Genomic DNA, 144,179 nt, shown 5'->3' with positions numbered 1-144,179 from the left:
GCTAGTGTGTGTGTGTGTAGCCACACAAAAACTTTAGAAGTATTAGTTGTCTGTAAGTGGACATAGTGGAGCCTTGGGGTTGTCCAAGGTGTTGTTTGGTGTCATTGAATCATTTCTTGACTTGGCAATTGTGTAAGGATCTTTGGAATCAGGGATTATCGATTGGGTCTGTGAGCCTTAGAGATTGCCTAGTTAAGATTTTCCTCCTTCCAGTTTGTTGCCTCCTCATCAAGATGTCATCTTTCACACCAAATACCTTCATCTAGAATGTCCTTAATTGGTGCAGCCACAGATAGGAGGATCCCCAAAGAGGAAGTTTGGTTCGTGCAGAAAGATCAGAACAACATAAGAGAGAGAGAGAGAGAGGGAATTCCCGATCAGGTGTCGATCAATTCATTGATTCAAATGCAACTACTGGTAACATTTGTCTTACATGCAGGCAACTACCTTGTTACAAAAATACATCCATATGCATTAATCTGGAAGCAACATCAGATTAGGATTACAATAAATGGTTCTATATCCTAGATACTACTCTACTAAAACCAAATACATCATTATATAGCATCCAGGAACTTATGGGTCGACTAGGAAATATCACATTCCCCAAAGAAAGGAAAATGAAACGTGTAGATAGGTCGGGCCAAAGATGAGATGAAAATCCTCCGAGAAAGAATCACCACGAAGCACGGACCAACAAGAGGGTCAGCCAAGCATCAAAGATCATCCCACATATGATAAGTCAACTCCAAAAATCAAGGAATTTCTCCGCAAGATCCAGGAACACAACTTGCCGATAAGCTCAAGCATCTGGGGAAAACAGGAAATTGTCAGCCAATCCAGAAGCGATAACTTGACGGAAAGAGATCCAAATGAAACACAGATCCAGAATAATAAAGATGAACAAGAATGAAATTCAAATCTAGCTTCACAAGAGAAATGATCGACGCCAAGGTATCCAGTAACTCTCAGAAACAAGACCGCTGAAAAAAAAAAGAAACTGAAAGGAAATATTTTTGGGTGATGTAAGATTGCCAAGAACCAAGGATGTTCCTGCATCATTAATCTACAATAGTTTCTTGTCCTAGCATCAAAACTATCTTTCAATCCTATATAATATTTTTCTATTACAAGCTTATTAACTGTGTAAGTATTTGGCATCATTTTCTTCAACTTCTCAAAAGGATCAAAATGAGACCGGGCATAATCAAATTCCTTAAAATTGAGGGCTTGTGATTCAAATACTACAATTTTGGTTGTAGTCAGATTTGACATTCATAATGTCCAATTCTGAAAGGGAAACCTACTCCAAACCTATGTCTTTTTGTGATTAGGGCTTGCACCTCTACAATTTGTCTACCAAATTCTAGTAAAATGACCCTATCACTGCAATACCTAGGAAGCAGAAAAAGCTTTTCGTTGAATCCCGCCAATCTAATATAAGTGGAGTGCAAGTTTTGGAGGAACCAGGTTCCCCATTTACTCACGATTGGCTTTACATCCTCTAACAAACGAAATCCAACGTCTCGAGTGAGCTTGTTGATCACCACATAAAGAAAGGCATCATTAACCCTTTTGTAATGGTCTTCAATTTCCTTCATGCTCAATTGGGTATAACGATCCCAAACATTGACATAATCTACTCCTTCCCCTTATCTATCTTGTCTCTTTAGTCCAAGGAAGATCCCACTCCTAGACGCAATCTATACAATGTATGATGTCATAAATGCACTCTGAAATCAACTATGCCCAATCAAAGTATTGTTTCTTGTTAAGGATAGTATAAATATAAAAGAAAATCCAAGGGTGATAATGTCTAGAAATCTCTTTTCCAAATACTCTAATCAAGATAATTATCAGGTCTTCTATTGCATGCTTGAAATCACTCCTGAACATGGCATTATTGGCCTTTAGGCCGAACTTCCTCACCTCTATCAACCACTTTTGATTCATGTATTCTTTGTTCTCATCAATTTGTTTATTGTATTCCTCTATGGCTTCTTGCTCTGAGGTTTGGAAGACTTCCTCATATATAGGAATCCAAAACATCGTCGCTAAAATTTCTAGAGAAAGGTCGATCACTATATTACCTTTCCCATCAAAGCACTTCCTCATTTGCTTATCATAATGAAGAGTTGTTAACACCAATTATGGAGATTTCACTGCTTGGGGAAAAGTTGTTGCCTGAGCCAAACCCAACTTTTTGATTTTGATCCAAGCTTTATCTTGTTGTTATAACATGTCCTTTTTAGTAGCCTCTAATTCAATGTTTTCAAACTTGGAGATTCTAGTTTGCCCCTAGTATTGGTATTTCATCGTGGTAGTCTCTTTCCCAATCTTGATCCCACCTTTAGTCTTCCTTCTACTTCCCTCACCTACTTCCATAGAAACAAAAAGGAATCCCTACAAAACAAAGTCAGAGTTGCAATACTAACTTTAAGCCCCTACTATGTCGATCCTTATGAAAAATTTGCTCATAAAACTTGGGATTTAAAGAGAAATTTGGATTACAAGGTTCTAGGGTTTTGAGGTCAAAGGAACTCGGGATTCAAACAATAACATATACCCCAGGACCTCGAGATTGCGCAAGCCAAGACTAGAGAAAATCATTTTTACGAATTCATAGACTTGTGGGGTTATGGGGTTTCGAGGAATAGTTGTATGCTGGTAAACTGGGTGCAAGATCTTAGGGCCCTTCAATCCCACGAGAAAAGGAATTATGAGCCTTTAGCCTCAAAAAGAGAGACATTTTTTGGATCCTGAGAACTCCGAGATTCCACATGATGGGACATTTGTGCTTCGAATTAGGGAGACCATTGCGAGATCTCAGGAACCTCGAGATTCCATACTAACCTAAAGGAAAAGAGAAACCTAAGATTGTGTCCGTACAAGCTAGGGCATGACCCAATAGCATGTTTTTAAGGCTTCAGAAGCCAAAACAATCATGCATCAAAGATTTGGGGTTGGAAAAGTGAGATTCAAAGCCAATGTTGATCATCCTGAGGATGATCAACTTATTCTTAACCTAGGAAACCAGGAAAATATGAAACAATGCAAAGTAGGGAAAGAAAAAAAACAAGAAACACACAAAAACAAACAAGGAAAATGAACACAAGGCAGGAAAAATAATTCCTACCTAAAAAAATAGAAGACGTGAACGAGAACTCCTCAAAAAGCTTGAAAATCCCTTGGGAGTACAATGAAACACAAAGAATGCAAGGAAGCACATTGACAGGGGCTCCGTGAATATGAACAATGAATGTGCAAAATGAACCCAAAAAGGGCTATTTATAGTCAAACAAGACCCTACCACAATAGGAAATCAAGACCTTCGAGGAGCAACAAAAGGACACAGAACACAAGAATGTGGGGTTTTGAGGTTCAAGAGGGCACAAGATCATCTCATTCCATAAAATCTTGAGACTCTACAAACCTGCAAAAAAAGAAGGGAAAACAAAAAATAGGAGGCGAGATTGTGGGGTTCCAGGAGTCAAGGTCCATGGGAGTTATAACCTCCCCTCAAATCTCGGAACTCTGAAACTCTGGAATCTCACAAGGAACACAAGGAAAACAACGTCGTGCGAGAAAGCGAGGTTATGAGGTCTTAAGGTTCTCAAGAGTTGTCACTCTTCTTGAACCCCAGAACTTCGAAACTCCAAAATCCCACACAAGAACAACAGAAAAAAAAAACAGGAACCCCGGGAACCTAGGATCTCACAAAAGAAACAATGAAAGCAACAAGAAGCAATGAGAAAAGAAAGCAATGGAACAAAAGAAAATAAAAACAAAGGAAGGGGGGACCCAAATCTTACCAAGCAAGATGTAGGGATGAGTATGCAAGGCATAATAGTACCATGTTGGGGAGATCTAATTTTATGAATCTTTCCTCTTTAATTGATTAAATAATTTTATTATTTAATTAATTGTTTCACATCTCTTTAATTAAGTAATCTTCATCATTTAATTAAATTCAATTTCTTTCTTCCAACAATTAAATAATTATTTCAAAATATTTAATTAGCTAATTACGTCCTCTCAATTAAATTAATTTCTTAATTGCATTCGTCCAAATTTGAATTAACTTCATTTCCCTCTCATTCCAATTTCAATTTCATGTTTTCAAAAACCCAAATTTCTTCCAAAATCAATTTCACTTCAATTTCCTACATCACATGTTGGTAACCTTTAACTACCACTGACTCTCAGTTCCTACTAGTGAGTCAACAATCATCTTTTTCTAACTAACCAATCAGCTCACTCTTTTTGAAATAATCTTTTTTTGACTAATCAATCAATTCTCTTAACTTGTCAATCAAATCAGTCAGATGAGTGAAATTATCAATCAAAGTCAGTTACATTGAATAATTATCTCTCACCAACTAGTCTCGTGAATTTTGAACCATTGATCAACTCTATTTTCAAATTGATCTCAACTGTCAATTCAAATAAAAAAAATCTATAAAATCAGCACCAATTTTCAATCATGGGTAACCACTGTCTTCACATTCTTGTGCAACAATATTGCATGTTTTCATAAGAACGATTTTGAGAACCATCATACAACACAAGGAGAAGAGGGACAATGGAGGTCAAGTTCTTGAGCATCAACACGGGTTTGCTTTGTTTTGTAATTGTTTGATTTCATTGATTTCTTTCAAGTACTCCTCTATTAAGCATACAACTGATTTTTTCTTTAGATCTAGGGTTTAGTGGTTGCCTGTTTGATATAACTAGCATGTTGATTTTCCCTTATAGACAATATCTAATTTTAAGCTAATAAAGTAAATACAAAGTTGATGAGGATGCATAAATCAATAATAAAAGATGAATAATTTTGATGAAGTTTCTAGTTTTGACTACTCTCTAGTCAATTAGAGATGTGATATTTCCACAATCCATGATAGTGAATTCCAAAGCTTCTAGTAGAAATTTGTATAAATTTTTTGAATTGAGGTTTCATATCACACTTTGTGATCCATCACTAAGAAGAGGAGAGCATAAAATATATTATAGAGATATTTTTTAAAATAAAGGGCGGGGGGGGCAGGGAGAAAGATGCTAAAACCGAGAGTTAAGAGGAGACATCAAGAAGCAAAAGAAGAAAAAACACATGCTATAAAATAAAAAAGTAATTGTTATAACTATAATTATGATAATTATTATTAAATTAAAAGGGTTGCTCCTTAGGATGTGAAATGTATCCAAATCAATGCCTTCAAATACTAAGACATAGCTATAGTTTATACATGTGTGTTTAGTTAGCCAACATTTTAATTTAATTTTTAAAAATTATGAGCTCAATTCCAAGGATGTGGCATCAATCCCACGTCTATAAGAATGGCCTAGAATGAGGATGCAATAGTCTTTGTCTAACGAATGAATATTTGATTATGATTGGTGTAATAAATGTAATAGTTATAGGGAAATGTGTAGATGTGGATAAGATGTACGTAAATGTATGGAAATTAATAGATATGGTGATAGATGAAGGATAGGGAAATGAACCCAACTTTACACAAGATTGCACCATTGATCAATACATGTAATTGTGATAATAAATTCCCCCTAAATGCGCACAAAATTAAATTTGAAATTACATGGGTATGCTAATCTCAATATAACATTTTGGCCCTACTTTGAAGTGCATGTTGATTCTAGAAGGATTATGAATCTCGAAATATCAAGCACTCACAAACATGCATGTAAAATTAATATTTAGACATAAAATTATAATTTGAGGGTCCATGAAAAAATAATGGACTTTTTTTAATACCATCATGTAAGTCTATCCTCCAATATGCACTCTCCATGGGAACTTGCCAAATAGAGGGAAAATATGCAATGGGTATCTTATGTCAGGTAACTGAAAGCAAAAACAATTGCAAGTCATTATAATCTTGTTAGGATTTAGGTATCATTTGTAGACACTAAAAATTGGTCAACACCTACATTCTTCATTTTTAACCTAATTGTGTGTTTAAGCTTTAATTCACGCGATCCCATCTTCAGTCCCGTTGATATCACTTTTACCCAATTTTAGGAATATAACATTATTTTGACGTCTTCTTGTGATCGATATCATTACATCATATACCCATTTCGGTCATTTGACCTATGTTGACCTAGTTTACCTACTTTTACCCAGTTTGCCCTAATTTTCTCATTTCCGCTCAATTCTTCCCATTTTCTATCTGAACCTTCCCAATTCTTCCCAAGTTCACTCATTTTGACCTAATTTGACTTTGTTTTACCAAACTAAGGTCTTTGGATATCAATTTGACTAATTTTCCCTGTTAGGTTTAATTAATTGTTAATTAAATAAATCTCTTTTTTACTAATTGTTCCCTAATCTTTTAATCTTTCATCATTTAATCAAATCCCCTTTTAATATTAATTAAATAAAAATAAATTATATAATTAATTTTGATTCATCCCTTTTAATTGAATTATTTTAATTATTTAATTAAAGGTTCATTTTTAATGCCCTATAGCTGAATAATTTATTTAAATTATTCAATTAGATAATTATGTCAGTAAAATTAAATAAATATCTTTATTCAATTAATTTCTAATTATCTTCTCATATGAGGATAATATCTGCTTTTTAAATTTTTAATTGCCTAATATCCTCTTTGATTTTCGAAAACCTATCCTTTTGGAAATATCTCATTCATTTTAATTTTTAATTTGAAAATGAGGTATGCATCCTCGAAAAAATTGCTTTTCTTTTTCTTTTTCTTCACTTTTTCCTCATTACCTTCATCCTTCCTCGAATGCCAACTCTTTCATGTGCTCCATTAATCAAAAAATCTTTTGATCCTACCCATTCGTCGAGTCTCGGATTTCTATAAATTGGGACTCCTCTTTCAATCAATTCAACTAACTTTCATGCATTTTTACTCTGTCAAATTATTGAACTAACGTTTCTATTGTCATTATGTTAAATTGTCTAGCAAGCATCTAACTTTATGCATCTTCACTTTGTAAGTTTACTTTTTGAGCAATCATCTAACTCTAGCATTTAGCAATCATCCTATCAATCTATCACACTTCTAGTAAATCTCACTATCAACCTTGCTTTCTTCACTTGTACACCTTGCATACAGAGACCGACTAATCCACATTAGCTATGAAAGAAGAAGCAACGAGCCCACGCTGAAGGAATGAGATGGTAAAAGTTTTTATTTTCGTGTTTTCTACATTTCATTTCAAAGTCCTTGCTAGTAGGATTAGGATAGATTAGTATGCTTTGATTAAGTGTTTCATGATTAACTTAGTCATATGCTTTCGGCTTGATTTGTGTTTCTAGTTTTTGAAATCTTTTCCTCATCTACGTCTGGTGAACACGATGTGAACACACATCCAATTTAACCTCTTCTGTTATATTTTTTATCACATGCAAGTATCAAAAGGCTAAATTTCTTGAATTTTGTGCTTGTCACTATTCCTATACAAGACGTTGGTGGTCAACCTTTCTACATATGTGGTCAAGTTTGCTGCACAGTTGGTCTTTACAATCAATTTTTGCTAAGTTGTCTTATGCAAGGAATTTATTAATTAGGATTTTTATTTGCAAGTTTCAAGAAAAACTAATGTGTGCATCCAAGGTTTTATCTGTAAATTGAGCATCTTTTTCATCAATTAAAAGCTTAAAACGAACTACAATCCTCATCTAGATCTAAATAGGTGGTGAAAGAATTTCCAATTTCAGTGGGCAATCCTCATCTAGATCTAATTAGATGGTAAAAGAATTTTTTATTTCATTTGACAATCCTCATTTAGATCTAATTAGGTGGTGAAAGAACTTCCTATTTCAATTGACAAATCTCACCTAGCTCTAATTAGAAGTTTAATCGACTTTCAATTCATGTTCATAACTTGCACATAGCTTAATCAGGAGGTTAATTTACCCTTTGATTTCAGTTTACAAATCTCACATAGCTTAAATAAGCATGGAATGAACAATTCTCATCTTTTCATTTGCACGGTTTAAAATGAACAACAACTTACACATAGCTTAATCAGGAGGTCAATTAACCTTTCAATTTCAATCTGCACCTTTCACATAGCTTAAGTAAGAAAGTTGAATGAACCACAAAGTTTCCATTTTATCTCACAAGGTTGTAAAAATCAATACCCATTTAGTCTAATTAGGACATCATCCTACATCTCGGATTTCAATTTGGTCAAAAACTTTGAAAATGAATCAAAATGCTTCTCCACAATGAGGAAGATCTTCTTGTGCTTCAACCTAACTTAGGTTTTCACGATAGGAAAAAATACATCATTTATGAGCTAAATGCCCTTGCTTGGAACACAAGAACTAGCTTCAAAGAGTACATATGTACAAACTTTGTCTTAGACGGAGAGGAAGAACAATCACGACGTCTCGAGGTTGTTTCCAACTTTAGACCTTGGAAGGGAAAATTGTAGATGTTAACAATAGCTAGAAAAGATTGATCTTTGACATTTTGTGGAGACAAAGGTTGCACCCCCTACTAACCCTATTCGATTGATCAAACAAAACAAATGTTGGCTAAGGTGAAGTGAAACGTCTCATATTTAGTGAAAAGTAGTGTAATTCCTTATATCATAAAGAAGATAGTAGAGATGTTTTATTCCTTGACCACTTTGTAATAGATTGTGAACATTTTTTGGAAAATATTGGTAAAGAAAATGCTTGATGCCACATGCATGAGTGATATAAACACAATAGCTAGTTACCTTATAAAGACCACTAATCTTTGAAATTAGTTCATTGCTATTGGGGTAAAGGAGGACAATAGTGAGTTGATACCCATTGCTTTAAAAGAGTTCTCTCCATCCTAGGGCCCACTTATTCGACATGTTTGTGCTTGTGAGAAACTTCCCACTTTTGACAAGTTCAAGGATGATTTCATCTATAAGGAAACAAAATCAAGTACCACTTTAGCCAAAGTGGAAAAGAGTTAGATATATCCCTCATCCAATAAGGAAAGGTGGTAAAAAATGAAGAAATAAGAGTTAAAGGGTAAAAAAGATTCTAGTTCTTCCAAACAAGCAAAGAAAAATTTGTGCTATATCAAGTGTTTCAATATCATGAGAAGAAGGGTATGGGCAATCAACAAAAGAAATTTGTAGGGAGTGTAGAAGCTTCAAAAATGGATGAGTTTTCATCAAAGATTTAGATAGCCTTTTGCATGGTGTCATGCATTTCTACTATCATCATTTGTAATGTGGGGTGGCATGTGGACACATAAGCTTTAATAAGAATTATTTCAATAAAATTGAAGTCCGAGAGATAGGCATATAAGTGGAGCTTGGTGATGACACCACATGTCTAGTTATAGGGATATGATCTATTAATTTTTATATGATTTAAGGTGATGTTATTGAACTTCCTAATGTCTTATATGTCCTTGGTTTAATAGAGAACTTGCCTTCAACTTCTACCATGATAGATTTTAAGCATCTCATTGAATTTAATGATCAACAAGTTATTGTTAGATATCACAACCAAGATACTAGATTTTTAGTCAAAGGCATGTGAGAGGATGGCCTTTATATGTTACTTGTTGATCCAATCAAATATGGTACCCTAGTGCATGATAGTAACCAATTGCGCTAGCTTTGGCACAAGAAACTTGGTCACTTGTATTATGGTGCACCACCTCTCTTGAATGACAAGGTCAAAGGATTATCCAACTTCAAGATAAAATAAGATACGAGTGCAAGGGATGTGCATTTGGAAGGCATGTACGACAATTGCTTTTCCTAACAATGAACAAAAAATTTAGGGGGATTATTTATTTGATTGATTCACATGCATGTAAATCGATGTTATCAACTTCATTGTCAAGTAACATTTACTATATTTCAATTATTGATGGTTCCTCTAGGAAAACCTAGATTTACTTCATGACGACCAAAAATGAGGTATTTGGGAAGTTCCAAGAGTTTAAAGCTCTCATGGAAAATCATACAAGTAGAAAAAATAATGTTTTGAGGTTTAACAATGAGAATAACTCCAAGGACTTTGATGCTATGAGTAGAAATGCAAGGGTCAAGAGGGAGTTGACGATGTAATATAACCCTCAACAAAATGGACTTGCAAAAAAGAAGAATGGGTCTATTACAAAGACATAAAAAGCCATGATACATGACCTAGATTTTCCTATTTTGCTTTGCATGGAGGCATGCAATTATGTTGATTTCATTATAAGCATGCCTCCTCAATATAGGGTGTCAACGACAAGACTACAAAGGAAGCTTTCACAAGAGAAACTTTATGTTTCTCATTTTGGATGTTTGGAAGTCTTATCTACATTTATGTGCCAAAGGAGATGATGAAGATTGAGCCCTCCAACTTGAAGAGTGTGTAAGATACAATTAGTCCTCTGAGGCTTACAAGATCAATGTTTCATCATAGTGAAAGACAATAGTGAGTTTAGACATGGCATTTGATGAGCATGGTTGATCCTCTAAGTCTTAAGATCCTCCAATGTAGGTTGAGGAGAGTGAACAGATTATTGTCCAAAATATTGATTCATAGAGTGCAACCATAACAAATGGATCTCAACCAAGTTTCAATACAATACCAAATATCACATTACCTTCTAGTATAGCCATGAAGCCTAAATTGTTTACTCAAACATTGTAAGAGGCACAAGAACAAGTAGGTGAACCAAAGACTCATCCCCCTAATTGGTTTATGAGTTATATTCCATTAATGTATTCCATTATTGATACAATTCCTTGCATAGGAGTACACACAACAATGTTTGATAGATTGTGTGGAGATCATATGGGAAATCAATTATTGATTCCAAGTAGTTGTATAATGTGAAAAATGCAGCAAATGACAACTTGAGGAGTATAAGGCCAAATTCCTTGCACAATGTTCTAGAGAAAGAGTTGACTACAACGAGACCTTTGCTCCAATTGTGAGATGCACTTCTACCAAGGCAATTATTTATCATCCATGTTATTTTAGTTGGAATTTAATTTAGATGGATGTAAAGACAACTTTTTAAAATGAAAAGATAGATGAAGAAACATATATCAATCAAAGAGATTTGAGTTGCATGGGTAAGAAGCCCAATTGGAAGAAGACCCTATATAGGCTAAAACAAAAACCACATATTTGGTAATCATTGATTGATGAATACTTATTGAAGTTAGTTATAACTAAAATTGTTGCATATCCTAACCTTTACTATTTGTTTGATAAATCTAATCTATTAGTGTTGGTCATGTATGTGTATGACTTAATCCTTTAAGGAAACAATGAGAAGCTATTAGCATGATGCAAGAGGTAGTTGGCCCCTTAAGTTTGATATGAAGGATTTTGGCCTTACACACTAATTTCTAGAACTTGAGGTGTGGCAAGGTACAAGTGATATTTTCCTTGATTAGAGAAAGTACATTTGTAAACACCTAGCTACTCCAATGGTTCTAAATCTAATGTTGATTATAAACTTAAAATCAGATTTAGGAGACCCTTTGCAAAGTTTTTGATAGCTTCCCTCATGTATTCGGTAAATTCCTAACTTGATATATGCTTTGTAACAAATGCATTGAAACAGTTCATAGTTGAGCCAAGGCAGATTCACTAGACTGTGGCGAGGCATGTGCTTCAATACATGAAGTGCACATCATTATTGGCTTAAATTATATTGAAGATGGAGAATATATGTTGCATGTCTTTGTTGATTCAAACTAGTCAAGCGATGCTAGTGCTAGGACAAGCACTTCATGACCTTGTTTCAGCTTGGGATCAAGTACGATACCTGGTTCAATAAGAAGCAGCAAAAATGGCATTGAGTTTAGTAGAGGTAGATTATACACAAGTTATTTTGGTTGTTGTGAGGCTAGTTGGCTTCACAAGTTGATAGCAAAAGATGTCAATCTGATGTTTTAGCTAACATTTATGTACTGTGACAATCAAAGTTGCATTGAGATCTTTAAGAAAGCATTTTTTCTTGATCCATCCAAACATATAGGCATTTGATGTCATTTTCTTATGGACAATGTAGTCGTTATTCTTATGCATGTTCCCTCATATTTCCAAGTTGCTTAACTAAACCCCTCACAAAAGTATAGTTTGAGATACCGAGGGAGAGATTAGCTTTGATCGATAACACCTCCCTCACAAAGAGTGTGTTTTTCTATAGCTATTTCTTGGCATTCTTCTCCTTCACCTTTGTTAGCTTTTACCATATTTCACTTGGAGCATCTTTCTTTTGTTTTAAAGAATGCTCTTTTTTCTTATGTTTAGATTGGATTATAAATTTTTCCAAAAGTTCTTATTATTAAAAAGGTGTGTTTTTTTTTCGTTTTTTTTATTTGCTTTCCTAGTTTAGTTTTTTCTCCTAGTGATGGGTTGGGGTTTGGGATAGACTAGCCTAGTCTATGCTCCAAGATCCTTTCCTTGGATCACCAGGTGTTCTAACCACACCCTAGGGTCTCTAGGACTTCCCCTGCTTGTGGAATCCCCTGACCTTGCCCAATCCACCCACCAACAACTTGAATTGCTTCTCCTAAGGTCTCACCTACTCATGAAACTCAAGAACCCTTACTTAGGCTAATAAGGGTTTGGCTTGTACCACACCTTTTGAGGTCCTAGCAAGGATAGGACAGGTCTAAGACATGATTTTCCACCCACTCATGTGCCCCCAAGAGGTTTCCAACATCCAACTCCCTACCGATTTCACTATTTTGTCTTTTTCCTACAAAATAGGGCTACAAGGAATGTGCCTAATTAGGCCTCCTATCCAAACTTTTAGGGCTCCCTCTTGCAAACGATGCACATGCTTGTGAAACTTCCTAAAAGACCTGCTATTCATTTGGCAAGGTGTTGACGTGTATTTTGTACACAATCATACACAAAATAAAATACCTAAAGGTACCTTATCCTCTCTTGAGTAAAGCCTCTGATTGCTGAAGATATCGCGAAAAAGGATCAATCAGGATGACTCCAAGGTTCTTGTATGTAGGGTCTCTACATGTGGATAAGCTCTTTGTGGTATGATGTGATTTGCTGGAATCACAAGGGGACTTACACTTGATGCCTGAACTTCTGATTTGCTTTGAATATTGCTGGACACTGGATTTTACTAACTTTGACTTGAAAAAAAAAGAAAAAAGAGGAGGGTGAGGAAAGAATCTAATCCTAATACTAAGGAATGTAGGAGCAATGATTGATCTTTGATGAAATTCTAACTAGATCTTGTTTTGAAATCGCAGGACCATCTCCACAAGGCTAGTGCGATCTTCGAAGGAAAGCTTTATGATGTTCAAATCATCACTGCAGGCATAGACACCATCCGGTTGATGCATATCAATGAAGAAGCGATAATTGAAGTTAAGCTTAAGCTGAACGATTCCAGTTGACTACGCAAGGCAAGTCTGCAATCAACAAACTGCTAGTAGTATGGATATACGAATTTCACCATCAATCAAGCACATTTCTTCCACTCATCTAATAACATGAAATCAAACATGAGAAGTATAAAGACCACGCAAATTGTCGAATCGACCCATAAATTTCACCATTTCTTCAATGAAGTTACAAGTCTTTTACAACAACATCTTGGCAACAATCTTTGCCTTCTCTCTCTACTCTACTCTAATTGCTATTCTCTCTCTATCTTCTAACTGCTTCCAACTATTCCTAACTATTCTAACTATTGCTAATTGCCTTTACAAAATGAAATGTCAGGGCTTATATAGTGCCCTCAATACAATTCGATGGCTTAGATCAATTCAAGATCAATGGCCAAGATTTTACAATGAAAACCCTAATTAGGGTTTGTTACAACCATTACATAACATTTAATGCTTGACCAATGATAAAATTGTATTGCTTGGACACATCTTCTCTCTAGAAAATTCGACCAATGAATAGCCGAGGTAGGTACATAGAAGTTTGTGCCACCTTCCATGAGTTAGGTACATTGAATCTGGACGTGCTGAGGTGGACCACACTGACTGGAGAAGTGATGACTAGGATGCCACCTCGTCTGACACTTGTAACTTGGTAAATATTCAACTTGGTGTTGTTGAGAAGCTAGCTTTAATTAATTCATCTGGAACTATCTGCTTCTTCAACGAACCCATGTTCTAACTTCGTGTCCTTGATGTGCAGGACGATTGATGTACCTTGCCTTGGAATACTGGATTGGAGAAGTCGCCCTTGATGACGTTAGTCCAAAGAAGGTCGTCCTTGTCGATGCTAGGCTGGAGGAGGTCGCCCTTGTCCTTGCTTGACCGTCCTTGATCTGGCTTGATTTTCCTTGAGGAGAGTCTTCCGACTTGTGGATCTTTCGAGCTTGGGAGTCGCCATCTTGGTACCTACACAACATTTCAAAATTAGTAATATATCTTGAAATCTAAAAATTAAACTTTAAAAGGAAGATTCAAGATTTTAATTAGGAAACTTCATGATAAATCTTGAGTTATCATTTCCTAATTTAGGATTTTCAAAGCAAAATTTAAATCTTCAAAAATGGTGCCAAGGTGATTACGCCATACCTCCACTTGGGAATTAATTCTAAAAAATGATACAAAAATAGGAGAATTCGCTAGGCAAAATGTAGATCAAAACTCCCTTTAGCAAAATGCGCCCCCTTTAGCTTGGAAAAGAACTCCATCTTCCACTAGCTTCTTCAAGATCTGGAAATTCACCTTCAAATACCTTCAAAACATCTGGAATTTATCCTCCAATCTAGCAAGAAATACGCCTCTCCAATAGCCTTCAAGATGAATTTCGCCCTTCTTAGTCTCCACTCCTGGTAAAAATTCGCTCCTCAAATTGCTCTTCCAAATCGCACTTGAAATGATGAGTGAATGATTTGAATAATGAAAACATGCCTCAAATATATAGAGCGCTCACCATTTTATTTCCATGGGCCGACTTGGAAAAATAGGCCAAAAGATAAATAAAAATTAATAAAAGAAGAGGCCGACTTGATAAAAACATTAAATAATACCCCAAGTGCTCCAATTTTATTTTTTATTTTTTTTAAATAATAATAATTAATTTTAAATGCCTTTATAATTAAAAAATTCGATTTTTTTAGGCTCAAAATTAATTATTAAATACCATGCGCTTTTATTAAATGCCAAAAATATTTCAAGGTTTAATCGAATCTGGCATTTAATGTAATTTGAAGGATATTTGGCGCCCAATCATGAAAAATAATGGCTATTAACAAGATCGCTCTGGTCCCTTGGTGAGGGACAGGAGTGATCTCATTCTAGACCTCACACTTCTTGTTTTTTACGTCCAAGACCTCATTTTTTGACGTCCAAGATGGCATTTTTACTTAGAATTTCGAGTTCAATTTATTCGATCTTTGAAATGAGTGCACTTTAAAGCATTTTCGCTCTGGTCCCTTAGTGAGGGACAGGAGCTATTTTGCAAATCAAAGCTTATCCGTCCTTTGTTAGCCTTCCAAATTATATTCAATGGATAAATCATGTTTTCCTTGGTCTCTTCAAATCATAAAATTGTCTTGATCCTGCAAGAACAGTGCAAATTTGAAATTCAAGCTCCGGTCCTTCAGTGAGGGACGGGAGCACTTTTGCAATTACAAGCCAATTCGTCCTTTGCTAGCTTCGAAAATTATCTTCAACGGATCGATTGCGTCTTCCTTCACCCACCTCAAACGTAAAACTTGTTTTTCTCTTGCCCGAATCTTGTCTTGAGGGAAAATCCGAGGGACAAGAGCGCCCTAGCCAGTCACCTTGGTCCCTTGGAGAGGGACAGGGGCGAACTTGTTACTTAGGCCGATTTTCTTCATTGTGGCATACTTAAGTTATATTCAACAGGCAAAACATACTTCCCTTGACCTCCTCAAATCGCGAAACCACTTAAATCTTGCAAGGATAATGCAAAATTGGAATTCAAGCTTCGGTCCTTCAGTGAGGGACAGGAGCGATTTTTGCTCTTAGGGCCAAATCTTTTTACTTTTCACTTCAAATTTCCTTCGCTGAGGAAAATATCATCTCTTTACACGCCATGAATAAAAGTTCGAGTCCAAACAAGGTCTAAAAATGTGTATATGAATAAAATCGCTCTGGTCCCTTGGTGAGGGACAGGAGCGAATTTACCTTTCTAGACAAATACTCCATCATTTCATCGTCCTTAATCAAGTCTGGATGCTCTATCACGTTCATTTTGTCCTCCATCATGCCTTTGATGTCTCAATTTGTCCAAACAAGGTCAAGAATGACTCCACTAAGCTTTTTCGCTCTGGACCCTTGGCGAGGGACATGAGCGATTTGCCTTGGACCCTTGGAGAGGGATAGGAGCGCTTTTCGCTCTGGATCCTCAGTGAAGGACAGGAGCGAAATTTAACTTTTCGAACTCTCTATCAGGATAATTTTTATGGAATATAACATTTAAGTATAAGTCTTATACTTTAAGTTATATTCCATATATACTTTCAGGATGTTTGAGAGTGGTTTCAGACCTCCAGGAGTTACATTGAAAATCTAGTTTTTGGAGGTTTTTCAGTTTCCAGACTTAGTCAAATTTCAGGATCAGGACATTCCAGACTTAGCCAAATTTCAGGATCAGGACTTTCAGACTTAGCCAAATTTTCAGGACATTCCAGACTTAGCCAAATTTCAGGATCAGGACTTTCAGACTTAGCCAAATTTTCAGGACCTGCTATCCTATTGATCTCCCCGATAGCACTCAAAATGCAAAGGCTAACTAACAAAACCCTAAAAGACCAAAAAACAAACCCTAAAAAGCAAAAAAAAAAGCAAGGGTCCCCATTTGCAATGGGGCGATGTGTGAAATGGTCACAACATCTAGCGCCACCTTGAATAAATGTTTCTGAAACATTTCAGAGATAAAGACTCAATCGACACCTAGAACCTCCGGAAAATTCAACCTAGCTCATCAGGAGATTAGAAAATGTACTCAAAGTGGAAGGAAAATCCTTAACCAAATCCAGACACTTAGTCTTTGATTACCCAGGTGTGTGCAAGTGTATTCATTCCTCTCGACAAGACAATTATAACCTTCAGGTTCCCCTGTGATTAACTACGTAGTTTATCTGAACTTCAAAAGCACCCTGGATAGAGCCTCGCTGCCAGTCAGACGTCCATAGTCCCGACGAGGTTATCGCCGCAAGCTCACGAACATTGCTCCATTGCCAGCCAGGCGTCTATAGCCCCGATGGAGTTACTCGCATATTCCCCTTAGCCAATTTTGATATTTCATTTCATTTCAATTTTTTTTTATTTTTTTTTATTATTTTTTTCTTCATTTTTCTCATTTTTTCCTTTTGATATTGCTTTTTCACTCCATCAATTCCTTTGGCTCGTAAGCAGTAAAGCTTACTAGGGTTTGAGGATTGCGGTGGCGCTGAAGCCAGATTTTAGATTTTTCACCAATCACAGCTTTGCCTGAAAACCATAATGACTCGGAGTCTATTAATGTGTGAAGATATAGTAATCAACAGATGTCGGCATCAAGACACAGAAAATGATTCCCTTCCAAGTCAAATACAGGTCCTGATCAAATGATAACGCTGAAGAGGAACAACCTCGGATTCCAAGCACTTTATGAATAGATATCTAAGAAATGAGTCTAACATAAGATCCAGGATGTTGTTAGTGTGTGAGCAACAACACAAACGCCCTTCTCACAAAATGGAGGCTCCCACTCAAGACACCTAAACTAAAGCAAACCGACCGACAAACCGACTCAAAGAAAACTAAACTAAAATGCACACCAAAAGCAAACTATCTAAAAAAAGGCAAACAACTAAACTACCTGAGCCACACTAGATCATGAGTCAAATGACTCAAGGCAAACTAAGAACAAGGCTCAAAAGACCTCTAATCTAAAAACACGAAAAGAAAACCTACTCTAAACCTATATACAAGACTCCTAGACTCGATACGACTCAAAGAAGCAAAATATGTACATGACTTTACATGATTTCTCAAGTTGTGCAACAGGAGCATGGCAAACATGATGGTTCTCAGTCGGGCAAATTCATCCTTAAACACAGAAAGACAAACTCTCACCACGCATTTCTCATACTCAAGCAAGTTTTCACTCAAAATGATCAACCGAGGTAATTCGTTAGGACCATGATCAATCCAGATACAAGTTGTTTTCCCAAAATCCCCATAATCAAAATCATAATAACTTTCAAAGCTAGGATTAAGGAAAGAGACAACCTGGCATATTTCAGGCTCAGACGGCACTGTATTGTTGGAAGTGAAGTCACCAGCTACTTCAGGAGGTCGCCATTGTGATGAACTATTCCACGAGCATCCATAACATGTTAATCTTGATTAGGAAATTCCTCTTGAAACAAGCTCAGCACCCCTTTGAATAGCTCAAGATTCTCAGTTTTCACTGAGACATCTTGCATAAACCAAGCATCTTCATGAAATTTTGTTAGCATATCCTCAAAAATGAGAGTCTCCTTGATGGATTGAGCTTCAAACATCTCCTCTAGTGGACCAAAGATAATCTCAGGTGATGTCTCGTCTTCAAGCATAGTCTCGAGAGGTCGGAGCTGATGATGGATCATCTCACTCACAGTAACTTGCTTATCTAGAAAAAATTTTGGCAGTGATTCCATTTGTGTTTCCTCTACAAGTTCTTTCAATGCTTCCTCAAATATTACGAGAGTGATGAAATCTTTAAGCGCCCCTTTGAATTGCTTTTCATATCTAGTCTCACTTATGACGATTTGCATCTCTTTGTCCAACATCTCAACTCGATTGTCTTCTTCAATGAGGCCATTTGAAAACTCCTGCAATTCAATCTCAAGGATCTCCTTTTGTAGCATAAACGAGAATTCTTCAAGGGATGAGTCGTCTTCTTTAATTGCTTGTTCAACTCCTAGATCTTCCTTTGTTATTGTTTGAGTATTTTCAACTAATTCTTCAACTTTTGTTTCATGGTATTCTTTTTCAGGTGCAAGGCATGGCGAGCTATCCATTGTAATACATTGTTCCTCAGGTGCATTTGTATTGTCAACGTACAATTGATCCTTCTCACATTCAGATGCTGGAGCAATGTCCTTTTCATAGGTTCTTCTAAATTCGGCTGCGAGATGTACACCCCAAGATTTGTTCATAATACATTCTTCCTCGGACAAAGTTGTCATTCCAAACTGGTTTCTGACTTGATTGATAGCCATTTCACATACTGAGCAAGTAAATTCAGAGTGAGGTGAGTTGTGAATTCTACACCACAATGGTAGCAATATGTTTTCAAGACGCATTTCGCCATTCAAAATGAGCTGACTCTCGATCATCCATATGAAGCTTAGAAGAGGATCTTTGCTCTCTGGGACACTGAAGTTGCCCTCTTCTGTCTCTGGCCTTGGGACATCCCAAAAGAAGATTTTTCCCTGCGCTGCCGATTCCATCCTTGATAAGTACTTCAAGCAATGCATTTCATCATGTCCCTCTGTCTTGTGGACTCGACACTGCCCTTGTCTTGCAAACTCGGACAATCTGTGTGGATAAAGCTGTGTATCTAATCTCCACCAAAGTTCAGGAAAATCAACTTGTTGCTCCTCGTGAAACTGTTGCCGCTCCATGAAGAAATCTTTTCTTTTTGATTTTTTGATTTTTTTGGATTTTCTATTTTTCACTTTTTTTGGATTTTCTATTTTTCACTTTTTTTTTTTTTGATTTTCTGGAATAAGGGAGATCTCGAATCTCTCGGATTCAACTTGAACGTTCAATTGGTTCCAGCTTGTTTCCTTCTTGCGTAAGTCCAACTGATGACCCAACGATCACCTTCCGTCGAGTGTTTGAGAAAAAGCTTTCCACTGATCTTCCTTGGATTCAAGAGTTCGTGTTCGCTCACCTTTCTTCGGCTTCAATTCTGTCGAGCGTGGAGGAGGGTAAAAAGCTCTGGAGATTACTCCTTGCAAACATAAATTGATTAAATTTCTAAGTCCAACTGTTCAAGCTCTCCTTCTAGCGCCAATTCTGTTGAGCGCAGGAGGAGGGACAAAAGTCCTGCACAACTCCTTGCGAATGTGATTATCTATCAACAGCTTGATAATGATCGAGGCATGATAGTACTCGCCCTCCTTCTAGCGCCAATTCTATTGAGCGCAGGAGGAGGGACAAAAGTCTTTTGAGATAACCTCCGTAAATTTGAAGTGATAGAATCTGGGGTTCACGTACTTGCCCTCCTTCTAGCGCCAATTCTGTTGACGTGTATTTTATACACTATCAAACACAGAATAAAATACCTAAAGGTACCTTATCCTCTCTTGAGTAAAGCCTCTGATTGCTGAAGATATCGCGAAAAAGGATCAATCAAGATGACTTCAAGGTTCTTGTATGTAGGGTCTCTACGTGTGGATAAGCTCTTTGTGGTATGATGTGATTTGCTGGAATCACAAGGGGACTTACATTTGATGCCTGAACTTCTGATTTGCTTTGAATATTGCTGGAACACAGGATTTTCACTAGCTTAGATTTGAAAAAAGAAAAAAGATGAGGGCGAGGAGAGGATATAATCCTAACACTAAGAATGTAAGAGCAATGAATGATCTTTGATGAAATTCTAACTAAGTCTTGTTTTGACATCATAGGAACATCTCCACAAGGTTAGTGCGATCTTCGAAAGAAAGCTTTATGATGTTCAAATCATCACTGCAGGCATAGACACCATCAGGTTGATGCATATCGATGAAGAAGCGACAATTGAAGTTAAGCTTAAGCTTAATGATTCCAGTTGACTACGCAAGGCAAGTCTGCAATCAACAAACTGCTAGTAGTATGGATATACGAATTTCACCATCAATCAAGCACATTTCTTCCAAATCGCACTTAAAATGGTGAGCGCTCTATATATTTGAGGCATGTTTTTCATTATTCAAATCATTCACTCATCATTTCAAGTGCAATTTGGAAGAGCAATTTGAGGAGCGAATTTCTACCAGGAGTGGGGACTAAGAAGGGCGAAATTCATCTTGAAGGCTATTGGAGAGGCGTATTTCTTGCTAGATTGGAGGATAAATTCCAGATGTTTTGAAGGTATTTGAAGATGAATTTCCAGATTTTGAAGAAGCTAGTGGAAGATGGAGTTCTTTTCCAAGCTAAAGGGGGCGCATTTTGCTAAAGGGAGTCTTGATCTACATTTTGCCTAGCGAATTCTCCTATTTTTGCATCATTTTTTAGAATTAATTCCCAAGTGGAGGTATGGCGTAATCACCTTGGCACCATTTTTGAAGATTTAAATTTTGCTTTGAAAATCCTAAATTAGGAAATGATATCTCAAGATTTATCATGAGGTTTCCTAAATTAAAATCTTGAATCTTCCTTTTAAAGTTTAATTTTTAGATTTCAAGATATATTACTAATTGTGAAATGTTGTGTAGGTGTCAAGATGGCGACTCCCAAGGTCGAAAGATCTACAAATCGGAAGACTCTCCTCAAGGACAATCAAGCAAGGACAAGGACGACCTTCTTCGATCCAGCCTAGCATCGACAAGGACGGCCTTCTTTGGACTAACGTCATCAAGGGCGACTTCTCCAATCCAGTATTCCAAGGCGAGGTACAACAATCATCCTGCAAATCAAGGACACAAGAAGTTAGAACAAGGGTTTGTTGAGGAAGCAAATAGTTCCAGATGAATTAATTAAAGCTAGCTTCTCAACAACATCAAGTTGAATATCTACCAAGTTACAAGTGTCGGACGAGGTGGCATCCTAGTCATCACTTCTCCAATCAGTGTGGTCCACCTCAGCATTTCCAGATTCAATGTACCTAACTCATGGAAGGTGGCACAAACTTCTATGTACCTACCCCGGCTATTCATTGGTCGAATTTTCTAGAGAGGACATGTGTCCAAGCAATACAATTTTATCATTGGTCAAGCATTAAATGTTATGTAATGGTTGTAACAAATCCTAATTAGGGTTTTCATTGTAAAATCTTGGCCATTGATCTCGAATTGATCTAAGCCATCGAATTGTATTGAGGGCACTATATAAGCCCTAGCATTTCATTTTGTAAAGGGAATTAGCAATAGTTGGAATAATTAGAAATAGATAGAATAGTTAGGAATAGTTGGAAGCAGTTAGAAGATAGAGAGAGAATAGCAATCAGAGTAGAGTAGAGAGAGAAGGCAAAGATTGTTGCCAAGATGTTGTTGTAAAAGACTTGTAACTTCATTGAAGAAATGGTGAAATTTATGAGTCGATTCGACAATTTGCATGGTCTTTATACTTCTCATATTTGATTTCATGTCATTAGATGAGTGGAAGAAATGTGCTTGATTGATGGTGAAATTCGTATATCCATACTACTAGCAGTTTGTTGATTGCAGACTTGCCTTGCGTAGTCAACTGGAATCATTCAGCTTAAGCTTAACTTCAATTGTCGCTTCTTCATCGATATGCATCAACCTGATGGTGTCTATGCCTGCAGTGATGATTTGAACATCATAAAGCTTTCTTTCGAAGATCACACTAACCTTGTGGAGATGTTCCTATGATGTCAAAACAAGACTTAGTTAGAATTTCATCAAAGATCATTCATTGCTCTTACATTCTTAGTGTTAGGATTAGATCCTTTCCTCGCACTCGCCTTTTTTCTTTTTTCAAACCTAAGCTAGTGAAAATCCTGTGTTCCAGCAATATTCAAAGCAAATCAGAAGTTCAGGCATCAAATGTAAGTCCCCTTGTGATTCCAGCAAATCACATCATACCACAAAGAGCTTATCCACACATAGAGACCCTACATACAAGAACCTTGAAGTCATCCTGATTGATCCTTTTTCGCGATATCTTCAACAATCAGAGGCTTTACTCAAGAGAGGATAAGGTACCTTTAGGTATTTTATCCTGTGTTTGATAGTGTATAAAATACACGTCAACACAAGGGCTCAAGGATTTTCCTGGTTTTGGGACTCCAAGTGTCCGTACACTGCCCTTGGTGGATTTTAAGGTTTTTAAGGGTTTTAAAGAGGGTTTTTAGGTCTGCTAGGGTCACAGTGTAGGTTTGATGTTCTTGCCACCTCGTCTGGATTGGTGGAAGCTCCTCCTTCTCACCAATGGTACTCCACTCACCCCTCTACAACTCCTCCAAAGGGTGCCTCCTCACTGTCTTTCCTTGCTCTCCAAGACCTCTGCAACTTAACCCTTCCTAGCCGGGCACTGTCCAATCTAACCTAGGAGTGGGTCTTTAGATGGCCTCCTGCATCTTCAAGGGCCTTGCTTGCTTTGAAGTAATGTACAGGGTCTGCACTCTCATTCCCCATGGTTTCATGGTGATTCCACAATGGGGAATGACGTTATGAACCCATTGACACAAACCAGTCCAAAACTGGACAGTGAGAAGCAAGTTTACAAAATATTTACAAACACACACAACCTGCAAAACAAAACCTAATCTAAATGCTCAAGATGAAAGTATTTACACCATACAAGACTCTCTACACCATACAAGACTCTCTACACCATTTTGTTTGAATATCAATCCATTATCATTCCTTCATTGCTCCATTAGTGCCGACTGGCAAACAAATTGCAGTCACAGTCAAGTCACTTTGCTTGGGTCGTACAACAACTGACATCCAACCCATTATCTTAGGGTTTGCAACTACATAACTACCCTTTCCTCGGTCTGTGTGCCCATATTAGGGTTGTCCACGCTAAACTAAGGATTTTTACCTACTAGGTGGAAAAGTTGTTTGACAACTTTGAAAAGTTGTCATGCAACTTTTGAGCAACTTTCTCAATGTTGTTTTTCTCAACTCCTAGGCCCACAATGGGCTATCCTAAGGACACCACCATGCTAAGGAGGACCCTAAACACCTCAAAGGCACACATACCCTCTACCTTCAAGAAAAACTCAACTTTGACTTATGACCCTAGGACCTCAACTAGGACCTAAACTAGGACCAATGAGCACTTGGCTCTTATTGTATATACAATGGCTTCTTAAAGAAGCAAGAACACAATCAAAATCAAATGGTGGGAGCCCTTTGAAGGGTGCTCCTGCACCACCTAGCCTAGGTGCTACACTAAAATGAGAATTTTCATTGTAAACCCTCGAGTTCTTTGGTTCTATAGAGGAGAACTAGGGCACACCACCAAAATGTGAGAGGGAGAGAGGGAGAGAGATAGAGTGAACATTTGAGTGTTGAATTAGTAAAGATGCAATTTAAGAGTTCAAATTTGTGAGCATTTGCATTTCATATTTTTAGCAAAATGTCTACATAGATTAGCATACTAAGATCTGATAGTCTTATTGGAGCTTTCATTTTAAGCTTCTTTGCTTTTAGGGTTAATAATCCAAGTGCAGAATCCACTTACCATTGCCTGGAAATTCAACTGCTGTATGCAATCCAGACCTTATCGCCTGCAACTAGTTTACTTCCCTAAAAATGGGAATAAACCTGTATTAGTTAGATTCTTCAAGCATACCATACATGCATCAAGTGAGAGAGAGGAAGAGGGAAACACCATGTAGTTATATTTTTCAAAAAATCATTTTCAATAGCAATTATGTGAAATGAAATCTTTGTTACTCCAAATTTAAATATGGCTTATTTTTATTGTTCACTAAAACTGGCCACAATCCAAACCAAGTTTGCTACCACTACTTTACAATTTACATAAGGTTTTCCTATCGTTATTTCGATATCCCAGTTTTGTACCATTTTCTTCAGTGTACTCATGTTCTCTAATACTTTGCTTCTAGAGAAAGCATGCCCCTTCAAGGATAGGGAGCATTAACATCTAGACATATTAAATGCATTAAGCTGGAAGGACTATATGATGGTCTAGCAGCAGATATGTCTAGATACAATCCACGGATGCATTGCATTGATAGATAATCGCCAGAATTATACTTTGGAGAGAAAACACGATGCTGCCTATGCTAGTTGTATAGTTCATCAGCATATTATAAGAAAAACCTAGCAAAGTAGAACAGCGTTTCTATAATACACCATCTCAGAGATACAAAGAACCTCAGATACCCATGATTAATAATACTCCAAAATGAATAAGGTCAGAAACATCGGCTTATTAAATTATAGCATACAAATAATAGGTCAGTTTACATTGTAAGGGGGAAAGGCACTATGGATCATTTCAGTGCTGAACGTCTACCAATGAAGGTGATAACTTGCATCCTGCATCAATGGATGACCAACATAAGCACCAAGAGTTAACAGAAGAATAGTCAAATAGGGAACTCGGAGAAATTCTTTGTAGTAATCCTTCGGTAATTTTTGGCGCCTATCAATTATAGCAGCAAAGGGGATAATGCTAGTGCGATTTTTCACGGTCTCAAATGTTTCTCCATAACGTGCAGCCATTCGCCTATCTCCATTCCATACTCCAAAAATGTGATGTGCCATTAGGCCCAATGAAGCCGTCAATACCATAGAGTTTCCCATCCAAAGTGTATGTGCAGCACACCAAATAAACTGCCCAACCATCTAAACAAACACAACTTGAATCAATTGACTATACCAGTCTCTAGTACTATGTGGACATGCGCAAGCTATTTGATTAAGTTCACACTAAAAAATAACCTAAAAATCCCTTCAAGGAGCTCAACTTTGAAATCAACAGCAGCAATATCTCTGAAATCGCTTCTAAACAAAAATCTTAATCTGGTCCACAAACTGTGCATTGCTTGGAAATGATATTCCCAGGCAAAGGATTTAACTTCATGTTATACATGTAAAAATTTTCAAGAGCATCAAGACACAAATCTATAAAATAAAATAGGTGAAAAACTAAGGTGCATATAATACACACCTGAGGATGTCTTGTGATACGCATAATTCCAGTTTCCCATAAATGCATTTTAGGCTTGTCCACTGCTGCTACCTCTAGTAAATTAAATGTAGAAGGATAGAGGAAAAAAAAGGATATAAAAGACAAAATCCAGACGAGTTGATGTACACCAGGTATACTTTGTACTTGCCATAATTGCACTCCATCATATCTGTGATTAATGAAGTATACCTGTTTCACATTTTATCAGCATTGGGGCTACATGAGGTAAAGCATTTTATCAGAATAAGACTTAATTGAGTTTAAAGAATTTGATCTGGAGGTCGAGTTTAGTTAATGGAATCCAAATAGATGTAAATAAAGGTAATTAAATTTATTGGTGATTCTATCTTAGTCATGTTATTTATAATATAGCAGAAAACATCATACAAATAATTTCTTTCTCAACCAAACAAGGCTGAATGTAGATCATAATCTTCTTTGGTTAAAGAACTTTATAAATTTAATTATTTGAAAAAGACCAAGAGAAGCTCAGAATGGACTGAGGAAAAATATCAAGTCTTTACCACTGCACTGACTGCCAAAGGAAGGGATGTTCCTGCAAAAATAACCCGAAATGCTCGCTCTCCAAGCAGTCTTTCACCAGCATCTCTTAAACTGGCCATTCCACTGTGTGCAAACGCAAATATGAAAAGAAGAATTAACAGTGTCACCTGTAAAGGAAAGTGTAAACAAATCAGCAGAAATAATTATGAACTAAAATTCAGAGATTAAGATTACTATTAAAATGACCAGATCTATCTTGTTTGAGCAAGTCAACATCTGTAAATTTTATATTATGTTTAGTTGATTATTTTGAATAAATTAATTAATTAATATCTGCTGATTGAATTTGTTACAGGGTGTTTAACACCACCAGCTGTGTCCAAACAAAAGCATTGAACTTTATAGTACTCCAAATCATAGTGTTGGGACTCATGAGTCTTCATATGGATTAGCAAGTAAAAGTCCAAGGCAAACTCAAATCATAGTGTTGGGACTCATAAGCCCTCACCTGGACTTGTGAGTACAAGTCCAAGTTAAACCCGACGAAGCTAGGACCTTGACTTGCAAACCCACAAAGCCCAGTATCTGGATTTCCAAGTCTGTGCAGAATCTTGAGTCTGCACGGAGTCTGCAAAGACTCACAAATCCTGATGCTAGCTTGGCAAGTCTATAAGGTCAGCACCCACCCCCAAAAAAAGTTCTTTTTAAATGAAAAAAACACATCAATTATAACTCTAAATGCACTAAACTCAAAAAATAAAAATAGAAGTCTAAATGCACTAAAGACTTGTAAACACTCACTTGTCCATTTTGACCTTATTTTAACTTGCCATTTGATTTCAAACTATTTTCACTGTACTTGGTTTTCAGTTTTGTCTTCTAAGCAGCAGAAAAATATTGTGCAAGGAGCTAATATGGATGGACTAATGGTAGATTTGTGCAACAAAAGGGCTGATAGAAGGCCTTGGATTTGAGTTACACATTTCAACTTCCATCTTCAAGCATCAATGTAAGTTGAAAATCTTCATTTTTTTTCTCTTTAATTCTTCTTTATGGTTTTTAGTTTAACTTTCAGACTTTCAGTTTTATACATTTTAAAATTTAAAACATACTAGTTAAATAACTAAAGAAGAAAGTATAACTTAAAACCCTAGTATTTTTCCTTGCATGCATGTTTTTATCTTTCTTCTCCATTTTTTAAGTTTCCTTGCAAATTTTAAAACATACTCAAGTAAAAGAAGAAAGTATAACTTAAAACCCTAATTTTTTTCCTTGTATGCCTATTTTTATCTTTCTTCTCCATATTTTAAGTTTTCTTGCATTTTTTTAGTTTGGTTTCATTCATTTTTTAATCAACCCTAAACATTTTTATTTCTTCTCTCCACAATGTAGGGTTTTCAAATTTTAATATATCTAAACCACAAAGGAAAGATTGCTTGGAAGCATGGCAAATTGGGCACAAAACAAAGAAGTCACGTGTTTTGAATATATTGTGGTGTGGAGTTTCTAGGAGACATTAATAGCTTCAAAATATCACCTTGCCCACATACCTAGATGTGACATTTCTATGCCCAAATGTTGAGCCTGAGATTGTAAGAGAGGTGATAGGACAATTGGAATCCTCTATATATATTATAAACAAAGATTAAGATAAAACCAACGAATAGCTGCATCTTCCACTTCTCCAGTGGGCAAAAGTGGAAGTGGATCAAGTTCTACTAGCCTTGGGTCAAGAATTTGTAATTTAGGGAGCTGGGTTGTCCCACACAGTACTCCTAGTTCCAAAACATCATTGGCAAGCATAAGTTAAAACAAAATGTTGAAACAGGTGTGTCATTGATGATGTGTTTTTTAAACACCTCTAACACAGAATAAAATACCAAGGTATATTATCCTCTCTTTAACAAATCTTCCCAAATGTTGAACTATATGATCAAATGGGATGACTCCAAGGTTTCTACTGTTAGGTCTTGGCGTGTAAATAAGCTCAATGGTTTGATGTGATAACGTTGGAATCACAAGGGGGCTTACATTGTATGCATGAATGTTTGGATATTTGGACATTGTTGGAACTTGATCATCTAATATTGCAATCTTGTGATACTTTCTCTCCTAAACTAATTTGAATTCAAAAAGGACAAAAGGAGGAAGGTTTTAGGAAGACTAATCTAATCCTAGGAATGTAAGAAGTAGTGAATGACTTGGTGAAACTCTACTATGCTTTGACATCAATGAACAACTCCACAAAGTTAGTGCAATCTTCTAAGGTAAATATAAGATGTTCGAATTACCACCAACAACATAAACACCATCAAGGCAATGCATATCAATGTGCTAATAGCAATTGAAGTTAAGCTTGAATAAGGATTCCAGCTGACCACACAAGACAAGTTTACAATCAGCAAACTGCTAAAGTATGGATATGTGAATTCACCATTAATCATCCACAAGATCTTTCATTCAATTCAACAACATTAAAGCAAATGAGAAGTAGAAACCATGCAACATGTTGAATCAACATACGAAACTCACCATAACTTCAATGAAAAACAATATGTCTCTTGCAACAAGATCTTGGCAACAATCTTTACCTTCTCTCCTAATCTACTTCTAATTCCGAATTGCCTTAGCAACTATTCTTCTACTCTTCTAACATTAGCCTTTACAAATGAGAGCATTGAGCCTTATATAGACTTCTCATTACAATTCGATGGCTCAGATTGATTCAAGATCAATGGCCAAGATAATGAGATAAAACCCTAATTAAGGTTTGTTACAACCACCATTACATTGACCAATGAGAGATGAGGATAGGTAAGATAAATAATATTTGATGTAGCACCACATGTCACTTGTTCCATCCTTGAATGAATGCTGACTTGGTACCCTTTGATTGGACGAATGATGACTAGGATGCCACCTCAACTTGCCTTGTAGACTTGATCAATTTGCCTTGAACATTCTTCATGATGTTTGGAATTCCCTATTATACTTTGCATTTCATCCTTATGTTAGGGAATTCCCCTTGAATAAATTCCACCTTAAGGTTCTTTGACTTTGAGATTCCTTGATGTAGTTCCTACTTTATACTATGGAATCCCTGTGCTCATGTCTTGGATTTGTCTTTTCTTCATTTGTTCACCATCATGGTGAAGCTTTCTTCATGTTTAAGCTAGTCCTCATCTTTGCTTTTGTAAATCCTTGTCTTGAAATCCTCTTCCAATCCCTAAAATGTTGATCTTTCTCATTCGCATTTGTGATGTTGTGCTTGCACTATGCTTGTAGAGTCCTTGATATCCCTGCAAGTTGCATCCTCTTTCACCTCAAGCCTTGATCATCATGCTTCCCTTCTGTTGTGACATATTCACACATCGCCCCATTGCAAATGGGGACCCCTGCTTTTTGCTTTCTAGGGTTTGTTTTCTAGGTCTTTTAGGGTTTTGTCTATTAGCCTTTAGCTTTCGAGTGTCGCCAGGGGGATCACTTGGATAGCAGGTTCTGCTTGAGTTAGGTCAAGTTGGTGAGTGATGAAGTCTGGAATGTCCTGATCCTGAAATTTGGCTAAGTCTGGAATGTCCTAATCCTGAAATTTGACTAAGTCTAGAAAACTGAAGAATCCTCCAAAAACTAGATTTTGCAATATAACTCCTAGAGGTCTGAAACCACTCTCAAACATCCTGAAAGTATATATGGAATATAACTTAAAGTATAAGTCACTTATACTTAAATGTTATATTCCATAAAATTATCCTGATGGAGAGTCTAAAAATGTCAAATTTCACTCCTGACCCTTCCAGAGGGTCCAAAGCGAATTTCACTCCTCACCCTTCCAAAGGGTCCAGAGCGAAATTTTCCATATGACATTCTAGTTTAACCCAAACTTAGAACCAACTCGTTCCCAGGGATCTTTGAGGGCAAAACACTTGTTTGGATGGAGAAATGTGAAAATGAAGTCAGGATTTTGGCCAAGATTAGGAATTTCGCTCCTGACCCTTCCAAAGGGTCCAGAGTGAAAATCAACCTAGGACTCATTTCTTGCCTTATTTGGTCAAATTGAAAAGTCTAAGGTATGTTGAAAATGGGCATATTGAAATCTTTAAGGACGTTTGAAGGAGTTAAGGAATGAGTGTTTTAGCCAAGGAAGGAAATTTCGCTCCTGACCCTTCCAAAGGGTCCAGAGCGAAATTCCTTGCAAGCCTATATTTTAAACCTTGCTTGAGCTTAAAACCTTGTTCCTAGGGCGAAGAAAGATGAGAATTTACCTTGCAATAAAGATTGGGTTTGAAAGAATGATGATTTTGGTTTAAAAAGGGAAAATCGCTCCTGACCCTTCCAGAGGGTCCAGGGCGAAATTGAGCAAAATCTATCTTTTCCCTTAGTTTCATGCCAAATCTAGTGTGGATCATGATTAAAGAAGGCCTTAGGAATGACTCCAAATTGCCAATGATTATCAAGATTGAAGGAATTGAGCCCAAATGAGAAAAATTGCTCCTGACCCTTCCAGAGGGTCTAGGGCGAAAATTCTTCAAACACCTATTTTCCCTTGCGAAATCAAGTGAAACTTGGGTTGAACGTGAAAGGGGAAGTGTTTTTTAGCCTTGAAGGTGAATTGAAGTTGAAAGGATGGAGGAACATGCTCAAAACTTGAAAATCGCTCTTGACCCTTTCAAAGGGTCCAGGGCGAAAATCCTAAAACCTATATTTTCCTCCAAAGTTTGAGCAAGGCCAAGCTTAGACATGGGTGTAAAATGACATTTGAATTGCCTTGAAGTTGGGTTGGATTGCTAAGGATGCAAGTTTTGATGCCAAGAGGAAAATTCGCTCCTAACCCTTCCAGAGGGTCCAGGGCAAAATTTCCAAATCCTCCTATTTTCCTTGCATTTCAAGATGAGATTTTGGTTTTCATGACTTGAAGGGGAGTAAGGCAAGATGTTTTATGCCATGGAAGTGATTTGAAGATGAAAGGATTGGAAAATAGGCCTAAAACCTAAAAATCGCTCCTGACCCTTCTAGAGGGTCCAGGGCGAAAATCTCAAAATCCCCTATTTTGCCTTGCAAGAACGAACCAAGCTTGGATGGAGTGAAAGAAGAAGACCTTTGCCTAGCCTTGAGGGGTAGATTCAAGACAAAATGATGAAGAAGTAAGCTCAAGCAAGAAAAATCGCTCCTAACCCTTCTAAAGGGCCCAGGGTGAAATTCACATTTTCACCTAATTTCCTCATAAAAAATTGAAATGCAAGACTTGATTAGGTCAAAACAAGCATAAGCTCGCCTTCTGGGAGATTTTGGAGTGAAAGAAATGAGATATTCAAGACCTAATAGGAAAAATTGCTCCTGACCCTTCCAAAGGGTCCAGGGCGAAAATATCAAAAAATCTATCATTCAACCTTGTTTGATTGAGTCTAAGGCAAATTGCAAGATTGAGAATACAAAGACATGGAAATTTGCAAATATTGGTTGAGAAAATTTCAATTTTATCAAGTGAGCAAGTCTAGACAAGGGGTTCAAACCATCACTTTGGATATTTTGATGCTTAAGGAGGAAACAAGTTTCATTAAGTCTTGATCAAACCTTAATATTCCTAAGCTAGCCCACAATTTTCACTAAATTTGCCAAATTCAAGACATTTGGGAAGCTAAATCAAGTTCGCATGAATTAAGGCCTTTATAATTTAATTAACTAATTTCCAAGCCTTAAAACAAATGAAAAAACCCACCTTTGAAGCCTTGGAATTAATTTTAAAACTTAAAAAATCAAAGTGAGCGCTCAAAATTCATTTCTTTGCTTTTACAAGCAAGTCGGCCTCCTTCTAAAAGGGATTTTATTTTATTTTTGTTTATTTGCTAGGTCGGCCTCATGGTTGATTAGGGTGAGTGCCCTATATAAGAGAGGAGTGTTGTAGCATTTTCAAATCATTCATTCATTATTCCTCTCATGCAAATTTCAAGAGCAGATTGGAGGAGCAAATTCTGGCAGATTGGAGCAAATTTCTTGCTAAGATTGGAGGCTAATTTCCAGAAATTGTTGAGTGGTTGGAGGCTAGTGGAAGGCGAAAAGGCTAATTGAGGCATATTTCATCCAAAAGAAGGCCAGGAATTCAATCTTTTTCCAGCAAATTTTGAGCTTCTTTCTTCCATTTTTTCAAGGTTCATAGTTAGGCATTCAAGGAGGAGGTATGAAGAATCATTTTTCATTTTTTTTGAAGTTCTTATTCAAGACTTATTGTGATTTCATAGCAATTTTGTAAAGTCTAAGTCTTAAAAATCCAATTTCCATTCATAATTAATTTGAAAATGTATAATTCCTGATTTATCATGTCTTTTTCAAATTAATATCTTAAGTTATACCTTTGAAAGGTCTTAATTTTCATGCTTTAAGGTATGATGCTCAAAGACTAATTTTAAGTTTTTGTGTAGGTTTCAAATAACCACCCAAAGCCGGAGGATCTATTACTTAGCAGACTCTCAACAAAGAAGATCAAGCTAGGACAAGGGCGACCTCCTCCCGTCTAGCATCGACAAGGACGGCCTTCTTCGGTCAAGCATCATCAGGAATAACCTCTTCCAATCCAGCATTCCAAGGCGAGGTACATCATCATCCTACACATCAAAGACAAAAGAAGTCAGAGCAAGGGTTCGTTGAAGAAGCAGATAGTTTCAGATGAATTAATTAAAGCTAGCTTCTCAGCATCATCAAATTGGATATCTACCAAGTTGCAAGTATCAGACAAGGTGGCATCCTAGTCATCACTTCTCCAGTCGGGTTGGTCCACCTCAGCATGTCCAAATTCAATGTACCTGACTCATTAAAGGTGGCACAAACTTTGATGTACCTACCCCAGCTATCCATTGGTCGAATATTCCAAAGAAGACGTGTCCAATTAATACAATTATTTCATTGGTCAGAATTGAGTTTGTTGTAACAAACCCTAAATAGGGTTTTCATTGTAGAATCTTGGCTATTGATCTCAAATTGATCTTAGCCATTGAATTGTATTAAGGGCACTAGATAAGCCCCGGCTCTTCATTTGTAAAGGCTAATAGAAAGTAGTTAGTGAATAGTTAGTTAATAGTATAGCAATTAGAGTAGAGTAGAGAGATAAGGCAAAGATTGTTGCCAAGATGTTGTAGAAGGTTTGTAGAACTTCATTTTAGAAATGGTGAAATCTATGGGTTGATTCAACAATTGGCATGGTCTCTATACTTCTCAGTTTTGATTTCATGTTATTAGATGAGTGGAAGAAATGTGTTTGATTGATGGTGAAATTCGTATATCCATACTACTAGCAGTTTCTTGATTGCAGACTTGCCTTGTGTAGTCAACTGGAATCATTCAGCTTAAGCTTAACTTCAATTGTCGCTTCTTCATTGATATGCATCAGCCTGATGGTGTCTATGCCTGTAGTGATGATCTGAACATCATAAAGCTTTCCTCCAAAGATCGCACTAACCTTGTGGAGATGGTCCTGGGATGTCAAAACAAGACTTAGTTAGAATTTCATCAAAGATCAATCATTGCTCCTACATTTCTTAGTATCAGAATTAGATCCTTTCCTCGCCCTCGTCCTTTTTCCTTTTTTTCAAAATCTAAGCCAGTGAAATCCTATGATTCCAACAAAACAGACGTTTAGGTTGTCAAGTGTAAGTCCCCTTGTGATTCTAGCAAAATCACATCATACCATAGAGAGCTTATCCACACGTAGAGATCCTACATACAAAGAACCTTGAAGTCATCCCGATTGATCCTTTTCGCAACATCTTCAACATTCGGAGACTTTATTCAAGAGAGGATAAGGTACCCTTTAGGTATTTTATTCTGTGTTCGCATGTGCATAAAAAACACATCAACACCTTCCTTGTAGCAGACCTGCAAAACAAACAAATATTGAATCAAACACCTATGAAATGAATGAAAGCACCATCAATCTTTCACCACATAAGAATGAGAACTCAATTCCCTTAGGGACTCATGAATCCTTAATTCCTTTTGATCTTTAATAGCTTTGAACTTTTAAGAGAAAATCAAATACCATGGGGACCAATTTCATATTAAGCTAAGGCTTCATCCGTGGGAATTCACTGGTCATAGGGACAAATCAGTTCTTAAAACATTTGCATTACCTTTGTCCATTTCTTCACTTGGTGGAAATTCGATACTGTTGGTGTCTGTCTTATCATCTACCAAACATTAGAATAAGATACCCAAAGGTATTCTATTATCTCCTGAAAAATCATTACTGATTCCAAGGTCTATATGTGCGAACAAGCGACTTTAGTGGGATAGCTAATCGGGTAGTGCTTGCTGAAAATGTCAAGGGGGACGTACGTTTATGAATGTCTTTTCAAGCTTCTGGACTTAGATAGATTTATCAATTTTAGGCTCTTTCTTTTTTTGGATTTTTCGGGATTTAGACTTTCAAAAAGGGAAAAAGGGATAGGGTTTCAGAAAGCTGATCTAATCCTACAAATTCTGGAGACAGTATTAACTGGGTGCTCTCAGGGAACCACACTTTCCTTCGCCACACTGAGGACAACTACACGAAGCGGGTGCAATCTTCAATGGGTTGTGCTTATGATCGAAATATTGGCATGCACAGTGGATAGGCTCAGACTAACTTTGCACTGTAAAATGGAAATCATCCATTTACCAAAAGTATGAGTAGAGATACACCGTTAATTAATACTTATCAAATCCTTCATTCAATTCTAGCAACATGAAAGCAAATCTAAATTAACTTTAACTAATGTGTTGAGGAAATTGAAACCATGCTAATCACTCAAACAATAGATATTACAAAACCTTAAGAGAAAGCGCACATGCAATATATTATTTGAAAATATGACCTTCACGAAACAATATATCAAAAACCTCACCTCCTCCAAATGAGAGGAGGTAGCCTTATATAGGTTTTCAAAAATCAATGAATGGCCGAGATCAAATAGTGATCAAGGGCCCAGATTGAAAGTTATAAACCCTAATTATGGTTTCCCAAGACTCTATCAGTTTGAAAGAATGAGAACATGACAAGTGGCACAGCTGCTATTGTCATTGAGGTGAGTGCCCAGTTTCCCCTTCTGCAGATTCAATGCATCTGGACACGATGAGCCTAACCTCTTCCATAGTAAACTTGGCAGGTTACTAATCTGGATGTCGATGATGTCCAAATCATTAGCACACGTGGCGAGGATGCCTTCCCACTCAACTACTTGGACAAGAAAGTTCTCGTCAATGAGGAGAAAACTTGCAATCCTTGAGAGATCGCCCTTATCAATCATCCCCGAGTCTTTGAAAAAGCTCGACTAAACTTTGGCTCTCATGTTCTCTGCCTGCAGGTGTTTTTCTCGTATACCCTCTTTCTTCCAAATCTCTGATGCTACACGAAACACCTTACTCAAAATTTCTCTGACACTTTCCTCTGTCTCAAAACACTTAGTTTCAGATTGCTTAAGGACTTCAATCCTGGTGACCAAAGCATAATACCAAGTGTTAAAGTCATACCTATCCCCAGCCTGTATGACACCTGCATCTACCAAGCTTCGTTTTGACAAACCTCGGATAACCCTCAATTGTGGAAGTATTTCATCTTGGATTTCTTCAACATCTTCCCAATTTGCAACTGAGTCCTGAATTCGGCTGACCAATGAAGAAGCCGACTCATGTGTTGATACCAAATTTTCTACAAGTATGTCAGCACGTGCCGAAGCATCCGAGGTCGATTCCTTAGCCTGCGTTAATGTGCCCTTCATGTCCTCGTAATCTTTCATTGACTCTTGCTGAAGAGGCTGCGGAGGGGTGACTGGTATCTCGTGGTTGAGTGACCTAGTTAGATGAAGAACATATTTCCTCCATTGCTAATTCTCTTCCTCAACCTTCTTTCTTTTCTCCTTCTCCTTGGCTAGCCTTGCCTTGAGGGCATTGCAAGAGTCGTCAAAGTACTGGACTTCTTGGTCCTGAGTAAGCTTACCCAACTCTACAGTAGTAATCTTATAATCCTCCGGGGCAATACTGTCCCGATTTTTTCCTTCCTTTGGCACAGCTATCTGAATTGTCCTAAACCCTACACTATCCCTCTGAATCAAAGAGAATTTTCTAGCTGGCTTAGGTGGCTTAACTACGATTGGTTCATTCACCTTTGCCAGAAATGTTGTTGTATTCTCTTCAGAATGGGTTTCATTAGGAACATTACCCCTTATCCTTTCTCTCAACCAATCAGGAATGGTTGACTACACCACAGTATTTTGATCAAATCCATCATCTGTCCCTCCTGGTCCAGTAACTATACCATTGAGGAAAACTATTGGGGGCTCAGGCTCTTCAACTTTTGTGCCTGCATTTAAAACTTGTTCCTTGTCTGGGCTTTGGATAGCTTCTCTCATTATTTCTTCGATCGAAGGAGAAGGCACTCTCACTTCATTATTCCCCAAATCTGTGTCCATCTCTTGCTCTTCAACTGCATTCTGGTCGGGCACAGCAGATGCGGCACTCAGAATGGAATGACCTTTGTTGGAGTCATGTCTCTCCCCAACAACTTTCTTTCCCCTGGTCTTTCCAGAGCTTCCAACTAATTCCTGTTGGAATACAAGGAATCCAAGAACACTGAGAGTGGGGGTGTGAATCAGTGTTCTGCCGGTAATATAAGATTTTACCTTATTACAACATACACATAAAGCCATAAATGAAGAAACATATAACATGAAGTAAATAAACCAGCCACATGAATGAACACCATAACACACTGAATTTATATGTGGAAAACCTCAAAGAGGAAAAAGCAAAGTGGGATTTGTGACCCACGATATCAATTCACTAGCCATATGAAAGATATTACATAGCATGGGGGCCTGCACATGCAGGAAGGCACACTTCCTAGAGCACACTGTTCAACACAAAAGACTCTCACTAACTACAAGCTTCTGCTGAGATAAAACAGTAATGGTGAACTCACAAAATGCATCTACAATGCCAAAAAGAGTTCCAGCTATAGCTTTGTTCTGTACCGGTTCATAAAACCCTAAACCCTTTTACCGGTATCTCCTTTCCTCCAGGAATGTTTTGCAAACCATCTACTGATCATTGCATGATATAACTTTCGCATACAAATAACCTACATACATATCCTTCACATTACACTATTTTGCTTCCTTGTCATATATCAAAATGACCTAATAAACTGACTTATATACCCTTTGCAAACAATATGCCTTATGTCCACTTACAATACATTACAAAAGATATTCAATGTCAGCTCTATACAATAATTACATAATGATTTTACAAATAAAACCTTTCGGATCCCAAACTGATGTCGGCTTCACTGAAGTGCTAGATGACGGTGTCGGTGATGGCCCTGATTACTCCAATGTCGGTATTTGCCGGTGTATGTCTTCTACAAAATCTTGTTGCCATCAATGACAACATATGAATCCAATGAGTGTCCATTGCCAACAATTCCTTCCTTTTTCGGGACCCAACACTCTCTGGATTCTGAGCATTGCCTGCAGAGATAAAGGGTTGGAGGACAAAGAGTCATCTATTCCCATTAAATCATAAGTGAAGACAACACCTTTGGACTTCAATTGTTTCGTCTTCTCAGATGTTCACCACTTGGAGTATTCGACCACTAATCTCATGAGGTCTGCCAAATCTGATTTCTCTCCTTCTGACCAATCAACCAAGGCCAGTGACTCATTCCTCATCTTCTCAAAGCCCGGCTACTAAAGCTCAAGACTGTCTTCTATTTGATCAACAACTCTGAATACATCCGTTGCTCTCACCATGCTCAAGGGAGTCCTTGACCAAAATTTTCTCCTGATTTCAAAACTATCTGCTGCATTAGCCCAATAATCTTCCAAATCAGCTCTGTGCTCGAATGTCATCCCTTCTATCCTATTCATCTTATGGAATGGATCAAAGTTCTTTCTTGCTTTGTGCTGGTAGAAAGGGTACCAAGCCAACTCTTTCTCTACAGTAGCAGCGGCTTGTGATGATGGGCACGTCTCTAGTCAATTTCCAATCGTGAGAGAGGAGGTTCCTGCCTTCTTCTTCTTATCTCTTTGAACTGTCATATAGCCCTCTAGTTGCCTCACAACTTCCAGTAGCACAACTCGGTTGGTAGGGTAGGCTGGGAGCTTATAGGGAGATCCGGAAAACCCCTGAATTCTGATATAGGTGAACTTCGGATATTGAATATACCAATACCCGAATCTACTTATGAAGTCCATAGACTCTTGAGATAGTCTCTGATGTAATCCACCTTGCAATGTTCGTGTGATGTGCATCAGAAATGTATCATTTACCCTCTTGAAATGAAACTTTTCTTCCATGTGTAGCCGGGGATAACAATCATAGACAGGATATTGATTCTCTTTATTTCCCACTTCCCCTCTACAGGTGAGGCCTCTGTATCTGTAGGTTCTAGCCAGGGAATAGAACAAGTATGAGCTCATGTAAAAGGTCCCATCTGCCTCCAAATTTCTCAGCTAACTGTCTAATTTATTGCTTATCATCCGAGCCTAGTCTATCATCTTGACTCCGCTCATTATTTCGTTTATGAAACAATACATCCAAGGCTCAAATGGAGCGCCTTGAGGATTACCCATTATCCTGTTCAACAAGACAATCATATCTCCAATATCCTCTTTGAAATACGCCCTTACCAAGCTCTTCCTCTTTAGTTTGGAGGCACCCTTTCTTGGCTTGTCCAACTAGGAATGATTGATGATGGCGTCGTACTCCTCCAAATGGTCTTGATACATTCGATCAGCCTCATCCTTGGTCACATATATAGCATTATGATATTCTGGAATTCTGAAAGCTTCCCTTATGGCCTCATCGCTGATGTTTGCCAACACTCTTCCATTTGGTGCGACAATATCCCTACTGGAAGGGTTGTAGTGCCTAGCGAACTCAGCTACCAACTCTGTGCACTGCATGGTAGGGAGAAAGCCGGCAGCATGCACGATACCACTCTTCATCATCTTTCGTGCAGTCACGGTAGGCACAAGGTTATCTAAGCCAAACATCTGCTTCTTGAACTCCCTCAGATTGATATGCACGAGGTTGGTATCGTTGATATTCTTCCATTTTGAGTTCATTCTCGATTCAGGAGGAGCATCCTTATCTACTTGGAACTTCATCGTGCCTGAAATCTGCGAATAAACGTGAAGCTTAAGTGTTTGGAGCTTTTACTTCACTTTCATACTTAGTCATGAAAATGGAATTTTCACATGTAAACTCCCACTCTAGGGACATTTATGATTGCAATCCAAAAACTAGGTTTTATAACTTTGAAAATCCTCATCCCATTTAGTCCAAAAATGATCTTTCTTACTGAAAATTTGGATAAATCCACAAAAATCACCTCCAACGAATCTAGAAAACTCAGAAAATGTAATAAATTTGTATTTAAAACCAACTTCACCTTCGAATGAATGAGATTAAGTCGAGAAGATAGAAGGAATTTCAAGAAAACTCAGAAGTTTTGACTAATCTGCCTTCTATCAGCTGGTTCAACTCCAAAAATCTGTAAATACTTGATAAGAATGAGGTTGATAAATTAAAATTCCTTGAAATATTCGCTCAACCTGTAAGAGATCACCTTGGAACACCTCCAATCTACAAAATCTTCTTTGAAATAACCCTCAATCTGCAAAATAACTCTCAATATTTCTCTTAACTTGCTCAAAAAGTTCGAACTTTTGTGTGAGAATGAAGAAGTGAAGAATGTATTTGTAATGAAGTTCAAATCTGCAATTAGAAACACGCAGATCTTTTCCAATTCATGTTTCTAATTCATCCTCAGTCCATTGTATCCACAAAGAAAGTTTCCATTTTATACTTCAATTGGCTTGTCATCTCTTTAAGTTCGAAAATCTTCTCCTTGTGCCAGTTTCTAAATTGTTTTTAGTCTATACATCTGAACTTGATCTTTCAAATATCCTCCTAGAAACTTTCTAATTTGGGATTCAGTTCAAATTCCATGAAGATTTGGATGACATCACCAAGAAATATTCCCTATTCTCAATACTTAGCAAGTATTGGCTTCACCTTTGACTTAGGCGGACTTTTGAAGCATCTTTCTTGTTGCTTGGGCAGACTTTTGAAGCATCTCTATGAGGGCGGACTTTTCTTCTACCTCCAAGGCGGACTTTGAAGACTTCACCAAGGAGGGCGGACTTTTGAGTGACTACCTCCAAGACTAGGGCAGACTTTTGGAAGACCACCACTTGGACTTTGAGAACTTCATCATCATGCTTGCTATCTCCCCACCCTAAGGCGGACTTTCTTGCCTTGAACACCTTTTACTTCATCCATAGGGCGGACTTTTGAAGGCTTGGCAACTTGCTTGGAGGGCAGAATTTTGAGCTTCCAACTTCATGGCGGACTTTTGAGTGAACTTCAAGGGCAGACTTTGAAGACTTGGCAACTTGCTTGGAGGGCAGACTTTTGAGGACTTCACCAAGGGCGGACTTTGAAGATACCTCTATCATCATGCTTGGGCGGAGTTTTGAATGACTACCAAGAGGGCAGACTTTGAAGACATCTCCATGAGGGCGGACTTCTGAGTGATCTTCAAGGGTGGACTTTCAAGACTTGGCAACTTGCTTGGAGAGAGGACTTTTGGAAGACCATCACTTATCAGCACCTTGGGCGGAGTTTGGAAGTATCACCAAGGCGGACTTTTGAGGACTTCACCAAGGGCGGACTTTTGAGTGATCTTCAAGAGGGCGAACGTTGAAGACTTCTCCATGAGGGCAGACTTTTCATCACCTACCATAACACTCACCATCAATCATTAGCCAAACTTAGAAAATATTTGGAAAAAACTTCAAAATTCCACAATTTCTTCAATTTTAACCAGATTGACTTGAAATTTGAAATCCATACTCAGGCAAACCATCTGAAGCATCATGACCCCTAAAATGTAGGAACTTAGCTTTCTAGGTCAAAACTCATAAATTCTTGATCGCGATCGAAGCAGGTCAGTGGTATCAGTGCAAACCCTAGGTCCCCACTCCGAAAAGGCAAAAAGCAGGCATCCCTAAAAAATAGGGAAAACTTTCTAAAAATAGCCATACCAAGGATCGGGCTAAAAATGCCAAAAACGAAACTTCCTAAAAAATAGGAAAAAGCAAAAAAGCAAACTTTCTAAAAATAGAAAGTTGTTCAAATTCAATCAAATCAACTGTGCTCTTCGTCCTTTGGCCTTTCTAGGCACTTTGACAGTATCCGAACTATGTTATCACCTGGCTTGCAAAAACTGACTTTCAATCTTTTAGACTCAAACCATTCAAAACTTGATAGAACCGAGTAGAACTTGAAGCGGAAGGCCATGGGCACTAACAAAAACCCTAGAAAGCAGGAAAGGAGAGGGTCCCCATTTGCAATGGGGCGATGTGTGAAAAAGGTCACAACAGATACCTATAGGGACTTCTTTGTCATTGATCCTTATTTGAATTGATTTGTCCCTTGGTGGAGAATCGATGGGTATAGGGGCAAAGCACCTTGCACATCCCCCTTTCAATCTCTTTGCAAATTTAGTCCCCACAAGTGGAGAATCAGCCTCCATAGGGACTATTTAACCCTTATCCTTGTTGCAACTCCCCATTGATCCCTGAGTGGAAAATAGAACTGTTATCACAAGAGCTTGCACCCTTGCTGAGCTATCAACTCAGCAACCTTGTGAAACATGGAAACAACCCCGAAGTGTGGGACCTTGCGCAAGGGGGTTGAATCTCCGGAGAAGGCTGGCTTCCTTCTCTGTTTAGGTGCAGGTGTTGAACCAACTCAACACTTCAAAGCTAATTCCTAAGCCTACCCTAACAACTTGCAGAGGAAAAGAGAAGAGAGAAATTGCTTGAAACAAGGGAGGTGATGCACCAAGAAGAGATAGTTCCTCTCCCTACCTAAATGACACAAGTAATTAATTGAAACACCCTGAAGATGCACAACTTTCAGTTATATGAGTAACCCCGATGCATAGATGAAGGTTAGAATCCACTGAATGCCAAGAGGGGAGAAGGATTCCCACAAGTCACACTCAGAAAACCAGTTAACACAGCATATATGAAGAGAAAGAGCCACAACATGCACCTATGATGAAGGTAAGAAAGCATACACAACATACATAGGTTGAAAGAAGGCAAGAATAGTGTTCTTCAATTAATCATAAGGCCAAACGCCAATCTTACAGTTGCAGAAATGCAAATATTACAAGTCTTCAAGAGAAGAGGAGAGCATAAGAAAACTCCAGGCAGCAGGGAGAGAACCCTTTACAATGAGGCTTAACAGCCTTATATAGAAAAAGGGGTTACAATGGTGATCATTACCCTTGCATGTCAGTCTGTAAGTACAGGGAAGTGCATGCACCTGACTTGTACATGCAAGCAACCTAGCCATACCTCCAAAGGCAATTCTCAGGAGGATAGATTGACTGACCTTCCAAAGTCAGGCATGACATAAGTCACCAAGCATGGCCCCGTACCTCCCTTGATGGAAATCCTGCCAAAACATAAAATGCACCCCTGTGGCTCCACAAAAAAAGTGCATAAGTCACCAAACTGTCGGAGCATTTAAAGCCTTGAGTGTCGATCACGCCATCCGGAAGTGTTGCAAGTTGGAAGTAGTTTGGAAAACTTCGAAGACCAGGGTCACCGTAGTTGGGGAACTTCGGGGACCCGGGTCTCTGTAGTTGGACAAGGGGGTAGAAGACTAAGGAACTTCGGAACCTGGGGGTTCCGGAGTTCCGGGGTAGAAGACTAAGGAACTTCGGAACCTGGGGGTTCCAGAGTTCCGGAGTAGAAGACTTAGGAACTTGGGGAACTTCGGGGACCGGGGTCTCCGTAGTTGGGGAACTTCGGGGACCAGGGTCTCCAAAGTTGGACAAGAAACTTTGGAACCTAGGGGTTTCGGAGTTCCGGGGTTGAAGACTAAGGAACTTCGGAACCTGGGGGTTCCGGAGTTCCGGGGTTGAAGACTAAGGAACTTCGAAACCTGGGGGTTCCGGAGTTTCGAGGTAGAAGACTTAGGAACTTGGGGAACTTCAGAGACCGAGGTCTCTATAGTTGGGGAACTTCGGAGACCGGGGTCTCCGTAGTTGGACAAGGAACTTCGAAACCTGGGGGTTCTGGACTTCTGGGGTAGAAAAAGAGAGGGCCAAGGAACTTCCGCCAAGACAACACTTCAAACCATGATTTCACTGCTTTTCTCCTTGATCAACTAGGCAGCGCTGGTCCATGGAACATATCTCTGATCGGTTCTCACTGATGGACCGAGGGTGTCATAAAATGACAACATTATTGGCGATTTCTGCGGGATGCTTGCCTGCTAAGCATGAAGTCCAGAAGCCTTAAGCATCCATTGGGCACTGAGTCATGGAAGACCCAAACATGTGTGCCATTACTTGGAGGAAAACTGAAAAACTAGAGCATACACCCTCTTAAGGAGAATGTGGCGCGTGCATAAGCACTTATGAAAACAAAACAACCTCTAGTCTAATATTTACATAGTCATCAACACCCTCTCACTCCAGATAGCATCAAATTTGGAGTGTCACCTAGCTTTGGCTCTGTCTGCATCCCACTTGAGAACTAGATCTCCCTCTTTGAAGACCCTATTAGTAGCCTTTTTGTCAAAAACCTTCTTAACCTGCTCTTGATGAGTCTTAAGTGTATGCATAGACTGACCTCTAACCTCCTCCAGCTCCATCAGCTCAGCTAGTCTTACTGTCATGGCATCATTTTCTATTAATTCCAGCTGATGCGCTAGTTCAAGAGAGGGTAACTCTAGAGAAGTTGGGAGTCTTGCTTCCTTCCCATATACTAGCATGAAAGGGGAGTTAACAATCGCCCGCTTGGGTGTGATCCTGTCAGCCCATAAGGCTGTCCTCAACTTAGTGTGCCATGCCCTCTGATTGTCTTCAATTGTCCTTTTAATGATCCTGATGAGGTTCTTGTTGGAAGATTCAGCTAATCCATTACCCTGAGGGTAATAGTTGGATGATGTCTTCAAGTATACACCATGCTTAACTGCCCAAGAACTGATTTGGATTCCAACAAATGCCTTGGCATTATCTGATATGATGGTGGAGGGGATACTGAATCTTGTCACAATTCCATCAAGGAATTCTAATACTGAGGCCTCAGTAGCATCCCTCAATGCAACTGCCTCTGTCCACCTAGTGAAGTAATCTGTTGCGGCCAAGATCCACTTATGGCCAGCACTAGAAGGTGGGTTTATCATGCCAATGAAGTCTAAACCCCATTGGGCGAACGGTTGATCTACTTGGATGGGATTAAGAGGTAGGGTAGCTAGTCTTTGCTTCCCAGAGTAGAGAGCACATTTCTTGCAATTCCTCACCCATCTATGTGAGTCACTGAATAAGGATGGCCAGTAATAACCAGCCCTCATTATTTTGATAGCCGTAGTCTTTGCAGAGAAGTGGCCCCCTGAAGAGCCATCATGAAATTCCTCTAACAATCTTTTGACTTGGTTTTGCTCGATGCATCTTAGTAAGACTCTATTGGAGTATTTTTGAAAAAGAGTGTCATTCACTAAGACATAGGGAATGGACTGCAACCTGAAATGTCTTCTTTTGGTCCGGTCCAGACCTTGGGGGTATCTACCTTCCGTTAAGAAGGTGGTCATGTCACTTACTCAACTGAATTGAGTGTTGTTGTCAGTTGGTTGACCCTCTTGAAACACAAGGGCGACCTCTGAAGTAGTCTCAGAAGATGAGACAAGTTGTTCACATAGGCCCCTGCCTCTTACAAGCTTGGTGATCTTGATGTTGATGTCATACTCTATGACCTTGGTTATCCACCCAGCCCTCTTCTCACTTATATCCTTGTTTAGAAGGAAATCCTTGACACTTGCATGCGGAACTAAGAGTTGGATCCTGTTGTTGGACAACATGTGCCTGAACTTTTTTAATGCTCTTACAACAATGAGGACTTGCTTCTCTACATAGCTATATTTAAGTTCATAGTCCTTTAGCCCCTCACTAAAGAAAGCAATAGGTTACTCCAACTTGTCATCGTTCAGCTGTGTTAGGACAGCTAAAATGCTGGATTCTCCTCCAAAGGTATAGAGGATAAAATCCCTTTCATAATTAGGATTGACGAGGGTAAGGGCCTGAGCAATTGCTTGTTTGATCTCTTTGAAACCAGCCCTTCCTTCCTTGGTCCAACTGAAAACCAAGTTTTTCTTGAACATGGAAGTGAGGGGTTTTACCATGGTGGCAAGGTTGGGAATGAACCTCCTCACAAAGTTGATCCTACCAAGGAAACTTTGCAATCCTTTCTTGTGACTGGGGAGTGGAAGAGAAAGAATAGCCTCCACTCGCTCTGGATCAATGGTCAAACCCTCTCTGGATATGATGTGTCCTAGTAATCTTCCTTGATCAGTAGCAAATACACACTTGCTAGGGTTCAAGGACACACCATACTCCCTGCATTTCATGAACACTTACTCAAGATGACCAAGATGGTCAGCTGCATGCTTCGAATAAACAGTTATGTCATCAAGGTATACAAGTACAAACTTTGCTAATACACCCTTGAAGGCCATGTCCATTGCTCTTTGGAACGTGGCACCTGCATTGGTTAGCCCAAAGGGCATTTTACAATAAGCATAGGTGCCCCACTTAGTAGTAAATGCAGTCTTGTATGGTCTGATTCCTGGACCAAGATCTGATTGTCGCCTGAATACCCATCCAAGAATGAAAATCTTTCTAAGCCACTGACCTTTTGGAGAATCTGCTCCATAGAGGGAAGGGGATAGCGATCTTTAAGGGAGGCTCTATTGAGATCCCTAAAGTCTACACATAGTCTGATCTCCCCATTCTTCTTCCTTACAGGGACAAGGTTGGCCACCCAAGAGGAGTGCTTGATAGGGAAGATGATATTGGCTTCTATGAGCTTGGTCAATTCCTTCCTCATTAGTGGCTCAATTTTGGGATTTATTGGCCTTTGCTTTTGTCTTACTGGCTTTGCATCCGAGTTTAGTTCTATGGTATGCTGGGCTAAGCTAGGATCAAAACCCTTCTAGTCTTCATAGGCCCAAGCAACTATGTCATCATATTGTTGGCAAAGCTCAACGAAGGCCTCTTGTTCAGTTGAGGAAAACACCTTGCCCAAGTTCAAGGACCTACCCTCAGCAACAACAACTGGCTTGTAATCACCCCTCTTTGTAGCCAAGTTCATCCTCTTCTTCAATTGATCATCCGAGTTGAAAATTCCCTCCAAGGTAACTAGACCTTTTGGCAACTTGTTGGAGTTGAGTTGCATGATTTGATCTCCATACTGGTCTTGCAGCTTGGGCTGATTTTTAGCAGAAAACTCTACTTCAATTTGCAAGAAGTTGACAATCTGCTGATCACTTTCAAACACTTGCCAATTCACTTGATTGTCCAAGACAACAAGCCTCACAACAAGTCTAATGTGTTGCTCTTCCTCTCGTGCAACATGCGTTGGTATGTCGAATTGAGCACCAACTGCTGCAAGCCTATCAACATGCTTGTTTTGACCCCTAGGAATGCTTTGGATATTGAAGGCCTTGAATCCTTCAATCAAGTCCCAAACCCTATGTTTGTATGATTTGAGTAGGTTGTTTTTTGCTACACTTTGGGCTCGGATGTGATTAACAACCAACTCACTATCTCCAAATACTTGCAGAGATCTTATCTTTCTGCTTTGTGCAAGTTGAAGACCTTGGATCAAGGCTTCATACTCAGCGACATTGTTAGTGTAACCAAATTGAAGCCTAAAAGAGAAGAAATATTTCTCCTACTCAGGAGAAACAAGCATTACCCCGACGCCTGCACAATTCTTGTTTCTTGAACCATCAAAAAACATGCTCCATAACCCCTCTGAATCTCCTTGCGTCTTGATGAGGTTAGGGATAGGAGTATCCTCTTCATGGATACAATAGGTGCCAAGCCCGGTCTCTTCAGTCTCAGCTAATGGATCAAACTGAAAAGCATTGGCCCATTCGTCCAGCAAGCAATCAGGAACCTCTTGTAAGAGAGTAGCAGGCTCACGAACAGCACACTCCTCTCCCTCTTCATGCAAAGTGCAATTCATGTTTATAGGGCTAGGGGTGTAGGGTTCAATGTGGTTTTGGGCAATGGGCTCTGCCCTTATGGTGACCTTGGTACCATACCTTGTTCGAAATAACATGTGGGACCAATCAAAAGACAAGTACCCACCTATCTTGGCGGTGAAGTCTCTTGACAGGCAGATGGCAAAGAAGGCAGGGAGGTCGATGATTGATACGTCTTGCAAGACAGTGCAACCAGGGCATGCATGCAAGGTTAACTTCAGATTTTTTACCACCCCTACTGTTTTAATAGAAGTGCCATCTAATTGGACCACCCCTTTGGTCACGGGTTCATATTCTATGCCAAGAAGATCAGCTACCTTCTTAGGCATGATTGAGCTACTAGCTCCTGAATCTATCATGCAGTTGTGAACCAAGTTGTCTCCTATGATTAAGGAGAGATAAAAAGGGGGAGGCTTGCTGATCTTGCTTGAATCTTCTTCCTCCTTGGGTTGCACCAAACTAGTGGAGACTATATTTCCGTTGACTGCTGCCTCCTCACCTGACTAATTGATTTCCTTCAATGCCTCCTTAAGCAAATCCCTTGAGATGGGATTGAAAGGGCCTCCCACATAGTGACGTTGAGGTTGGCCTTCTTCATTTGATAAACTATGTTGAAAGGGACACCAGCTGGTTTTCGAGGCCCCTTTGAGGCTACAAGGTCCGCCTTTGCTCTTTGGACAACCTGGGTCTCCTCCTGCTGCTTGTTCCCTTGCATGGTACTTTGGCTTGCATCATGGATGGCTACATTGGGTGTTGGAGCTTGGACTAATGTTGAAGGTGAGGTAGCCTCTATGGCTCTCTTCTTTGACCTCGCATACTGCAGCATGGACTCACCATTTGTTTGGTTCAAACCACAAAATTCTGCCTCCTGCCAATTGACAAAGGTAGAATCCCCTTGCAATTGAGCCTGGGGACCCACACTAGGCTGATTTGGGTCATATTGCTGGCTAGAAGTGGTCGGCTCATCTTGCACTACTAAAGTTTGAACAAACCCTCCACTTTGGCATACACCTTGGTTGTGTGGTTGATTACATGGTTGACACCAATCTGGCTCTTGGGCAAGGTTATTTTGCATTGGAACTATTGCCTTTGAGTTGCTTGCGTTTGTGGGGTTCACACTATTCAAAGGCCTAGCATTGCTCCATTGGTTTTGCCCTTGAAAGGGTGGCCTGTTCTGCTGATAATTCTGACCTTCTGCTTGGTAAGGTCTGTTATACTGAGTTTGTTGTCTTTTTAGTGCCACCAATTCATTGCCAAAGTTTTGCAGAAGAGCCTTGACCTCATGGAGCTCATTAGAGGACGTAGATGGCGTGGATGGTTGACTTGCAGGTGCCATGGGAATAGGAGCCAAGGTTGGTTGTTGAGTAGGAGCTTCTGGGAAGAGAGGCATTGGAGGCCTTGGAGCTATCTTTCCAGACTGGATCAAACAATTTTCTACTCTTATGGCTATGTCATATGCACCCGGTAGAGAAGCTCCACCCATCGATTGTACCATGACAGCTATATCGCTGTTGAGAGCTCTAAGATAATACAAGAAGGCATGATTTGGGGATGGCTTCACTAGAGTAGGAATCCTATTCCATGTCTTATGGAATCTAAAGTTGAAGTCTTCCATGAACTCGTGTGGTGCCCTCTTGATCGTAGTTAACTGCTCCACAAGTGATAGGTGATCACTTTTGTCTTCAAAATGGTTACATAATGTCTCCCCCAATTCATCCCAATTGTGGATGGAGCTAGACAGCAACCCTCTATACCACTGCAAGGCTTTGCCTTTCAAAGATGTGGCTAAGAGTCTAACAGCAACATCATCCTGAGTGATATTATGGACGGAGCAGATGTTTGCAATGTCTTGAATGTGCTCAATGGGTGTAGTAGTTGTTTCACCAGTGAAGTATGGTATACTCTTCAACGCAACCACTGGTATGTCATTCCATTGAGTCAAAACAAGGGGACTCCCCCCATTGAAGGTAACAAAGACTTGATTTCTTGCCATGTGAAACAATGGTCTATTGATATGAGTGGTGGGAGCCCTTGATAGAAAAGGTCTTGTAAATGGAGGAGTAGAACGAGACCTGGGAGATGGAGTGTTTACAACCTCGTCACCCCTGACTGGTGATAATGAAGGTCTACCTCTCCTCCTTCTAGAGCCTACAGATGGAAGCTCTATGAATTGGAAACTGCCCCTAGAAGATGCCATTGTATAAATTCTGGGCATGAAATCTGCAACCGACACCTCGGGAGCTCGAAGGTCCGGAGTTGCGAAGTGTGACCACTTCGGCACCTCGAGAGCTCGGATGTCCGAAGTCGGAAGTTCGGGAGTTAAGAACCTAGGAGTTTCGGGCTTCCGGGCCTAGCACCTCGGAACCTAGGGGTTCCGGGGTTCCGGAGTAAGATGGCTTCACTAACTTCGCAACCTGGGGGTTTCGGGGTTCCGGAGTAAGCAGAGTTACGATGACTTGGGAACCTGGGGGTTCCGAGGTGAGATATGAACTTTGTGTGAGCAGGAACTGGTCCTTGAGCAGAGTCGCCAAGTGCTCGAGAGATGACGGCCTCAAAAAACCAAAACACTAAGAATAGCACTAAATCCTTAGCATGTGAATTGAATATGTCCCACTGAGCATGCCAAAAACTGTTATCACAAAAGCTTGCACCCTTGCTGAGCTATCAACTCAGCAACCTTGTGAAACATGGAAATGACCCCGAAGTGTGGGGCCTTGCGCAAGGGGGTTGAATCTTCGGAGAAGGCCAGCTTCCTTCTCTGTCTAGGTGCAGGTGTTGAACCAACTCAACACTTCAAAGCTAATTCCTAAGCCTACCCTAACAACTTGCAAAGGAAAAGAGAAGAAAGAAATTGCTTGAAACAAGGGAGGTGATGCACCAAGAAGAGATAGTTCCTCTCCCTACCTAAATGACACAAGTAATTAACTGAAACACCCTGAAGATGCACAAATTTCAGTTATATGAGTAACCCCAATGCATAGATGAAGGTTAGAATCCACTGAATGCCAAGAGGGGAGAAGGATTCCCACAAATCACACTTAGAAAACCAATTAACACAGCATATATGAAGAGAAAGAGCCACAACATGCACCTATGATGAAGGTAAGAAAGCATACACAACATACATAGGTTGAAAGAAGGCAAGAATAGTGTTCTTCAATTAATCATAAGGCCAAACGCCAATCTTATAGTTGCAAAAATGCAAAGATTACAAGTCTTCAAGAGAAGAGGAGAGCATAAGAAAACTCCAGGAAACAGGGAGAGAACCCTTTACAATGAGGCTTAACAGCCTTATATAGAAAAATGGGTTACAATGGTGACCATGACCCCTGCATGTCAGTCTAGAAGTGCAGGGAAGTGCATGCACCTGACTTGTACATGCAAGCAACCTAGCCATACCTCCAAAGGCAATTCTCAGGAGGATAGATTGACTGACCTTCCAAAGTCAGGCATGACATAAGTCACCAAGCATGGCCCCGTACCTCCCTTGATGGAAATCCTGCCAAAACATTAAATGCACCCCTGTGGCTCCACAAAAAAAGTGCATAAGTCACCAAACTATCGGAGCATTTAAAGCCTTGAGTGTCAATCACGCCATCCGGAAGTGTTGCAAGTTGGAAGTAGTTTGGAAAACTTTGGAGACCGAGGTCACCGTAGTTGGGGAACTTTGGGGACCGGGGTCTCCGTAGTTGGACAAGGAACTTCGAAACCTGGGGGTTCCGGAGCTCTGAGGTAGAAGACTAAGGAACTTCGGAACCTGGGGGTTCCGGAGTTATGGGGTAGAAGACTTAGGAACTTGGGAAACTTCGAGGACCGGGGTCTCCAAAGTTGGACAAGGAACTTCGGAACCTGGGGGTTCCGGAGTTGCAGGATTGAAGACTAAAGAACTTTGGAACCTGGGGGTTCCGGAGTTCCGGGGTTGAAGACTAAGGAACTTCGGAACCTGGGGGTTCCGGAGTTCCGAGGTAGAAGACTTAGGAACTTGGGGAACTTCGAAGACCGGGGTCTTGTTGACGTGTATTTTGTACACAGCCAAACACAGAATAAAATACCCAAATGGTACCTTATCCTCCCTTGAATAAAGCCTCTGAATGTTGAAGATATCGCGAAAAGGATCAATTAGGATGACTTCAAGGTTCTTCGTTGTAAGATCTCTACGTGTGGATAAGAACCATTGGTCGTTGTATATGCTATTTCTTCAAGGGGCCTTACGTACTTTCAGAGAAAGCTTGTCCGTATTACTCTCTCTTTTCGACTGCAGGAATAGGGTCTTCCTAACACCAACAGATTTTCAAAAAAATATCAAAAGATAAGGGTTTCAAGGAAGGAATGCTAATCTAATCCTAAGAATGACTTAATGAAGGCTAGACTTGGTAAGATTCTACCAATTTCAGTATTGCCAAGAAATTACAACTCTACTGGAATTGATGCGATCTTCTAAGGTGATTCAGTAATTTTCAAATCATCAAGGATATAGATACTATCATAGAGATACATATGAATACTTCAACAATGATTAAATTTTTAAGCAATCTCAATATTTCCAGTTGACCACACAAGGCGTCCTTACAATCAGTAAGAAGCTAGTAGTTTGGAACGTGAATCTCACCAAAGATCAAGCACACACTTAGTCCTTCAAACTTAAACTTGAATACTTCTTCGACTGAGAATGATTCAAGAAAATAAACAATCATGAAGATAGCCACAAGTATTGCAATAAACACCATAACTTCAATATTTTATTGATCTCAAAGCCAAATGGACAACAATTGCTCAAAATTCTTTCTTCACTACTCAATCTTGCTACACAATAACTTTCTTTTCTCTAAGCTCTTTCTCCTCTCTAACTTCTAACTATATCAAAATGAAAATGAGTGAGGGTATATATAGCATCCTCAAATACAATGAATGGCCCAGATCGAAAGAAGATCAACGACTGAGATTCTGACACCTAAACCCTAATTAGGGTTTGTTACAAAAAAGTCCCCATTTAGATAAATATCATTAAATGCATAGCCAATATTTAATTGGCACAAATATCGAGGAAACATAGACCAATAGGAATTAAGCTACCACATCATCCTATAACAACTTTTCATCTAGAATTTTGTTCCCTTTCCTATGCTCTTTCTTAGCATATCCAATGAGTCTGGACACAATTCCCTCAATCTCAGCAATGGGAATCTCAGGAAGATTCTTCATTCGCTCTTCCAAGTGAAGGACTTGATCAAAAGCAGTGAGAAGAGCTGTCTCCCATCCAGGTTCAGGTTCTTTGATCTTCTCAATCAGGAACATGGTAGTGAACATCTAATCTCATTGCTCATCTGTGATGACGTTCCCCTCTTTGCAAAAAATGACCTTGACTCTCTCCTCCAATTCTTGGATGTCCACATCTGTCTCAATCTCAATCCGCCTGCCAAGAATGGTACACAACACTTCAAACAACCTATCTTGAATTGGATGAATGATACCTTCAACTTGACTACATCTGGTGTTGATGTCTTCGAAAGGGACCTCTTTCATCTGGAGCAGAGCTGACCATTGTAAGAGGTTATGGGCTCCTCCATCCATTATCTTTTCTTGTGCCAGGATCCGTCTTGGTGTTTGCCTTATCACTTGTAGGACAGGAATGATAACATCTCTAGTGTGAGTAAAAGCGGCTACAGTTATCATTAGATTATGGATAACTTCAAGGACCTGGATAGCTCGATGAACTGTTTTCATCATTCTTGTTGCAAATTCAACGGCTACCGTGTGGGATTTATCAATCCAAGAGCTCATAAGCTGAACCAAGCTCTTCACCCTTTCTGCCTCGCCAACTGATTCAAGAGGGAGTGCTTGTAAAGGAGATACTATTGGATCCTGACGTCTCAAGGGCTGATTGAGATGACTAAAATAGCCTCTCCAAGCACCGACCTCTCTCTCAAGCTTCTTATTCTTTTCCATTTCTTCTTTAAGTTTATCTTTAAGTGCTTCAAATGAATCGGTTGCCTCTCCCATCGCTTGTTTGGTGGTAAGTGGACCAAAAGCTCAAATGTTTCTAAGTCATACTCGTCTGCAAGAATCTCACCCTCATATTTGTCCACTACTGGTGTAGCTACTTGCAATTTCCTGGATCCTATCTCATCCCTTATTACCTTGGACATCTTTGTGGCCTTCTTCTTTTCCATTACCTCTTGAGAATTTCCTATAAGGCTTTCTAAATCAAATACATCATCTTCCTCTTCAACCACAACTACCCTTGTCAATCTCTCTTTTAACCAATCTGGAATGGCGGATCTTGTTTCTCTTACTTGTATTTCTTTAAGCAGTGGTCCATCCTCTCGAAAAGGAGATGTCACTTCATCATCATTTTTCTCTTCATTTAGCTCATTAGCATCAACTTGGGGAGATTGACTTGATGAATGTTGGGCGTCTGTCCCTTTTCTAGCTTGTCATTTTGTACCATGGATTCCATAGATTCATCAATTTCATGTACCATCCTCCCCTAATCTTCTCCTTGACTTGCCTTCTTTTCATGTCGAGAAGATGTGCTTGGTGGGTGATTGGGGTTTGTTTTCTACTTCTTCTTGGAGGATTCCCTTTTCTCAGGTCTTTCTTTCCTCTTTGAGCCTTTGGAATGAGAAGCATTCTCACTCACACTTGCTTCTCCTTCTTCTGGTCTTGCTTCCAAAGTAGATGTCATTGATACATTCTGCTCCTTCAACTTTTGATGTTGCACATCCACCCATCTGCGAGTGCATGATAAAACGGGAGCCATCAAAGCTCTCAAGTCTAAAACCTCGGGCTCATTCCAATCTATCTTCACTTCTTTGTCCTCTTTCTCATAGGATGACTGGAGGTATCTACCATTATCCTGGGCTTGATCGGCTACTCTATAAACTTTACATTTCCTGATAAGATCTAAGGGTAGCCTGGAATGCATCTTCCTTTTGACGTCCAAATCACCTGGGAGATTCATCCAAAAGTCCTCCACTTGAAATTCATGCTTGTACTTCTTGTCGACTGTCTCCTCCATATAACCATGAGGATCAAAATTCTCACACAAAGCAAAGAATGTGAATGAATATAAAGATAATTCCTTCTCTGCATCTTCCGAGGCTTGAGTGTTAGGACATACTTCAAGTGAATTTCCTAGTATGATGGGCACGGGAATCCCATTTCCATGCTTGTGTCTGGATGCCTTTGCATAAGCTGCCAATTGCCTAGTTACCTCAAGTAGCACTATCCTGTCTGTCGGATATCTCGGCAACATGTAGGGAGGTGAAGGACACCCCTGAACTCTGATGTATGTAAACTTTTGAAACTGGATGAACCATGTACCATACTTCTTCACAAGCTCTTGTGCATCCAGAGATAGTCGATTATGAATCCCACCTTGCAATATCCTAGTAATGTTCATCGTGAAGGTGTCATTGACTAACTTGTAGTCACTTCTAGGCGGATGATGCAGATGAACATAAGAATCACAAACTCTCATTTCTCTGAATCCTCTTCCGATCACTCCTCTGTGAGGTAGCCCTGCATACTCGAAACTCTCGATTAAGGCATATATAACATATGAGCTCATGTGAAACGATTTGGTGGGTCTTAGCCTTCTCAACTGCACGTCCAGACAATTGCTAATAATTTTGGCCCAATGAAGCATTCCTTTTCCTTGGACTATCACTTGAATGAAGAAGAACATCCACTTTTCGAAGAAGGCGGCTTGAGGAGCCCCTGTAACTCGATTGAGCAAAGTTATCAAATCTCTGTATTCCTCCCGGAAGTCGATCCTATGCGGTGTATTGGGAATCTTGTTCAGGCGAGGCCGACTTTTGAGCAACCAATTCTTATTGATGAGATTCAAACAAGTCTCAGGATCATCTTCATAGATCGACCTCGCTCCTTCTAGGCTTTTGTAAATCATATCTTTATGGTCTGGAAGATGAAGAGCTTCGCTTATAGCCTCCTCTGAAAGGTAAGCTAAGATGTTCCCGTCCTTGGATTCGATCGTTCTTGATTGTGAGTCATAGTGGCAAGCACACTCGATCATCAACTCATGACACTTGACTGCGGGGGGGGAAACCTGCCGCCTTGATGATGCCACTTTCAATTATCTTCTTCGCAACAGGTGATGGCTTGCCAATGTAGGGGGCCTCTCGAAACTTCTTCACATTGAAGTTTCCTAAGTTGGTGTCTCCGATATTACTCCACTTGGACACGATCCTGGTCTCCAACTCGTCACCTTTCTGATCTTCCTTAATGAGAGCCTGCCGACTAGTAGATCCTCCAGCTTTAGGGGTCGCCATTTGATGCCTACACAAAAATTTCAAAATTAGTCCTTAAGCATCGTACCTTAAAGCATAGAAATTAAGACTTTCAAAGGGAATAGTTCAAAACATTAATTTGAAAATGAAATGACCACTCAAGAATTTATGAATTTTCAAATTATGAATAAAAATCAGATTGCACAAGACTTAGATTTTCGAAGGATTGCTTATAAGATCAAAACAAGTCTTGAATATAAACTTCAAAAATTTAATTCTTCACACCTCCTCCTTTGAAAGCTTAACCATCAACCTTGGAAAAATGAAGAAAGAAGATCAAACTTTGCTGGATAAGGATCGAATTGCTGGTCTTCTTGGATGAATTGTCTTGATTAACCTTCAAAAGAAGTTCGCCTTCCACCAGCCTTTCAAAATCTGGAAATTATCCTCCAACACTCAGCAAATTCTGGAAATTTAGCCTCCAATCTGCTGGATTTCGCTCCTCAATCTGCTCCTTAATTTCACACTTTAGAAGGGATGAATGAATGATTTAAATTTGAAACAATGCCCCCCTATTATATAGAGCGCTCACCCTCCTTTTCCCCAAGGCCGACTTGCCAATAAGGGGGTAAAAAATAAATAAAAACCTTTTAAAAAGGTGGCCGACTTGCCAATAAAGGCAAAATAATGCCTTTGAGCGCTCAATTTGTATTTTTTAATTTTTTAAAATTAATTTTAATGCCTCCAAGGTGGAATTTTTTATTATTTCAAGGCCTAAAAATTAATTTATTAAATTAAATATGCCTTTAATTAATGCAAATTTAATTTACTCTTCCCAAATGTTTCGAACTTAGCAATTTTTGATGATTGAAGGAATATCAATGTTGGATTGAGGGCTAGTGAAGCTTGCTAATGATTTCGCCTTGGACCCTCTGGAAGGGTCAGGAGCGATTTTTCAATTTAGGACTTGAACACCTCATCCCCTTCACTCCAAAATCTCCTGGAAGGCAAGCTTATATTTGTTTTGGCCTATTCAAGGTATTGCATTTCAATTTTTTAATCATTTCTCATGAGTAATTAGGTGAAAACGTAAATTTCGCCCTGAACCCTCTAGAAGGGTCAGGAGCGATTTTCTCATTCTAGGCCAAAATTCACCTTAGCTCAATCATTAAACTCCTCCAAGGCAATCTCCAGGGTCCATTTTCTTCCATCACTGGGTTAGCTCGTCCAAATTTTGAAGGAAACAGTGCATTTAGGAGAATTTCGCTCTGGACCCTCTGGGAGGGTCAGGAGCGAAATTCACAATTGGGCTCAAACTGTTCATTTTCAAAGTTCAAAAACCACTTCAAGGCACTCCAAATAGGCCCTTTCATTGCATTCCAGATTTAGTTTTATTCAACTTAGGAGAAAAAGTGTGATTTTAGGGTTTTTCGCCCTGGACCTTCTGAGAGGGTCAGGAGCGATTTTGAGTTTTAGGCATATTCCTCCATTCCGTTAGCTTCAAATTACTTCTAAGGCATAAAACATCACGTCCTTCTCCCATGAATAGCAAGATTTTGCTTGAATTTGCAAGAAAAAGAGAGGACTTGGAAATTTCGCTCTGGACCCTCTGGAAGGGTCAGGAGCGAACTTCCTTCTTGGCCTCGAAATCTTCACTCTTAACGATCCCACTTCACTTTAAGACAATCCAAACATCGTTTTAAACCCAAGCCTAGGCTCAGCTTTGCTAAAAATTTGGAGGAAGAGATAGGTTTTAGAATTTTCGCCCTAGACCCTCAGCAAGGGTCAAGAGCGATTTTCCCTTTTTGGGCTTGGTTGCTTCTTGTTGGCCATCCAAATTATCTTCAAAGGATAAAACATACCTTTTCACATCCACTCCAACCATAAAAATCATTTTGACCTTGCAAGAAAAAGGTGTTTTTGAAAATTTCACTTTGGACCTCCTGAGAGGGTCAGGAGCAAATTTTGCAATTTTGACCAAAATGTTTCACTATTCACCTTGAAACCTCTTTGCCAAGTAAGATTTCATCTTGTACTATGCTATGAATAGGATTTCACGTCCAAGAAAACAAAAACAAAAAGTGTTTAAAAGGAATTTCGCCCTGGACCCTCAGGAAGGGTCAGGAGCGAAATTGCCTTTCCTGGGCAAAACTCCTTCATCATTTCATCTTCAAACAAGTTTGGGGGCTTCATCATGTTCATTTCGCCATTCATCATGCTTCTAACACTCCAATTCAACCAGGGTTAAGCAAAAAAACATCTCCCATAAAGATTTTCGCCCTGGGCCCTCTAGAAGGGTCAGGAGCGAATTTTAGGTTTTCAACAAAGTCCTTCATCTTTTCAAGTTGAAACTTTCTCAGGCGGGTGAAGGGAGTTGTTCCTGTTCCATTCATGTCCAAAACTTGACCCTTTTTACTGCAAAACAAGAGATATTCAAAATTTCGCTCAGGACCCTCTGGAAGGGTCAGGAGCGAATTTACCCTCCTTGTCCAAAATTCATCATTTTTCATGTTTTCAAACCTTCAAATGCATCAAGTGACGTCCAATCTTCATTCCAGGAGGCCCTGCACATAAAAAGTTAGCCAAAGTCAGTGAAAAATAAGCTCAAATAAAATTTTCACCCTAGACCCTCAGCAAGGGTCAGGAGCGAATTTGACATTTTCAGGCCCTTGATCCATTTCATTCCTTATTTAACTTGGCCGATTGGACTCCCTTTCTTCACTGACCATGCTTAGCTTACCTAGACTTAGAAACAAATTGGACCTTACCCAGGAAAACTCTCCTTCAATCTAGACCTGGCCTGAGACCTGTCCTATCCATGACCTAACCAATTTGACTCTCCTGAAAGGTATACCTCATTCTGACAATCTTGAATCTTTAGGTAAACTAACACTTTTCCAAAATTTGGTTAGACTTAACTTGAATGAAACCCTAAAACTGAGCCTCCAAGGTTCAGCCCTAATCCAGCTAGCTCAGACAGACCACTTACTCACTCAAAAGCCTAAAAGCAGAGAGAAAAACAAGCAAAGAGAAGGCAAAACCAAAAAAAACAAAAGAGGGGGTCCCCATTCTAATGGGGCGATGTGTGAAAAGGTCACAACAAATCTCCGTAGTTGGGGAACTTCGGAGACCGGGGTCTCTGTAGTTGGGGAAGGAACTTCGAAACCTGGGGTTTCCGAAGTTCCGAGGTAGAAAAAGAGAGGGCCGAGGAACTTCCAACAAGACAACACTTCAAACCATGATTTCACTGCTTTTCTCCTTGATCAACTGGACAGCGCTGGTCCATGGAACATATCTCTGATCGGTTCTCAGTGATGGACCGAGGGTGTCATAAAATGACAAGAAGAACCTCATAGGGACTTTGTTCCGAACCTTTGTCCCAACTTGTGATAGGTAATTTGAACAAATAATTTTCCAGAACTAACTTAGGTTCTGATTTCAATTGATTTTCAGACTTATTAGCTTTCTAAAATCAGAAATTTGAAGCTATAAAACTTAATTCTAAAAAATACAAGTGCTTGGGTCAAAATCTGGAAAATTCGCCTTAGAAAAACCTGATTTTCAGACTTAGGATAGGTCTGATTTTAATGTGTTGTCTGATAATGCCCTTTCAAACTCAGAAAATGAATGATATTGCAACCCAGTTAGCTGTCTTACGTCTGATTTCTGAGTATAAAAGTCTGAAACATAGCCTGGAAATCGTGTTTCAATGACTGGAAATCATCCGCCTGGAAATCGTGTTTCAATGACTGGAAATCATCCTCCTCATGGTGCAATCCATATGTCTGAAGTGATCTGCCCTTACTTGGCTGGAAATGACACGTTTATTGCTTGAATCAATGGCTGGAAGTGATGATTTGTGTTTGGGAATGGTGGCTGGTAAAGACATCTCAGATCTGATCATGGTGTCTTCAACCAGCAATGGCGCCCTCTTTACTGTTGCAAACACCTCCAATCGTGGTGCACTCAATGCCTTGGGCACAAAATCACACCCTCCCAGCTATGGCGATCTTCAATCTCCCTTCTTCCAGCTCTCCAAGCACTGAATCAGTCACTTAATAATATTCTAATTCTCGTTGGCCTGGGTTTATATTTCACTTTTCACCTTTAACTTTCACCACACAATGAATGTGGGATAAAAAACAAATTGATCAGCCAAGTGGAAAATTGCACTTCATTGGGACAATTAAATTTAACTTTATTTTTACCTCATTTCGTCCACCAAATGCAATGGTGGAAAATCGTACCTCATATGGACTGATTTGTCCCCAAAATTCTCAAGTAAATGTTGATTTCCAGCCACTTGGTGGAAAATCGATGGTCATCTGGACATCATTTTCATCATTAATTTTCTTTTCCTTTACACATCCTCTCCAAGTGGAAATTCCCCTTGCATCGGAACTGAAAAATCCTTGAAAAATTCTCACAAAACTAAGTCAAATACCTCTTGGTGGAAAATCAATGTCCATCAAGACTCGTAAATTCATTCAAATCTTGCAAACCAACCCCAAGTGGAAAATTGAACTTCATCAGGACTCATAAATTTGGTTGTTTTTGCATCACTTAGTCACTTTTCCTCTCAAGTGGAAAATCGAACCTCATTAGGAAACATAAAATTCACCTTACCTTGGTCATTTTAGCATCAAGTGGAAAAACAACCTCCATGGGGGCTCATTTTGTCCTTCATTTTATCTTGAGTGGAAATTCTCTAGTCATCAAGCCTTTCCACAAAAACATCTTCCCTTGCTTGTAAACTTAGTCCTAGATTGGAAATTCGACCTCCATCAGGACTTTAGTCCTTAACATTAAATTGGTACCTTCATGCTCAAAATGGAGCAGAAAAAAGTTTTCCATCGAGACTTCGTTGATTTTCGTGCTTTTAAAGTCCAAACTCACCCAATTTCATCAATCCATGCAGTGGAAATTCTATTTTCATCGGGACTTTTAACATTTTCCCAAGATCTAAAGGGTGGAAAATAGAAGTCCATCAAGACTTTGTGCATTTTTTACTTATTTCACCTCCTAGGAGTGAAAAAAACGACTCCTATAGGGACTTTTAACACTTTTGCACAAAATTCACATCAAATTGCAACATTTTCATCATTTTTCGCTCAAAATTTCCAAGGAAAAGTGGAAAATTGACAAGTTAAAGCAACTTGACACTTAAGATCGTTTCCTTGCAACTTGACAACTTTTGCATTCTGACCGACACCCTCTCATAAGCAAAGGCTAAAACTAGGAAACTATTGCTAAGCGAAGACAACCTAACCAAACACCTACCATAAAAAGCAAAAAAGTGGGGGTCCCCATTTGCAATGGAGCGATGTGTGAAAATGTCACAACAGTCATACACACCTTGCAATTCCAATATTTGAAATTAATTATTTATTATTTGTAGGCCTACATGGAAAATGGCATGCCACTCATGGCTTGGCTGCTATGCCATGTGCATGCCTTATCATAACGTGAATAATGAGAGAATACCTGATCATATAGGATGTGTAGGAGCATCTTTAACAAAGATAGATATTAAGACGCACAAGAACGTGATGATGTGGAAGTTACATTATTGACTAGGAATCTTGACCAGCATCATGTGCATGTTATGACGGGTCACAAAGCATCTTTTGAGGTAAATTATGGAGCATCCAATTTGGTCAATGGATTATGACAAAGATATTGAACATTATAACAATGTAAGAGCATCTACTATTATTAGCATGTTGACCCATCATGGAGAGGAGCATTGGAATTTGGACCCTAGATTTGGGCATCATATTTGGGTCATGGTTTTGAGCCATTGTTTGTGGTTTACCATTTATGGTTTCTTGTATTGGATATCCTTTATATTGGACGCTTGGATTGGAGCCAAGAATGGGTTGTATAGATAAATAAAATAATAATATTTTTCTTTTTTCAAAGGCAAATAACATAACAAAAACCAAAACCTAGAACACTAAAAAGAACTTCAACACCTCCAAAATCCATTCATCATTTGCAAGCACAAACAAGAAGGAAAAAGATCACTGAAGCAAATACATGGCAAGCATTTTGGCAATAAACATTGATTAAGTTGAGCTCGTATAGATTTGTAGAGCCACACAAGAAGCAAGTGCATTTGGATGAACCTCCTTAATTTGAACCAACCCACCATCAAATTGGAGTAGCCAATCATCCATTTTATCAAATTTGAAGAGCTATTATGAATCTTTTATTTTTGCTTATGTCTTCTAGATTTGTTTATGTTTTTCATTAAATTAATAAGTGGCCTTTTGAAAGGCCCTAAACCCTTTTACAAAGAACACCAATAGGCAACAAAGACAGGCCCCACAAGTTATGGAACTTCCAAAGGAACTCAAAGGCCAGCAAGAACAGCAATCAACAAGAGTAACAACAAAAGTTAGCATAAACATAGGAAAATGAGTGAAAATCCAAAGAAAATCCAAAGCCTATTTAGGATCAACCAGCTTATTAAGGCTAAAAGCTGCATACCATTCTTTGGTTTAAGAATTTGACCTAGCCTTCTATCGGTCTTTCCAGAATGCCATCTTTCACTTCATCAATGATACCAAGCCTCGGGTCAAAGGCTTTAGCCCTAGTCCTATTTGTTGGTCCATCAATAGTTGCCTTCCTTTTCCTCATCTAAAGTTCATTATGGAGGACAAAAAGAGTGGTAGCAAAATTCTTAATTGTATTTTTACTGAACTCCACAATTTCGATGAGGTTGCTCTTCAAATCATCTTGGTTTTTTTGGAGCACACTCATCCTTTGGTTCAGATTTTTCTAGTTATTGAACATGGTGGAGAACTTATTTATCTCAACCTATAAGTCCTAGTCAAAGACCACCTTGCTGCTATCACCTTCAATATTCTCCTTATGATGAGCAATTTGAATTTCTTGCATTCTTTTTTCAGGTTCTGAAGTTTCCAAAGGAACCACTTCAAGATGTTGTTTTGTAGGTCAAAATTGTCCTTGAGGGCTTGCGTCCTTATTTTTAGATCAGCACAATTTTATCACTAGGGGTTATCTCTACGATTTTGAACATTATTCCCTAGCTAAGTCTTCCAAATAGTATCCTTCTTCACAAAATTGATGGGGGCCATTTAGTCATCCAACCCAAAACTAGCATGAAAGTTGGATGAGGACCCCTCCAACGCGACTCTTTTGCCTTTATCCCTTCCCAAACCAAGATTACTAGCGATAGGGATTTTGGGAACTAGTTGGGCATGAAGGAAATAGCATTTCAATAACCTTATATCTATTCTTGGGTCCTTTGGCTACATGGTGACAATATTAGGGTTACTAGTAACAACAATTCTAGGAGAGTCTTGGGGAGGAAAGTTTGAAAACTCGGACTCGACACGGACTCAGCAGCTCGGACTCGAGACTCGGCACAAACTCGACTAGAAATCGACAAAAATGAAAATAGTAGTTTTACCATTAAAAAAAGAAATTTATTCATTTAGAGAACATGAAAGCCTAGTTTGACTATCAATTTGTCATAATTCAAACATTACACATGTCATATGATCTTCAAACACTCAATATTTGAAATTTCATAATTCATACTCATAGTTTCAAACTTTCAAATGTATAACAGCATCATAAATTTATAAATGTTTGCATATAATGATATATCAGATCTACATCTTCCTCTTTCCCCTTCTAATATAACTCAATTTGTCAGGGTTCCAACTAAAAGGTGCTACAATATAAAAATGATGATGAATTGTTTCTTCAACATTGTCTTTTTGGATCTCAAATGCTCCTCTTCTCCTCTCCTTTCCTATTTTGGTGCTCAGCCCTATTTTGGTCAATATTGGACAAACAAAAGTGAAGGAAAGGTCACTTTTTTATGTTTTTTTTTACCTCCCTAGTGGCACCCAAGTGGACTCAAAAGTCCATGCCCAAAACTCAGGAGTTCAAGTTTGGGACTCGGAGAATCCTTGGGGGAGACTCGGACAAGTAATCCACAAAACTCTTCCAGACTTGCCTTGGGAGTCAATGGCAAGTGGACTCAACTAGAGATAGGACATGAGAATCTGGAGAGTTCTAGAGAGTACTCAAACTATGTTGGGGAGTACAAAGAGATGAGGGATCTTGACCACCAAAGAGTGGGGTTTTGGAGTCTCAAATTGTAGGAAGACATTCAATGGTGCTAGGAGCAGGGGTTGCTCACTTTTGGGAGGCAACATAGAAGGGTTAACAATTTTAGGGTACAAGGAGGAGGCAAGAGTCTTCTCAAGCTCAAATTTATACAATCAATAAATGAGCCCTTGGTGAAGAGGCATGTCAACCTTTACCAATACAAAATTACTTACTATTCTAAAGAACTCAAAAGAAGAAAAGGAAATCTCATTCTAAAATTATCTTCACTCTTCTCTGTTTTGTTTCTTGTTCCATAATCAATTTTATTCCTTATTTCTTCTAGAAAAACTCAAATTTCTGATTTTATCTCTTTTTATCTACAAACCCTAAATGTTAATTAATTTTTTCGTTCTTCATCTTTGCAGCCTATTTGCAATTTATAAATTGTTATGATGTCAATGTCAATTAGAAAATAGTACTACCCAAGTTGAAACACGAAACCCCAAGGGCAAAGAAAAGGGAGTTCATTTGCAACTAGTGTAAACTGAAAAATAGCGGTGGAAGCATTAAGCACCTCAAATTTTACCTTGCACACATAAATAGCCAAGATATTTTTTATGCACACAAGTGTTGATTGATGTTATATGTGATGTAAAAACTTAGATAGAGTCCTTTGAGGAAAAGGACCTAATAAAAGGCAAAATGAAGAGATGACATCAATAGGCCAAGGTCAAAGAGAGTCTTCTACTCTACAATTCCCCATTCCCTTCAACTTCAAGCACTAATGGTAGTATTGGGCCTAGAGTTCACAGATCCAAACTAGACTTGTATATTGTACCACACAATACTTTAGCCTAAATATCACTCGAAAGAAAAAGTTGGAATAGAGACAAGTGTAATGTCCCTTGTGGAGTCTTCTCAGATTTTTTGCAAATGATTGAAATTTGAACCAATTATGCTTACAATTCTTAAGGCTAGATTACTATGTAACATTTATATCAAGAATAACTTATAAGGCTAGATTTTTTATAAGAACATGAACCGCCTTAGTAAATAATAATATAACCTTCCTTCATTTGATGTAAATTTCAATATGCTAGTTCAAATAAGTCAATTCTTACAATCTAATGTAGATTCTACATACAATAGGCCTGATAGCTATATATGCCAAATGTACTATGATTGTCGTGCTTCAGCTATTTGAAATCAATATAAAGTAAAACTTCTGATCTCGCACTGATAATATAGCTGTGCCTGGAAGATTTCTTTATAATCATGCGATGGAACAATAATGATTCTGATCTAAAGGATTAGATTCTAATTTCTGATTGCTTTCCCTGATATATTCCTTATGGTCATGCAATTTTCTTGATGCTGTCTCTGTCCATCTCATTCTTGTGCATGCATTCTTTGCCTTGTGAAATATTGAGTGATCACCACCTTCACTTGGCTGCCAAATGCTCTTTGAGCGCTTCAAGCATGAAGTAAATATAAAAGACCTAGTCTGTCTCTTCAATTCCATACGTCCTCCTTTATATAGGTATGGAAAAAATCTAATATCAATAGCCATGTCTTTTCAATCGGACGATTTATCCTTAAGAATCATGTCTTTCACTACTGGGTATTAAATTTATTTACTAATCATCTCTCCTTCTAATTGCACCTTGCTAGGATGAAGAGCCTCTAACCAATCTGATCAGCCAGTATGTTAGCAGCTACATATTTGTCTCTGAGTCCAACTTATGGAGTCCGCCATGAGAATCTTCTGCTAATCACCATCTTTGCCTTGTAACAATATAGATGTTGGTTTATGACCTTTCCATAATCATTGAGCTTGATTGATCTTATTTAGAAAGTATCACTTTGAGTATTTTTCTAGATTGCTGACTTTGAGTCCAAACATGGGACAGTTTATTAGAAGAATCTATCTTTTCTATGAGTCTCAAATAGGATCGCTGCCTTCAAATAAACATTCTCCCTGTCTTATGTAAGTCGCTGAATATAGGTCTCCTTTGAATGTTGTTACTTCTCATTGTAACTGTCCCACACAATCATAAGACATGAAAACTTACAGGCCTGCATCATGATAGTCTCCGATGTTCTGTATAAGTGTTAAATAATCTATCTCATATGCTCCCATATGCAAGATACAATGCCTAGCATTGTCAACTGACACCAATGACAATTCTCTAGCAAAATCAAGCTATTCCCTTGACATTCAATGTAGTGTACTTGGACGATGGTAGATGTCATTTGGTATTAATGACAAGTTCCAACAACTTGCTTATATACTTGCTCATAATCTTGCTTGTCTCGTATGCTATCACTTTATCTATAAAGATAATACAAGGAGCTTTCTCATAATATAACTGTTTGCTGCATATCAAAGCTACGAAGACTGATAAACACCCCTTTGTTTATTATTCTTGCTAAATCCAATCATTGCTTGTTTGGTTTTAGGGATTGGAATGGGACATTACAGTCTGCCCTCCTTGAAATTGCTTGCCCACAAGCAATCTTAGGTTAGTTTATTCCCACTCAATGGCTTGGTAATCTATGTACCATTGGAGGGTTCCATTCTTTTTCCTTATCAATACCATAGAAGATGTCGATGGCCTTGAACTAGGCCTTCTATGTCCTATGTCAAGGACCTCTTTAAAAGATTTCTTAATGTCATTCTTAAACTTCTTGATGTGCTGGTATGATGTTGTGATGATAGAAGTTGCACCTTCTTGTAATTTTGTGGTGCCTTTATATAGCTTATCCAAGACCCGTTGTAGATATCCATGCTAATATTTGGTCTTGTTGCTTAAGGCTCTTGAAGAAACAAGGCATTGTGTGTCCCCATCAACATCTTAATTTCTACATGAGCCCTCCATTCTCCATTCATAGCTTTTCTTGGGCCCCAATTTCCAAATAGCTCCACGATGGGATATATATTTCTATTTTTTGTGTACCTTTCCTTTTGGTCATCTACAAGACTCCCCATGGCTAGATCCTAGGATTGAATCCTCCTCCACCACTCAATAGTTCCATGAAACCAATTGCCAAGGCACCTAAGCAGCCCTCTAAAAAACTAGCTCCAAGAAACTCAAATTGTCTGGCAAAACATGCTCAAAACAGAACTGCCAACCTTTTTGCTCAACTACCCAACCACCATTATGCTATTTCAGCATCTAGCTGCCAAGTCTTGCAAAATGTGGAATCCCTTGGGTTTGCTAAAGATCCTAACAGTTGTGTGCCTTCCGAAACTCCTTGCTCCTTTTCCCTCTAATGGTCCTGTTGTGACCTTTTCACACATTACCCCATTGCAAACGGGGACCCTCCCTTTCCTGCTTTCCGTGCTTGGTTAATCTAGGGTTTTGGCAGTCAAGTCACCATTTTTGAGCTTTCAGTGCCTAAGTTTCAATTTTGAAGTAATCATGCCCAAGGTGCAATTAGGGTTTTAAATTTTGAATAGGATCAAATGTTTCAAAAAATGTCAAAATTGTCAATGTGATCCTAATTTTGCCCAAGTCTAGGGGTTGCAACAGTTTTAAATTGAGCACAAATATGTCTAAGTGTTGCAAATTAAAGTTATTTTTGTGCTAGAGCATCTAGAGACCCTATAGGAGTTATTTTCTTGCTCCTAGGAGGTAAAATTTAGTCAATTTGCACTTTGTCCCAATGGACCCTTATTTTCCCCTAGTTAAAATGTTAAAAGACCCAATGCAAAGTGATAAAATTTGATAAGTCTAGGCATTTTTAGTGTGAAAATCATCATAGTCCCGATTGGAAAAGATTTTCCCCATGAAATTAAGGCCTAAAAATGAGTTGTCCCAATGGAGGATGTTTTTCCACTGAGTTTTGAAGGCATAAATGGACTTTGTCCTGATGCAGCATGATTTTCCATTGCATATTTTGGAGAAAAAGGTTGATTTTAATGATGAAATGGTCTCAGTCCCGATGAGGTGCGTTTTTCCCCTCATGGATTGACTTTTTGAGGAAAATCTCGATGCATCAAGATTCTCCACCACAGTTGTCCTGATGGACCATGTTTTTCCACCAAAGGTATAAATAACTAAGTTAAGTGCTACAAGTTGTCCGGATGAGATTTGAATTTCCCCAGGGACAGAAAAGGAAGGATGCGAAGTTAAGTGTGGACAAAATTGCATTGTCCTGATGAAGTGTGTTTTTCCCTTAGATGAATTAGTGAAGTTTTAATGCAATTTTTGTGTCCAGATGGAGTTCGAATTTCCCCTGGAGGCTATTATGATGAATTTTGACAAGTTTTACGTGTCTAGTTGAGGGTCGTTTTTCCCTAGAGCTCAATTTGTGCACAAAGTTGATAAAATGAATGAAATTTTGTGTTCGAATAGGAGTCGATTTTCCCCAAAATGAGATTTTTGGACAAAGGCAAGAGAAATGGTCAAGTTTTAAGTGTCCAGATGACCCACGTTTTTCCCCAAGGGCCTTCTGTGATGAGTTAGGATGAAATTTAATGCAAGTTTTTGCCCCGATAAGGTTCGATTTTCCCCAAGTAGCCAAAAATTTAATGCAAGTGAGATTTTAAGGACAAGTGTGCCCAAATTAAATTATTTTTGCCTTGTTACAATTATTTAATAATCAGCAACAATCATTTAATGACAAATGTGTTATCTCAAGGCAAATAGATTTTCCACCAGGCTGTTATAAAGCAAGTTTTTTATCCCGTATTGCTTGTGTGGTGAATTGTCAAGGCAAAAACATGAATAAGTATGCCCAGCCAGCATTATAATATTATTTTATTGCCTTAATGTGACAGTTGAAGAAGCTGATTGGAGGCAGATTGAATTGCATTGCTGGGCGATTTTGTCTAAATGTCCTTTGGCTCCATTTTTGAAGGGACCTCCAAGGCTTTATGCAGATTTGAGAAGGCAATTTTGCCCAATTATATTTGGTGCCACCATTGGAGAGGAGCCATGATTTTGTGTGTGGCTGATCGCCCCACATTTGGGTGCCATTTGACATCATTACTTTGATGCCATTACTTGTGGAGAGGGTGACTTCATTCAAGTCTGAGTTTGACGCCATAGCTAGGAGAGTTTTGATACCAATGATGAGCACCATTGCTCGTCCCTACCTGAGATATTGCATTTCCAGATCTAAAGTGTTATTTCCAGCCACCATTTGTGGGTAGCGATTTTGTCTTGAGCATCATTTTTGGTGAATTGAGGGTGTTTTGTGAAGAAACCATTGCTGGCCTAAATCTGAACAAACCATTTCCAGCATTGTCTTCAAACTGATATATCATTTTCAGCCACCTAGTTGTGCCCATACATTGTCATTTTGGAGTTTCGGAGGACAAGATAATTCAAGTGTGAGTTTGTGCCATGGCTGTGACCACTTCCAGCCACTGATTTCAATCATTTTCAGTGTCTTCAGACTTCTAGGAGCCATTTTCAGACCTTGGAGAGGTGTATTCAGACTTAGTATCAGAAACTCAGATTTTATTATACCATTTTCTAAGTGTATTCATACCTGGGGTATACCTTTTGAGCCTCAAATTTATCATTTTCTGAGTATACCAGGGTGTATTCAGACTTATTTTTCATTATCAGACCTGTTGACGTGTATTTTGTACACTATCAAACACAGAATAAAATACCCAAGGGTACCTTATCCTCTCTTGAGTAAAGCCTCTGATTGCTGAAGATATCGCGGAAAAGGATCAATCAGGATGACTCCAAGGTTCTTCGTTGTAGGATCTCTACGTGTGGATAAGCTCTCTGTGGTATGATGTGATTTGCTGGAATCACAAGGGGACTTACATTTGATGATTGAATGTCTGATCTGCTTTGAATATTGCTGGAACACAGGCTCTTACTAGCTTTGATTTGGAAAAAAAAAAAAAAGGAAAAAAGATGAGGGCGAGGAAAGAATCTAATCCTAATACTAAGGAATGTAGGAGCAATGATTGATCTTTGATGAAATTCTAACTAAGTCTTGTTTTGACATCCCAGGACCATCTCCACAAGGTTAGTGCGATCTTCGAAGGAAAGCTTTATGATGTTCAAATCATCACTGCAGGCATAGACACAATCAGGTTGATGCATATCAATGAAGAAGCGACAATTGAAGTTAAGCTTAAGCTAAATGATTCTAGTTGACTACACAAGGCAAGTCTGCAATCAACAAACTGCTAGTAGTATGGATATACGAATTCCACCATCAATCAAGCACATTTCTTCCACTCATCTAATAACATGAAATCAAATACGAGAAGTATAGAGACCATGCAAATTGTCGAATCGACCCATAAATTTCACCATTTCTTCAATGAAGTTACAAGTCTTTTACAACAACATCTTGGCAACAATCTTTGCCTTCTCTCTCTACTCTACTCTAATTGCTATTCTACCAACTAGCTAATCACCTTCTAAGTACTCTCTATCTATCTTCTAACTGCTTCCAACTTATTCCCTTTACAAAATGAAGAGCCGGGGCTTATATAGTGCCCACAATACAATTCGATGGCTAAGATCAATTTGAGATCAATGGCCAAGATTCAATAATGATAACCCTAATTAGGGTTTGTTACAACCATTACATAACATTTAATGCTCGACCAATGAAATAATTGTATTGCTTGGACACATGTCCTCTCTGGAAAATTCCACCAATGGATAGCCGGGGTAGGTACATCGAAGTTTGTGCCACCTTCCATGAGTTAGGTACATTGAATCTGGACATGCTGAGGTGGACCAATCTGACTGGAGAAGTGATGACTGGGATGCCACCTCGTCTGACACTTGTAACTTGGTAGATATTCAACTTGATGTTGTTGAGAAGCTAGCTTTAATTAATTCATCTGGAACTATCTGCTTCTTCAACGAACCCTTTGCTCCGACTTCTTTTGTCTCTGATGTGCAGGATGTTGATGTACCTCGCCCTGGAATGCTGGATTGGAGAAGTCGCCCTTGATGACGCTTGATTGAAGAAGGCCGTCCTTGTCAATGCTTGATCTTCTTGGAGGAGACCGTCCTTATCCTTGCTTGATTGTCCTTGGAGGAGACCGTCCTTGATCTGGCTTGATTTTCCAACTCCGGGATCTCCATTTGATGCCTACACAAAATATTAAAGTTAGTCTTTTGAGCATCAAACCTTAAAGTATGAAATTTAAGACCTTTCAAAGGTAAAACTTAAGATATTAATTTGAAAAAAGTCATGATAAATCAAGAACTATACATTTTCAAATTAATCATGAATGGAAATTGGATTTTCAAGACTTAGATTTTACAGAATTGCAATGGGATCACAATAAGTCTTGAATGAGATCTTCAAAAAAGTAATTCTTCATACCTCCTCCTTTGAGTCTTTAACTACAAAACCTTGGCAAAAGAGGAAAGCAAACCGGATTTTGATGGACAAGCTTAGATTATAGTCCTCCCTTGGATGAAGTACGCCTCCTTTAGCCTTCAAAGGAGCTTCACCTTCCACTAGCCTCTTCAAAATCTGGAAATTCGCCTTCAAATGCCTTCAAAAGTCTGGAAATTATCCTCCAATTTAGCAAGAAATCTGCCTCTCCAATGGCCTTCAAGATGAATTTCGCCCTCCACTAGCTTCTCCACACTTAGTAGAAATTCGCTCCACTCCTCTAGATTTCGCTCCTCAAATTGCTCTCCAAATTCGCACTTGAAAGGATGATTGAATGATTTGAATTGTGAAGCAACACCTCCAATATATAGAGCGCTCACCTTCCACTTACCCATGAGGCCGACCATGCAAATAAAAGGTGAAATAATAAATAAAACCTCAAAAGGAGTAGGCCGACTTGTCAAATAAAGGCAAAATAATGCCTTGTGCGCTCAACTTTTAATTTTAATTTCACAAAAATTAATTTTAAATGCCTTTATAATAGAAATTCAATTTTTTGAGGCCCAAAATTAATTTATTAAATGCCAATTTAATTAATTTTTTCAAATATTCCAAAGTTAGCAATTTGGCATCTAATGCGATTTGGAGGATATTAATGCCCAAATATGGTAAAAAATAATGAATGCCACTAACTTCGCTTTGGTCCTTTGGAGAGGGACAAGAGCACTTTTTCATTTTTAGGCTAGGATTCTCAATGTTTTGAAGTCAAGTCTTTGTTCACCATGCTTTAGAAGATCTTTCCCATCTCACACAACTTTGCCTTAGCATAATCTCGGAGGAAATTTGTTGTTTCATAAAAAGCGCCCTAGTCCTTCAGTGAGGGACAGGAGCACTTTTGAGTCCATTGCACAAATTCTTGATCACATCAACCTTCAAATTACCCTCCAGGCGTAGAATATCTCATTTCACTCCATCTTGAGCCTTGGTAATAAAAATATCATTTCAAAATGCAAGGTAAATGGTCATATTTGGAAATTGCGCCCTGGTCCCTTGGTGACGGATGGGAGCACTTTTGCTAGTTGTCGTCAAAATTTGCAACTCTCGCATCTCAATTCCACTTCAAGGCATTTTAAACACTTTTTCAAACTTGCGCCTTGGCCTCAATTTGTCCAAAATTGGTGAGAAAGGCTAGATAACATGTTAAGCGCTCTGGTCCTTCAGTGAGGGACAGGAGCACTTTTTCAACTTCAAGCTTATCCGTCCTTTGCTAGCTTCCCAAATTATCTTCAATGGGCTAATCATGTCCTCTTCCATTCATTTCAATCACAAAATTGCCCTGGCCTTGCAAGAAATTTACACTTTGTTGGAAAATCGCTCTGGTCCCTAGGAGAGGGACGGGAGCACTTTTTGGAAAATTGCTCTGGTCCCTTGGAGAGGGACGGGAGCACTTTTTATATCTTGGCATACTTCTTTGTTCTTTAAACCTCTCAATTGCGTCTAAGACATAAAACATCATTCGTCCTTCCCATCCAAGTCAGGTTTTGCCATAAAATATCAAACAAAGAGGAGAAACTTGAAAAAGTGCCATGGTCCTTCAGTGAGGGACAGGAGCACTTTTTGTCACTTGGGTTGATTTACTCCTTTGTGAACCGCTTAAATTATATTCAATGGACAAAACATGCCTCCCTTAACCTCTTCAAATCATAAAATCACATTAACCTTGCAAAGATAGTGCGAATTTGAAATTCAGTGCTCCGGTCCTTCAGTGAGGGACGGGAACACTTTTTGCCTTCTAAGCCAAATTGTCTCACTTTTCACCTCAAAATTCCTTTGCTAGGGAAGATTTCATCTTACTTCATGCTATGAATAAAAGTTAATATCCAAGAAAGGTCTAAAATTGTGCATATAAAGAAAAGCGCTCTGGTCCTTCAGTGAGGGACAGGAGCACTTTTGACCTTCTAGGCAAAAACTTCATCATTTCATTGTTTTTAATCAAATCTGGATGCTTTATCATGTTCATTTCGTCCTTCACCATGCCTTTGATGTCTCAATTTAACCAAACAAGGCCAGGAATGACTCAAATAAGTCTTTTCGCCCTAGTCCTTCAGTGAAGGACGGGAGCACTTTGCCTTGGTCCCTTGGAGAGGGATGGGAGCACTTTTTCTTTCAACCTTCAAAATTCACCATTTTCATGCCTTCAAAATCTTCAAAAGTATCGAGTCACGTCCAATTATCATTCCAGAAGACACTGCACAAAACAAAATAGAAAAGTCAGTGACAAATATGCATAAAATAACATTTGTGCTCTGGTCCCTTGGAGAGGGACGGGAGCACTTTTGTCCTTTCTAGCTAAAATATTCAAAATTTAGGTCTCCAATCGTTTCACAAGGCAGAATTAGGTCATCTTTAAGGCTAGGAATCAGTTAGCAAGCCCTCGCAAAACAAAAAATTGCACTTAGAATGAAATTCGCCCTGGGCCTCCAGTGAAGGACAGGAGCACTTTCTCTATTTCAGGCATCATCTTGCCTCCGAAATTTGATCAAAATTTACCTAGGCAAGAATATACAATTTCATCTTCAAAATGCTAACACTTAGACAAAATTTGAATTTTACCCCAAAAATTTCCGAGTCTAGACCTAACTTGGGACATATCTAACTCTCTAGACAGACTCACCTTACTTCAAAAATCAACCTTCGGAAGGACGCTTAATAACTTTCAAAATTTGACTGGACTTAGCTTGAAAAAATATCCAAAAGAAATCCTTAAGGCTTAGCCCTAGCCCAAACAAACCACTCACTCACTCAAAACCCTAAAAGCAGAGAGAAGAACAGGCAAAACAAAAGCGAAAAAGAGGGGGTCCCCATTTTAATGGGGCGATGTGTGAAATGATCACAACAAGACCTTAAACAAGTCTGTAAATCAAGGTTATAGGAGGGTTTTTAACCCCATTTTGATCAAAATTTATATTGTTTTCAGAATTTTTGTTGCCAATTGTTAAAATTTCTGATTTTAAACCCTTGAAATTGAAAAAATCATAAGAAATCAGAACTTGTGAAATTCTGAAAACAAGCTTTTTAAGTTATTATTTTTCCATGATATTGACTTCAAGCTTCGTACAAGTGCCATGTCTAAGTCGGGAATCGCTGCGAGGAAGGAACAATTGAGAATTGTACAAGAGGGCTTCTATCCGGAGTCACTACTGGCATCTTGTTGACGTGTTTTTTGTGACTACGTCGAACACAGAATAAAGTTACCAACAGTCACCTTACACTCTCTTGATCAAAGTGCAACTGCATGCTAAGATTGCAGAAGTTCAAACAATCAACTCCAAGGTTCCTTTATGCTACGGACGTGACTCAATTGGCAAATGTGATTGCTGGTAATCCAAGGGGCCTTACATTTGAATCATTCTTTCACTTCTTTGTTGTGGTTGAAACTCCATCATCAAATATGGCAATTCTACGATGCTTCTGCTTGGAACAAACTAAAATGAACTGAAAATAAAGGGGAAAGGGTTTAGAAGGATCTAAATCTACTCCTAAGGGCAATGATATCAATGAATAGTGCTCCAGTGGACAAATTCCAAATAAACCAAGCTTTGCTTTGCTAAGATTAACTACAACTCCGCAAGAACCGGTGCAATCTTCTGAGGATGTTGAAGGATTTTCACATTGAGAAAGTGCATTTGAATACCCAACACGACGCAATCCAAATGACTATTCGCAATCAAACTTAGCATAAATTTGGGGGTTCGGACTAACTTTGCACTGCATCTTATAATCAACAAGATGCAAAAAGAATGAACCATGGAAATTCATCAAACACCATTACATTCTTCATTGAAATCAAAGCACTTTATCTAACAACTGAGAAAATAAAATTCTACTCTGAGGAAGGTGAAACCATGCAAGTTTTGAAAAACAACTTAAGTGGACACCATCAGAGAACAATGTTTCACTGTTATTATCTCAAAAACTTATTGCAACAATTTCATACAAGTCTCCCTCCTCTGTACAAATGAGGGGGGTCACCCCTTTATATAGGCTTGTTGCCTTGGCTACATGCAAACCCTAATTAGGGTTTCACCCTAAAAGATTCTCCACTGAAGGTGCAACAAGGTGGGAATCAGCAATTAATACCCATTAAGCCCACATGCAATTAATTCAAATAAGCCCAAAATGGCATCCATTTGTGCATTAAATGCACTCCTTACATCAAATTCTCCCAAAAATAATGAATATTCCCCATGCAAAAATAAATATCCATCATTCTCCATGCGATAGCAAAGGAGTCTGTCATAAAATCATAAATATGGCGGCTGCATGCAAAAGATTCTTCATGCACTCAACATGCATTGACCGAGCCACCGCTTAGTCAAAATATTCCAGCAATAGGTGTGCCACCACTATGCCTTTACATGACGACTACATGCAAAAGATGCTCCATTGACTCAACATGCGCAAACCCAAATGCCACTTGGCGAGAAACCCCTGGAGAGAGAAAACTTCAGGAGAGAGAATCTTTGACTCAGGAAGACTGTCTTTGAAGTTTTTCCAGCTTTCCCCGTTCTGGACGATATTTTCAACAATTTTCCACCACCTCCTATTTTTTAGGAACTTTTAAGACTTGGGTCAAGGAGAGACAAATCTCTCACGAGTCCAAATCTGCAAAAAATTTCAAATTCTAATGAGATTTGGTGGCTAAAAATGGAAATTTTAAATTTTTCCCCGAGGGGATTTCTTGCTTTTCATTCCATCCCTGACCTTCAAATTCCCCTTTGCCTTGGAAATTTCTTCATTCTCAATCTTGGACTTGGAATTTTCCTTGATGAAGAAATTTGATCATTTTCATGTCGTCGAGGAATCCATCACCTTCTAAGTTTTCCTTGAAGCCTTTCATTTTGGTGCCTATGATAAAGCTTGGGCACTATGTCCATGCAGGGAAGGATTTCACAATTCTTTTCATCTTCCATGATGACCCTCCTTTGGTGCCCTTCCCAAGATTGGGGTGCTATTTGCCTGTGGTGGAGGAATTTGTCAAGTTTGGAACTTTCCATGACACCTCTCCCTGAGCGCCCTTTCAACTCCTAGGGTGCTATTCTTCTCTAGGCATGGAATTTTATACTTTCTCCATTCTCCTTGCCAACCTAACTTTGGCGCTTTAGCTAGGACTGGGGCGGAATTTTCCCTTAGTCATGGATTCTTTGAAAAATTTTACCTTCTAAGGGATAAGCATTTTGGTGCCATCCTTCCTTCTAGGACGCATTTTTCCATTGGGCAAGGAATTCATTTCTTTCATCCATCCCATGATAACCTCTGTTTGGCGCCTTTGTCCTTGGGTGCTATTCTACATACATCAAGGAATTTCACAAATTTTGATTTCTCCATGCCTTTGCTAATTTGGCACCTTGGTCTCACCTTGGACGCTATTCTCCATGCATCAAGGAATTCATCAATTTTTTATTTCTCCATGACCCCTCTCCTTGAGCGCTTTGATCATGGCTTGGGCGCTAAAACTCAATGAAGGAGGAATTTGCCTTGTGGAGAATTTGGCACCATAGATCCAAGTTGGGCGCTAAATGCCCCATGTCAAGGAAAATGGATATTTAAGTTTCTTCCTTGCCTCATCAATTTTGGCGCCCCCATCCAAGATTCAAGCACAATCTCCTCTTGATGGAAGAATTTGGTCATTTCACCTTGCTTTCTCCGAACTTAGCCAACTTTGATGTCTCCGGATTCAAGATGCCATTTCAAGGTTTTGAAGTGGATTTCTGGAATGGACTACCACTTCTGGAATGGACTACCATGCTTAGCCAGTTTTTGATCAACCTTGCCTGCTTTTGACTTTCTGGATTTAGATGAATCTTCAAAAATGTTCAATCTTCACCGTTCGCCTACGAGGACCTGTCACAAATGAACTTTCCGAAAATAGAAACTTTTCAAAATATCAAAGTTAGACTCCAAAACAAGATGCCGGATGAATTACTATAAATAGAAACTTACTAAAAATAATAATTATTAAAAATAGTAAGTTTGATTTTTGGCAAAATGAAGACATTCCAAGAGGCAGTGAAATCCCTAAAAAATAGGAACTTTCTAAAAATAGAAAGTTGCTCAGAATTTGCTCAAATTTCACGTGTTGTGTCCTTAGAGGGTCCTGACTCCATTGCAACTTTCAGTTTTTTCAAAACCCTAAAATCTAGGACTGAAGGCAGAAACCCTAAAAATGACAAAACGAGCCCTAGACTTAACCAAATTCGCTCAAAGGAAAAGCAAACTTGATCAATTCAACCCCCAAACACCTACAAAGTAGAGAGACCGACAAGACTATTGCGAAAAGACCCAACGAACAAAACCAAAAGACAGAGAGGGCCTAAAAAGTAGGGGGTCCCCATTTGCAATGGGGCAATGTGTGAAAATGTCACAACACGTCCCAATGGAAAAAGATCACGAATACGAACATGGAATTCTTGGACATGAAGTAGATGCGACAAAGAATGTTTGAAGTGAAGAACCATCTTCCTTCCACCCTTTCAGCGAATATCATGAAGAGTGGAATCTACCAAGCAACCGACTTTCCACCATCCGTACAATGCAGTGAACTTATTGTCGAGTGTGCAAAGCACTATGATCCAAGAACTAGAATGATCAAGTCACCCAAGGAGGCAGTGCTTGCATACTTAGCCGAGGATGCAATCACGAAAGTGTTTGGAATCCCCAGGAGTGCGGACATGCAAGAGAGAACTAAAGATGAATACCAAGCTAAGTTTTTAAAGAAGGCAGATGCATGTATGACAATTGTCAACAATGAGTGGTTCATTGAGCCAAGGCGTCAGCACTCTAAGCTAGCCAAGAGGCTTCTATCATCGAACTTCAAGGATGAATACAGTGATTTAATAATCTTACTCAATAGAGTGATGGGTACACCTCAAGGGACTTTGTTTGAGAGTTGGCTGTTTTATTTTATTGAAGATATGTCAAGAGGAGTATTGATCAATTGGGCCAAGATAATAAGCGATAACCTCGACTTCCAGTTGAGAAGTTTGGAGAAAACAAAGACATTTAGCATGACCTCCTACCTTGTACACTTGCTTGCCAGATTTGTTGTGTACAAAAGATTGATATGCAAGGGCGAAGTCGAGAATGGGCGAAGGCAATACAAAGTTTATGAGTGTTAACCACAACTCCATCTACACAAGATTGAACACTATAGAAGGGTGAACGATGCTTTCACCATGTACATCACAAGGTTGTTGTAGGGTGAGATCCACAAACAGTTGTCCAAGGAGGCAACTAGGCTTATTGAGAAATATGGATCGTTGTATATACTGTTTCCTATCTTCACGTATCTATGGGTTCCAGGATTTACATCCAAACCATACAAACTTCCTAGGTATCCAACAAACAAGATGATCATACTTGAGGTAGTGAGACAACTTTTGGAGTTTGATTTTATCCAAAAGGAGAAGCATAGAACGGGGATGACTCTCCCAATTGTGCTTGGGAAGACTTTGGAGGTATGCCACACCACAGCCGCAAAAAGTTCAATTATTCAAAACTTGAATTCTATCGCCTTGGAACTTATAAGAGCAAGGATCTGTTGTGACCTAATCACACATCACCCCATTTCAAATGGGGACCCCCTACTTTTTAGGTCCTCTTGGTCTTTTGGCTTTTGGTTTGCTAGGTCTTTTCACGACAGTCTCGTCAGTCCTCTCGGTTTGCAAGTGTTTGAGGGTCAATTTGATCAAGTCTGCAAGTTGTTTGAGTTAATTTGGCCAAGTCTGGAACCTATTTTGTCCATGTTAGGGTTTTGCCCTTCAGACTTGGATTTGAGGCTTTTCCTTTAGGGTTTTGGAAAAAATAAACATTGCATTGGAATCGGAACCCTTTAAGAAACCCGCTAGTGAAATTTGAGCAAATTCTGAGCAACTTTCTATTTTTAGAAAGTTCCTATTTTTAAGGAATTTCTGATGCAGAGGCTAGAGGATATAGTTGAAATCTTGTAAACTCAAGTGGAATATGGACCCAAACCCCAACACTCCTATGGTGTTTCAAATGCTCAATATGCCTCAATAGGCTCAAAACTTGTCTTCACCTTAATCAGGTGTTTCCCCTGCCTCCACACACTTCAAAAAACTTCACTTAACATGTTCCAAAGGTTTTCAAACCATCAAACCTTCAATTGATATCAAAACCCAAATCTAGCCCTTCACTAGGCCTAGTTTCCTAGTAGCCTGCTGGGCTGTTTTTGGCTCTTTTCACACACATTTCCCAAAACATGGACCAATGTTATGACTGATTTAGATGCACAATATAAACCTCTATCAACTCCCAAAATATTGCCTATGGCTGTTTTGGAACAAAGCCTTCAAAAAACCGCTGTCCTCATTCCCCAAGAGGGCTAATTAGGTCTACTTTGTGAAGGAAGTACCCTCCAAACTTACAACCAGATTAAACCCTTTTGTACAGTCTTTATTTGGGCTCCCAATCCAAGGATTTTCAAGGTTTTAAGTCTTGGTTGCACTCCTAAATACCCAAACACCAAAACTCTCCTTAAAATGGCTTAAAAACTAGGGCCTTCTTGTTCAAACCCCAAAACTCACTTCCAGAACTTCTCCTTCAATATTCACCATGCATTTACCATCCCCTAACGCTGTTTCACATAAAAATACTACCTCCTTAAGGTAGATCTTCTGCTGCTACAACTATGGCATCAAAACCATGTATTTTCCCAGTCAAAACCCATGGTGTACACCTACAACTTCACATCTCCAGCATGTTATAAGGGTTAGAAATGTATTATACATGTTAGGCAGAGCCTCTCCTATGAGAATCAGATTCTTACATCCATAGAAGGGCTCCAAATTGCATTTTGGGCCTTCAATGCCAAGGAAACACTCAGAAAATTTAGGACAGCCAACACAAAATGATAATATCTGATCAAAACCTTCTATAAAATCATTCAAAACAATGTTTAATACTGATTCCTAAATTCCTTTAGCCTCCACCATGAACATACAACACTTCCCAATCAATAAACCATCAATAAAATCAAAGGAAAAGCAAGAAAAGACTAGTTTTTATTGATTTTACTGTTCTGTCCGTACTATGTCCGTACAGTACATCCAACCCAGCCAAAATGGCATTACAAAGCTTTATAAATCCTTCCTCTAACTTCCCAAACCGAAATCCAATTAGTTTGAGTGATTAGAGTGACAAAACAACTCATAAACCACTTTCCCTCCAAAACTGTAACTAGCCATTAAAATTCAAAATTTGAATTTCTAACTTTATTTCTAAAGCATTTCATCAACTAAAACCTATCCTAATCAAATTATTTTGACATGATATGACCATTAAAGCATATTAGAACCCTATTCAATCTATCTAGACTCCTAGGCATCATTTGCCCATTTACATAGCATTTTTGGTCCTAAGGCCTTTATCAGGACCTTTAGGATTTTTTACTTTAAAATCATATTGGTCATTACAAATGGCCATTATTGGCTTCAAAACATTCCAATTCACTTTCAAGGATGCTTTGTGGTCTTCATTCATGCTTTTAATCTTCTTGGTCTCATGTGGTCTCTTGGATGCTCCTGCATCAATTTCATTGCCTCCCGAATTGTCTTTATTTTGCCAAAAATCAAACTTACTATTTTTAGTAGTCTCTATTTTTAGCAGTCTCTATTTTTAGCAAGTGTTGTCTCATCTTGTTTTGCCCTAATCCTAACATTTTGAAGTAATTATTTATAGTAAGTCCATTATTGGCAGGTTCATCAATAGGTGGGGCTCCTAGCACTAAAGACTGCGCATTCCTAAACATTTCTAAATCTCGAAAGTTTGAAAAAGCAAGCTGACAGATCAAAAAATCGCTGTGTGGACTCCCATTCCAAAAATGAAAAGCATTGAAAACCATGTTCCACGGGGACATGTCCCATGGCTTTTTTCCCTCATACCCATACCAAGGATTAAAGGGGGACGCGAATACGGGAATTTGTCATTTTCTTAGTGTCCCTTTTTTGCAAAATTTTAAGCACGTTTCTGGGACAGTTTGTGGGCCATAGGGGATGGCCAACTATCCCCAAGAGTGCTAAGGGGCGCCTACGTGTCCCATGACTATCCCAGGGACAACTGGCAGTCCCCTACGGCCCAAAAATTTTTAGTATCCAAAATAAAATAAATAACACACTTTTAATTTACAATAGAGGTTCGGTTGGCCCCACCAAGACCCTAAATAAACATTAAAATATAACAAACCCTAATCTAATGCATAAAACAAACAAAAGGAAGAAAAAGACACTCATTACAATTTATGTCATTTCATAGTTATGGATGTTTAATCTTTAATATTTATCATTTTATGTCTATCATGGATGTTTATGACATATGTTTGTTGGCAATGATTGATAAAAGCATTTGAATTTTGGTAAAATGGTTGTCAATTCTCTTGTGCAATCTCAATTCATGTCTAATGCAATGTATTAATGTCTATGATGAATGCTTTACCATTGTTATAATATGCATATTTGAAATTTCTCTATATTTGTAAAAACCTCCCTATTTTTTTAACAGTCGTCCCCTACCATCCCCTCGAAAATGACCCAAAACTACCCCTGTACCAGAGACACGTCCCAGCGTCCCCTAATGCCCCGTCCCCAAAACTCTGTGGAACATAGATTGAAAATCCTCTAAGTTTGGCATAGAAATTCACTTCAATTCCGAACATGGCATCCTAATCTAGAAGTGAGCAAAAATTTACTAGGTCTGGAAGAAAACCTCCAAATGCAAATGGGTGCCAAAATGAGGCCCATGGCGAATTTTCCATGACCAGGTGATTTTGGCACTCAAGAAAGGAAGTGGGCGCTAGAATGGGGTGGTGGAGGAATTTTTTGTTGGCATTGATGTCAACCGGTATGGAATGACTACCGGTCTGAGAGATGTATGTGCAACACTGTCAAGGAGGAGTACAGGTTGAGATATCTTTGATATCATCTTGTGTTGCAGGACACCGGTAAGGTAAGGATTAATGACCATTGGAGTCACCGATACACAAGTTAGTGCCTGACTTGTGTGGATGGAATGGTAAGGTGACCGGTACCGGTACAGTATATCACCAGTAAGGAAAGGATGTCAATTGGTAAGTGATGTGTTGACATGGAGAAGTCAGATCAACCAAATGAGTGGTTGTCAGCCGGCAAAACTCATGACCGGTGTACAAGCTAGATGGCCAAGGTGCTTGAGCTGTTGTTTGTGATGAAGAGGCAGAATGTTACCTGAATCACATCAACACCGGAGGAGAAGAATGAACAGATCACCGGTCTGCTATGAAGTTGCAGAACAACAAGACTCCCACCAGATGAAGATGCAGTCATCATAAGAAGCAATGACTGACAATGAATGTGCCAACACCGGATCACATGTGCCTGTTTGAAGAAATGTTGCACAAACAGGGAAGTGACATGAGTACATTGCAGGATGCAGAAGACAAGGTGTCACTCCATCGGTAAGTGGAGCTTATCTCCTATTAGGCATTGTGTGCATCATAGTTTTGTGAGATAAGGAAGAAGAGGTGTGCATCAAGTGCATGAAATCAGGGATATGCACCGGACCGACTGAGAAGGCAAGTTGAGATACCGGTACAGAAGAAGAGTGATGGGTTTGTCAACTTGAAAAACCGGCTGAAATATGGTCAGAGCTGATCAGAGTAGAAGGACAGGATTGAAGATGGAGTTCGTTAAAGGTTGATGACACGGAGTCATCAAGAGTGTCTACTGGTATGTAAGGCCACCGGTAATATGGACAAGGTGCAGATACAGAAGACTTCCCTCTGTGTGGGAATGTGCATGCTTTGAATAAACATGTCTGAAGACCGGTTTATGTGTTGCACCGGCAGTTCAACAAAGTGCAGACATGAGGAGTTAACCGGTAAAGTGTGAGATACCGGCAGGGTTAGTTAACCGGCAGAAAAAAGGAACCGGTAGAGTGTTTGGTCGATGATCCTATCTAGACCGACATGAAGTTCCAAGCTGGTAAGTGGTCAACATGGATGCCACATTGAATCAAGGTGGCGGACTTGCATGCAGTGGTAGATAGAATGAACACCGATAAGGTAGTTGCAAGGCTGGTTGACATTAATGGCAGATCCCACAAATCACGGGACGTGTTGCAGAACCGTTGCAGAGGTTTGCGGCTCGAGGTCTGGAGGACAACTAAGAGACAGCTCAGAGTGAGTGAGGAGATAGAGGCAGATGAAGGAAACCGCAAGATCAATCTTGTTGTTTGACCAAGAAATCAGCTGACAAGGTAAAAAGCAGATTGCCAAAGATAGAAGGCCTGATCAAGAAGGCAAGACAATGGTGGTGGTAAGGTAACAGTTGTCTGGGCAATTAGATCGAGCAAGGTCTGATTGGATTTGGTTTGTCTCGAGGTAAGTGAGGAAACCCTAACCGCCCATAGTTTGAATTGGTTTTTGGCGGGAAAACCAGTCTATAAATAGGCAAGCCAAAATCAAAGATGGTTGTCGTTGGATGAGAGAGTTGTGGTGCTAAAGAGAACGGGATAGAGCTGCTGCAAAGTGATTGAGTGTTACTTCTGCAAGTACGAGCAAATCAGTCAAGTGCTCAATGAGTATCTGAGAAGAGAACAGAGGAGAGGGAGAACCCGGTTGAACAGTTCAACTAGTAGCAGTGCAGAACCGGTAGTGTTCATACTGGCAAAGCAGAGGTGAAGGAAGTTGCAGAGTAGGTAGACATAGAACTGGCAGAGTGTAGTACCGATGAAGAGCAGTGAGGAGAAGATCCAACAGAGCAGAAGGAGAGTAGAGGTGAACCGGTAGAGTTTACCGACAGTGAAGCAGCAGATGAGAGCAGCAAGAGGTGTGTGCCGATGTAGCAAAGAAAGTATCGCACCGGCACAGTAAGGTATATGAAATGGTTACAAGATTCACTTGTAACAAGATAACTACTTTTGTAATTGATCTTTTCAATGTGATCACTGAGTTGTAGCCCGGTGCAAGGGTTGTAGCTCCTTTGGGTTGTAGCCCATAAATCAGTTAGGGGTCGGTGCTCCTTGGGTTGGTGCCCTAAACATTGTAACAGAGATTTGATTGTGAGGCTGGATTGGAGCAGTAGACTCCAGCAGCATTGCTCACCGAGGTTTTTCCCATCTTGGGTTTTCCTCGTATATGTTGGTGTTATGTGATGTCCCTTTGTGTGATTGCATTTGTATTTTTGTCTCCCCACTAACTGGTAAGTCTGCATTGTGTTAGATCCCCTAACCGGTATGCTTACAAAGAATAGTTAGAAGGGAAAAGTTTGAGAACCACTGATTCACCCCCCTCTCAGTGGTACATTGTATCTAACAATTGGTATCAGAGCATAGGTTCCCAGTTAGACAGGCTTTCTCCAGCTTAGGTAGATTCTAGCTTAAGGACACAATGGTTTGTTTAGTATCAATCCCTGCTTTAGTATTTGATGGCTCAAACTATTCCATTTGGAGTTGCAAAATGGAAGTCTTTTTGTCTACCTTAGGTTATGATGTCTGGATGTCGGTCATAAATGGTCTCCCTAGGCATGGCAGTCCTCCCACCAGTCTTGAAGAAGAGAGAAGATTTTTGTGCAATGAAAAAGTCATGAAGGCTATATTCAATGGGCTCACCGATGATGTCTCCTCACAGGTGGATAAGTGCAGATCGGCAAAGAGTCTATGGGATAGACGGAAGAAGCTTTATGGAAATGAGCCATGCACTGCTGAATCGGATTGTGGAAGCATAAAGGACAACAATGTAGACACATGTGGAAGTGTTGATAGCAGATCGGTCAGTTGTTGCAGTTTTGATGAAGAGGAAACTCATCTCTTCATGGCACAAGAGACAAAAAGTGATGTGCACACATCTGAAAGTGATAAGGCAAATAGATCCCACCATCAAGATGTGTTCGGCAGTGATGATGAGGAAGAAGGAAACAAGGCAGATAGATCTAGCCATCAAGATCTATTTGATAGTGAAGGTGAAGAAGAAGAAGCAGAGATAGATCTTGAAGGAGAACTTGTATCTTGAAGGAGAACTTGTAAATGCACTTGAAGAACTCAGTAGAGTTAGAAGGCAATACAAGCTATTCAAGAATGCTGCTATAGTAGAGCAGAACCGGCTGACAAAATGCCTTGAAGAATCTGAGAAATGCATCTCAGAGTTGAAGTCTTGGGCAGAAGACACCAAGGAGTGTCGGTGTGCAGATCTAGCATCTAGGCTAGAAGTAAAAGATAGAAAATATCTGTAGTTAGTTGGAGAAATGGAGATTCTCATAAATGACCTTAAGAAATGTAAGGATGAGCTCAAGGTGAGAATCCGGTTTGATGGCAGCAGTGATGCCTTGGACAGAATGTTGAAGAAACAAAAGCATGCCAAGGACACTGAAGGTTTAGGTTGTGGTGTCGGTGAATGCTCCACCAGCAAGAATGTCCCCCACAATGACATTTTGTTTGTCTCCTCAAATGGAGAAAACAAAGGCCAAACCTTCGCAGTGAGAAATGCTCCCCGGAAGAAGTTTGATCTAGATACAACCGATGAGAACTTGCAGACAAGAAAGAAGACCGGTGCTACAAGAAGAAGGAACAATGCAAATCCCAAAGGTAAAGGGAAGATGGGAGAAGACAGCTTCACCAGAAGCAAGAAAATGAGGAAGCAGCAAAGAGGACCTCCTACCAGTAGAGGACAAAAAAATGCTACCACCCACAAGGCAAAGCAAGTGTGGAAGAAGAAGAGACCAGATGGAAGAGCTACACTGAATGGACAACCAAGGATCCATTCTCAAAGAAGAAGAAATGGAGATGCTAAACAGGTAAGATCTCCCCATGCATGGCAGAATAAATTTGTAAGTCAGATGCCATCCTTTACCGGTTACTGCTTTGCATGTAATGGCTATGGCCATAGGGCAGAAGAATGTAGAAAGAGATCTAGAAGGAATAATCTAGGATCTCATAGACATCATGCGTATAAGTAAAATGTATCCAGGAGTAGATACATGCATGTCCCCTCTCCCGATTATGCAAATGTTGTTTGTCATAACTGCAATGGTTTTGGCCATAGAGAGTTTGAATGCAAGAAGAGGAACCTGTAGTTGCATAAAGGTCGGTATAACAACTATGCTCTACAGAAAGGTGGATATAGAACATATGGAAGTCAGAGACCTGCATGGAACCAAAGGAGAAATCTCCCTGTAGGAGCAAGAAGTCCACCGGTTTCGATGACCAGTCACAGCAACATGACCAGAAGAAGATGGTCAAACTGGTATGACAAGAGATTCCCCAAACATGAAGTGGGGATGGATGTTGTGTGCTACTATAGCACTACTTCTGGCTTTGTTGGAGAATCAGGAAATGCAAGGACCCATCAGTAGAAGAAGGAAAGACATGCTCCCAAGCCTGAAAATGGGAAGATGAATGAGACCAAGTAGGTATGGAGGAAGAAGACCATGGACCGACACTGTGCATTCAATGCACAGGTGTTGTCTCCTAAGGCCTAAAGGAGATGCAGGATCTTAGGGGGAGTAATACACTGAACTTATCATTCACCCCCTCAGTGGTGAAGACAACATGAAAGAACATGTTGTTGCTAGTATGAAAGATTGGATCACTACTGTTGTATCAATGTATGACAAGATAACAATTGGAATCAAATACAGTGTGACACAAAGGTCAGGAGTCTTAGGAAGGTGCTCTGATAGTGATAGTGGACTGGTACAGGAGACTGGTATGTGCAGTATGTTACCAGCATAGATGCTAAGGTGTACTTGCAGGTTATGTAAGACAATGAAGTTGGAGATCATTGCAATAGCCCTGGTAGCATGGAATGTGGAGTTCATGTCTCAGGTGGTATTGGAAAAGCCCTGAATGACATATGTTGGCCTAGTGGTTGACCATGCAGGCATACATGTTTATGGGCCTACCGATTAGAATTATGACTTGATGATGACATTGTATGTCATTGTGTTCATCCAGGATCATGTCATAGGTTGTGGTGAAATAATGAAGCTGAAAGATCATTAGATGATCTCACCTGCACGGCTCAACCGTTATATGGAGATGATTGGAGCCCCCGGTTTTGCACTTGACTGGAGATGAGGACCTGAGATGTATGACTCAGGGGGAGTTCAAGTGGTTATGATGCAAGGACAGCATGCTTGAACCTGAAAGTGTAAGTGCACTGATTGCCCAAACTGCAGAAGATGGAAGTTACAATAGGAATACCCAAGAGAGTTTCATTGTTATGGGTATCTACTTGTCATTTGGCTGATTGTATTGATAGTACAATCACATTTGATTCTAAAGAAATTTGGGATCAAACAAGAGGTGATGCAGTTTGATTGGCAGGTGAGTAGTGTTCACTAACACATCCCTCTGCAATTGAGTATTTCAAATTTTCAACAAATGGTATAAAACTTGCATGCTCAATTAGTGTCAGTTGATGGTTGAGTCCTCCATGTCAAGTGCTGTGACTTGAGAAAATGTAACAAAATGTAACAATTGGTATCAAAGGAGGAGAAACATCGGGTAAAGAAAAAGGGGAGAATTAATTTTGTTAATGACCGGTAAATACAAGAATGAATGATACCCTGACAGTGTCCTTTGCCATTGTTGTCAAAGGGGGAGAAGGATTTTGTAGTATGCAGCATACTACATGTGTTGAGAATCCATGGATTAGAGAAAGGGGGAGAACGATTATGTAGTATGCCGGATACTACATGAGTTGACATCAATGCCAAAGGGGGAGATTGTTGGCATTGTGTTGTCATTGATGTCAACCGGTATGGAATGACTACTAGTATGAGAGATGTATGCACAACACTGTTAAGGAGGAGTACAGGTTGAGATATCTTTGATATCACCTTGTGTTGCAGGACACCGGTAAGGTAAGGATGAATGACCACAAGAGTCACCGGTACACAAGTTAGTGCCTGACTTGTGTTGATGGAATGGTAAGGTGACCGGTACTGGTACAGTATATCACCAGTAAGGAAAGGCTGTCAACTAGTAAGTGGTGTGTTGACATGGAGAAGTCGGATCAACCAAGTGAGTGGTTGTCAGCTGGCAAAGCTCATGACTGGTGTACAAGCTGGATGGCCAAGGTGCTTGAGCTGTTGTTTGTGATGAAGAGGCAGAATGTTACCTGAATCACATCAACACCGAAGGAGAAGAATGAATAGATCACCGGTATGTTGTGAAGTTGCAGAACAGCAGGACTCCCACCGGATGAAGATGCAGTCATCATAAGAAGCAATGACTAACAGTGAATGTGCCAACACCGGATCACATGTGCCTATTTGAAGAAATGTTGCACAAACAGGGAAGTGACATGAGCACATTGCAGGATGCAGAAGACAAGGTGTCACTCCACCGGTGAGTGGAGCTTATCTCCTATTATGCATTGTGTGCATAATAGTTTTGTGAGATAAGAAAGAAGAGGTGTGCATCAAGTGCATGAAATCAAGGATATGCACTGGACCAACTGAGAAGGCATGTTGAGATGCCGGTACAGAAGAAGAGTGATGGGTTTGTCAGCTTGACAAACCAGCTGAGATATGGTCAGAGTTGATCAGAGTGGAAGGGCTGGATTGAAGATGGAGTTCGTTGAAGGTTGATGACACGGTGTCATCAAGAGTGTCTACCGGTATGTAAGGCCACCGGTAATATGGACAAGGTGCAGATACAGAAGACGTCCCTCTGTGTGGGAATGTGCATGCTTTGGATAGATATGTCTGAAGACCAGTTTAGGTGTTCCACCGGCAGTTCAACAAAGTGTAGACATGAGGAGTCAACCGATAAAGTCTGAGATACCAGCAATAAACAGGAACCGGTAGAGTGTTTGGTCGGTGATCCTATTTGGATCGACATGAAGTTCCAAGTTGGCAAGTGGTCGACATGGATGCCACATGGAGTCAAGGTGGCGGACTGGCATGCAATGGTAGATAGAATGAACACTGATAAGGTAGTTGCAGGGTTGGTCGACATTAATGGCAAATCCCACAAATCACGGGACGTGTTGTAGAGCCATTGCAGAGGTTTGCGGCTCGAGGTCTGGAGGACAACTAAGAGACAGCTTAGAGTGAGTGAGGAGATCGAGGCAGATGAAGGAAACCGCAAGATCAATCTTGTTGTTTGACCAAGAAATCGGCTGACAGGGTAAAAAGCAGATTGCCAAAGATAGAAGGCGTGATCAAGAAGGCAAGACAATGGCGGTGGTAAGGTAACAGCTGTCTGGGCGATCAGATCGGGCAAGATCTGATTGGAATTGGTTTGCCTCGAGGTAAGTGAGTAAACCCTAACCGCCCATAGTTTAAATTGGTTTTTGGCAGGAAAACCAATCTATGAATAGGCAAGCCAAAATGAGAGATGGTTGCCGCTGGATGAGAGAGTTGTGCTGCTGAAGAGAAGAGGATAGAGTTGCTGCAAAGTGATTGAGTGTTACTTCTGCAAATAAGAACAAATCAGTCAAGTGCTCAACAAGTATTTGAGAAGAGAACAAAGGAGAGGGAGAACCAGGTTGAAGAGTTCAACTGGTAGCAGTGTAGAACCAGTAGTGTTCATACCGGTAGAGCAGAGGTGAAGGAAACTGCAGAGTAGGAAGACATAGAACCGACAGAGTGTAGTACCGGTGAAGAGCAGTGAGGAGGAGATCCAGCAAAGTAGAAGGAGAGTAGAGGTGAACCGGTAGAGTTTACCAGCAGTGAAGCAGCAAATGAGAGCAGCAAGAGGTGTTTGTCGGTGTAGCAGAGAAAGTATCTCACCGACAGAGTAAGGTATATGAAATGGTTACAAGATTCGCTTGTAACAAGATAACTACTTTTATAATTGATATTTTCATTGTGATCACTGAGTTGTAGCTCGGCGCAAGGGTTGCAACTCCTTTGGGTTGTAGCCCATAAATCAGGTAGAGGTCGGTGCTCCTTGGGTTGGTGCCCTAAATCAGGGGTTGTAGCTCCTTAGATTGGTGCCCTGAACATTGTAACAGAGATTTGATTGTGAGGCTGGATTGGAACAGTAGACTCCAACAACATTGCTCACCGAGGTTTTTCCCATCTTGGGTTTTCCTCGTATATGGTGGTGTTATGTGATGTCCCTTTGTGTGATTGCATTTGTATTTTTGTCTCCCCACTAACTAGTAAGTTTGCATTGTGTTAGATCCCCTAACCGGTATCCTCACAAAGAATAGTTAGAAGGGAAATGTTTGAGAACCACTGATTCACCCCCCTCTCAGCGGTGAATTGTGTCTAACATTTTCCTCCACCCCCAAAATTCCATGACCACACCAAATTAGCGCCCAAGAGCCAAGGCGAGTGCTAAAACATGGTTGTGGAGGAATTTTTCTCTACAACATAAATTCCTCCATGCTACCAAAATAGTGCCCAAGGCCAATTGAGAGCGCTAGGTGAGGGGTGTCAAGGAAAACCAAAAAATTTGAAAATTCCTCCGTGATGGTAGATTAGCGCCCAAGTCAAGGCTGAGTACTGGGAGGAGGGGGTCATGGAATTCTATCCACAAGCATGAATTCCTCCACTTGGTAATTTTCACGCCAAAACATGTTGTGGAGCGCTAGACAGAGGGGGTAAAGGAATTCTTCCAGGACATGAAAATTCTTGTATAGGGTAATTCCATGCCCAAGGATGGATCGAAGATAGAAATTCCAAGGAAGGAGTCAAGGATGAAATTGAAAAGAAAATTCCCCTCGAGAAAAAAATTTGAAAAATCCTCTTTCAAGCATGAAAATTCGTCCAAATTTCAAGATAGTGACAAATTTGGCTTAGTGGGATAATTCTCTCTCCTGTACCCCAGAACTCAAATTTGGAAAAAATCCTAAAAAATAGGAATTGTGGAAAATCGATGAAAAAGCTTTCCCTGGAACAAGATGAACTCAAAAGACACAAGAAATTTGTAATGTCCCTACTAGTTAGAGATCGGCGTAATGTCCCTACTAGTTAGAGATCACTGTCCTGCAAAACAGATTGTTAGAATACAACATATATATACAACATTTCATAACAATTCATATTATCAATGTCATTATAATTCCTATTATCATTATTATATAAATTATAATCTTGTGACATACAACATTATGCTAAAATTCTGTACATACAACATTGTAATAATGATGACATAATTTTGTACATACAAATTATAATAATTATGTCATAACTATTAAAAACACATTATAATAATTTTGTAACTACACATTATAATAATAATGACATAACTATTAAAAACTACACGTATATTTATATGTGTGTGTGTGGCACACACACATCCACACACATATATGTACCTGTGGCGCCTCTGTTGTTTCCTTCCTTTACTCTTACCTCTGTCTACACAGCAGTAACTCCTATCTTTTCCTATGTTCTCGAATATATTTTCCTATGTTCTGCATTTTCAACATTTTAATAATTTTCTTTTAATTCTTTAACTGCAGATCTGAATATTTATTTTATCTTCTATTCCTCACGTCTTCACCACATCTACTCTTATACAGCACACCTTTTAATATGGTCTGTAGATTAAATATTTTTATCTGGTTGACTCCATACACACAACACATATGCACAGGTTGTCCTTTTTAAATCACAATTTCTGCATTACACATTATAACCTCACCTCACACATACCCTTATATATTCCTTTCTCCTCCCCCTCGGAATAAGAAAAATAAAATATATATATATATATATATCCCGTAACCTGAATGGTTGCATCCCTTGACTATAAGAGACATGCATTTCCCTAATCGTGACTTTTCACATTTCACACAGATCGCATCTGATAATGATTATTGTATTCCCTTGATCATGATCGATATCATCATTTAAATGGAAATCGATGATCCATACTCAATGATTATTAATTGAGCCTTGACTATATACTTATCATTATCGTAGCTGTGTTTAAACACTTCATTATTATAACGATTCAAGTTGAGGATTCGTTGTTTGCCTTTAATCTTTAATAACTGCTTGGGTATTATGTTCTAGTTCAATTTGGTAGATGATGTTTTGTATTTACCTTTATCATTAGTATCGTGCCAATTCATTATTATTGATGAATATAATAACTTTCATTGCTATCAATATATGCCCGAACCGAAAAACAATTATATTCAATTTATGGAAGCATTGTTATCACCGATTCTCCCTAATCATTATTTTGAGTCCTTGTTCCCTTGGGAGGCTCTTTCTTGTATACGATCTCTACCTAGCTGACTGTATTGCCACGTAGGAAGATTATGTGTCAATATGATTAATGACATTAATACTGTATTTGCCCTCACATAATATCAGAGTCTCTTAAGAAATTATCGCAGACTATGGTCAACGGAGCTGGCCCCCTTAGAACAGTATTTGTGTAGCATATCTTTTGTATGATGGGTCGTTCATGAGCCTTAGGCATTACACCCCATCTTCCCTCTTTGCTACGTAGTTTCCCTTGTGTTTTTGTTGCAAAGGCAGGCAGACAAATCAGATTTGGTCTGCCACTGTGTTTCTTAAATAATTATTTAATAGTAATCAATATTAATTGCAAATTAATATTTATTTTAATAATTTATTATTATAGATATAAATGATTATTCATTATTGATAATAATAAATGGAGGATTAATCAAATATTAAATAAGTGTATTGATATTAATTTTTATGTTTATTCTTTTGTATTTCAATTGAATTATTATTTATTATTGAATATATAAATTATGTTGATAATATATAATATTTAAATCATGTTCATAAATAATATTTAATTAATGAATTTTAAATAATCATTCATTGGTAATTATTATATTAATTAATAATAATAACTTTTTCATTTAGGGTCTCTCTCTTCCTCTCCGTATATATGTAGCGATCCAGGAGGGGACATGACAAAATTCTTCTTGGATAAAATTCTCTCACCACGAACTTTCTCTCTCCAAGCGTTTCGTGCTAAGTGGATAGATAGTCAAAACTCAAAGTAAATCTTTCAAATATCCCTTCAAAATTCAAAATGGAAAGATTGGCGAGTTGGCAACACAAAAAGATGGAATATTCCAAGTTATGACGCATGACTCAAAGAATTAATGAAAGTTTCCATTTTGAAACTCAACCATAATGGTGGGACCCGTTTGCACGGCAAGTTGAAAAGGAAAGTATGACGCATTATTAAGACAACTTGCTAAGATTAGTGTCTCGCCAAATTGGCAGCTTACTGAAGGAATTCTATATAAACAATCAAATACAATTCATTTCTCAGTGCGAATTTGGAGAAGGTTGAAGTTGGAGAGAAGTAGCAAAGATTCAGAAGTGAAGAATTTTATTTCTTTTCAAGAAGTTCTTGATCACAGAGGTTTTATTTTATTCCTAATAAGTAATTTTACGGCTGGAATTTCTTCTTTGCCATTTTATTTTTAATGATGATTTTAATGTTGATTTATTTTTGGTTTTGCAGGAATGGCAGAATCAAGCAAGGCTACAATTACTTCCAAACATGCACAATTTAAGAAAGAGATGAAGGGATTCCTTCCAAAATCTAAAATCTTTTCCAAGTGGAGGGAAATCAATGACACCAACCTAGGGACTTTCAACTTGGCTACTTTCCAAATCAGAAAGTTTGGAACTACTAGACGTGCTCCATCACCTACTGCTGCCAAAATAGTTAAAAGCGGAATTGTCTCAATAGCTAGTTTCATCCAGCCATTCAATGTCTAAAATTGATTCTAGAATGCGCGAAGCACTACAATCCAAATAGAAGAGCAATTCTGACATCAAACGGGAAACTTCTTGCCAACCTAACTTTAGAGGCTATTGGGGAGACCTATGGAATTCCTTCCTATCATTCCATGACTTACAAGACGAAGGATAGAGCAACGACAGTGTATGATGTAGGTCCTGATAGATGTGATGAGAAGATCAATAAGATATGGATGCAGAAGCCAAGGCCTCATATTTCCAAGATGCCTAAGCAAATGACTAGTCTTGACTTCAAGCAAGAGTACGCGGACCTGGTGAGGATGCTGAACAGGATTATAGGGAGCCAACATGATTTAATTTTTGAAACCTGGATGCTCTTCTACGTTGGTGAAGTCCTGAACACCAACGGGATAGTAGATTGGGCAAGACTGATCAGTAAGTATGTGCATCAGCAATTAAAGGATCTAAAAGAGAGGTGTTCCCAATCTTTCTACGTGAGCTCATATGTAATTTACTCGCTGGCTAGAATGGGTGGCTTCGATGGCTTACCAAGAAAGGGGCCCATGGGATTTGGGCTAGCACAATTGAAGGTCCACGAGTGTTATCCCCAATTGCACCAAAACAGCACTGATTCTTTCAAACTGGTGAATGACACTTTCACAATGTATTTGACCAAGTTATTGCAGGGTGAACTCCACATGAGGGTGTCACCAGAGGCTAGAGCATTAATTACACAAAATTTGGAGCTATGTACATTCAGTTTCCAAAGTTCACATATATTCGAACTCTCGGATTTTCTTTTCAGCCGCATAGGCTACCGAGGCACCCATCGAACAAACGGGTGTTGCTGGAACTCACTAGACAATTGATAGTTTATGATATGATCCAAAAGAAGAGGAAGTTGTCTATTGAATTCCCTATTGTCCTTGGTGACTAGGTGGAAGTGTGCCAAAATTTGGTTGCAGTAGAAAAATCTATGGATAAGCTGGCATTCTACCATCTGACATTCCACACATCCATATCATACTTTGATCCATATAGCAAAATCAAGATGGTCGCAAGAACAAAGTTTAGGCACAAAGTTCACTTGGAGGATTTCTGGTTTAATGCCAAGGATGATCTTGACGTCAGGAAGCTTATGTATTCCAGACTGCCCCTTGACTTAATCCGAATGGCTGAAATCATTCAAGTGCCAGACCAGATAAAGGAAGATCAAGACATGGTTCACCTTGAATTTGAGAAGTTAAAAGATAAACCTATCCAGGTCCCGGATTGGGCAGAGCCAGAAATTGCTGACTTGGATATTCTAGCCAGGCCAGTTATGAATATCACCATGCACTGGGTGGATCGGCACATTAGGGCACTGAAGGATGCAAATGTTCACCTAACTTACCAATTAATAGGAAATTTGGATTCCCATAGTGAGGCCACAAAAGGATCATCACAAACCCAAGCCAGGAAGGAGAAATCCAATAAGGAGCTGAACTTAGTAAAGAAAGAAATATTCCAAAGAGGTCAAGGGCAATGAAAAGGAAAGAGGATCAGCCAGATGTTTAGTAGGAAGCTTAGCCAGATATTCAGCAGGAGGCACAGTTAGATGTTCAGCAGGAAGTCCACCAGGAAGAACCGCAACAGAAAAGAGCAAGGGTGGAACAAGTTCAAACCCCAAATAGTTCTTCTAGTGTGCGAGAGGTGGAAATGTTCCCACGAGAGAATCTAATAAATCCACCACAGGGCAATTTTCCTGACAGTGCGCTTGCGCAAGATGTACTTATCGTCAGTGCTTCACACTGGCCCATCCAGCCAAGAGTTCAAAAGCAATAATTTTTCTCCCATCCAGAAGAGCCATGCCAAGATAGTTTCATAGAAACAATCCTTGGAGAAATGGAGGAAGTTTCACAAGAGCATGTGCATATGGAGATTCAAGATCAACCGATTGCTGCTCTAGAATGGGTGAAAGATAGATTGAGAAAAGAGCCAGAAAAGGAACTAGATCTAGCATAGGAACTGGAAGAACTTCTAAGAAAAATGGACAAACCAACGGAAAAAAAGGCTGCCCAGAAGTTTACCAAAATCATGAGGGATGAGTCAGGATCCAGGACTTTAAATTTAGCTGAACCTGCAATGGACAAGGATAGAAATGAAATCACGCTAGATGATTATGTAATCAAAGAAGTTGATTTGGGGTGTGCTTCCACAACACAGGTGGTGGAAGAGTTTGAGGGATCTTTCTTGGCCATGAAGGAAAAGATGCAAAAGAAGAAAGAAAAGTGCAAAAGGCTAAAAAGTGAAAATAGGGCCTTAAGCGAATATGTTAAGAGTTTCAAACATCCACTCAGGAAGGAGAATCCGTCCTTTGTTCCTCCCACCTCTCTTCCTAAGGAATCTGTTGATATTGTTGAAGAAGTCAGGAAGAGGGCTCAATATTCTAAGGAATGGGTGGAGGATGTCTTTGTTAATGCATGGTAGCTTATGCAAGATAAGATCTTCCTAACCTTCCTTGTTCTATTATTTATCTACATGCTTCATGTCTGATTTATATTGCATATGATTATCGGATTGTACAAACATTGCTTATCATTATGTTATCGGGCTAACAACCCGATAGCATATTAATGTCAATTGTTAATTGGCATTAATATGCTATCAGGGTATTAACCCGATAGCATATTAAATGCTATAAGTTATTGGGTTAAATTCGCCGATACATACTTGCTATCGGGTGCATAAACATTGGCACCGATTCACATCTGTTATCGAGCTTAATTATATCGGGCATATTTGTTATCGGGTTTAATGAATACACCGCTTCATTTGGCATTAACATTGGTTAACAAATGCACCGGTTGGATTATATACATCGTGCACTTTGAATCATCGGTGTTTATATGAACCGATTCATTAAATTGATCAGTCATTATATTATGATATTACAATATGCTATCGGGGGTTTTTGAACCGATAATCAGCATTGTGTTAATGGTATAATTGTAAAGGCACCGATTAATGGGTGCATTGATCGGTCATGCCGGTCAATACACCAATTGACCGGTTGCCTAAATGATATATATGCCAATTGAATTCATTTGGAGAAGACATAGAAAATATTAAATGATCTCTCTCCTTCAGACCTGCAGATAAAAATCAGAATTATTAGACATTGACATAATTCCTCATATCCATATATAGCATTCATAGTTCATAACTTGTTCTTTAATTAAAATTGAAATAACTTTACATGGTATCAGAGCCAAGGTAATCGAACCTAAGGCTATTCAATTTTGATAAAATTCAAGGACTAAGTTACAAACTACATCACATTTCCATAATGGCCAACGTTATCAGATTCGAAGATAGACTCGGAGGTAGCGAAGATTTTTCAGCTTGGAAGTTTAGAATCAAAATGATTTTAAGAGAAAACAAAGTTGATTCATACGTCCAAACTGAAAGTGCACAACCAGAAGATGAAACCGAGAAATCCACATGGATCGAGGGAAATGATAAGGCTATTAAAATAATAGTGGATGGGGTAAGAAATAATATAATGCCCATCATTAGAAAGCAGGAGACGGCTTATAAAATGTTCAAGGCACTTGAAAGGACATTTGAGATATCAAATGCAAGTCGTACTCTGGCATTAAAACGAGAGATCAACCATATCAGTATGAACAAAGGGGAGACAATTAACTCCTACTTCATGAGGATATCAAGCCTAAGAGATGACCTAGCTTCCCTTGGATACGACATCCAAAGCAAAAAGTTAACACTCATTGCTCTAGATGGATTGCCTAGTGGATGGAACACATTCGTCCAAGGCATCAGTGCTAGGTCCAAATATCCTAAGTTTGAAAGACTAAGAGATGACTGTCTACAAGAAGAATCCAGATTGAACAAGGTAGGAATAAAACAAGAGATCCTAAGTAGGTTTAAAGAGTTTAAAACATTAACAGAAAATCTCTCTGAAAACAAAATTAAAACCTTAAGAACTGACAATGGGGGGGAATACACATCAGGACTATTTAAAGACTTTTGCAAAAATTCTGGGATTAAGAGGGAGTTGACAATACCTTATAATCCACAACAAAATGGAGTAGCTGAAAGGAAAAATAGGAACATAGTAGAAGCTACCAAAGCCATGATACTAGATCAAAATCTAAACTTGAACCTTTGGGCAGAAGCAACTAACACTGTTGTGTACATACAAAATAGATGTCCTCATTCACACCTTGAAGATAAAACTCCTGAGGAAGTCTTTACCAAGACAAAACCAGATATCAGCCATCTTAGGATATTTGGGTGTCCGGTCTATATTCATGTACCTAAAGAGAAAAGACTAAAACTAGAACCCTCTAGAAAAAGGGGACTACTTGTAAGATACAGTGAAACTTCTAAAGCCTATAGAATCTATGTACAAGGGCAGAGAAATATTGAACTCAGTAGGGATGTAATCTTCGAAGAAGATTTAGCCTTCAAAAGGGCCCAAAATACAATAAAACCTGAAATTCATAATCCTACTCCTGAGCTTCAAAGGGAGTATCTTGAGGAAACTATAAGTGAAACACAAGACCCACCTATAGATAATCGCAAGAAAAGACTACTATGGGCCACCAAAACTATAGCAGAAGCTCAGAAGTTCGTTGCTCCTTCAGGAACCTTCAGGGAAAGCAAGAGACCTAATAAATTCATCAACTATGTTGCACTTATGAATGATCTCTCTAAAGCTGAACCTAACAATGTTTCAGATGCACTCAAACATCAAGTATGGATAGATGCCATGACTGAAGAATATCAGTCCATTATGAAGAATGATGTTTGGGAGATTGTTCCTAGGCCAACCAAGACGTCTGTTGTGTCTTCTAAATGGTTGTTTAAAATCAAGCATGCTGCAGATGGCAGTATTGAAAAACACAAGGCCAGATTTGTAGCTAGAGGGTTCTCACAAAAGGAAGGAATAGATTACGAAGAAACATTTGCACCTGTTGCCAGGTACACATCAGTAAGAGCTGTCCTAGCCATTGCAGCAGCAAAGGGGTGGAAGGTACATCCGATGGATGTTAAGATAGCATTCCTAAATGGCGAGATCGTGGAAGAAGTCTACTTAGAGCAACCTGAAGGGTTTGAAATTCATGATGCAAAGTCTCATGTGTGTAAACTCAAGAAAACTCTTTATGGGCTCAAACAGGCTCCCAGAGCATGGTATGAAAGAATTGACAACTATCTCTCAAAGCTGGGTTTCTCTAAGAATGATGCAGATCCTAATCTCTACCTCAAAAGAAATAAAGGTGATATGTTAATATTAATTTTATATGTTGATGACTTATTAATCACAGGAGATGATCACCTAATAGATCAATGCAAGAAAGATCTATCCACAAAATTTGATATGAAAGACTTGGGGCTTCTCCATTACTTCCTAGGATTGGAAGTATGGCAGAATTTTGATAATATTGTACTGAACCAAGGGATGTACACCTTGGACATATTGACAAGATTTGGAATGCTAAACTACAGACCCATGACCTCTCCTATGGAAACCAACTTCCATAAACTTAAAGAAGCAGCAACAGAATCAAGACCTACTGACCCCACTCAATACAGGCAGATGATTGGGTCCCTGATGTATCTAGTAAATACAAGGCCAGATATCTGCTATGCTGTTAATGCCTTAAGTCAGTTCATGTGTGAACCTAAGGAGATACACCTGGTTGCAGTAAAGCATATAATGAGATATCTACAAGGTACCCTAAAGCTTGGTCTTAAATATGAAAAGGTTGACATAGATCTACATGGATTTGCAGATTCAGATTGGGCTGGCAGTGTGACTGACACAAAGAGCACTTCAGGGTGCTGCTTCAGTTTAGGGTCAGCCATGATATCCTGGATCAACAGAAAACAATCTTCAGTAGCTCAGAGTTCCACAGAGGCTGAATATATTGCAGCTTCAATGGCTGCCCGAGAAGCAGTATGGCTAAGGAAATTGCTCGTGGGATTATTTGGAGAACCTATGAAACCTACAGTCATTCAGTGTGATAATCAAAGCTGTATAAAACTCTCTGTAAATCCAGTATTTCATGACAGGTCCAAACATATTGAGATTCCATATCACTATGTACGAGATATGGTTGACAGGAATGTGATAAAGTTAGAATATGTGTGTACAAGAGATCAAAATGCAGATAACCACTGTCCAGAGTGAAGGTTGATAACTTCAGAAAGGGTTTAGGTATGATAGAAAGGTAATCTACTTTGTAAGCTATACTTACATATATTTAAGATGTTTAAGGTGTAAACTTCTTTGTCATGTTTGGACTATCTCTTGGCTTCTTGCCACCTGTGTTCATATCTAAGAGGTGACGATCTCTCAGATACTGAACACTTGTATGTAGACATCATAAGGTGACGATCTTATGATAGTCAAACCAGTAATCATGTTGGATCACTGGTAAGTCATGGATGTGCCATGACTATGTTGTGATACAATATTTGTACAAATGTTATTGCATTATCACAACTTGGATAAGATGAGAACTTAAGCACTTCTCATATGGTTATCCTTGTATTGCGTGTTAGGCAATACTGATATCACGTGTAGGTGATATCTCAACCATTGATCATGTTGGATCTCTAGTAAGTCATGGATGTGCCATGACTATGTTGTGATAAACATTTATAAATGTTATTGTACTTATCACAACTTGGATATGATGAGAAACTAACCTTTCTCATAGACTTATCCTTAAGTATTGCGTGTTAGGCAATACTGATATCACGTGTTAGGTGATATCTTGATGAACCTTACAGATCACATGTTTTGGTGATTTCTCACATGATCAGGTGATGATTCTCTTACTTTTATCACATGTTAAAATAATACTTTATGTCACATGCTCAGGTGACGTTCTTCTATTTTGTATCATATGTCTTGATGGTACTTCTCATGTATAAATGATTTTTGCTGACTGACATTATCTTAGTTATGAAAAGGAAATGTGATGCAGGTTGCCTTATTTATCTTCCAAAGCTAAGAGGGAGTGTTAATGCATGGTAGCTTATGCAAGATAAGATCTTCCTAACCTTCCTTGTTCTATTATTTATCTACATGCTTCATGTCTGATTTATATTGCATATGATTATCGGATTGTACAAACATTGCTTATCATTATGTTATCGGGCTAACAACCCAATAGCATATTAATGTCAATTGTTAATTGGCAATAATATGCTATCAGGGTATTAACCCGATAGCATATTAAATGCTATAAGTTATTGGGTTAAATTCGCCGATACATACTTGCTATCGAGTGCATAAACATTGGCACCGATTCACATCTGTTATCGAGCTTAATTATATCGAGCATATTTGTTATTGGGTTTAATGAATACACCGCTTCATTTGGCATTAACATTGGTTAACAAATGCACCGGTTGGATTATATACATCGTGCACTTTGAATCATCGGTGTTTATATGAACCGATTCATTAAATTGATCAGTCATTATATTATGATATTATAATATGCTATCAGGGGTTTTTGAACCGATAATCAGCATTGTGTTAATGGTATAATTGTAAAGGCACCGATCAATGGGTGCATTGATCGGTCATGCCGATCAATACACCAATTGACCGGTTGCCTAAATGATATATATGCCAATTGAATTCATTTGGAGAAGACATAGAAAATATTAAATGATCTCTCTCCTTCAGACCTACAGATAAAAATCAGAATTATTAGACATTGACATAATTCCTCATATCCATATATAGCATTCATAGTTCATAACTTGTTCTTTAATTAAAATTGAAATAACTTTACAGTTTTCACTGCAGTTGGAAAGTTTATTGAAGACCTATCTAGCCTTCATTCTAGACTTATTGCCCTCTTGAACCACTGGAAGTCACAAATAGTTCATGGGAAGATGCGGAAATTTATCAGGACTTAACTATTCCGTGACTCAAAGCATTGATGAAAGTTCCTAAGTAAACGCTAATTGATGGGAAGGTGATCCAGGAGAACGAGATTTATGACTTCCCACGATGATTTGTGTCGTCTGCACCGGAAAGGAAGCCTTTGAAAGATTCAATATGGAATCTTTGACTTTGAAAGACTCGATCAGAAGGGTACATGAGGAAATCATCAATGAAGTCGAGGCATTATTCACAAGAAGGTTGGATGAAGGTGGAATGACAGTGAATTACGTGAGGGACCGGTTACATGAATTCTTCTTTGTGGAATCATTTTCCAAGGCACATTTGGAAAATGTTTCTTTATTTTCCAACACTATGCAAAGGACACAAGAAATGGTAGCACTATGGGAGAAATTATTTTCCAATAGTGAAGAAGAATTTTCTTTGATGGAATTCAAGATAGAGAGCATGACAAGTGTCTCTGTAGGGGAATTAGAGGCCGTCGCCAAATTCATTGCTTATGCCATTAATGAGCGAGATAATGGTGGTCCATTCTTGGACGAGGATCTTTTGACCGAGTGACATATTGGCATATTTTGACCAAGTGGCAGCCGGCTCAACACATGTTGAATTAATGGAGCATCTTTTTGCATGTAGCCATCACATTTATGGCATCGTGGCTGATTCTTGCATGTTGTCATCGCATGTGGGGATGATAGTGCATTTATGACACAATGGGGCAATTTTTGCATGGAGGAATATTCGATGCACGTTGGGCGAATTTAGTGAAGACTGGTGCATTTAATGCATTTTGGATACCAATTGTAATGGGCTGGAATTAATTATATATGGACATAATGGGCATTTATTGTTGATTCCCACCTTGTTGCATCCAAGTGTGAGGAATCTTTTAGGGAAGGGTTTTGCATGTAGACAAAGCCTATATAAAGGGGTGACCCCCCTCAATTGTAAGGGAGGAGAGATTGCTCTTGAGATTGTTGCGATAAGTTGTTGAAGCAGTTAACTTAATACATTGTTCAATTTGATGGTGTATACTTGTTCTGTTTTGCGACTTGCATGGTATCGCTCTCTTCATTCAAAGTAGATTTGTTTTCCAACACTTATATGAACGGGATTGATGAGATTGTTTGCAATGAAACCCTTGCTCATACATTTTGATGGTAGCTAATTGTTATTAACTTTGTAAGGCTAGTCTGAGCCTTTTATATGTGGAAACCTAACTTTGATCATCAGATGAGCATTGTTCTTTGATAGTGTTCATCGGTGGTATGAAAAACTCCTGCACGACCTTTGAAGATCGCACTGTCTTTGTGTAGTTGTACGAAGTTGGCAAAGCAAAGTGCAATTGGTTTCACCCAAGCAATCATTGTCTCTTTGTTCTTAGAGTTAGCATAGCTTTTCTAAACCCTCTCCTATTTACTTTCAGCATATTTAAATCCAAAAATCCTAAAAAAGAGCTTCCCATTAAAAATCATTCGTGGGTAAATTCCTTGAAAGTTAGAAAATTGTTTAATCTTCTTCGAGCGTGCGTAAGTCCCCCCTTGGATTACGAGCAATCACATTAGCCAACTGAGTCACGAACCTTTGAAGAAGAGTCAGATAGATGATTTGGTTTCTCTTCTAGTTCACATCAACTGTTTGCAGAAGCTTATGCCAAATTGGGAGAATGCACTTGATTCTTTCTCGGATGCGTTGGATGTGATTAATGCACAACAAGAGGCTTTACCTAGCATTACCATGGAGGAGCTTAACTCAGTCTTGGCCAGATTCTTGGAATATGCTGCTAGAGAGAGGGATGCAGGTTGAAATCTTCTAAAAGATTCCCTACTTGATGACTAGGCATCATTCCATTGGGTCTCCTTTTGGTGATTCCTTTTTTGATGTAAACCCTAATTAGGGTGAATTTAGGGCAGTGTTGGCATGATCTTGGCCCTTGATTCTAAACAAATTTGGCCCTTCATTCTATTTGAGACTCTATATATACCCCATTGCCTCTCATTTGTAATGGAGAGATTTTTAAGAATTGTCGTCTATATGCTACAAATTTGAATACAAATCATTTGAGTGTGGTGGTTTTGTTTAGATTTTATATGCATTTGTGGTTCTCATTGCCTCCAAAATTTAGTTTAGAATTTAGATTAGAATTTGTTTCAAGTATTTTAGATTGAATGAAAGAAGTGTTGAATGCATTTGAATGAAATTCGTATAATCCATACCACTAGCTTCTTGCTGATTGTAAGTTCACCTTGTGTGGTCAACTGGAAATTGAAATTGAACTTAACTTCAATTGTTGCACGTCCATTGCTATGCATTGCTTTGATGGTATTGATGTTGATGGTGATAATTTGAACATCTATAACTTTACCTTAGATGATTGCACTAAGCATGTGTTGTATTGTTCTTTGATGGTGAAACCTTGCCTAGTTAAATCTCATTGAGTCATTCTTTACGTCTTGCATTCTAGGCTTTAGATTAGAACTCCTAAACCCTTATTCTTTTTGCATTTTATTTGAAATCCTTTGTTAGATTGGATAAAGAGATATATTGCAAAATCCTAAGTCACTGGAAAAACCTATTGCAATCCATGATAAGATTGATAAATTCAAACAATTGTGTATGTCCCCAAATGAAAATAGCAATTCACATTGACAATTGAGTTACCCACATGTCAAGAACTGACCATAGAAACCTTGGAATCGTCTTAGTTGATCAGATATTTAGCATCTGAGGTGATTTTGTTCAAAAGAGGATAAAGTACTTTGGTATTTTATTCTATATTTGATTGTGCCTAAAAAACACATCAACAAGTCCCAATGCTCATACCATACAATTTTTGTCCATCAATGCCATGGCTATCACCATATTCAGCCAAGTTTGAATCACTGTCTTGTTAAGAGCTAACTAATATAATGTGTGACTTGTGAGAGATGAAAACAAGCCCCTGTCTAGGCATTTGGCTTTTTTATGGACCACCTAACTTCCTCTAATTCAAAAATAATATCTTGCCCCTGGAAGCTTCCCCTTATGCAGTTACTCAACCAATGCTTGCAAGAGTTGAGCACCCTTAAGAAAGAAGTCAAGGAGCTTAAATTCTTTGTTGTGTACCAACATGCTACGCTACTAGAAACCACTCAAGAAAATGCAAGGAAATCTGCTCCCTCTCAAGGAGGCCCCAAGTTTGGATAATTTTAAACTAGATCTCACCACCTCAATGAAGGAAATATTTAAGAGTCTTTACAATATTAGTAGTAGAGGCCCACATGCATGAGAGACGTCATAATCTGCACCTAGTACATGTTAGCAACCTCTCAAAGAATGATGTCTTGATGAACTAAATATAATCAACTCACAAGCAGTTGATTTGGTACCATGCAGCACACAATAAAGATGAAGCCATGTCTTTACTCTTAGCACCCCCTCGAACATGTGCTCTAATAACATATACAATTAGATAAAAGATGACCTTTGCAAAGGATAAAAGAAATCAATCTAAAAATTTGCATGCTTAAGAATATTGCCATTGGATTTACTCATATGGAAACTTGATACAACCAGATACAATCAAATGTCACTCAAATTCGCTTTCTCCCTCTCAAAGGAAAGCAAAGAAATGAATCAACACCCACTAACTATTTAATCATAGTCTAATCCTCAATCATAATCATAAATACATGACATTAAAAAAGTTGTATGACTGGACCATTCATACATATATTTGCCACAAGCATCTATGCTACAACTACTCACAATATTGGACTAGAAATGATTTGGACATACTCAAAGTGGATGGGTAACTATGTGTTGTGACCTTTTTTACACATCGCCCCATTGCAAATGGGGACCCTCTCTTTTCCTGCTTTCTAGGGTTTTTGTTAGTGTCCTATGGCCTTCCGCTTCAGTTTTGCCAAGCCTTGCCTAGTTTTGAGCAGCTCAGGTCCTAAGGATTGAAAGTTAGTTAAGTTAGTTTTTGCAAACCATGTGATTCCAGAGTATGAACACCGCCAAAGTGCTTAGAAAGGCCAAAGGACGAAGATCGCAATTGATTTGGACAAATTTGGACAACTTTCTATTTTTAGAAAGTTTGCTTTTTTGCTTTTCCCTATTTTTTAGGAAGTTTCGTTTTTGGTGTTTTTAGCCCGATCCTCGATATGGCTATTTCTAGAAATTTTTTCCTATTTTTTAGGGATGTCTGCTTTTTGCTTTTTCAAAATGGGAATCTAGGGTCTGCACTGATACCACCAACCTGCTTCGACCGGGACCCAAAATTTCCAAGTTTTGACCTAAAAAGCCAGCGCCCTACATTTTAGGGGTCATAATGCTTTAGATGATTTGCCTGAGTATGGATTTCAAATTTCAAGTTAATCTGGTTAAATTTGGTTAAATTGTGAAATTTTGAAATTTTCCAAAATTTTTTAAGTCTGGCTAATGGATGATGTTGAGTGTCATGGCAAGTGTTCAAAAAGTCCACCCAAGCATAGTCCACCACGTTGGAGAGATGATCAAGGTCCGCCATATTGGAGGTGCATCAAAAGTTTGCCATAGAGGGATGCTCAAAGTCCGCCATGATGAAGGAGGCCTTCTAAACTCCGCCATGGAATGAAGGGATGTTTGAAAAGTCCGCCCTCCTTGGTGACCTTCCTAAACTCCGCCCAAGGAAATGGATGCAAAGTTGAAGACCACCAAAAGTCTGCCCAAGGAAGACCTCACCAAAGTCCGCCTTGGAGAAACCTTCCTAAACTCCGCCCTCCTTAATAGACCTTCAAAAGTCCGCCCTAGGGGAACACTCTAAACTCCGCCATACATGATGAAGGAGATGCCTTCAAAAGTCCGCCCCTTGGTGATAGACCAAAAGTTTGCCCTCCTTGATGCCTTCAAACTCCGCCCTTGGTAGCCATGTTTCAAAACTCCGCCCTAGATAGTAAGTGCAAAAGTCTGCCCTATCATGGGGAATGTCCAAAGTCCGCCATGCCTAAAGAGGCCTTCAAAGTCTGCCATGGTGGAGAGGTGTCTAAAGTCCGCCATGTAGAGGGAGATCTAAAGTCCGCCATGTGTTGAGATCACTCCAAAGTCCACCCTAGGAGATGCACCAAAAGTCCGCCCAAGGTGCTAAGTATGATTGAAGGAGATGCCTTCAAACTCCACCCTATGTAGGAGCCTTCATAAAACTCCGCCCTAGAAAATGCATCAGAAGTCCGCCCAAGGTGCTAAAGACCCTCTAAACTCCTCCTTGAAGAGTAAACTCCAAAGTCCGCCATGTAAAGGTTGAGTTGAAAGTCTGCCATGTTGAGGTAGACCAAAGATCCACCCTATGTGTGATGCCTTGAAAGTCCGCCATAGAGGGAGCATGACAACTCCGCCCTATGATGGAAGGGCCTCCAAACTCCGCCATATGCCTTGAAGAGGAAAGAAGTCTGCCAAACATGAAGGAAGTCCGCCCATGAAGAGAGCTTCAAAACTCCGCCCTATGCCTTGGAGTCAAACAAAGTCAACAAGTTTGGAGTGATGTCATCAAAATCCATGAAACAATTCGAACTTAAAAGACCAAAATAGAAAGTTTTCAGAAAGGGAATATTGGAAGATTGCCAAAGATTTGGAACTTGTAGCCAAATTAGAAACTTTTGGAAGATATTTTTTTCAAACTTGGAGAGATGACAACACTTTCCTAAAGAGTGGAGTTAAAATTGGAAACATGAGTTGGACGATTTTGAGTGTTTCTAATTGAAGATTCAACTTTGTTTACAAATACTTCATTGTAACTTCATTTCTACACTAAGAAGTTCGAAGTTATTAAGGAGAGCATAGTAAAGTATTTTCAGATTGGAGTTCATCTGAAGAAATTTCGACATTGCTTACAGTTGGGCAAGCTTTTTTGGCAAAAGTTTCACAGATTTTCAAGAAAAGCCAACCAGTATAAGGAAGAATTGTTGAATCCTTCCCGAATTTTCTGAATATTTTTGAGAAATTTCCAGCCTTACTTCCATCTATTCGAAGGTGAAATTGGATCCATGATGCAGATTTATGTATTTTCTGAGATTTTTTCAGAATTATGAAAAATGATTTTTAGTGGATTTATTCGAATTTCTAGTGGAGGAAAATCATTTTTTTTAATTAAGTACAAGAAATTTTTTGAAGTTATAACACTTGGTGTTGATTTACGATCACAACCATCCTTGAGATTGAAGGGTTTACAGATGAAAACTCAGTTTTTATGGCTAAGTATAAGAATAAAATGGAATTTTCAAACACTTCGCCATTTTGCAGCCCCCTTTGTCAATTTACGAATTAATTTCTAACTTTAAGTTTCACTGTCTGTTTGCAGATCCTAGGCACAATGAAATTTCAAGTGGACAAAGAGGCTCCTCCAGAGTCAAGGATGACTTTGAAGTGGAAAAATGTTAGCGACACCAACCTCGGACACATCAATCTGAGGGAATTTAAGAAGCGGATGTTCGGTCTAGACAACCTTGTGCCTACCACAACCGCACAAAAGATGATGAAGAGTGGCATCGTGCATGCTGTTGGCTTCCTCCCCACCATGCAATGCAATGAATTAGTAGTTGAATGCGCTAAACATTACAACCCCACCAGTAAAGACATTGTTGCACCTGATGGAAGGGTGTTGGGGAACATAAATGATGAGGCCATCAGAGAGGCCTTCCAGATCCCAGAGTACCACAACACGGTGTATGTGAAAAAGGACGAAGCTGATAGCATGTATCAGGACCACTTAGAGGAGTATGATGCCATAGTCAACCATTCCTAGCTGGACAAGCCAAGGAAGGGCGCCACCAAACTTCAAAGGAAGAGCCTGGTAAGAGCATATTTCAAGGAAGACATTGGAGACATGATCGTCTTGCTCAACAGAATAATGGGAAATCCTCAAGGTGCTCCATTCGAGCCCTGGATGTATTATTTCATTAATGAAATAATGAATGGAGTAAAGATGATCAACTGGGCCCGGATGATTAGCGACAACCTAGATAGCCAGTTGAGGAACCTAGAAGCGAATAGGACCTTTTTCATGAGTTTGTACCTATTTTATTCTTTGGCCAGAATCTACAGATACAGAGGCCTCACTTGTAGAGGAGAAGTAGGGAACAAAGAGAACCAGTTCCAGTCTATGATTGCTATCCCCAGCTCCACAAGGAAGAAAAGTTCCATTTTAAAAGAGTAAATGATACCTTCCTCATGCACATCACGCGGACGTTACAAGGTGGACTGCACCAAAGGCTCTCTCAAGAGTCTATGGACTTCATCAGTCGATTCGGATATTGGTATATCCAATATCCAAAGTTCACTTACCTTAGAATTCAAGGATTCTCTGAGCCTCCCTACAAGCTTCCATCTTACCCTACCAACCGAGTTGTGTTGCTCGAGGTTGTGAGGCAATTGGAGGGGTATATGGCGATTCAGATGGATAAACAAAAGAAGGTAGGAACTTCCTCTCTTACAATTGGTAATGGGTGGGAGACATTTCCATCGTCACAAGCTGATGCGACTGTTGAAAAGGAGCTGGCCTGGTATATCTTTTATCAGTACAAGGCAAGAAGGAATTTCGATCCATTCCACAGAATAAAGAAAGTCGAAGGAATGACATTTGAGCACAGGCCTGATCTAGAAGATTATTGGGCTAACGCAGCTGATAGTTTCGAGATCAGGAAGAGATTTTGGTCAAGAGTTCCTTTGAGCATGGTAAGAACAACAGAGGTATTCAGAGTTGTTGACCAAGTAGAGGATAGCCTTGAGCTTCAGCAGTCGGACTTCGAAAAAATGAAGAATGAACCACTAGTTTTGATAGATTGGGCAAAGGGAGAAAAGTCAGATCTAGCCGACCTCATGAGGACGATGGTTGAGTATTCTAGGTGGTGGACATCTGAAAGGACAAGGCAATTAAAGTCCAAAGGTGTGACCTTGACCTACGAATTGATGGGAGTGGATGACTCTTTGTCCTCCAAACCTTGTATCTCTGCAGGTAATGCCCAGAATCCAGAAAGTGTTGGGTCTCGAAAGAGGAAGGAGTTAGTTGGAAGCTCCATAAAGGTCACAGGAAAGAAGATTGTAGGGGAAAGAAGGGAGTTCAGCGAAGGCCAGTCCATCCTAAGTGTCGCTTCTATCGTGCCTGATCAGAATGCAGTTGAGGAACAAGAGATGAACATATGCATAGTTAATGATGAAGTAAGAGTGCCTTCTCCTTCGGTTGGGGAAATAATGAAGGAAGTTGTCCAAAGTCCGGACCGAGAGCAAACTAAGATGCCTACATCTCCCATAGTCTTCTTAGATGGCATAGTTGCAAACCCAGGAGGGACAGATGATGGATTTGACCAGACTACTATAGAGCAATCAACTATCCCGGATTGGCTAAGGGAAAGAATAAAGGCTAAGGTACCCAAGGAGGCCTGTTCCGAAGAAATCACGGCAGCATTTCTGGAGAAGGTAAATGAGCCAGTTATAGCTAAACCACCCAAGCCCACCAAAAAGTTTTCTCTGATTCAGAGAGATAGTGCAGGATTCAAGACAGTCCAGATAGCGATGCCTAAAGAAGGAAAAACTAGGGACAATGTCGCCGCAGATGATTACAAGATCACCACCATAGAGCTGGGTAAGCCCAACCAAGACCAAGAGGTCCAGTATTTTGATGACTCTTGTAACGCTCTAAAGACAAGTTTAGCTCAAGAGAAAGAAAAGAGAAAGAAGGTTGAAGAAGAAAACCAGCAGTGGAGAAAGTATGTTCTCCATCTTACCAGACCACTTAACCATGAGATCCCGGTTACCCCTCCACAACCTCTTCAGCAGGAATCAATGAAGGATTATGAGGATATAAAGGGCTCGTTCACACAAGCCAAGGAGTGGATTTCAGACGCTTAAGCTCGTGCTAATATACTGGTAGAAAATTTAGTGTCAGCACATGAGTCAACCTCTTCGCTGATCAATTGTATCCAGGATCTAGCTACCAATTGGGAGGATGTGGAGGAAATTCAAGATGAAATACTTCCGCATCTAAAGGTTATCCGAGGCTTGTCGAAAAGAAGCCTAGTGGATGCAGGTATCATACAGGCCGGAGGTAGGTACGACTTCAGCGCATGGTATTATACCTTGGTCACCCGGATTGAAGTTTTGAAGAAATCCAAGACCAAGTGCTTTGAGACAGAGGAAAGTGTCAAGGAGATCCTGAGCAAGGTATTTCATGTAGCATCTAAGATCTGGAAGAGAGAAAGTATAAGGGAGAAGCATTTACAGGCAGAAAACCTGAGAGCCAGGATTCGGTCAAGCTTCTTCAAGGATTCAGGGATGATTGACAAAGGCGATCTCTCGAAGATTGCAAACTTTCTCTTCATCGATGAAAATTTTCTTGCCCAAGCGGTTGAGTGGGAAAGCATCCTCGCCACATGTACCGATGAGGTGGACATCATCGACTTCCAAATTAGCAGTTTGCCAAGTGTCACCATGGAGGAGGTCAAGCTTATTGTGTCCAGGTACATCGAATCTGTGAAGGAGGAAAGTGGACGCTCACCTCAATGAGATTAGCAGTTGTGCCACATGTCACTTTCTTATTCATGCATGTTGATAGTGTTATGGGAAACCCTAATTAGGGTTTATAACTTTCAATCTAGGCCCTTGATCATTGTTTGATCTCAGTCGTTCATTTATTTCTGAAAAACTATATAAGGTTACCTCCTCTCATTTGGAGAGTGTGAGGTTTTTGATGTATTGTTGCGTAAGGTCATTTCCAGATAATATATTGCACGTGTGCTTTCTCTTAAGGCTTTGTAATCCCTATTGTTTGAATGATTTGGATGGATTCAATTTCCTCAACACTTAGTTAAAATTAATTTAGATTGCTTTCATTGTTGTTAATTTGAATGAAGGATTTGATAAGTGTCAATTGATGGTGTATCTCCGCTCATACTTTTGGTAAATGCATGATTTCCATTTTATCGTGCAAAGTTAGTCTGAGCCCATCCTCCGTGCATCCCAATATCTTAATCATAAGCACAATCCATTGAAGATTGCATCGGCTTTGTGTAGTTGTCCCTAGTGTGGCGAAGCAAGGTTTGGTTTCCCAAGAGCACCCAATTGATACCGTCTCCAGAATTCGTAGGATTAGATTAGCCTTCTCAAACCCTATCTCTTTTCTCCTTTTTTTGAAAGTCTAAATCCCAAAAAATCCCAAAAAAAGAAGAGCCTAAAATTGCTAAGTCCATCTAAGTCCAGCATTTCAAAAGATATTTGTCAAACGTAAGTCCCCCTTGAGATTTTCAGCATACACTATCCAAGAAGCTATTTCACTAAAGTCGCTTGTTCGCACATATAGACCTTGGAATCAGTAGTGATTTTTCAGGAGAGGAAAGAATACCTTCGGGTATCCTATTCTAATGGTTGGTAGATGATAAAACAAACACCAACACTATATTGTCTTGTCGCAACTAGCTAGGGTCCTCTTTATACTTTAGAATGCTTATATACCATACAAAGCAATATCTCCATTCTCATACTCATCATTGATTTAACAAAATGGTTGATCATTCAAGATCCTCATTAGACCCCAAAAATATTGACTAACACTACCATAACATAATTTTGCTAATGTATACTTTACCTATATGTATTGCAGTTTTACTATTGTTATTATTAAACTTCTTTAGTGCTTGGTATTGAATTTTAAAAAGTTAGGGTCTTCCTACCTTAACACTTCTCTTGCATTACGGATTGTACCATTCAACTACTTTGGGTCATCTATGGATGCATATAATTTCTAATTTTATTTTCTTTATTTATTTCTAAGACAATGTTTGCAAAATTCTTAACCAATTTTGTGGATATTCGAAAAGCTTCTAAGCTCTAAGTATTTAATGTCTAAATAATCATCCACCTACCTACCCCAAATTATCTCTTCAAAATCTTTTGGGGAAATAAATTTCTTTAGGTAAACCAAAGAGGACACTGCAAACAACATATCATTACATAATAGGGATCAACCCATCTATGATTTTCCACCTCAGCCATGTGGCAAAATGGAGATGCAAGTATTTCTAAGGTTCCATAAATACAAAATCTCGATGGTGAGAATCCTCTCCACTAGGGGCTTTCCAAGGCACATAATCCTTAAAATATAGTTCCAAAGTATGTTATACTACTAACTCTTCAAAAGAGATTCACCCCAATAGCTTTATTCATTAACCTAATATTTTGTGGTTTTAGATTTACCCATTATTTTAAGAAAGTAAATCTTTTGAAGCAATGAGACGTTCCTTTTTTCATCTATCCCAACCTAGAAAGAAATCCTTAAAATGCTTGAATAGGGCAAATGTTTTACCTAGGCCTTTGAAAAAGTACATTGTATCTAACTTGTCGATTTGGGTACCAGTTTGAGTACAGGTTTGAAATCATCAATACAACATTTTTCCCCATTTCAATACAGCTGGGTACAGCCATACAATATATATAGAATCAAAAACACAATGGATAGTGATAAAGATATTTGTTATATCAATATCAAATGGAAAATCAATGCAAAGTATAGTCAATAATCTTCATATTGTTCGTCATTGAGAGCATTAATGTCATCATTTGGTTCATTTGAACCACTAGTAACACTATCATTCCCACTAGCTATGTCATGTGTTTTAGGATTAGGTGTTGTAACAACTTGCCAAGTCCTAGGAAGAATTGTAACTATTTCATATTGCATGAATGATAAGTCATAATGTTGGCCCTTCCTCAAATAGGGCAGCCCACATGGGGGAATCTTCAGATTTGTGTATGGCATACTCTAACACTTGTCTAAGTAGTTATGATGGATGTAAAAGAACATGTAAGAAAGGGCTTACAAAATAGACCTGAAAGAACATCTTCAACTGTCTATTTTGAATAGTACATAAGAGCATCTTGGAAGAGAAGTTGTACTTCCAAGTTGGAGTGCCTAGTTTCACTAGTAAACTAGTTGAACAAGACATTACACGGTTTACAGGGAAAGGCCAAAATTATGGAAGTGCTTGATTTGTTATTAGGTTAGTCAAACTAGTCTCTACCTCATAAATAGAGCCTAATATTCTTGTTGCTGTAATTAAGATATTTTCTTAAGACAACTAACATAGAATTGAAGTGCTTGTCAAAGTGCTGGAAATTAAAAAAACTATATAAAAATGAACGATTAAGTAAATAAATAACATAAATGCATCACACAAGCATGAAGTACACAAACTGTAACCTAATCAAACCCACTAGAGGTCAATAGTCTAGCAATCGGGGGCATGTCTCTTTATATCAACTTAAATCAGCATGATTACAAGCTAAATTCTTCTTTGGAGCCACCAAGATCACTACAGGATAACAGAAAGCACCTCTACAATGATTCTTATGCTTGCTATGCTCTGCAACTGATTCAAATAATACCATAACTCTTCTATACTCAATTGCAACTGCTACTGCAGCTCTAGATGTCTCGGCAAGATTCCTCACACGTATCTATGCTTATATTGTGTTATAAAGCTGGCAAAAGGCTCCAAACACATAAGCGTCCTTGCTGGGTAATTTGTCCCTGAAGTCTGTCATATGGGGCGAATCTGGCAGGGTCTGAATTCCCATCTTTGGTATATGCTAATTTTTGCAAGAGGCAGTTTCTGAATCTACCTGTTTTGGATTTTCTGCAGTGGCAAATTAGGCAACTGCCAAATTCATCTCTGATTACTGATTTCCGGAATTAAAGGTGGCAAGGTGGCCTGAGGACCTGGACCATCTTCAAGGCATTCATCATATTGTCATCCATCTTTGTTATTTGTCTGCTGCATTTCCTGTTCTTTATACTTGGTCTTGCTGCTTAGACTTTATCCATCAAAGGAAGGAGTGTTTCTTTGGTCTTTCAACCATACCAACGCAATTAAACTGATCAGTTCTTCTCAAATTTCTGATATCTAGGTGCAGAATCTCTATTCAGCTCTTTGTCCTTGTCTATTTTCATCTCTGTTTTACTTGGATCTATATTGGTAATCTTCCAGCCCAGATTCAGCACTGTGAATTCCATCATCCTCTCAGTTTCCTCCTTCAAAGACTTAATTCATTATTCCATCTTCCTTGAGATTCTCCTCTCCATGACTTGCTTGTTGTGTCTTGTACCAAAGGTTCATATCATCTGACCCTTTTAGAAATGGTCTTTCATCCCTTCCCTTTAGCTCTTCTTGTGAGTGTGTAACAAACAAAGCCTTTGAGAATTTATACGATATTATTACTTTTCTGGAGCAAAGACGTGTTTTTTTCTCTGATATCCCCATCTATTTAGGGGATAATTTCTTTGAATATGATATTGTCTGTTACTTTCACAACTTTTTTCTCCATTTTTATTTTGAACCAAGTGCCTTTGATAAGGATTGCTGATTTGATCAAATAGTCCCTCTCTATGTTTCTTATTTTGGGAAGCCAAAACAATTGAAGGGTAGGCATTCATAGTCCAGTTCCAAGGTGTACCAGTTCTAGGGTGTAACAGTTCTGGGGTGTAGTTTCCCAAAGAAGTCCTTAATCTAACTAGCTAGTATAGATAGCTTAAATACATCCATCTAAAGAAAGACAAGAGATATCTGGATCTATTTTATTAGCGTAAGAGTTATTTTGATTTAGAATTATTTTATTTACTAGAAACACATAATTTTTTACTTTTATTCTGTGCTCCACGGAGGCGCATCCCTTGCCTTGATACCACCATACCCATCCCAAAAACATTTTGAGGACTCAACGACGTCCACGAAACACCCCCTTCATGTAATTTAAGAAAAAAACTTACAACCTTTCACTACTCGTTTGGTTTATAACATGTCCACTAGGATTTACAAAAAAAATTATGAAAATGGTGTTCACCATGAAGGTCTGTGTGGTTTTGAACGTGTTAATTCGGGTTTGGTGGTGGCGGCTCCACCCCTCAACCCCACCCTATATCGCAACAAGGAAAGCCCCAAGGGTGCTACCCTCAGACCCCGTGAGGGGCATTGCCCCTTGACCCCACTAGGCATGTTGCCCCTTGACCCCATTGGGGGCATTGCCCCCAAACCCCCATCAAACTATAAGTCTAACCAAGTATTAGACCAATGATTAATCATGATCACAAAAACTGCAAAATACATATCCCCTATTACAAATTTCTCCATCTTCACAGTCGAAGTCACAATCAAGGATTATCATGTTTCATACAGTGGACAACTTGTTTAGCATACAAGGATTGCCATAGAAAAAGGTGGCATGCTATATTCAATGTTCATTATAATGTTGAATAAAAGTTAAGGCCAAATTGGAACACAACCAATTATCATTTTACTTAACCATTCCTCTTTGCTAATGAGTTTGAGAACAAAACACACAATCTTGATTTCTTGAAGGCTTTAAATTCTTAGAAAAAATAAAATATGAACTCATGCTCATATGTATATATAAAGATCATAATTCCTATTCAAGTACTCATGCTCACAAAGGTTCTATAATGTCTATGATGAATGGTTTATCAATGTTATCATATGAATATTTGAAATTTCCTTATTTTTTAATAGCTGTCCCCTAACGTCCCCTAAAAATGACCAAAAAGTACCCCTATACTGGAAACACGTCTCACAATCCCCTAACATCCTCATCTCAGAAACTTGGTGGAGCATAATTTTTATTTAATAATTATATTATTTTCTTTATTTTTACTTGAAAAGCTATTTTACTTTAGCAAGAAAATTTTAATTTTAGTTTTGAAAAAGACACCTTTTGTTTTTGCCACTATAGAATGCCTCTTGACATAATTAAAAATGATTTCAAAAGATATAAGAAAACATAGATATTTGCACAAGTGACAAGTCATTTGGAGAATTGTACTTGAAATGTTGATTATTCTTTCCTATTTTTTCAATAAGAGAATTACTACCAATACTCCAATGTGAACCTCATATTCTAACTCAAACCAAAGACCACATACAATCTTATTTAGGTTCTTATTCGGTTAAACAAAAATTGCATCTGAACCTAATGAATCCACTTGACTTGGTACTTGTTATGCCTCATATACACACCCCATCTTTTTGCTTAGGCAAGGGACCCCCTCTTTTTGCATTTATCATTTCGTCATTTTCGTCTTTTCCATCATTTCTATTTGTTGTGTTGAATTATTGATCACTTTGGATTTTAAATTCCATCTTTTGTTTTTGTTTTGAACTTCTTTTCTAAGTCATTTCATTGTCCTTCTCGAGCCCTTTTGCAACTTAGGATTGGTTGCAAGTTCCTAAAGAAACCCAACACCCAAAGTATTCTCAAAAAATCAAACTTTTGGACAAACTCGGAACTCTAGAACTTACATCTATGTTCACAGTTCGTTACACACACCACTTCCCACTTTAGTTTTTTTTATGTTGTGTGCTTCCCTTTGTTGGACCCCAAATCCATGGTCAAAGTTGGAACCTTGGAGCTTAGTTCCAAGGCTTAGTTGCCTTCTACAACCCAAAGCCTACTAGACCTAAGTTATTAATGGCAAAGCATGCAAGGTAGTTGGGATCCATATATTCATTTTTCATCCATTTTTTTCCTAATTTCCACATTCAATAACCTTGATTTTCATCCCTGGTGCTCCAAAATCTTTTGATCTCTATTTTCAAAGTGAATTGAAGTGCATTGTTTAAGATTTCCCAAAGGATCTTGTACTCAAAGTTGCTTAGGATTTGTGGAACTCATCTTTGCTTGCACTCTCCCATCTAGTTGATTGATTATCAAGCAAGTTCGAAATATCTTGTCTTGTTCTTTTCATTTATTTAGTAATTCTTCATGTTTTCATCTTCAAAATTACTAGTTCGTTATTTCTCGAGTCTATATATTTTAGGGTTTTATCTCATCATTTCAGTTTATAGTTTAGATAGTGATTGTGTGTTGTTTGAGCTTTTGATTTAGGACTCTTTAGTATTGAACCTTTCCCACTGCAAATTTCATGGTTTTAAAATAATGTTTGGAATCTTTGGATTGAGTAACTTTGATGAGTTTCAAACCCGTGGCCTTCGATTCTAGGTTTCGTTTCCCTCTCAACCCCCACTAACAAACCCATTTCAAAAAAATTCCAAGTGGTCCGTAGAATTGAATCTTAGACCCTAGTAGGAACTTGGCACCTATTTCTTAGTTCCATGTCTCTTTCACTTTCTAACCTTCACAATGCAAGCCAGGCTTTATTAAGAATTCCAAGTGTCAATATACCCAATGTAAACTTGGACCTCAAGTTCCTAATTCAAGTTTTTGTTTGCTCCTTGCAATCCATGAACTACTAATTGCTTTTTGCGGTTTAGACTTCAATTCTCCATGAGAAACTAGAACTTAGTTCCAACTTACCATTCCTTTCCTATCTTCATCCTCTACTCTATCAACACACATCCCTTCAAAACTTGGACTCCCATCCAAACTTGGAACCTGTTGTGACGTTTTCACACATCGCTCCATTGCAAATGGGGACCCCTACTTTTTTGTGCTTTCTGGAGTAGTTGTCTTAGTTCAATCATCTAGCTTAGTAGTAGTTTTGGAGCTTTTAGCCTCTTACTTGAGAGAGGATGCAATGCAATTTCCAGGTCGTGTCTAGGCATGAATTCCATGATGAAGGTTCAAGGTAATTGATAATCCTAAAGCAAATCTGAATTTCGATAGATAATCATAGCTGATAAGTGAGAGAGATATGAAAAAGTGAATATTGGACCCAAGGATAAAAACTCCATATGAAGGAGTTCGCCTCTCCATCCTTCCATCCATCCACTTCCCTCCATCCCATATCCTCCATTTCATATCCACATCCTTCACCTTCCCTAGCCGTGGCATCCTCCATGCCTCTCTCTATCCTCCCTTCCGTCCATCCACCTCCATCTCTCCTTCATCTTTTATCCCTTCCACCCAACCTCCCTCCCATCCTCCTTTCCATCCTTCTTCATCCTCATGCCCTTCATCACCCTCCAAAACCCAATATCCTTCACTTCACCTTCTCTCCATTTCAACTTTCGTCCCTTATGCCTTCACCACATGTTGCATATCTATCTACCTACCTTCCATCCTCCATCTACCTTTCAACTTCCTTCTTACCTTCACCTACCTTCACCTCCTCCTTACCTTCCACATTCTTCATCACCTCCATCCTTTGTATTCCTTATACCTCCCTTTCTACCTCACCTTCCTAACATTCCATCCCTACACCCACCCTTCCTTTCATCTCTACCCACCTACCTTCCTATCCTCCATCTACCTTTCCACCTCCATCCTATAGCCTACACCTCCCTTCCTATCAAGAAGTTCCACATCAGCATGTCCACATGCAATGCACCTAACTCATCATATGGAGGCACAAACTTTGAGCTACCTACCCCCATTTTCTATTGGTTCACATTCAATATTGAACCTAAATTTAATTTTCTCATTGGCCAAAGGGAGTTGTTTTAATAAACCCTAATTAGGGTTTCCATTATGTAATCTCGATCATTGATTGTATATTGATCCGAGCCATTCAGTGTGAAGAGCTATCTATAAAAGGCTTTTCTCTCTCATTTGTAAAGGTTAGTAGTTTAGAAATAGTTAATGGATAATAACAGGTTACTGTTAGAAGAATTGAAGAATTAGATAGATTAGAAGTTAAAAGTAGAATAGAGTAGGAGAAGACGAAATTGTTGCAAGGCTTGTAAATGGATATACTCTTTTCATTGAAGATATGGTGAAATGTGTTGTTTCAACAAGTTACATGGTTTCTACTTCTCATTTTCTTTCATGTTGATTGAATGAATGAAAGGAATTGTGAATGATTAATAGTGAAATTCATTTATCCATACCACTAGCGATTTACTGATTGTAAGTTTGCCTTGTGTGGTCAACTGGAATTCTAAATAAGCTTAACTTCAATTGCTATTCACACTTTGATATGCATTGCTTTGATGATATCTTTGTTGTTGATAGTGATTTGAACATCACGCGCCTACCTTAGGAGATCGCACTAGCTTTGTGGAGTTGTTCATTGATGGTGAAGCGAAGCTTTGTTAAATTTCACCTAATCGTTCATTGTCTCTTGCATTCCTAGGAGTAGTGTAGGCTTCTTAAACTCTATTCTTTTGCCATTTTATTTTCCAAGCAAGTAGTTAGAATCTAAGTTCCAGCAACATCTAAAACATTCGAGCATTCAAGTATTCAACGTAAGTCCCCTTGGATTACCAGCAATCACATCAACCAATTGAGCTATCTACACGTCAAGACCTAACTATAGAAGCCTTGGAGTCATCTTGGTTGATCATTCAATTTAGCATCTAGGAAGATTTTCATCAAGAGAGGATAGAATACTTTTGGTATTTTATTCTGTGTTAGAGGTGCATAAAAACACATCAACAGAACCTAGTTCCAAGTCCTCCATCTCTCCCGCCTTCTAATACACACTAGTCTCCAAAGTTGAACTTAGATAAAGACCTATAGGCTCCAAACTCCTATGTGCCTTTCAATTCCTACAACTCACAATGGATCACTAGACTCATTACTTTGCAAACATCAAATAGGAACCAAGGTTTTATATCCCTATTTCCATCCAATACTCACAACTCAATTCTGATTTAGCAAACTTCAAACCAAGGTTCCATGTGCTAGTTCCAACCAAACCTCTAGACCCATTAAGGATTAAAAAAGGAAATTTTATAATGACAATTATGAGTTCTTCTGATAATTAAAACACCATCCTAAAGGTTCTTAGAGTCTGGTTTCCTATATTTATACCTGATTTTCTAAACCATGAAACTAAAGAATGGACACGCTAAGTAATCATGATGGGTCATGTATGTTTAACATAGAATCTTGCTAAGTTGCAAGAGGGCTGACAAGGCTGATAGAATCCTTAACATTGGCTTTGTGGAAGACATGGGAAACATCCTCGAAAAAAGTTGACAATATCTTGTCAGAGATGATGAGATCAGGCCTTGTACAAGTGAGAGGAGCATTTACTTTTTATGCTCTTGCAAAGCAAAAGCAAAGGTTATACCAGACGACATTCACTACTACAGTGGTAGGCAACATGGTATTGCTCTACAAAGACAAAAGATGATGCTTGCTAAATTCATGCCTAGTAAAGTTTGTATGTTGCATGTAATGGATAGAAATCAAAATTTACATGAACTTCATTAGCACGATATATATTCAAGGCCCACCTAAAAATATTTCAAATTAAAAGGATATAATATTTTTTGAATATTTGAAGAATAGGTGTCCAAGCTGGTAGTGTTTTCTATATGGGCCGCAAAAAAGGGAAATTGAAAAATTACAAACGACGTAATTTAACTGGAGTTTTGGACAATAGTTATAGGGGATTTTATTTTCAAAATCGAAAAGAACATACAAACTAGAGGTTTGATTTTAATCTTAGAAATATTAATTTATAACATACATTTTAAATATAAACAATATGGGATAAATATAGATGGAAAATCAATGCATGCAAATCTAGGCCATACACTGTGGGATTAATCCTAGCCATTGGTTCATTACTAATAGTTTATGCCTTCACCTATAAAAGGCAATCCATTGTACTTTGTTGCAGGGGTGGAGAAATTGTTGGTTTTCATAGAACTACAGCAAAAACGTTTTTCAGAAGTTCTCATGATTTCTCTTTCCTTAGTAAAATTTATGTGGTAAATATGCATGCATGTGTTTTAATCTGAGTATTCCAATTTGATGCAGGTGCATCCAGGGGGTCAAGCAATCCTGCACACACAAAAATATTTCATTTCTATGCATTGTTGGAATTTTGGTTTTAGGTGGATTTTTGTGTTTAAATGAGGCCAAGTAATTTTATTCATATTTTGGCATGGCTTGTAATAGACCTTAGGATATATTTTTATGTAATTTGGTGGCATTTAAAATTGTCAAAATTTAAAATTTGTCAAATTGGGTGTTGGAACTTGTGGACCCCACATACGCCCAAATAGGAGTCAAAATGATGTTCAAATTCAAATTCTTGGGAATTAAATGTTATGACAAGAGCATATCTTCCATGCTGGGCATACCATAAGGGAGAATCTGGGTTTTTCCATGTTTAGAGTCAACTGGGTGCGCTAGTGGTCTTACATGGACACCTATCTTTAGTCGGTTGCAAGAGTGGTCTAAGAGCATCTAATGGGAAGATTCGAAATTAAAATTAAAATGAAATTTTTGGTGGGAAGAGAAAGTGGGCGTACTCTTTCTGGGATTCTAAGTTTAGCAAAAAACAAAATTGCATTTGGTGAAAAAGTGGAAAAATAGTGGAGTTTCATTTTGGGGGTATTAGCACAGTTTGAGGTGAAGAGAAGAGTGCTTGGTAAGAAGGCTTTTGGAAGCCTTGTTGCTGCTGTTATGCATCATTTTGCAGGTCAATGCACAGCCACATATCAGATTGGAGTGTTGTAATGAGAAGCCAATCGGCTTGGCCTGATGTTATGTAAAATTGTTTCAAATTTCAATGAGAATTTCTCTAGTTTTCTTGCATAAAATTATTCATCTTATTTGCTGTCACAAATCAGATTTCTTTGAGTATTTGAAGTGTATGATCGAGTGGTATTTGGAGGGAGTCTGTCCTCCTACATCACAATTCATACATAGTGAAATTCTTGTTAGAGATGTGCCAAAATTGGGTGCTTTAATGAGTGTTTTTTGCAATTTTAAGTGATTTAAATTCCTCAAGAGATTGCACTAACTTTGTGGCTCTGTGATTAAATCTTGTTTTTTTCAAAATCTAATTTATTTTCAAATTAATTTGCTTATACATGTTACCATTTGAGCATAATTTCAAAGTTAAGATTCTCTTTCTTCCCTTTTCTTTCAATTTTTTTTTACGACCATTGAGAATTAGGAAATAGCAGCAAAATATAAAAGATACGTTGTCTTAGGGTGTTCCTAGCATTCACATTTTATCGAATTCAAGATCAAGGAAACTAAATTTCAGGATTGAAAACATTATTAATTTGCTTTATCATCAAGACCTAACCCTTATTGTGCCGATCCCATAATGCAATTATGTAAGCCCTTTGTAAAACTAGCAAAACAACAAACAATTGAGTAAACCGATAAGTCATAACCTGACAATCAAAACCTTGGGGCAGCCATCTTCTATTTAGGGATTTGATTTCATTTCAAGAAAGATGTGAATTTGTTTGAATTTGCATCTGTATTGTGAGTGTGTCAGAACACAAATCAATAATACTCTCCACAAGGAAAGAATCGCTAGGGCTCCCAACAGTTGCAGCCTACGAAATGTTAATTCTGCTTCTCCATCAGTTGTCAATGAAATATAAGTTTGCATAAGGTTACCGTTAAATGAATTCAATTGGTTCATGCTGAATAACTTTAGCCCAATTCAATAAGCACTTCATTATAGACTTGAATATAAATTGCTTTGATTTAAGCCTGTCTGATACAGGCCATCTATCTCTGCATTAAATTATGGTAAATTTTATTGCATAGATCATGACATGGCAACCTACTCCAATAGTCCTTAATTAGTTCAAGCAATTTAGGAACAAGGACAAATACACAAATTTTAGTTAGCATCAGACCAGCTTCAATTAAACCCTAAAACTCCCAATACATTCACCTAAAAATTATCAAAAAAAACTCACAAGCTCATGCAATCTTATTAATGTAGATCTGTCGGTACTTTAGGAGTAGAAAGAAGTTTCTAAAAAGAATTATTAAATAGAATTTCGTTAAGGTATATGCTAACATAATTGAAGAAAACAAGCACTTAATCAGCTCAAACCAATCTTGCAAATGGCCTTTTAAGCAGCCAAAATTTATGCTGAATTTTAAACCACGAGGTAAAATGCCAAAATGGGGACCATATTTGATATAATCCCAAAGACGATGACCGTTCGTAGGCTCTTCCACCCACTTTGGTTGCACAATCTGCTAAGTTTCTGCTCAAATTATGTTAAAAAAAATAAAAAATTGCCCGCAGGCGAACTAAATTTATAAGAGTACGTCATCTGGTACATATAATTTACCCGTGCAGACTAAACTGGCTAGATTCTAAGGTATTCCAGTCGTCAATTTTTTTAATTCCAATTTGGAAAACATATACACTTTTATTGAAGGTGTTATACGAGCAGCTATTTCGACAAACAGTAGCACAAAATAACATAACATAAAAACGTTTCCATCATAAAATATACAGAGAGGTGGAGTGTAATACAGTACATAATGAAAACTGAGTATTATTACGAATAAAAAGAAAAAAAAAATTCCAGATGTTTTTCATTTTCAATCCCAAGCACTGTAAAAACCTCATGTACAGTATAACCAAGAAAAACTTAGGGTCGACAAAATCTGACCTCGGAGCTGGAAGAAAGCGATGAAACGGCATCAACAAAATCGTCACCATAGCCGGTGGAGGGATTAATCCAGGCGACATACAGAACTCCAAGAACCACGCCAAGAATTAAACTAAAATATATCCAAGACGAAACCTTTTGCCTGCTAATTTCAAAGAAAGCGGCGTCTTCTCCCACGATATCATCCGTTAGCCCTGGTGAACTGCTCGCGTTATTAGTCTTCAGGGATTCGAACCCTGGTTGTCCTTTCTCTGGACTTAATTGGGCTCTGCACAGCAGTCTGTAGAAGCTCGGCTTTTGAGTTCCACAGAATTTGAGGCCTTGTGCTTTGGGAACTCCACGGATAATGAGGCGACCTGGATAAATTGGTGTGTGCTTAACGCAGGATATGTTACATGGAGCTCTTAACAATATAGCTGCCATTGCTGCTCACTTCAGTCGACTGAAATTGCTGGCACTACATATACTCGTCTTCAGCCTTTAAAATAGTTTCATTTAATGCTCAGGATCGATGGTAACATGAGCAAAAGAATCAGATTGAGCAGATATGCTCTTAAGACAATTTTGTTTCTGCTGAAGTATTTTTTGATTTGGAAATTCAATTATTTATGCTCGAGCGCCTGCACCATTCAAAGAGTGTAGTGGGTTTAGAGATAGAGACCGGCAAAAGCATTAAAGTATTTTTAAATGATATTTGTGATCGTTAAATATTTGATAATATTTTTAAATGTTGTTTATAGTGATATGTGACTTTCATGAGATTTTTGACAAGTGTATAAGAAGTAATTTGGAAGGTATTAAACAAGAGATGCAAAGCATCATGTTTCTATTAATAGTTTAGAATAGATAAAAGTAGAGATGAAGATAGACGGGGAGAGGAAGAGAGAGAGAAACACATAGAGAGAGGTAGAGGGAGAGTTAGAAATAAAATTAGAGAGACACAGATCAAAAGATTAATAGATAAAGAGAAAGAGGTAGAGGGAGAGATAAAGGTAGAGAAGAAAGAGAGAGATGTGAGACTATCATAGAGGGATAGAGAGGTAGAGATAAGTATACATGTTATTTGCTTTTATTTTAACAATAGTGTGTGGAGGAAGCAAGGAAGTCTATTTGGTAAACAAATTTTTATATGGACTACAATTTGTTAATCTTCTAGGATGTTAAGTCTATTGTTTTGTTCATGCATGTTGGTAGTTGTTTGGTTGCCTCCCATAATGCAATTTTTTCATTTGCTTAATTCAATGATAATAAGCTTAAAAGTGATTTTATATAAAATGTGAAATTATTTATTTATTTAAATTTCTTATTTAAATAAAATGTAACTATAAAATTCTATTATCACATTTCTTCCTTTTTTAAGTGGGGATGAATGAGATTATTATATTTTTCCAAACAGTATCATAATAATATGAAAAAAAATTAAAAGTAACACAATTGAATTTAATGCAAGAAATGCACATACATTAAATGCTTAGCATATTGTATTTTATACATATTTTTAAAAAATTCAACAAAAGACATAATATATTTTCAACTTAATATAAGAATGTAACTTTTTAAAATTATTTATTATTACCAATTATATTTCTTTGTTCACAAAGATGAATTATTATAATTTCTTAGAAAGTCTTCTACTCTAATATTATTTCAACATAATCATTTTGAATTATGAAATTTTTCTTACTATCAAAGTTACATGACTTATCAATAGAATACTTGAAATACTCTACCTTTATAAACATCACCTAAATACACTAATACTACTTAAACTACTCATATTAATACAAAATAAATTTTTATATTTATTAAATATAACATTAATAATTAAAAATAAAATTATATAATTATATTTTAATTAAATTTCATAAATTAAAAAAATTAATATTAAATATTTTATCCATAACTATAGGTGTTGAGGAAAAATCAACTCTACACCTCCCAAGGATCACCTGCATGCAAACCTATCACAGAAGGAGAGAAGCAAAAACAAAGCTATGGAGGCCAGAATACAATGATCCAGAAAAGAGGAGTCATATTGATTATGCAAGGATAATGCAATACAATTACTTAAATTACAAAGAGGGAATCCTTATAAAAGGATACTAGAAACCCTAAAGAATTAAAAGATGCCTAAGTTTAGCTTAAGTGTAGAGTATAATAGGCTAATAATTAAATAAATAATTATTAGCCACAACATGATAACTCTAACACCCCCCTTAAGATGAACTTAGGGAGTAGCTAAAAACAACTAAGGACTAAAAAACGCATGTAAACAAAATGCATGAAAGTAACAATGGGTCCCAACAACTAGGCTTGATGGGCTACCCAAGTACAAAAGATCTCTCACAACTAGAGAAAAGGAGAAAACCTCGTGGGAAAAACTCGCCTCCTAAAGAGAGAAATACAATTGAAGGACTGAAGAAGCCTCCAAACAAGAGAATGACCTAGAAAAGGGAACAAAGGATGAACATGAACACCACTGTAGCATGAAGCTGCAAACATTGTTGAAGAATAATTGTCGATCTGAAGAACCTCCACTAAAATAGAAGATGATCAGGTAGAGAAGATTGTAATCTGCATGAGTGCCCTCAAATAACACTACTCGAATCACATGGCAAACAAAGGCAAACAATTGAACTCGAAGATACAGATGGCAAAAACATCAAAGTCTAAAGAGATGATCAATCGAAGATGGAAGGTTGCCTCCAAAAATAGGAATGAAAGAGTGTCCATATGGTAAATGACCCATATCACTGAAATGCATAGGTAACCAGCCACTGCATCTGCCTGTAGTACATAGGAACAAATATTGAATACATAGCTCACTCCAATGAACCAAGGAAGCATTAGAACCAACAACCAATAGGAGAAACCCCCCCCCAAAAAAAATGTTGACAAGGGAGAGGTGGCAAGTACACTGAAACTGAAAGCCAAGAAAAATTGCATGATGAAGAACCAGGAACATCGAGAGTGCAACAAAAAGTACAAACACATATAAAGTCTAGTGTCGTAGAAGGAACACTCACTTGACACACATCATGAGGCTAATGTTGTGGAAGGAACACTCACGTGACAAAGGTAGATGGTAAACAGTACAATAAGGCACAAGATATGCAAGATCCCAAGCATGCAAAACATAGTGGCATTTTATCTCAGTGTGTTTGCAAAAAGGAAAATGCTTACAAAATGATGTATACAATGTTCAAAGAAGACAAAAAGCTAGAAATACAGAAATAATAGCCAAATACGAGTCATCCCACACAAAGAAAAGGATCCCAGGAGCTGAAACGTCCAAGATATTCACTAGAGTGCATAAATGCAAAATGCTAAATAAAATGTACCTGGAGCAGAATCTAGAAAGAAGACCCATACCACTGAAAAGTGCACAAAACTAGCTTTCCAATTATATCTTGTGTGCCAAAAATGGAGTCTGGATGCTCAAGATATGCCTCTCGGAGTGCAAAAAAAGAACTTTTGGCTTCGACGTCAAAAAAAGACATCAAAACAGTAAAAACAGAAGATCAAACCTCCAAATATGAAGAGATTTCAGAACGAGATTTTTGACGCCTATTCGCTTGCCAAAATACGACTCTATTTGCCCAAGTTATGGCAAAAAAAATGACCCCCCTATCAAAAAGCATGCAAAGAAGTGTCAGGAGTGGTGACAGGGCAAAGGTGGCAGGTGGGCCAAGCTGTGCGGCGACGAAGGTGGTGCATTGTTGGCGGCGGTGGTGTTGTGGGTGGTACTACTATATCGATAGTCGCTAACGGTGACGGGACCGCAAGCGGTTTACCGATGTGGTTACCGCTTGCCGCAATGGTTTAAGAACTATCGTCAGCAGCGGTTGTCCGCGACAGTCAATAACTGCTACCGGCAGCTGCTACGGCAGTTGCAATAGTTTAAAAAACCGTCGACAATAATCCGACTTGGGTATGTCTTAAAACTACCCAAAACAATTTTTTAATTTTTTTCTGATTTTTTTAACAAATTTCTCGAAATTCATGCCAAAAAAGGGCAAAAACCAAAAAAAAATTCCAGAGGCCAAAGTTATCAAAATTGGACAAATTTTATATGAAAATGGGGGTTTTTAGGTGTTCTGAGCTCAATGGTGAGGTCTGTTTGAGCCCAAAATTCCCAAAAGCACATAAGCACCCTAGATCCAAATACAAAGCTCTAAAAAACTTGAAACCCTCAAAGCTCCAAAAAATCTTCAAAAAACAAGAACAGGCAACAGCAAATCTAAGCTCTAATGCCATATAGGTGTTGAGGAAAAATCAACTCTACAACTCCCAAGGATCACCTGCATGCAAACTTATCATAGAAGGAGAGAAGCAAAAACAAAGCTATGGAAGCCAGAATTCAATGATCCAGAAAAGAGGAGTCGTATTGATTGTGCAAGAATAATGCAATACAATTACTTAAATTATAAAGAAAGAATCCTTATAAAAGGATACTAAAAACCCTAAAGAATTATAAGATGCCTAAGTTTAGCTTAAGCATAGAGTATAATAGACTAATAATTAAATAAATAATTATTAGCCACAACATGATAACTCTAACAATAACTACATTACATTCTATGGGCTATTAGAATTCTAATACTAAACTTACATTATAATCTTTTATTCTACACTATGAAATTAACTCTTGCTTTCTAAAAGTCAAAAGACATTATTTATATTTTTGTAAGCATTCAAAAAAATGAGGTGGATATTTTGTATATTAATATTTTAATTTTTAGCTTTTCTGCTTTACAAAAAGCTAAACACATTGAAAGTCTTTCTGTATTGGTAATTGTTTCGGTAATGTAAGAGTAAATTAATAAAAACAATTTCGCCAATGGATATAGTCGTGGCTGCAACTTAACCTGTCCAAAGCAAAAATAATGGGGAATATTGCCTCTCAAATGTGAGAGAAGAATTAGTACAGAACCAACGCCCAATACAAGTACACACCCAACATCAAATATTCTGGTATCTTCTTTTGATTATCATTTCAGAAATTAAATTGATTTGACATTTGATGTAAGAAGTTAAAAAATGTAATATTAAAAAATTAAAAAAATTGTTTTTTATTGTTAATGTTATTAATATGAACCTATAGGAAGGTAAATAAATGATATTTTTATTATCATTTAAAATATAGAATTAAATACAACTACAGAAATTTTGCTCAATATTTTTAATTATGTGTTATGATTGGTTAAATTATTGAGAAAATAGAATTGTGTGAATGCATAAGTATCCTGCCTTGGCAGGAACTAATAATATATTAGTATTAAAAATATTTTTGAAAGGTATGTAGGAGTTCATATAGAGTGTCATGATAAATATAAATTGTAAGAATTTTAGTAAATTGATAATTATTTTTAAGTCAATTTGTGTTTAACAACATATAATTTATTTATTTATTCATCTTTAGAACTTCAAAATTTCATAGAGTTTAAAATCTTGATGAAGTTATAGGAGATCATCCAGCTTTCATTTAGCTACATACATATCAAGACATTTATAATTAATATGTTAGATAATAATTTATCTTTTTGTTATGCTTGGATGGATGTCCATATTCTATTCTTGATTGTCATTTTTGCACACACTTGAGGATGATAGCAAATGATACCTCTTAGTTGCATTTGCTTAAACTTCCCAAGTATTTTTCAACAAAACCATTATGTGCATATACAACAATCATAGCATTTAATGAGACCAAGTTGCTTTTGTGAATTTTATTGAAAATCCTTATAGCCTTATGAAGAATATCAATCTATGCATATCTTACAATTATGGCATTCCATGAGCCTACACATTTTTCAAACATTTATCAAATAATTTGTCTATCTTTTGTACTCTCCCATAGTTCAAATGCGTATCTAAATGAAAGGTACATGAGAACACTTCCTACACTAAAATTATAAAGAAAATATTGTGCAAATTTTAATCTTCTAACAATTACAAAAAAAAAACATACTATATTACAAGTGTATGTGGGGAAAACCCTTTCAAGAGAAAAACCCCCCATTGTAAAGTAATCCAATATATTACTCAATAAATAACTCATTATAATACACATACAAAGCAAGTTTTAAAGGAGTATCACCAACTAGAGATATACAAGTATTCTTCCAACTTAACAATATCTACAAAACTTTACACCTAACCTCCATCTCAAGCACCTAATTTATTAAAGATATTAAATTCTTCAAATAGTAATTAAAAAATCATGAGCTAAAACCACCCAAAAAGTGGTGCCTAGTTCTCAAATCTCACTACTATAAGTCCTCAAACGAAAAATAGTATATTCCTTCCACCTATCATAAATTATACTTTTGTACCTTTAGATCAACAATAGTAAGGTTGAGACACTTTTTGTAACAATGTTTACCCAAACATTTGTAACTACAAAATTTGATAAAAAATCATGCTTTATATTATGATTTTGAGGATGATATACCCTATGTTACATCCCACTTGTGCCTTAGATATTTTGATGTTATTTTATGCATGGATACTTGTTGCTTAATATAATGGTATGATGATTCACAAACATACATTGATGACTTCATTTTAATCAGTATGAATTATGAGATGTTTTCTTTTGTTATCAATAAATGCAATGGCAGAGATATGTCAAGATTTCAAACTAACTACGTGAATTTGTCCAAGTGTGTGCAGGAGATAGTCGTCCTCCAAGAAGGGAGGGAAAGTATAATTAAGTTGGGAGGTAAAAAGAAGGACTCAATCCCATTTATAATCATATATGTAAGTTGAGACATGTCGAGTTACGTTAACCCTGTTACCGTCAGTCAATGTGAGCTAGGTAACCCTATTTTGGTTAGTGTAGATGATTAGGGTTTTTACCATCCTAGTCTCGGAGTTGGCATTCTTTTCTTTTGACCAAACAATTTTGAGATCCTAATCTTTACTCTATATGTTCCCTATAGTTATGGAACTTCTTGAAGTTAATTATTTATCATTTTATAAAAAAAAACTCAATTACGCATATGTATATATATTATATGTATACATATTTATATATGAGTAAATATATGTATGTATTCCAGATATTGAGAGATATATACAAATGGGTGCTTATATACACATGTATACATGTTTTGTATATATAAATGTATATATATATGCATGCAATGTGTAATTTATTTTAAAACCTTATTATTAATCTTTTATATGGCCTTATTACATATGCCATGCTTCGGGAGTTATGCTTTTCGAACAAGATTGCATCTTATTAAGCATCATTTGAATATATTCTTCAACGGGTTCAAATGTAAGTTAACCTGCTCATGTTGGAGACTGTTGTAGTGGAAGAGGTGAAATTCGTGGCACGCTTCTCAAATTTGTATGATATTAATTCAAATTGAGATTGGAATTAGCCAAAAAAACCATTTTCATACATAAGATATAGAAGTCTTTTGGAATCCGTAAGGCATTATCATCTTTTTCTTATATGGGGAATAGTATTGTTCAGGAAGAAAATATAAGTTTGTGCTCTTTTTAGGAAGTGCACACAACATTATTTATAGTTTTGCTTGTAACATAAGCTAGAATTCATTGGTAGAGCACTTGTGGGAGCTGTGAAGGAAATTGAGGGTGTTGTATTTGCTGAAAAGAAAGCTATAGGAAGTCATACCTTTCTCTACTTAACCAGGCCATGTAGCATATAAATTGAAATGGCTCTATAGCATTCTTTACCTTTTTTCTTAATTTATTGATCTGAAAACGGATCTAGACTAATTGCAGTATGGAATGCTTAAATAAAATCAATTTAGCGGAAGTCTTAATGCATTTATACATAAATGAAATTATGCATCAAAACTTAAAATCTTAAGGTGAAATAAGCAAGATTGAGAGAGAGAAGATAGAAGGCGCAAACAAAGTTTGATTACGGAGTTCGCCACAACGTGACTACATCTCCGGGTCGGCTCCAATAGTGTACGACCGATCCGATTAATCTCCAAAATCAAATTACAAATGCACCAAGTCCATTCCTTCGAGCACTTCGGCAGCAACAAAACTCCGACGTACAAGAATGGCTCAAAAATCTCCTTACAAGACCTCTCTATTCTTTCAAAACTTCACCAAGACCAATTTCTCTACAAGTCTCCTTCAAGAATTACAATAATTCTCCAACTTTTTGATTGCCCCTCCAAATACAAAATCACCTCCTTTTATACATAATTTTGACCAAAAATGGCTTAAAACCATATAACCAACATAATAATTACATAGCCCCATTTTTAAATAACAAAATAACCTATTTTGGCTTTTATAATTATAAGCCTTACAAATAAAACTAATCCCCCTAACAAAATAAATTTGTTTGGTTAATAAAAATTTGGTTACTAATCAAATAACCACCATAATAATCCCCTTGGATATTCTTTAAAATAGACCCTTTAAATATGAGAAAGGTGGTTAAAGGGGTTATTTTGTTGAAATGTAAGTTTACGGGATTTTTTTCCTCTCCTTGTTTTATGGGCAAGGGAAGAGAATTTTAAGGGATAAAATCCCACCAAATCCTCCTTAAAATCACAAAAATCTTTTAATTTTTAAACCATACGTATTTTCTTTTAACAATATTGTTTAATCCATATTTCTTTTTCCACCAAACATGCTGACATCATCATGTACGGACGCTGACGTCATCATTGTGCTCTTGAGTCAACCAAACTTTGACTGCTTATAACTCGAGCATACGAACTCTGTTTTTGACAAATAGCATATCGTTGGAATTGTCTTGACGAGCTCTATGCGATGATGCCAATTTTGACAAATTTTGATGACATCATTTTTTTCGCTTTTTGGACGCCCCTTGTACTAGGTTTGACCCAACTTTGACCGACCATAACTTGCACAAACGGACTCCGTTTTGCTCCGTTCGAGTTGCGTTGGAATCAGGACGCTGAGATCTTTCTGATGGTGCAAAAATTTGGAGATTTAGAGACACTTCAATTTTCACTGAAAATATCCACCGGATCATTTATGAAAGGAAAGAACCCTTTAGTTGCTTTCAATTTTGCAACTATTTATGTTGAGTTGAAGCTTTTAAAAGAAGCTCTAAATAGTATAAAAGGGAAATGCATTTCTTATACACAATTAGTCATAGATTCACATAGCTGAATAAAGAATTGAAACTGAAACTAAACCCTATTAGTTTGGGTTCATTTGAATTGCTGAGATATATTAAGGAAAACAAATGTGCTAGATTGATTAAGATAGAGACGTAAACCAGATTTGGATTAGTTTTCAATATTAGAATTTGGAAAAAAAGTTCTACAAATAAAATATCTCAGGCCTTGAGGGATTCCTCAAAATGTATTTCTCTTTTCATATAAGTATATAGTGAAAGATTCGAGGGTTTTCCTGAGCATAAATTAAGTTACCATTAAACGGTTAACCTAGAAAAGATAAAGTCTAATTTTTTAAATGATCTCTGCTCTTTGACTAAGTCTATGTGAATGAATTCAACCTTAGCATGAAGAAGACTTCTTATGCAACAATAACTTATTTTATGCTCTATAATAAGAAGATTTATTTATAAATACATACATTCAGGGAAGAGTAGTAAGACTATACATAGTGCATAGTCCAACATAGCTCGAACATGAAAATGGAAGGATTGCCTATCTAGTTTCATTCATGCATAGGTATTCATACCAAACTAAAACAATGGAGTAGTAAACTAGGAGGGTTACATCTTTTGTTTATTTTAAACAACAAGCTCTATACTTCAAACTAATTTTAGAAATAAGACCTTCAAACCTCAAGAAGAGGTAGATAATTCAACCAATACGTACAAGTTATGACACTTAATAGAGAACTATTATTTGTACTTGATTCTTGCATAATACATGTGTTGTAACAAGATACCAAGTTGTAAGATAAGTGGTCATCCCTGAGTTAAATCTTCCTTGTACAGATCTTAAGTCCAAAAAGTTCAAGTTGTAGTCGAGTAGAGTGATGAACATTGACTTCATGCATTAGCGTGATTGCAATTACATTAAAACCTTTGGCCAAGGTGATGCTACTTAATATGAGTGCCAGTCATTTTTTTAATCCAGGTATACAACCCAGTCAGAGGTCATGCTAGTTAGGGGTAGCCTATAGTGTGTGATCAACTAGGGATTTTGTAGGGTTAAACACCAGTCTCAGATGACATGAGTCCAACTTCTCGTTACCTCCCTACGAAGGGTCAGGCCTTTCTAGTTGGAAATGGCACATGGGACTAGTAAGTTCGTGGTTGGGCAAAAAAGCACCCTTATAATACTTTACCTCTTCCAATCATTGAAAAATCTAATTGAAGATAAGAATGTGTTTCAAGAAACACTGTAATCTCTAAACCTCTCTTCTTCCTTTATTATATTATTAAATTGCAAACATTTCATATATGCACTAGAGTATATCTACCTAGTTTAAATTTATTTATTTTTGTTTGTTTTTAAGTTATTATTATTATGCTTTCAATTTCACTGTTTCATTCTTAAATGATGCTAATTGATGTAAGTTTCTTTTTCATTTCTTTTCAAAAGTTGTTTTTTAAAGTTGCATAGCGAATGCATGTTACATATGGTGTCTAATCATTGGGTTCGATATTGAACCTAGGGCTTGCCACCACAATTCTAGGGTAGTAAACTGAAACGAAATAAGATATGGATTTGAACTACAAAACAGAAACGAGCTCATGATCTGGTCTACTCCCAACTCTAGAGAGTAATGAATATCAAGCATGATTATCATGCTACTCACCACCATCTAACAATGAAACCCTAGCTAATGCAATAAAAAGATTAAAAAGGGAGAGATAGGCATGGACTACTTCTAGGAGGGCAACAATGAGAACCAAAATCTTGGCCAACAAAGCGCCAAAAACTGACAACAAAAGATTAAACCCTATTGTAACTAAAAATGAGTTTGTAGACCCAAAAGATACTCAAGTACCCACTTTAGTTTCTGATTAGTACATTTTTTAGAATTTGAAAGGTAGGAAGAGCCTATAATTGAATCGGACAATATCTCTTAGAAAGAGCCTAGTTTTGTATATAATGTTTTAAAAAAAACAATTTTGATGTGCACAATATTAAAAAAAATATCAATTTTGGTTGTGTAAAATTCTTGTTTCAATCTCTTGCTTTTAAATAATGAAAAGTAGATGGAATCTAAAACTAAATATTAATGTAAACAATGGGTTAGTCAAGAAACACTAAGATGTTCGAAAACCAAGAGGGTGAAGGAGAATCTTGAGCCCTAGAGTCTCTAATTGCCAAGCTAGATAGGCTTATTCACATGGTGGAAGACACATAGAACAAGCTTCGAGTTTTGGAGCAGAGGGAGGGAGGTCACACGAAAAATCATAATGAAGAACACGAGTCTCGATCTAGAGACATGTAATCAGAACAAGAACACACTAATCAAAGTGAGTTTCGAGGAACTCAATCCCATAACCTAAATAGGAGAGAAAAAAAATTAGTGGGTGAAATCTCTATGATATGAAGAAGGTTAAGCCCCCTTAGTATGATGGGTCGAAGGGAGGAGATGTCATTGAGGCATGGCTAACCGATATGGAAAAGTACCTTGAAATCCAAGACTACGCTGAAAACATGAAAGTAGTATGAAGGAATTACCAACTAACCAAACAGGTTGTTGATTGGTGGGAAAATAAGAAATTGAACTTGGTTTAAAATCAGCCAGTATAACATGGGATAAATTTGTAGAAATTTCTAGACAGAGATGGTTGCCTTAGTTGTTATTTGAATAGAATCTTACAGACTTCCAGGATTTGAAGCAAGGGGAACTCTTAGTACATGTCTATTAGGAGAGGTTTACCCATTCACTGAAATATGTGCCTCTGTTCCAAGCTGATGAGAAATATAGGATCAGAAAATTTATTGTGGGCCTTAATAATCGTATAGGGGTATTTATAGACATATTAGCCCCTTCGACCATGGACGAAGCCTACGAGAAGGTTGTCTGACAAGAACAAAATCTCTATAAGGATGATTTTATAAGAGATAAGAATAGAAAGAAGAGAAATCAGACACAACCTTCTCAGACCTTCAAGAGAAAGTGAGACAAGTATGGGTCGAGTAATAAAAAAATTAAAGGATTCAAAGGAGGCCGATAGGATAATTTAGGGGATCGAAAGGGATTTGATAAATCCAAGAGACAGTGAGGGAAATAGCAATAGGGTTGAAAAGAAAGGACCCCCAAGGGGATGTTATACTTGTGGAGGTGAGAACTACACCAAAATTCCCAATGAAATAATAGGGAGGGCAACAACAAAGGAAACCTATCCCACCTCAACAAACAACCTTCCAATAGAGGATTCATCTTGCAGTGGACAACTGGTAGTCAAAGTACTAGTTTACTCCAGTGGAAACCCCACCCAAGTATAGTTTTTGGTATTCTCATTACAATACTAATAGATACATGAGCTACTAAAAACTTCATTTCTCCAAATTTTCTTAATAAATTTATGAAAAAATCTAGCTTCATGGCTAACTCTTGGTTTGTTGAGTATGTAAATCGGTCAAGAGCTTGGGTAGAGCAATGCATATTTGGGGCAAGGGTTGAATTTCCTAACTTTTCCATTGAAGTTTGTTGAATATCCGAGCAACTAAGAGAGGGGGTGAATCAGTTGACAACTTAAAACAATTTCTTTTATCCTTTTCACTTCCGGATCCAAACCAACAGAATTAATTGACACGGATATAGCATGAAAATAGAAACATACAACAGATCACACAATGAACACCAGATATGACATGAAAAACCCAAGAAGGGAGAAACTATGAAGAATGTTAGTTCTCAATATAAACACTGATTAAGGTGACATCGATTAAGGTGATTTTTACAAAGGGTGGCTCACTGCTAGAATGCTCACTGTAGGTGGGCTCACTGCCCCAAAAAATGCTCATTGGTTGAAGAAAGATAGAAAGAAAGAAATAATCCACCACTAAAATATAATCTACACAAATTGGACTGCTTCTGGTGCCTCCAAACCAAAACACTCACTAACATCACCAACAGTTAGATCTTTCCTTTCCAATCTCACATATCTTCAAAACAATATCACTTTTTCTATATCTAACTCAATTAGATCATCCTCATATATATACTCTCTTCCAAGAAGCATAATCTTCCAAGTCATCCAAGATAGGGATCTAAAATAGGTCAAACATTAAACATTCTAATGGTGGAAAGGAATAAGTAGTAGACAACACCACAAAACACATCAACGTTCAGATCAACACCTTACAATCATTACAAATTCTGGACCCAAAAACCATGATACATATGCTACACCACAAGTTGTTGCCCATCCTCAAATTTTGAACTTAATTTGGACCCAAACACCATCGCCCAAAGCAACAAAGATAACAATAGAACCAAGATACACATGAATACCATCGATCAACACCATACCCAATAACTTGAAATTTTTGGATCACCAACACATCTTCTAGATTATAAAAGATTTTGGCAACACATATTCTAGATCACCAACACCAAGAAAAATAGAGACAACAATGCCAACCAATATGTTGACATCAATGACAAACACTTAACAACATCACCATCACAACCACAACAATCTGCAAAAATCTCACCCTTTGTCATTGATGGAAACATCGATCAACAACAAACACAAAACAATCTCTGAAAAATAATTCAAACTCTCAAGATCTCTCACCATTTGACAACAATGACAAAGGCGGGCATGACTCCCCATATGAAACTCACTCCCACTCCCCCTAAGGGGAAGCACTCAAGCATCAGTTCAGATTAAAATATGCAATCTGCTCACTTGACCAATGCACATTAGTTTAGACTAGAAAGCAGTAATACCCCTAACTTCTACGAGAGATACTCAAAAGTATTTTTACATATTTCCTTCGTGAAGATATTTGTAATTTGTTCCTTTGTAGGTACATACTCAAGATTTACTCTATTATCCAACACCTTTTCCCTTAAGAAGTGATACTGAATAGATATATGCTTTGTTCCTGGAAAGTTTTATTAGATTCTTATAAATGTTCATTGCACTAGTGTTATCACACATAATAGAGATAGGTTCATTGAATGTTATGACAATATCCTTCAAAGCCTACTTCATCCATAGAATGTGTGTGCAACATGAAGATGTTGCAATATATTCTTCTTCAATTGTAGCTAAAGAGATAAAATCTTGCTTCTTACTTGACCAAGCCACTAACCGGGAGCCTAGAAAGAATGCTCCACCACTTGTACTTTTCCTTTCATCAACACTTCTGACCCAATTCGCATCAGTGTAAGTTGCAAAAGAAAAATCTGAACTTCTAGGGTACCACAAACCAAATTCCTATGTTCCTTTTAGATATTTAAAAATACTTTTTACTGCCACAACATGAGACTCTTTCAATTCTTGTTGAAATCTTGCTTCGAAACAAACTACATACATCATATCCTATCTGGTAGAAGTCAAATATGATAGTTTGCATCAACTTTAGGAGACTTGTCATCTTTTGTCAATTTTCATCTGGTGGTCATAGGTGTACATATTGGTTTGGAGTTCTCTAACCTAAACTTCTTCAACAATTCCTATGTATTTAGACTAGGAAATGAAAATTCCTTTATCATTTTGATTTACTTACAAACCAAGGAAGAAATTTAACTCACCAATCATGGACATCTCAAATTCCTTCTACATCTCATTACAAAGATTCTACACATGCCTTCATTTCCTCCAAAAATTATATCATCAACATACACCACAACAATTAGGATTTTACCTGAATCAATTTTGAAATATAAGTTCTTGTCAGCCGAACCTTTCTAAAATCCTTGATTTGTCAAGTACTTATCTAGCCTTCCATACCAAGCTCTAGGGGCTTGTTTCAATCCATACAGGGCTTTCTTCAATCAATAAACAATGTTTGAATCATCTTTCAACTTGAATCCCTCTGATTGTTTAATATAAGCTTCTTCTTTCAATTATCCAATCATAAATATTGATTTCACATCCATTTTATAACCTTTGAAATCCTTAATAGCTACAAAAGACAAAAACATCTTGATTGCTTCAATCTGAGCAACTGGGGCATATGTCTCATCAAAATCAATGCCTTCAATTTGAGTGTAAGCAACTTGTTCCAGAATACCCACTTAGTTCCAATCGTATTCTTATTTTTCGGTATGTTAACTAATTCCCATGTTCGATTCTTCTCAATCTAATACAGTTCTTGTTTCATTTCCTTCATCCAATTCTGATCACTACAATCTTCTTCTACTATTTTTGGTTTAGTCTTTGAAATTAAACATAACAAAACTTGTTTTTGACCCGTTTTGCTTCTTGTGATGATACCTTTGTTCTTATCTCCAATAATTTGATCCACTAAGTGATTCTTCTGAACATATCTTGGGGTCTTAGATGTAGATGTCAGAGCTTCTTGGGATTCTTTTTCTTCTTCTCCTTCTCTATTCTTCTCTTCCCTTTTTATGTTATTCTGTTCATCAGACTCATAACCTACCAATTTGTTAGACTCTTTACAAGTGTCTTCATCAACCTTCACATTTGCACTTTCAACAATCTTGTTCAACCTTTTGTTGTAACATCAGTATGCCTTGCTCCTTGTAGAATATCCTACAAATATGCCTTAATTATCTCTACTATCGAACTTTCCAACATTATCCTCATCTCTCTAGATGTAGCACTCACTTCCAAATACCTTGAGATGCTTCACTGCCAAAGATCTACCATGTCATAGCTCATAAGATGTCTTCCCATGTCTTTTCTGGTATGGAATTTTATTAAGAGTGTAGACTGCAGTATGAATTGCTTCTCTCCAATAGATTTCTGGAAGTTTTTCTCCTTTGATCATTGCTCTAACTACTTCCTAAATTATCTAGTTCATCCTTTGCACTACACCATTATGTTGAGGTGTTCTTGGGGTGGATAATTGTCTTCTAATACCATGTTTCTCACAAAAGTTGTTAAACTCGTCAAAAGTAAACTATCCTCCTCTGTCAGACTTTAAACACTTAATTTTTATGTCAACTTCATTTTCAACTTTAGCCTTGAATATTTTGAATTTCTCTAATGATTCTGATTTCTCTATCAAAAATGCAACCCATGACATTCTAGAGTAATATGTTAGACAGTTCAAATAACTAGAAGACAACTGAGAGGGGGGGAGGGGGGTGAATCAGTTGTCTCAGATTACTAGAACCTTAAAGAAATTAAAACTTTAATACCAGAACCCAAAAGATCAATACCAGAATGCATAAACCAAATACCAAAACAACAGATAAACTAATTAAGCATAAACAATAATCAGAGAATAAATACCATCCACATGACACCAATATTTGTACATGGAAAACCCGGTAAAGGGAAAAAACCATGGTGGGAAGCCTACCCACTGTCAGATAATACTTTTGCAATAAGTATATGAATTAAAATTGAGGGGCCTACACTTGCAGGAAGGCCAACAACCTAGAGCATACTGCTCATCACAAAATGAGTCTCATTGACTTCAAAGAAATCTAGACTACAATATGGAAGAAGGAATGAATTGCAAAGATAACATCTCCTATGCCTGAGTACAGTTTCGGTTAACCTTAATACCAGAGGACTAAATCCTCTTACATAAACCCAACTCGATCTCCAATGATTGACCAAATCCTCTACCTGAATGATTATTACATTATTTTCTCATTACATATCCATATCCCATTCCCATGATCATGATCTACTCGAAAACACATCGAGAGGTCCAATCCACACGTTACATTAAGCCGATCCATAACCTAGATAAATCAGGACCCAATTTAGGTCCACACACGATAAAAAAATGATCCCAATCTACCAAGTCTCAAACAAGATCACCATCAGCATCTTGAATTTCCACTAGAAGCCGCACCAACACCACTTATGCATATCATCAAAGATCTTCAATAAAGCTCTGTCGGTGAAACCCTCACCGAAACCACAAACCAGGCTTACTAGAAAGAAGGATAACGTTCGATCACCAGATCAAAACCAACTGACTGAACATGAACTTGAGTATCATGAATAAGCCAATTCCATAAACCAAACATATCAAAGCATACCAGATCATACCGGATCTAACCAGAAATCAAACAGCCTACCTGGACTAGAAGGATACCGGTAAAGCAACGAAAAACAAATAGTGTTGACATCAATGAAAATAAATCAATGCAACACATAATCAATTCCTCCAAATGGCCAACAAGCTCCCCCTTTGGAATTGATGGCAACACTAGATGTGAAAAATGTTAGGATTGATGATAGTCCCAAAGATATTGAGAGGGTGGGGTGAATCAGTATCTAACTGGTAAACAAAATATTTGACCTAATTATGTAATTTGCATTCCAAAACAGTGTACCGGTAAACAAGAATCAATGCAGTAAATATGAACAATAAAGACAACATAGAAAGCACACCATAACACAAGATTTTTGGTGAGGAAACCCAGTGTGGGAAAAACCTCAGTGGGATTTGTGACCCACAATATTCACTCATTGGCCAATGAATGGATATTACTTACAATGTGGTACCTGCACATGTAGGAAGGCCAACTGCCTAGAGCTCACTGCTCAAATACAAAAGGAAGTCTCATTGACTTACAAAATGGATTATGGAAATCCAATATAATGTACTGCTACAAAACATCATCTACTATGCCAGGTTCAATACTGGTTTAAGCTCATATAATAAACAAAAACCCTTATACAAAATCTACCTTAATATTCGCTCATCATGTTCATCTATCCATCTTCTATCCAAATGATTTCCAAAATCTCATACTTATATATGAGTCTATTACAATATGCCATGTCAGCTTACAAAAAGATATTTACAATTAAATACAAAACACAAAAGTTGTTCCTGTCGGCTGGGGTACCGGTGAACATTATTGTCGTTGTCGGTGAAGTGTCTGTCGATGTAGAGTCTATCGATGTCGGTGCTTGTCGGTGTCATAAGATTGCAAGGTTTCCATCAATGACAACACCTTCAATCATCTTTAACTACCATTAGAGTGTGCAATGCCAACAAAAAACATCTAAGTACCAAGAAATGCCAAACAAGTCTCCCCCAATGGAAGACAACCAACAATCTCCCACTCAAAGATATAGCAATGAAGTTCTGAAACAAAGACCAAACTCCCCTCGTGAATGATATCTATGTAAATCTTTGTTTTTCACATATATCTCTCCCCCTTTGACATCAATGTCAGAAATCTGACAAAAATATCAAAGCAAAAACAAAAAAAACTATTGAATTACACAAAGCTAACTACTCCCCCTAAGCAGGAGAATCCCCACATCAGTCCAAAATGAATAATATCTCTGATAATGCATACTAGACTAATATCAAAAAGCATCAATCAGTTCTCCTCCAGAGGGGCAGAAACCCCTAACCTGTCTCTGAGGTACTCAAATGATTCTTTAGGCAAAGGTTTAGTAAAAATATCTGCAATCTGCTCTTTAGTGTTCACATAAACCAGTCTAACCTCATTTTCTTCCAACTTCTCCTTCAAAAAGTTATACTTGATAGATATGTGCTTTGTCTTAGAGTGAAATACTGGATTCTTTGATATGTCAATAGTAGCAGAGTTATCACAATGAAGAACTACTATTCCAATGCAATGCACTTTAATATCCTTCAACATTTGCTTCATCCATAGAACTTGTGTACAATTAGTAGCAGCAACAACATACTCAACTTCAACAGTAGATAAAGAAGTACATGATTGTTTCTTTCTTATCCATCAAACCAACTTCTTTCCAAGAAAGAAAGCTCCACCGAAAGTACTTTTTTGGTCATCAACATCTCCTTCCCAATCATCATCTGTATATGCACACAAAGTAAAGTCATTTGCAAAGAGGACCAAATCTCTGATACCAATTGTTAGACAGTTCAAATAACCAAACGAAAACTGAGAGGGGCGGGGGTGAATCAGTTGTCTCAGATTACCAGAACCTTAAGCAATTAAAAATTTAATACCGGAACCCAAAAGATCAATACTAGAATGCTTAAACCAAATACTGAAATAGCAGATAAACCAATTAAGCATAAACAATAATCAAAGAATAAATACCATCACATGACACCAAGATTTGTACATGGAAAACTTAGTAAAGAGAAAAACCACAGTGGGAAGCCAACCCACAGTCAAATAATACTTATGCAGTAAGTATGTGAATTAAAATTGAGAGGCATGCACTTGCATGAATACCAACAACTTAGGGCACATTGATCGTCACAAAAGGAGTCTCACTTACTACAAAGAAATATAGACTACAATCAGGAAGAAGGAATGAACTGCAAAGATAGTATCTCCTATGCCTGAGTACAGTTCTGGTTAAGCTCAATATCGGAGGACTAAATCCTCTTGCATAAATCCAACTCAATTTCCAATGATTGACCAAATCCTCTACCTAAATGATTATTACATTAATTCGCTCATTACATATCCATATTCCATTCCCATGATCATGATCTACAATGAGATATTACATCATATATATACAAACCCTCGACCATAAACAATAAGGTCGACCACCAGACAATAAAACAATTACATAATTACAAAACATGTCGCCCTGAGACCAAACAAATAATATGCAAACCTTAAGACATCCCAAAAACACATTGAGAGGTCCAATCCACACGTTACATTAAGCCAGTCTATAACCTAGATAAATCGGGACCCTATTTAGGTCCACACACGCTAAAGCAATGATCCCAATCCACCAAGTCTCATACAAGATCACCACCAGCATCCTGAATCTCCATTAGAAGTTGCACCAACACCACTTGTAGACACATAAATCTGTCCACTAAATTAAATAAATATTTAATGTTTATTTGATACACTACTATTCCCCTATTAATTAAATTCACATTTAATTCATTCATTCGACCCCCATTCTACTATTTTAATTAAATAAATTACATAAATTTATTTAAATTAAAATTTCTATCTATACCCCAGTTATTAAATAAATATAATTTATTTAATTTCCCTCATTCCTCTCATTTAAATAAATCAACATTTATTTAAAAACACAAATCCAATTCCTCTTTTAAATAAATCAATATTTATTTAAAATCCCACCCCACTTGCATTTTCCTACAAATAC

General features: G+C 38.1%; 1 protein-coding gene across 1 annotated transcript; it reads right to left on the bottom strand.

Annotated features, from left to right (window-relative positions):
- Positions 1-24,952: 24,952 nt before the first annotated feature.
- LOC131075870 (15-cis-zeta-carotene isomerase, chloroplastic) lies at positions 24,953-124,662 on the bottom strand. Its single transcript, XM_058012791.2, has 4 exons — positions 124,013-124,662; positions 26,307-26,453; positions 25,762-25,971; positions 24,953-25,436 (listed from the first exon to the last, which is right to left on the bottom strand). Exons 1-4 carry the CDS (start codon positions 124,433-124,435, stop codon positions 25,101-25,103), a joined length of 1,116 nt encoding a protein of 371 aa, XP_057868774.2. The 5' UTR covers positions 124,436-124,662; the 3' UTR covers positions 24,953-25,100.
- Between the last annotated feature and the right edge of the window lie 19,517 nt (positions 124,663-144,179).

Source organism: Cryptomeria japonica, chromosome 10 (genome assembly GCF_030272615.1).
Source record: "Cryptomeria japonica chromosome 10, Sugi_1.0, whole genome shotgun sequence".
Classification (NCBI taxonomy): domain Eukaryota; kingdom Viridiplantae; phylum Streptophyta; class Pinopsida; order Cupressales; family Cupressaceae; genus Cryptomeria; species Cryptomeria japonica.
The sequence above is the reverse complement of the archived record's forward strand: the minus strand, read 5'-3'. Positions and strand labels throughout refer to the sequence as shown.

Excerpts from the sequence above, each read along its gene's own strand:
- LOC131075870 (XM_058012791.2), bottom strand. The coding sequence starts at position 124,435 with ATGGCAGCTATATTGTTAAGAGCTCCATGTAACATATCCTGCGTTAAG. Across the intron at positions 25,972-26,306 it reads CTTTGGCAGTCAGTGCAGTG|GTATACTTCATTAATCACAG; the intron begins GTAAAGACTTGA and ends AATGTGAAACAG. Across the intron at positions 25,437-25,761 it reads GTATCACAAGACATCCTCAG|ATGGTTGGGCAGTTTATTTG; the intron begins GTGTGTATTATA and ends GTGTTTGTTTAG.